The sequence below is a fragment of the Euleptes europaea genome, chromosome 4 (assembly GCF_029931775.1).
Source record: "Euleptes europaea isolate rEulEur1 chromosome 4, rEulEur1.hap1, whole genome shotgun sequence".
Classification (NCBI taxonomy): Eukaryota; Metazoa; Chordata; class Lepidosauria; order Squamata; family Sphaerodactylidae; genus Euleptes; species Euleptes europaea.
Window position 1 is genome coordinate 66,550,165 of NC_079315.1, and position 144,179 is coordinate 66,694,343.

The window sequence follows — 144,179 nt, forward strand, 5'->3', positions numbered from 1 at the left end:
GAGGAGACATAAGTATGCACAAATCCACCTGAACCTCACACGTAAAACCTAGGTGAGCATGGGTGTTATTTTGAAATTAAAAAATAGTGTAAGCAAAGGAGTAAAAAGTACAATGCAAAGGTACAATGCAAGTTGTGGGTCTTGGTCTAGAAGAAAAATGCTCAGCTGAATGAATCTAATGAGGATTCATGTGGGTGTACTACGTTTAGCTATCCTGTTTAAATATAGGAGCCACATATTTATGTAAAATATTTATAGACCTACCTATTTCTCAACAGTCAAGGCAGGTAACAACACAAATTAAAACAATAAAACACCATGACTTAAAAGGGAGGAAGTTGCAGGCAGAAATGAGTTTTCTATTGAAACCACTGATTAACTATTCTGAACATTTGCCATTACAATATTAAAGAATCTGAACTGACTGAAACATTGTTTCATTTCAGTTGTAACAAAATTTTAACTTAATCTCTTTTTTATTTTCAAAGACAGGACTGACTACCATAAACTTTTTTTATTCTTATATCTAATGCCAATTTAATAGTGATGACCTAAAATTCCTGGCTACACATACACAGTTGCCTCTTTGTAACAAACATAAACTTGCAATAAATTTTTTTCTTCATTTTAAAATGAATGTGAGGGGATGGTGAAGGGGGAATTAGTAACATCACAGGGTTTGCAGCCTTTAACTGCTCCCCCTTTTAAATGACGTTTAAATTAATCTTCTTCCAAATATAATTTAACTATCAGTGCTTACACATTTTCCAAGAAAATTCAAAACAGATTTTACAGTATTAAATGACTTTTTTTCCAAGTTCAGATTTTCCCCCTGATGCTATCCAGAGTCCACACAGATTTTATTCTCACATTTCTAAAATGAACTATACCATGTAAGAGCATGTACTGAGAACTCAAAATCTTTTGAAAAGTTATTTAAGAATGGAGATTTCACTTTATTTATCTTGCCACAATACTAGTTTTCCTTAATTGCTTTCATTTCCTTCAATTTTCAACACTAATTGTATGAAACATTATTTTCCAGAATATCCAGTCCCTTTTGCACTGACTTTGAACCACTAATCCCTGTTCATCTGCATTGCCGGTGCCATGGGGGAGGGGTGGCATACAGGAAGCTGACTATCCGCTATGCCAGAGTACTGTGGAGATACGCTGGTGCCACAGCTGGGCATCAGCATGTAATGGTGTGGGGCACCACCAGTGCAAACCACTCCATTGGTTGGGGAACAGATGTGCAGCCCAGGAATTTCCTCCCTGCAACCAACAGAAAGTTATTCCAGTAAAATCCATGGCATAGATACTAGGTAAAACAACAACAAAAGAGGGGGGGGGACCAAATGGAACTCAACCAGAGTACTGATTCCAGACCGAAGAGGTTGAGCTGAAAAATGCTAAAATTACAAATATATAAATTTTAATAGGGTGCACATTCAAGTTAAAAACATAGGCCTCTAGCATAGGCAAAACTTTCACATTCAATGTATACAAACATGAACACCTGCGATGTATAATCTTATATTGACCAAAGTAGGATCCAAAAAAGGACCAGACGCGTTTCGGCCTAAGAAGGCCTTCCTCAGTGGTCAGTAATATAGTTATAGTTTAGAACACATCCTGATAATATAAACATATCATAAAGAACAGTAAAAAATGTATAAAAGCCCTTCTAGTATAGTGAAGCTCCCTGTATGTTTATTGCTTATATACTAGAACGTAGCTTCCATGTCTCACCTTCTATTGCATGTCATGCTCTTAAGAATGTGTATACATCAAGCAGTGTAATAGGTAGATAATAGGTACCCATAGTGACCCCCCTCCCACAGGCACGTGTCTGCCCACAAACCCCAGTGTAGCACAAGATGCCAACAAAAGCAACAGCGAAAAAGCTTTTCCCTACTAATCTATGATGTGCAGACTGGATCATGAAATTGCATTAAAAAGGGGTAAGCCTAAAATCTTGACAGCGTGTAGACTAGGATTGCCAACTATGGGTTGGGAAATTCTTGGAGATTTGGAGCCTGGAAAGGGCAGGGTTTGGGGAAAGTAGGGACCTAAACAGGGTATAATGCCACAGAGCCCACCTTCCAAAGCAGTCTGGAGATCAGTTGTAATTCCAGATCTCCATGCCTCACCTGGAGGATGGCAACCCTAGTGTAGACCCATGCAGACCATCCTTTCTCATGTTTACTTTAAAGATCTACTACTGTGTTCACTGGGGTTTCCTTTTTACATACTATTAGTCTTAGTAGGATCCCAGAGTGTGTAAAGATTACAATGCACTACATACTCACACACTCATCAGTTATACTGATAGACTTTTCAAGCTTTCTTAGGGGAACAACTTTAAAAAATACTATTCTTTTTAGTAGGTCTGTTTTGTTTCCAGAAATAGACATGTAGAACTGGAGGTACCCAATTGCCTATGGAAACCATTCTGATTAGAAGTGGCCAAAGCTTCATCAGAACCTGGCAACAGGTTACAGCCTTTTTTGACATAAAAGCGTGGAAACCCAAGTCACTGCCATGCAAAGGGGAGCTCCGAGGCAAAATCTTGTGGTTCTTGGCTGTTGTTATGCTGCTGGTCTGAGGCTATACATTGAGCAACTTTATACACCCCTTCTTTTTTCCACGGCGCTGCTTGATTCCATACCAAAAGAAATGGGAGAGCTGGGTCCTCCTTGGTCCCTGACTCCTTTAAATGCCAACTGATAGTAACAATGGCATCATTTACATGACCGTGCCAGCAGGGCCATAAGGGGGGCCGGCAAGGAGGGCAGCCGCTGCCCCTGTGGCATGCAGAGAGGGCGGCAGAACTGTTTCTCCTGTGCTGGTTAGGAGAGGCAGTTCTGCTGCCCTCTCTGCATGCCACAGGGACGGCAGCTGCCCTCCTCACCCCCCACCCCCGGTTACAGCCCTGCATGCCAGCCTAATAACCAACCAAATTGTCAGTGGCATCTGGAGGGCTTGAAGAGGGGAGTGGACATATTCATGGGAGAGGGGTATTCATGGCTATTAGTTAGAATGGATACTGGTCATGCTGCATACCTATTCTCTCTAGTATCAGAGGAGAATGCCTATTGTTTTGGGTGCGGTGGAACACAGGCAGGATGGTGCTGCTGCACTCGTCTTGTTTGGGGGCTTCCTAGAGGCACCTGGTTGGCCACTGTGTTAACAGACTGCTGGACTTGATGGGCCTTGGTCTGATCCAGCAGGGCCTGTCTTATGTTCTTATGATGTCCCCTGAGTGGCCAGGCCACCGTCTCTCACCAAATACAAGTCGTGTGGCTGTGATTTGTGTTCATATGATTTTTGGTTGGGTTGTAGCGGTGTGATGGAATGTAAGAGCCCCACTAGACCAGACCATTGGTCCATCTGTTCCAACATCTTGTTCCACACAGCTACTGACCAGTCGCTCTGTTGGGCCAGCAAACAGGGCACAGAGGCCTTGTCAGTTCTGAACTCATCAGCGATCAATTTTGTCGGGGTACTCCTGAGTTCTACTCTTATGGGATAGGGGGAAAACATCCTCTCTGCTCTCATTCTTGATCCCATGCAAGGGAATCATGCGGGGGGGGGGGGGGAGAGAGAGAGAGAGAGAGAGAGAGAGAGAGAGAGAGAGAGAGAGAGAGCACAGCCCAAATGCCTAGGGTCGCCAACCTCCAGGTACTAGCTGGAGATCTCCTGGTATTACAACTGATCTCCAGCCAATAGAGATCAGTCCACCTGGAGAAAAGGGCTGCTTTGGCAATTGGACTCTATGGCACTGAAGTCCCTCCCCTCCCAAACCCGCCCTCAAAATCTCCAGGTATTTCCCAACCCGGGGCTTGCAAACCTACAAATGCCGCTGTAGTCCTTGTATGGACGGACAGTAGTCTGCAACTAGCCTGAACCCCTTGGAGAGAAGGAGGGCCCCTTCCAGGGTGAGAACGGGCTTTCGGAGAGTGTGCTAAGACAAGCTGCCCCGGCACTTCCCGCCACAGAAATCCCCGCACCCTAGACATTTATGCACAAGAGGTTTGGCCTTGGCTCTGCCGCTCTCGAGATGCACCTTTCCCCCATCTGAATTCTCCAAACTCTGCATTGGGGGCTTATTTTTGAGTTTGGAGAATTCGGATGGGGTAAAGGTGCATCTCGAGAGCGGCAGTGTGTGTGTGTTAAGTGCCGTCAAGTCGCTTCCGACTCATGGTGACCCGATGAATGAAATGTCCTATCCCAAATGTCCTATCTTTGACAGCCTTGCTCAGATCTTGCAAATTGAAGGCTGTGGCTTCTTTTGAGTCAATCCACCTCTTGTTGGGTCTTCCTCTTTTCCTGCTGCCCTCAACTTTTCCTAGCATGACTGTCTTTTCCAGTGACTCTTGTCGTCTCAAACTACGACAGCCTCAGTTTAGTCATTTTAGCTTCTAGGGTCAGTTCAGGCTTGATTTGATCTATAACCCACTGTTTTGTTGTTGTTTTTTGGGCAGTCCACGGAATCCGTAACACTCTCCTCCAACCCCACATTTCAAAGGAATCTATTTTCTTCCAATCAGCTTTCTTCACTGTCCAGCTTTCACACCCATACATAGTAATAGGGAATACGATGGCATGAATTAGTCTAGTCTTGGTGGCCAGTGACATATCCTTACACTTCAAAACCTTTTCTAGCTCCTTCATGGCTGCCCTTCCCAGTCTCTTGGCTGCAGCCTCCCTTTTGGTTGATGGTGGAGCCAAGGAAATAGAAAGTCTTGAACAATTTCAGTTTCCTCATCGTCAACCTTAAAGTCGCGTAATTCTCCTGTAGTCGTTACTTTTGTTTTCTTGTAGTCCTGCTTCTTCGGCAGAGCCCAGGCCCACCCGCGCGCGCCTCCAGGGCCCCCGACGAACAGCCTCGTTCTCGGCCGAGCCGCCCTGGCGGCCTCCGCTTCGCCTCCTGCAAAGGGGAGCCAGAAAGGTGGGCGGGGCCGGGCCGCTCCCTTCCCGCGCGCCTGCAGGCTCTTCGCGCGTCGCCCCGCCTCCTGCCACAGTGTCAGTTGGGCGGCCGCCTTCCTCTCTGCCGCGCTGGCCTCGGCCTAGCAGCGAAGGGGGCGGGGCGAGAAGGTGGAAGGTGGAGGATGGGCGGTGGCGCGGGCCGCGCGCTGGGGCGGTTGGCGCTGCTGTGCGCCTTGCTGGGCCTCTCGGGGCGCCTCCCCGGGGCCGACGGCTTCAGGAGGAGAGGACCCGCCGTGACCGCCAAGGTGACTATTATGAGCCCGCCGGGGAGAAAAGCCGGGGTTGTGGCCCGCTCCAAACCGGGGAGCCCGAAACAGCCCTCCGGACCCTTCTTTCTGTGGCGGGGGTGTGTGTGTGTGTCAAAGGCCTGTGGTCCCATCCCCCCCCCCCCCAGGTCGCTCGGAGACTCGTTGGCAGCCGGGGAGAATCACCATCTCCCTTTCTGTCCACAAGCTGGGTCCAGCGTGCCGTTGATTGGTAGGGGAGGTTTTAGGCTGGCCATCTCTCTCCTTCCAGTAATAGAAAAGGGCCAGAGTCCAGTAGCACCTTAAAGACGAACAAGAATATTTTCTGGCAGGGTATGAGCTTTCGTGCAGTAGTAGAAAAGGGCCAGAGTCCAGTAGCACCTTAAAGACTAACAAGAATATTTTCTGGCAGGGTATGAGCTTTCGTGCAGTAGTAGAAAAGGGCCAGAGTCCAGTAGCACCTTAAAGACGAACAAGAATATTTTCTGGCAGGGTATGAGCTTTCGTGCAGTAGTAGAAAAGGGCCAGAGTCCAGTAGCACCTTAAAGACTAACAAGAATATTTTCTGGCAGGGTATGAGCTTTCGTGCAGTAGTAGAAAAGGGCCAGAGTCCAGTAGCACCTTAAAGACTAACAAGAATATTTTCTGGCAGGGTATGAGCTTTCGTGCAGTAGTAGAAAAGGGCCAGAGTCCAGTAGCACCTTAAAGACTAACAAGAATATTTTCTGGCAGGGTATGAGCTTTCGTGCAGTAGTAGAAAAGGGCCAGAGTCCAGTAGCACCTTAAAGACTAACAAGAATATTTTCTGGCAGGGTATGAGCTTTCGTGCAGTAGTAGAAAAGGGCCAGAGTCCAGTAGCACCTTAAAGACTAACAAAAATATTTTCTGGTCGGGTACGAGCTTTTGTGAGCCACAGCTCACTTCTTGCATTCATGGCTCATTACCAATGCTGATTTCTCCACACCCATCTCTCCCCTGGACATCACAGACTCTTCTGCATACCACACATCCCATCACACCTGCTATTCACATTTACATACTGTTAACATTTACATACTAATGCTTGTCTGAATTCACTCTCCTCTACTAAAAACAGATGGATGCACATTCTAGCTGTATCTGAAGAAGTGAGCTGTGACTCACGACAGCTCATACCCTGCCAGAAAATATTTTTGTTAGTCTTTAAGGTGCTACTGGACTCTTGCTCTTTTCTACTACTGCAGACAGACTAACACGGCCACCCACTGGGAATCTCTCTTTCCAGGCAGGATTCCTGTGCTTCGAACGGTTGTATGCCTGACAGCAATTCTGCAAGCGGAGCTGGCCTTAAGCGTTGCATTCCTATCCCGGCAAGTTAGTACTTGTTGGGGTTCTGCTGCGGTGAAAGATGCAGGCGGCCCGAAAAATGTGGGCTCCTTTGCGAGGGTGTACCCATATAACAGCAACTTGACGTGCAGACCGTCTCTTCCCCTCCAGTTTTTGAGGAGAAGTCTCAATTGTGCTTCTCCAGGACAGGGAGGCTATACGTTGTCATCCGCTGTGTGCTGGGTGGCACACGTCCTAGAAACGTCTGTGTTACTTATGAAACTTTACAAATTCCAGAGCAATGGCCGTGTTCTGTCGTAGCAAAATAAAATGAGTTCAGTAACATCTTAAAGACCAACAGAGTTTAATTAAGTTTTTTTGTGAGTCAGAGCTCACTTCTTCAGATGTATCGAGGGTCTCCACTCCCGTTTCTGTTTCTTGAACTCTGAAGGATAAATTTAGCTACTTGGACGGACACTCTATGCAACTGATGAAATGAGCTCTGGGACTCACAAAAGCTTAAGCTGGAATCAATGCTGTTAGTCATTTCTGTGCCCTCCCTCTCTGCCCCTAAAGCTCCTGGAGATACTAGCCAGTGGCCTGGCTTACCTACCTATTGATGCGACTATGCTGGACTTTACATCTGGATTGGCATTCAAGACCTGATTCATGATTTTCATGGCAGGTAACACAAACTCTAGATGTTTGCTGAAGACGCAACCCTCTTGATATTTAAGCAAAGGAACAGTATTGAACAAACGTGAATGTAAAGCTGATAGCTCTGTTTAACAGTCCTCTGGCTACTTCATACAATCCAAGGCATCACACTATCAACATCAAGTACCAGATGTGTGTAATAGAAGAAGTTGGTTTTTATACCCCGCTGTTGTCTACCATTAGGAGTCCCAAAGTGGCTTACAGTTGCCTTCCCCCCCCCAAAAAAAAGGCACCTTGTGAGGTAGGTGGGGCTGAGAGAGTTCTGAGAGAACTGTGACTAGCCCAAGGTCACCCAGCAGGATTCTTGTGGAGAGTCCGCCGCTTTTAACCACTACACCATGCTCACTCTCCAGCTTCAGACATTTCAGACATCTCCAGTTAAGAACTGCTTCAGACATTTCAGAAACAGAGGAGGCGAGAGTGGCTCAAATTTTTTGTCTGCATACTTCCAAATCCTGTCTCAAGGGGAAATTATGTGCTGCATAGCTAGCAATCGGGTAGTGGTTTGCTTATAATAATGTTTTCACAGATAGGTTTGAAAGAAAAAGTGGCAGGATTTTATGCAGGTACACCTGGTTTAAGGGCTCCCTACTGCTCCCTACTTCTTGCTGGCCCTGACCTGGATGGGCCAGGCTAGCCTGATCTCATCAGATCTCAGAAGCTAAGCAGGGTCAGCCCTGGTTAGTATTTGGATGGGAGACCACCAAGGAATACCAGGGTTGCTGTGCAGAGGAAGGCACTGGCAAACCACCTCTGTTAGTCTCTTGCCATGAAAACCCCAAAAGGGGTTGCCATAAGTCGGCTGCAACTTGACGGCACTTCACACACACACACACACTTCTTGCTGAGCTGGATGGAAGGCGGGGGTTGGGTGGATAGCTTTGGCCTTTGCCTACTGCTTGGAAGGATGCCGTGGGCAACCAGTTCCTTTGATTTGGGTTCCCTTCACCCTGATAATGACAATGTTGAAACATCGAGCTAATTAGGCTCATGAAAAGATGACTCAGGTTGTCTGGACTTTTTGGTGAATGTGAACACTCCTGCAGTATAATACGAAGAGGCAAATGAGTGTACACATAGTGTAAATAGGGTTCCATCTGTCCCACTAGTGCCAAACTCCAGTAACCTCTGCTGGTAAGGTCAATGTTAAACATTTTATTCCATTCCCACTGATGCAATTTGGTCTGGCTGTAGCCTTCAATCAATGATCAGTGCTCAGAAGAAGAAACACACACTGCAGCTGACAGTTGTCCATTGTAAATACTACTTACATAGATTTTGTTCCCTGTTGGAGGCAACCCAGACTGTCTTCTGCGTTTCTTTCTTCCCTGACCATAGGACCGACTATGTATGCCCTTCTCTCTTTGTGTAATAAGATTCTGCAGGAGACTCAGAGCTGGTGCTGCTTCATGTCCCCCCCCTTTCCTATTAATGCAATGAGTGCCATGATATTTTAACATATTTCCCCTTCCCCTGCAACTGATAGCAAATAATATGAAGCAGGACAGGTCACAGGTCAATTCACTGTGCTATGACATCATTGTATATTCTTAACATTATGAGAAAAAGGGGAGAGACATGGAGCAGGAACAAATCCATTACAATAAGTTCCACCATTATTTAGTACCAACACACTAATTTGTTCCTATAAAGACTGAATTCTTATTAAATCCTCAACATGTGCAGATCCTCTGTGGATATTTATGCTAGGCAAGTAGAACATACGTTGGATTTCATATACAATAGTTACCTGTGTGTATCTCTTTCTCAGCTAGTTGAACTGCAGCAGAAGATAGCAAATGCCCGGAGTCTTCCCTTTGACGATCTATAGACCTTGGAAAGTATTCTGATTCCCTTATATCAGTAGTAGTTGCAATAACTAGTGAGCTTAAACAGGCACCCTATCAACACCAAGTCTTGAGAAACCCAAGACTTTTAAATTACTTTTTACGAAATGAAAGGCCTGAAAACTTGAATCCATATTGTTATGTTTCTTTCTTAATATAATGTTCGTGCCATTTTTTAGCATATGCAATCAGTTTGGCAGTGTTTAGCCATGTGAGCTGATGAGATTGGCTGACCCTACCTCTGACTCCAGTGCTGAGAGATGTTTTTGTCCTGAAAGCTGGACCATCTCATTGCTTTGCCACCTCTCCCTTTGTGTTATGTTTTTGTGACATGTTCTGTTCTTGCCATTGCTTTGGAGAACGGGTTCTATGAGATCAGTCCAGTATAAATCTTGCCTTAAACGTGAAAGAAGATTGACATTCTGGTATCAATTAACACAGATCATTCATCTCAATTTCATACTCCTCTGAGTTTTGCTTTCAAGGTAATAGGACATGACTGAAGCTTGAATCCAGCCCTAGGCATCATTTTATAAATAAGAATTTTTTTTCCGCAAAATGTATAAAATTGACCCGGTGAGTTAGCAGTGATTAATATTCTACAGAATTCACAGGGCACTTAAGTCTCACTTGCTGAAACTTGCTGCTTTATTACATAATTAGTTCATCTAACATTTCTTTAATGGTGATGCAGGTAGCATAGAGGGTTCAGATATACAAAGAAAACAATAAGTGGTGCCTGAACTTTGTGAAACAGAAGATAAAATAACAGACTCTTGTGAAAGACATCTAGGTCTACGTTACTGTCTGTTTTCACAAAATAATTTGAGGGAGAGAGGGGGGAGATACTAGTGTGTTGTTATGCGTGTTAATGCTGTCAAGTCGTGTCTGACATGGCAACCCTATAAATTAATGGCCTCCAAAACATCCTATCGTTAACAGCCCTGCTCAGGTCTTGCAAACTGAGGTCCATGGCTTCCTTTATTGATTCAATCCATCTCATGTTGGGTCTTCCCCTTTTCCTGCTGCCTTCAACTTTTCCAGTGAATCTTGTCTTCTCATAATGTGACCAAAGTAGGATAACCTCGTTTAGCCATTTTAGTTTCTAGAGAGAATTCAGGCTCGATTTGATGTACAGCCCACTTGTTTGTTTTTTCAGTGCTCCATTCAATGAATCAACTTTCTTACTGTCAGCTTTCTTCACTGTCCAGCTTTCACACCCATACATTGTAGTAAGGATTTTTTGTTTTGCTGTCTAGTTGCAGCTGACTTATGGTGATCCCCGTAGGGTTTTCAAGGCAAGAGGCGTTCAGGTGTGGTTTGCCATTGCCTACTTCTGTTGCAACCATGGTATTCCTTAGTGGTCTCTCATCCAAGTACTAACCAGGGCTGACCCTATTTAGCTTCTGAGATTTGACAAGATCAGGCTAGCCTGCTATCTAGGTCAGGGCTAACAGAGTATGGGATTTCAACTAACAAAAATCTGATCATGATACATCACCAGGAGGTTATCTTAAATATGGGTTGCCAACAACAAACACATCCTTACATTTAAGAATCTCTTCTAGTTCCTTCCTGGCTGCCCTTCGCAGTCAGTCTCCTTCTAATTCTTAGTTGCAGTCTTCCTTTTGGTTACTAATTGAGCCAAGGAATATAAAATCTTTAACAATTTCAGTTTGTTCATCGTCAACCCTAAAGCTGTGTAATACCTCAGTAGTAATTACTTTTGTCTTTTTGATGTTCAGCTGTAATCCTGCTTTGGCACTTTCTGTTTTAACCTTCATCAGTAGTTGATTAAAGTCTTCACTAGTCCATATAATCATATGACTATCTAATCAAACAGATTAATATTTTATATAAATAATAATTACCTTAATTTTATATAAACAATTGCTGCCTTAATTGCAAACGGTATAGTTAGTAAATATTGGTATATAATATTATTATTTTATTATCTAAGATATAAAATATAGTTATAGAAAAGGAAAGATATAGTTTTTTAAAATAGTTATGAAACCCCAAAAGTTCACAATGTATAATATAGTTGACAGTTGATAAAATAAAAAAGATAGTGTTGTCTAACAATTAACAGTTGGCAATTAACAATGAAAACAACACTTTTCTGTTTTTCTTCCTACTTATAAAAAAGAAAAAAAATACCGAGAAGAAACAGCAGATGGCAACAAAGATTTTCTTAGCCCAGTCTTATTGAGCAGTCCTAAGGGGGGTGGGTAGCAGTGTGACTGGGGATGGCACAGCTGGGTTGCCTCCTAATTGGTTTGCTGCTCTGCGGCAAGCAAACTGATTGGAAAATTCCCCAAACCCCTTGAAACTGCTCCATTCAGTTTCACAGCAAAAGGAACGCGTATCCCAGGTATTTGGTCACGTTTCACCATAAGGCTTTTTCAGCCTAAAAATCTTCTGTAGACCACCGAGGGTTCTCTCAATAAATGAAGCTTCCAATTCTGTATCCAGAAGATACAGAAGTTCCTTTGCCTTTATCATCTTGTGGCTATTATTTCATTACCCCAGCAAGATAAGTACAGATTGGACATGCAGCACGTCTACTTTATTAAGTCCTTGAACTATGTAACAGTTATGAGCCAGAAGTATCCTTCGCCAGCTGGGTTTCTCATGCTGCACAGAAAACATGGAGGAGTTTTCTCATTTAATATGAAGCATTGTGCTCTTCAATAACAGCCATCATTGGCGTCTTGTTTGCCTTGGATTTCTAAAGGGGTGTGACTCACAGTGCACATTGTATTGTTGTGTTTGTACAATTGTTTTTGTATCGTGTAATTAGATAGTTATAGTGAGGTGCTTTTGTTTATCTTGTATCTATTGCATGTCTATTTTGTGAAATACAGAGATAAGTTTGGTCTACATGCTGTTATTTCTTGTGATTAGAAATATTTCTGACAAAAGGTAGAAAAATAATAACAACCGAACAAGTAAAGCTGCTTTTACAAGCATTGTTATCAAAACTCAGAATCAGAAGTCGCAGGAGCCACATCCAGAGAAGAGGAAGGAGGATAAAGAAAAGAAAAAATAAGGGTGGGGGGAAATGAATGAATTAAAAATAATCTCTGTAAATTTGAAGAGATTAAACTCACCTTCTAAACATTCAAAAAAAATCAACTAAAAAAAACAAAAACCAGATATGTTATGTGCCCAATAAACTCAAATTTAAAAAGATCAAGAACATATATTAAATTGCAAAAAATTAGGTAATGTATATACAGCATTAACACAAACAAAAAAAAGGGTTGCATAACACAAATTTGGAAGTATTTGAAGAGTTAAAAGATCAAAATGGAAGTTACCGTATGTACTCGCGTATAAGCCGAGTTTTTCAGCCCAAAAAAAGGGCTGAAAAAGCCGAACTCGGCTTATACGCGGGTCAATACGGTGGGGGAGGGGAGGGGGGAACTTACCGCCATCATCGCCGCCATCGCCCGCGAACCTTTACCCGGCCGGCAGGGGCCTTCCTGGGCCGGCAGGAGGTTCCTGCTGGCTGCTCCGCTGCCGCTCAGGCGCCCGGGCGCCTTCCTCCTGCCGGCAGGGGCCTTCCTTGGCCGGCAGGAGGTCCCTGCCGGCCGCTCCGCTGCCGCTCAGGCGCCCGGGCGCATTCCTCCTGCCGGCAGGGGCCTTCCTTGGCCGGCAGGAGGTTCCTGCGCTCTAAAATGGCCGGCAGGGGGCCCCTGCGCTCTAAAATGGCGGCCGCCATTTTAGAGCACAGCATTGCCGGTAAAGGGAATTTCTTATTGACCCTTGGCTTATACGCGGGTCAATAAGAAATTCCCTTTTCTGGCCTCAAATTTGGGGGGTCGGCTTATACTCGGGTCGGCTAATACCCGAGTATATACGGTATTTGATTTTGAAGATTAGATTACCAGCAGGACAGGTATGGACATTGGTGTCAATATATGCTCCTAATAATTCTAAAACTGATTTTTTTGAATTTTTTTACCAAATATTATTACACAAGGAAAGATTTTATTTTTTTGAGATATTAATGTGGTTAGATGCAAAAAGACAAATGTAAAAATATTGGAGGAAAAATACCCAGAAATGTGTTCATGTATGTGGAAATTTTAAAATTGGGAAAAGGCTGAAGAGCACTTCATCCAGGTGAAACAGATTTTACATATTTTTCTGATAGACACCAATCATATTCAAGAATATACATGTGTTACATTTCAAAAACGTTAATTACAAAAGTTAGGAAAGCAGAAATCTTAACAAAGACTTTGGCGGATCATAATCCAATCGAATTAATCTGGAAAAATTGCAACAAGAAAAAAAAGATGAAGACTAAATAATAATACTGATATCTGGAGTATGGGGATCACTTTAATTCTGGCAGACCTCCCGGTCCCACCTTGAGGTTGGTAACCAAATTCCTTGTATATCACAGTCTTTAAAAGTAAGGCTCTAAATTTCTTGAAAAGCTTAGAGATATGTGTATTGATTATGTTTTGATCTTTCATGTTCTATCATATTTGTAATGTTTTATTTTTGAAAATCTCTAGGTATTCTTTGACATACAGATTGGTGGCAGAGATGTTGGAAGAATTGTAATTGGATTGTTTGGGAAAGTGGTACCAAAGACAGTAGAAAACTTTGTTAAACTTGCAACAGGAGAAGTAAGTTGTATTTTTAAATATTTGAGTAAAAAGATGAAAGTTAAAAACACCAGAGCAGTTTCTTTTTATGAAATGATTTTATTTTGAAACTGAAAACTGCTGTGGTTATTTCTTCTGTCTGTTGTGCTTCTTCTCAAGAGAGATATCTCATCTCTTGTTCTCCCTACTTCTTTCCTCAGTATGTATGATAAAAATTTGGGTCTGACTTATACAACTGTGCAGTTGTATGGCAAATGCATTAAATTTAACCTGCGTGGAGGTGTTTTTTTCTTGAATGTAATAAGATATTCCTTAAAATAATGTCAAGAACCAGTAAACAAAACACCCCATTTCCCCACTGTTCCGGGCACAATGCCATAGATACTAGTTTAATTAAGAATGGATTCAGACTTCTAGATGCTGTCATGTTTGATTTTGGCAGGCCTCTTTAGGGAAGGCGCTCATATAGCTGAACTGCAACGGACAAAAACCCTGCTCTGTGCTCATAATGATTTCATTTCTTTGCAATCCCCCATGTGTCTGGCACATGACCTCGAGCTACCATAGTTATAAATGCACCGCTTGGTCAGATACACAGCAGACAGCCAGTTCTGCCAGAGTCAGGCTTGATATGTACATATGGATAAAAGCAGTCCCGTATAATAGTCCTTCCATAGGGGTTTACATTTCTGATACTTTGCTGCTCTTGCTAAAATTGGTGGACCTGTGTGGTGATTAACTGCATACATATGGAATGGAGCTTGCATTTTAGCTCAACTGGCCTTTAGGATTCCATCTAGAATATCCATGGGTAGAAGGGGTATGTGACTTTTGCTGATTCCCTCCTCCCTCCTATTCTTGAAAATCCCCTGTCCTCCTGGACCATCATTTAGGGGACCATCAATTGTTTGCTGTGGAAAAGAGCAATCAGCGAAAATTGCTCTCATTTTTATATCCAAAAAAGTTCTAGGTGGAATCCAAGCCATTGTTATTTGATTATAGGAACAGGGCTTTAGGTACCTCCTGCCCTTTTACATAACCTTAGTTGGTGAACTGTACATGTACCAAGCTGCTTATTGTATAATCTCGAGGCTGTGCATCTTGCCGCTCTATGCACTGTTGTTGCACTGTGACAGACAGGACTTGTCCAAAGTAATTTTATTTTGCAAGTTTATTCTGTCTTGCCAAAATACTGGAATATCTTAGATGCTATATATATAGAGAGAGGGAGAATGGCAGGCAGGCTGCATTTTTTAACATGCTTACCTTGGAGAAACTGGGTTGTCAGTACTTTGGCACTTTGAAACATTTAATATTTTATTTAACTTTCCTTTACTTTGTATAACGCCTGGCAAAACTGCAACTGTCATTCTTAACTCTCTTTTAGAAAGGTTTTGGGTATAAAGGAAGCAAATTTCATCGTGTTATCAAAGATTTCATGATTCAAGGAGGTGACTTCACAGCTGGAGATGGCACAGGAGGTGACTATTTTAGTCTCTTATGAATTTTAAAAATATGAAGTCTTGTGTCTGATCTCCTTTCTAAAGGACAAAAGGCTTACAGCACAGTGGCAATATCTGAAATGTAGCCATTAGAGTCTTTTATTATAGAATGAAATAAGAACAAATAAGTCTTTGACTGAACTGAACCACCAAATTAACTTTCCTAACACGATTCATAATCCTTCTCTCATCTAGCATCAATGAACTACCTTTCCTCGACTAGTGTAAGTAAATACATCATTGTGCCATTATGAAAAAAAAAATTCCCTATGTACTTCTCACGCTTCAAAGTGGAAGTTAAAATTCTGAAAATCTTGTAAGTGGTTAGTGTAAAAAATTGGCTGTTTTGGATTGCAGGACTTAAAGATTTTAGCTTCAAGTAACCTAAATGGAGCAAATCTCCCTTTCTTCCTCAAGTCCTATTTTTGTCTGAACCAACACAGCCCAAATTTATGCATTTTTTTCAAACTTGGAAGTAAGTCATTGTGTTAGATCCTGTCCATGCGATCCTTAGGAGGGTATGACCCTTGGTCCCTCTCCGTACTACATTCAGTGCTGATGCCTTGCTACTTAGTGTAGATGTATAAAGTTTTATTACTGGTGTTAAACGATGTTTAAAAAAATACTAAAAGGCAGAAGCATAGTCATATGAGTGCAAATGCAAGTTGAGTTCTACATGCTCAGATCCGAGTACAGGATTATTGAATCCAGCACTCTGTTCCATGTACTGGGAGGCTAGGCATGAGATACCTACTCATGATACCTACTACAATGTACTCACATTTGGATTTGCGCTAGGGTGGTAGTCTGATGATTTTTCATAACCTTATCTTGATTCCCAGGAGTGAGCATCTATGGAGACCGGTTTCCTGATGAAAACTTTAAACTCAAGCACTATGGTATTGGATGGGTCAGCATGGCTAACTCTGGCCCAGATACTAATGGTTCCCAGTTCTTCATTGCTGTGACAAGGCCTGGATGGTTAGATGGAAAACATGTAGTATTTGGAAAAGTCATTGATGGAATGGTAAATTTCCCCATAGCAACAGTTTTTTATGGTTATTCGTGTCCAGTACTTTGGCTCTACTATTGTTGGTCTTAAAAACATACCTAGAAGTCTAATCTGCTGCATTTCTGGTGTATGGTTATGTGAAGAATAGTCCGTTAACACTGGTAGAAAGTTGTGTTCTTTACCTAACCCATTCTCCCCCGCCCTAAAAAATGACCTACAGAAATATACTTCTAATCTGCCCAGTTGGCAGATCTCTACTACTTGTTTTTAGGAGACTTGAATAGGTAGTCCAGTAGATGCTGTCATAATGCAGTATTCCTGGGCCCAAAGATGGATAATATGTTGCTAGGTTCAGAGTGTTTATATTTTTGTTGTGTCCTCAGGCTAACTGTGGCAACGAGTGATGCTGTACCCTAAAATGTCCCTGTACTGATTTTTTAAATTACCTGTGAGGTTTGTGTTAAGTGCAGCTAGTACTGCCTTAAACTACTCCCAGATTAGTCTGATTCTAGGGCACGTGTATTGTTTTAGTGCTTCAGGTCTCTATTTTATGTTACGTGCTTCGGCACATGTTTCAGCCTGCACCAGTATACCTAGACAATGGACTAATTTGTGCAGGGCAGTCCATCAGGCATCTTTTTCTTTCTCAAATTCAGGTGCACAGTGAATGGAAAGATTTCACAGAATGGATGTCCTTCCCTCCGCAGTTTCTTGAGGGTCAAGAGACCCTTGGGGACAGAATGGGAAGCAGGGGTGGGGTGGGGGTGGGGAGCTACAACAAAAGATAGTTGTTAGAAAGCATCGTCCTCCACAAACACATTATTTCATGCACTCTTCCTCCATTTACACAAGAGCTCATATAACAGGGCAAGGGTGTCTTTTGCCATTTTCTTCTCCTACTCATTGTGTCCCACTCTGGCCTGAGGATCCTTGACCCTCAGTAGCAGCTTTTGAGGGACAAAGAGGAACTACAGGCAGAAGGAAGAAGTTCATTCAGTTATTTCCTTTTATTTTCAGTCCATAGGATCCAACATTATGTGTTTTTCCCTAATCACTTCCTGCACCAGGCTTTTTCTTAGTTTGCATTCAGGAATATAGAAGCAGATTGTCTGTATCCTTAGGGCTTTTTATGGGCGGGGGAGGGAATACAGCTGAGAGACATGTATATCGGCTCCAAAAAAGTAGGCGTCAGTGAACATCTCTTTTGTTTGTTTGAGAAAAGATATATAATCTTGCTGGATTAAAAACATATCTTCCTTGATTTTCAGATTGTGGTACATGCCATAGAACTGCAGCAAACAGATGAACATGACCGCCCTCTCCAAGACTGTATAATTGTAAACAGTGGGAAAATAGATGTGAAAGAACCATTTGTGGTTGAAGTAGATGAATGGTCAAGTTGACAATGTATGCAAAGGAACTAAACTTTGGTAAGCACAGTATGAGGAATTTTTTTTTTTTTAATGTGGTGATCACACAGGTAGCATTGAAATATCTGGGTGATAAATCAAGGTAGGTTAAGACTATGCTGCCATCTTTTCCCCAGGAGATGATTTTATAAAAAAATTTAAGAAAATATTGATTCAAGAGAGTGAATACGAACAAAACATTCTTACTTTTTATAATTATATGGTGTTTTTACAAAGAGCATTAAGTATTTCCCCCTACTACATTTCGGACACACCAGTACTTCCTTATTGATAACTAGAGTTTTGTATACACATCTATCAGGTGGCCAGCCTGACACTGCACAATGCCACTGAGTTAAATATGCATGGGAATGAAGCCATATAAAAAGTGTTACATTGGGAATATTGAAGTGATTAATTGTAGTTCATTTGAATACAAAATCTGCTTTCATGGAAACTGTCAACTAACACCTCTAAACAGGTCTGGCTCAAGTTGTGATGGCCTTAATTTTTCATCTCCCACGACCTTCCCTCAGCAAGATCCAAGGTGGGGGCTGCAGAAGAAATGCCTTCCTCTGCAGCCTTCCTTGGGCGGATGTCAAATATAAGAACATATGAAGAGCCCTGTTGAGTCAGACCAAAAGTCTATCTAGTATAGCATTATTTTCACACAATGGCCAACTGGTGCCAAAGAGAACCAACAAATAGGGCATAAAGGACAAAACCTTCCCTAGTACTGGTATTCAGAGGTTTACTGCTTCTGGAAGTGAAAGTTTTCTTTAATTGTTGTGATAGTAGCCATTTATTAATTTATCCTCTTAAGAATCTGTCTAATCCCCTTTTAAAGCCTTCACACCACCACTGGCAATTAATTCTACAATTTAATTACTCATTCAGTAAAGAGAGCCAGCATGGTGTAGTGGTTAGGAGCAGTGGACTCAAATCTGGTGAACCGGGTTGGCTTCCCCACGCCTACACATGAAGCCAACTGGATGACCTTGGGCTAGTCACAGCTCTCTTAGAGCTCTCTCAGCCCCACCTACCTCACAGAGTGGGGAGGGGTAGGGAAGGTGATTGTAACCCGGTTTGATTCTGCCTTAAGTGGTAGAGAAAGTCAGCATATGAAAACCAACTCTTCTTCCTTCCTTTCTTTTGTTCATCCTGAGTCTGTTGCCCAACAGCTCCGTTGGGTGTGATTGGGTTCTGGTATTAAGGGAGAGAGACAGAGAGTTCTCTCTAGCTACTTTTCACCACTCCATGCATAATTTTATAAACCTCCATCATGTTTCTCCTTAGTCATCTTTTTTCTAAATTGAAAAGCTCCAGACTTTTTAGTGTATGTTATAGGACAGGTGCCCCAATCCCTTAATCATCCATGTTGCCTGTCCTCTTCTGCAAGTTTTCCAACTCTGCAACATCTGTGTAGGGACACAGCATCCAAAACTGTACACAGCAGGGGCCCCAACCCTTTTGAGCTTGCATGTACCTTTGAAATTCTGACAGTGGGTGGTGGGCATGACCACTAAATGGCTGCTGCAGGAGTTGAATCGCTTCTCGGCCTTTTGGCTAAGATCAAGTGTAGTGTGCAGGAGTTGACGACAGTCACACAACGTCAGGGTGTGAGGTGGGTTATGCATAGCCCTGATAGTAGCTCTTCAATATTTCAGGCAGCTCTGATTAAAATGAACATATTGTTTACAATGTATTCTTGCATACACACTGAGCTAACTATGAAACCTTCATCTGGCAGTATCTGTCTTCATTTTGCAGGCATCTAACATACTTATGCAAAGGGGAAAGAAAAAAAATGCTTTTTCTCCTGCCTATCCCTTTTAGATGAGCCAAGCCATTTTTAACCTGCATTATAATTTGTAATAACAGTAATTGGTGCTGAAGAGCTGGCGAGAGCTCCTTGTACATTCATAAAGTAAGAGATTCTGGCTAGATTTCGAAAGGAACATGAACAATTTTTGAAAAGTGACCAGAATTTGATGCAGCGATCTTATCATCAGCTTCCACTTGAATTATAAAAATACATTCAAACTGGGAAGATCTGGTAACTTCAGTAGAAGTTCCACTTAGATACATTAAGCATTTTAGCCTTGGAGCCCAATTGTGTTTAGTCATAAATAAGTCCCACTGTGCTTTTAAAATATCACTCAGATATTTGCAAAGGCTTTACATAAGGCCACTGTCATCATTTTACTTGGTGAGCACCAGAAAGGTGGCAGTGGTCATCATGGAACCCAGGGCACCCCACACTTTCTCAGTTTCTTCTTTAAACTGGCCTGGGATCACTCCTTTCAACAAAGCTATTTCCTGTTAAACACTTAGGGAGTTCAAATGAAACTATCAACCCTGGAGCTATTTTCCTAGATAACTGGTTATGGATCCTTTCTGATCCTAAACCAAATGTTTCTTTTCACTCCAGAGGAGAATCCTCCACCAGACAGCTCGCAGCTCACACCACCATCTCTAAGCTCTGTTAACTACTCACTCAGTCAACTCTCAACTGTCAGTTTTCAGCTGTCATCCTTAGCATTCCATTTGAACTCCCTGTCAATCACAGGGTTCAATGACCAGGACAACTCCCTAGAATGCAGCTGTCGGTCACAGCAATGTGGCTGCCCACTCATGTACCAGATGCATACATCTCCTGTGTTGCTGCTGCTCCAGCATAATCCTGGCAGGGTGCTAAAGTGCCTCTGCAGACCACCTTGGCCCCCACGAGGCAGCATTAGAGGAGGTGATAACAGGCAAGCGACACCTGCCGCCTCCTCCCACATCCCTGCCACCTTGCCAGTCCACAGCACCCCTTTAGGCGTTGAACCAGTCTTGTCTTTAAAGGCACATATTATGATGCTTTCCTAATTTCAAGTTTCTAAAGGTGGAAAAGGAAAAAATGCAGTTTCTGCTTGGCGATTACCACACAGCATTTGCTCCTTTCCCAAGATAAAGAATGTTTGGAATACTATTTCCAATGAACTTGTATATGGGTATTCTTCATGGACTTTTTTTCCCTCCCCAGACAGACATTCTACATAAATGAGGAATATGTGCCTTTCCTGTACAATAGAGGAGGACTGAGTTTCAATTTGTTAAAATACAACTTATGCAAAAGGTGAACGTGTTATTACTACAGCTATATTACATGACCATTTAAGAGAAAAACCTCTTTATCCACCATACTATATAGTTTATGTGTGCATTAAATTTCAGTTATTGTAAAAATGTATTTTGGTCTTCTAAAAATGTTCAGTTTTCTAAAAATCTTGTATGTCATGCATCAGTATTCCAATATGACCTACATCAGTTGTGAAACATATTTGGAGATATTCTTCCTCTGAATGTGCAATCTTACAGTTTACTGACATGGTACTGGACGTATAATCTTCAGAGGAGATGTTCTAGAGCATTATAGGCTGTATATGTTCTCAGAACAGAGAGTAACCTTGAGGCCATGTGTGGTGTTGAGGGTTGCTTATATTTGCCAGCATAGTCTTACATAAATGTAGTACTATTCAGAGTTGACAACTCTGACCCTGCACTTACCTCAGGAGACCACAAGCCCCACTGAAGGTGCACCATGCCAGCAAGCCCCAATGCTGGGGAAGTCGTCTATGAGATTGCTCGGCCTTGATGAAGTTGACTCGGGAGTCAGCCAGCTTGAAGAACTCCAGCCAGCTCTCAGCAGCATGCTCAGCAGCAGAAGCCAACCAACCTGAGTTCTTACCAGAGGCAACCCTGGTGCTGGGACCCAGGGGAGCTCAGGTAAAGGTGCAGGGAGATTGAGCAGCCTTGACCTCCTTAGAGATCGGGCGGGGAAGCCAGCCCTTTAAAGAGGTCCAGGGGAAGGGCCAGTGAGCTCACCAACCCAAGACAAGGATCCATTGGCACAGGAACGTGTCACTCCCCAGTATTGAAATGGGCAGTGAGGATTGGCTGAGCCCAGTGTTGGTCCTGGAGCAGCCAGGGTGGAAGAGCCATTCTCCAGCAGGTGGAAATAGGTAATTGGCAGAGTAGAGTGTGGGAAATGGGTGAAGAGAACTCCCCCCACGCTATTTTGAGGCTCTATCCTGGGACATTTGCCCAACTAAAGCAACCGTGGAGAGAGACAACCCTGGACTCAGACACAACTCCAGCTGAACCTGATAAGTACTTTATCAAAGCAGATTCTTCCTAAAGCATTTGCATTTAAATATACTTACAGCCCTGACCTGGATAGCCCACACTAGCCCGATCTCTTCAGATTTCGGAAGCTAAGCACGGTTGGCCCTGTTTAGTATTTGGATGGAAGACCACTAAGGAAGTCCAGGGTTGTGATGCAGAAAAAGGCAATGGCAAACAACCTCTGAACATCTTTTGCCTTAAAAACCCTGTGGGGTTTCCATAAGTCAGCTGTGACTTGAGACAAGAAACAAGCAAATGAACAAAAAACCCAGATAGAAATATTGAACAGAGGCAACCTTTTAGATTGTGGGCAGTATGGAAACAAAATTTTTCACTTCAAATTACCGTAATAGTCAAATCAATTTTTATTGAAAAAAATATACTTTGATCATCTGTATTATACAGTCTGGTGCAAGATGATATTTTAATTCCTAGACACATTTTACAATGTTGCAAAGTTATATTCTTTGGCGCCATACCTGTTTAAAGTAAGTATTAGAGTCATACCTGTCTAAAGTAAGTCTTGGATCAAGAAGAGTAAACATTGGATTGTACAAGTTAATTGTTTATTAAAATGGTAATACTGGCAATCTCTTATACCAATGTGAAAATTCTCTCACTTGATTCCTAACAGCAGGCTGGACTAGTTAACATGGTCTACCCAAGGAAAGTTATGGATCCAACATGGTCTACCCAAGGAGAGTTATGGATCCAACAGATTTTGGGAGTTGTAATGGCAACTCTTGAGAGCCAGCGTGATGTAGTGGTTAAGAACAGTGGACTCTAATCTGGAGAACTGGGTTTGATTCCCCACTCGTCTACATGAGCGGTGGACGCTAATCTGGTGAACTGGGTTGGTTCCCCACTTCTCCACATGAAGCCAGCTGGGTGACCTTGGGCTAGTCACAGCTCTCTTAGAGCTCTCTCAGCCCCACCTACCTCACAAGGTGTCTGTTGTGGGGAGGGGAAGGAAAGGTGCTTGTAAGCCAGTTTCCAGTTTGATTCTTCTTTAAGTGGTAGAGAAAGTCGGCATATAAAAACCAACTCTTCTCCTTTTCCTCCTCCTCTCTGCAGGCCTGGATAGCATAGCTTCTTGGTGCCCTCTCCTTCCCCTCCCCCAATCTACTCAGATTTCTGTGTCTTAGTTTATGTGTTATTAGCATGGAAGGCTGCTAGTCAGAATACTACCGACTCAGACAGAGCATATCAGAGCACATATGAAGATCTAGAAGATGGTGGTGATTGTGGCAAAAAATAAAAACCTTCTCCAACAGAATCTCATCCAGCTCAATTTTTTACAGTGGTTTGAGTTTGGTAACAGCTATATTCAAACCCTTAGAAGATAAGGATACTTTGGTTATATTATTTTCTGGTAAAATCCAGAGTAGACATTTCCATAAGGATTTCTACCCTTGGAGCATGATTTTGCCACGTCCTCCCCCACACAGCAGCCAGAAATGCCCAGCACCACACCAGATTCCATTCATGAGAGGGATCCTTTTTTCCCTAGGAATAGGATTTTGGGGGACATTTTGGACTGCTGTGAGCGGGGGGAGGTAGGAAAAATGACTTCCTTGGGCAGAAAACCTCATCCTGTGGGAACATAATCCTGATCTAACCCAATGTCTCTTTCTTTGACCTCATTTTTAATGTAGGTCAGGCTTTTCCTTGTGCTCTGCTTTAGTGGAACATCACTCTGAAGCTCTCCATGAGACCTTAACACTGTTGTCCTTTAGAAAGGCATGCCGAATCACATTCTTATGAAGGGACTTCTGCTGATTTTTGTGTCATGACTGAAGCATGTTGTGTTTGATACTGATTTGGAAATTTGTCCTGGGCAAAAATTGACTATATTTTAATTGTGCTTTTTAGAAATTGTTGTCGTTTGGAAAATACATTTAACTTTTTATGCTTACTGCATTTTATTTTAAGCCTCCATAGTCTCTTTGGGGGAAGGGTGGGCAATAAATGTTTAAATAAACGGGCCGTATCTCATTTCGGCTCCAGCATTAATAGAATGGAGTCATAGGCTTACGTTTAACGGAAGCAACTCTCATTGCCCTCTGTGGCAGTTCCTTCCAATGAACAATTTCACCGTGCAATCATTAGCAAGGTTATACCCTTCTGTCCACTGAAGTCAGTGATGTTAGAATTGCACTGTTTGGACTGCTTAGGATTGCACTGTTAGGACTGAAGTGATAATCATTAATGAGAACATATCTATTCCCAAATATTAGTGACTTCTGTAGACATCAGGAAGTAAAGCTAGATGGAAGTCTGAAATATGTTGTAATACTCCTATCAACCCCGACTAATTGTAAAGAATGAGTCAAAGTGAAATATCAAGAGGGAGGATTATGGGTTTAATTTATTTACCCCACCACTTAATTTAGTTACCCCCCAGGAAGGCACACAGAACACACAACCAGTGTGCTCTGAGCTGGCTGAGATGGTGGCTTACCAGACAATTTATGAAGTTTAAGCTTTACTTTATCCATAGTGCCAAGCCCCTTCTAGCCTGGATTTGGCTTGCATTTTAAAATGAAAAAGAATAGTCAGGCACTAATACATGGCTGTCTCAAGTAATCCAGGGAAATTCACATGAAAATATAATGTTAATGGTTTAATCCTGTGTTATAAAGAACCACAGATCAGCGTTAGTGTAAACAAGAGTTCAGTTGGGGGAGGTTGGTATTTGAATAATTACTTCTCAGACTCAAAATTAATACAAGTAAAACACTAACACATGCCATATTTTATTTTGCACTGTTTATTTTGGAGTCCAACATCTTGCAAAATACACATGTATATGTTCATTTTAGACAGCTGAGCTCTGAATATTTATTAGCTGATTATTTTTATTAATCATGTTTATTCTTGTTTTGGTTACAGAACGGGGCAGGTTAATTAATACAAGAAGGTTATGCTAAACAAGCATAGTGTATTGTCTGGAAGCCCAAGGATTGTGGCCAGGGTCTTGAAGTAAATTAAAACTGCACTGGAGCCAGACTTCAAGCATATGTTTCTCTACCTAGCAATAATAATACAGTCATGAAATAACGACTAATACTGATACAATATTTCAAGTTTATATTGCATTTCTAGTTTTGGCAGCTATTTTCTTAATACTTGCATTTTTCAGCCTAGCACGTACTAGAATGTCCTCTTTATCTACTGCCAGCAGTGGATACACTATACCGATGATCATTCTGAGACAAAAGGCTTAGTTTGATCATTCATTACAAACTGTCAAACATGTGATGCAAGTTCTTAATGCAATTATGTGTATGAACCTTTTAAGGTTTCAGTATTTACAGTTAGGTAAACAGATTGAACAGACTAGTGTTTTCCCAATTCATAATTTTTTTTAAACAGCAGCAATATTAATAACAATGATTTTAATTTTAAAAAAGAGTCAATGCTCTATAATTAAGCTTTACCTTATAGTCATGTCCATGATTTTAAGATAGCTAAAGTACACTTGTCGTCTTGCAGGAACTAGGTTATTGTCCACACAAACTGATTTTTCTACCTGGGCTGTAGGTGAGGATAAAATAATCCACGGAGTACGCCTTCAATAACTACATTTGGAAAGTCATCTGGAAAAAAAAGAAGGGGAGAAGAAAAACTGCTTTCTTAGGTTTGTCAATACAATATAAATGTTTTTGTTGAACTTAACAAGGCAGGGCCCAGCGTAATTTAGGATATTGCATCACCACCCTGTTTATCCATGCTCAGGATTGTGCTATTAGTAATGCTGTTTCAGCACTAAACTCACTTTAGTGTAGCACTGGGCATTGCTTGAATGCACTGCCAGATTTGTAGCTTATTGATTTAAAGGGATGTTCTAATACTTAATGCTGCAAGGCTCCAGCTCTTTATCTGAATCTTTTCTCACAAGGAAGATGGATTACACTGGCAATTCAATTTCTAACAAAATCTCAATATACTTGAAGGAATTCCAAGATTTCTACTGGGAATACTTCACAGCAGTTTTTCCATTGTAGTTTACAGCGCTGTTTAGTCCAAGTTGACTGGAAGAAGCGTATACCATCACATAAGCTTCCCTGGAACCGCAACACTATATAGCATGTCTAGTCCATGTAAAAAAGGACAAGTTTCTTACAGAGAGTTGGATCCAAAGGAGCAATATTCCTAAAAACAAAGAAGCTACTACTATTAATCACATAATGAAAACTAAATGAAACTATTAAAAAAAACTAAACCCCTTGGAAAGATTAAAATAAATATTGAGGGTTTTTTTACTAGGTTAGAATTTTCTCCTGTCTTGTGCTAATTCTGGAGAGAGAGACAAGCAGGGTAAATAAATAAAAGTTGTTTAAAGTCCAAAATACTTCACCCATTTTAACAAATACTGGGTTGGATCCAGCTGGGTTTTTTGTTCAGACTTGCCAAATTCTCCTCCTCATTAGAACTACTGTTCCACCATGGCTTTTATCCATACGGGTACCATAATCCTCGTATGGATAAAAGCCCTGTGGCACAGAGTGTTAAGCTCCAGTACTGCAGTCAAAAGCTCTGCTCACGACCTGAGTTTGATCCCGACGGAAGTCGGTTTCAGGTAGCCGGCTCAAGGTTGACTCTGCCTTCCATCCTTCCGAGGTCGGTGAAATGAGTACCCAGCTTGCTGGGGGTAAAGGGGAGATGACTGGGGAAGGCACTGGCAAACCACCCCGCAAACAAAGTCTGCCTTGGAAACGTAGGGATGTGATGTCACCCCATGGGTCAGGAATGATCCGGTGCTTGCACAGGGGACCTTTATCTTTTTACCATAATCCCCAAGGCAGATTTTTTTGGGTTGGTGGTCAAGTGGAAAGTCTGGGTAGATGCAACCCACTGAACCATTATTACGATTCTATTTGTTGGTATTCTGACCAGAAGAAGTAATGTTTTAAAACTGTTGAAAATCAAGCCTTTAATGCCAACGAGCCCCTCCCCCTCCAGTCAGATCCGGGGGGGGGGGGGGAGAACATTTCACTAATCCAGTGAAGGCCAAATGCTTCACCTTGGGAATCCAGAACATTCCTATTTTTGGATATCATTGCCAGAAGAGATAGGAAGAAGATGGTGTTGTTCTGAAGAGCTTCAGTAGGGGCAGACGTTCCACTGGAACGTTCCTTCTATTCTTAGGCTGACTGAAGTAGAGAATGAAGCCCAGGTGGAAAGAAAGGTGAGGCATCTGTCTGTCCTCATGGAAGTGGCCGGACGTAGAAGCCTAAGCTGTCTCTCCCTCATGTCATCTGCTGCTCTTAGAGGCTAAAAAAAAATCATATTATGGGCTTGATGCTGCTTGTGGGCAGTCAGTTAGCTATTCCCACCCCCCGCAAAGCTGCCTGTTTGAATGAAGCCAAAGTGAATAAACTAAGTTTTCAAAATATGCATTGGTGTATTTTGAAACACCATGCAAAATAAACGAAGTTGGAAATACCCCCCCCCCCATCACATTCTCTCATGCAATCAGAATGCATGCGGGTGCCAGGGAACCCAGGAACAACAGTTGGTACAATGTGGGGGTCTGCAGTGGGAGGAAGAATCAGCAAAAAATCATATTCTCCCCACCAGCAAAGTACCCTTCTTCCTGTGAAAAACAAGGTTTGGATGCAGGCCAAGATTCTAGCCTCTCTTTTGTGTACTCCATACTGGTGTTATGGAACAAACACAGGGCAGTGAATGCATAAAGAATCACGTATTTTTCCTGTTATGATATCTGGTCCTATTCAAGATATAATCCTTCGACCAGTGTTTATAGTAAGAAGACAGTCATGTAGCCTGGTTCACAAATCAGCTTCTGCATTGTTCACTAAAATGGCAGTGAAAACTGCATGCAATTACCCCTATTATATAACAGTCACTACCCACAACACTAGTGAATGGTAAAGACCATGCAAGCAAACTAATTTATGTGAACATCACAGACTTATCAAGATCTGGACAGGCTGTGTATCTGCAATTATATCTAATAGCCATTGTACATTTTATACAACTAGGAGCAATAGTTCCAACTGAGAAGATTTACAAGCGTTTGTTTCTTTGACTTAGCACAAAGTGCAAAAAAGGGATATTAGAAACTCACTCTTATCAAAAGAGCTTTAGACTGATGAAGTGTAGCCATAATATAGCATTAAGGAGTCATGGTGCTTAAACTAGTGTCTTCATGTTTATTTAAAGTAGTGTTCTTTTTCCATATTTCCTAGTTATGGTTTTTAAACAGCTCTGAAGTAACAACTCCAGATATATAGGCAAATTATTAGAATTTAGGCTCCGCATGTGTCAACAACGTGGTTTGTGTGGTGCAGGGTTAGATCAGTAAAAAGCTGTTAACAGATGACAGGTTTGATTACCATTGGCTGTAGGCAAGACATATGGATCCCTTAGGAACAGCAGCACTGGCTGGTGGGACAGTTTGCTAGAAAGGTCAAGAACAGGAATGTCAGCATCAAGGGACAGTAAAATGAATATACTACAAACTAGCTCCAATAAAGAAAGATGCAATAGCTGGTTAGGTGGTATGTTTGCTTATATAAGCTGACTTTACGGGAAAGGAAAAAATCCATTTTCAAAGCAACAAGGAATTTATTTAAGGGATAGATTAGGTTAGCATATTTACTCAGAAACAAGTAACAGTGAGTTTAATGTTACAAGTGGTCTAGAAACGTAGCCATCCGTGGACATCATTCTCAAATTGTTGGCTCTGGAATAATCCAATTGTAAAATAAGCAGTTCAGGACTGGAGCTGTCAGCAACCCATAAATGCCTTTTTTGTGCTAAAGCATCAGCATTAATTAGTTTCTGCTGCTTTGCTGCCTTTGGGTACTTTGGTCAATTTTTAACATATTAGTTGGTCAATTTTTAACATATTAGTGTATTTTAATATTTTTCAAGTTCTTTCTCCCAACTGTTACATAAAAGATAAATAAGCATGAACCTCCATGGTAAAACACAGTTAAGATGACAGCTTTTATTAGGCATTTTTTGGGGAGACAGTGCAAGTTTTCTAATCTATTAAGAGGCAAATATGGATTGCCTTATGAACTATCACAGGGTAACCTTTTACATACCTGAACCTCAGCATAATGCAAAATATTTACTTATGTAATAAATAATTAATACAAATCCATAAAGCCTGATATATAAAACAAACCTTATGCAATATACACACACAATTCTGCTAGGAAGACTGTTTAAATAAAACGACTTCTAAAGTATTCCATGACTTCTAAAGTGATCTCATGTAACCGTGAACGTCTTACCTTGATTCTTCTGATTCTAGCTCTTCAAATGAACTGAAATGAAATAATATATACAAAATAGGTTATATAAAGAATTACATTATTAAGATATATTTTCTATTGCAAGGCACAGATGCAGTGTTATCACATTGTCTTGACAATGCTTCACTGTAACCAGCTGTCCAAACAATTTTAGAAATTACTGTATTCTAATAGTATTAACTAGAAGAATTTGATAGTTGAGAATCCTTCTGACACCTGGCCTGTTTCTCCAATTTATACAATTGATGGTTCAGTCTCTTCACATTTTTTGTATACTTTCATGTGATTCAGATACACTCAGATGTGCATAAGGATCTCTGGCACAAGCAGTTGTCCCCATTCTGATCAATACATACAAAGATGCAGTGTCCATAAAAATAAATGGGGAAGCCATCTGCCTTAAACTCCAGTGAGAAAGGTGGAGTATAAATAATGTAAATAAATAAATAATAAATGCCCGTGTATTCATCTCTCATGACCTGGATAAAAGGCTAAATCAGAGCAATTTGGAAAAATACAGTATCTCACATTTGCTGCATCATATTCTCTTATTTGAAGTCAAACATGATGTGACAGGCAAGGAGATTTCCAGATGCACGTGTGGAGTTTTTCAGTGCATCATGTATAAAACAGATGTTGGACTCTGTAAGGTTTTTTTAAAAATGGCAATTGCAAGTGCAAATGTTATGGAAATAACCTCATTTCAGTGATGTGTGAACTTGCAGATTTTTTTCCAACAACAGTTTTTAGGACTACTGCTTTTGCAGCATTCTCAGTGCTGAGAGCACAGCTGCCTGGATAGTCCAAGAAGCATCCTCTGTCCTCCAAATATGGCTGCAGAGGTGGGAACAGCGACCACCCAAAAGCTAGGACACCCAAAAGCTACTAGGACACCCAAAAGACACATTCATAGTCCCAGTGAAGGCAACAAAAGGGAGACCTGCAAGGATTTGTAAGGAAGGGAATCTCAAGCCTTTTCCTGCTAGTCCCTGGTTCCACTCCTCTTTCTCCAACTCCATTTGACCATCCTCCCCCTCTTATACTTTCACCTTCCATGCTCTTTCCCTTATCAGGCATGCGTCAATCATTTTTTGGTTTTGTTTTCCCTTACAGTCCCCTTGTCCAACCGCCTGGCTACTTGTCCCACTTGCTCTTCCCTCACACGTCAGCTCTCTTTCTTTGTCCCTTGTATTTCCCATGGTTTCTATCTCCATCCCCTCTCCTCGTCTCACTCATGCCCCCCCCCTTACCTCCTTCCTTTGTTGGGTTCTATTTTGGATTGTTAGAGTGATCCAAAATGCCAGCCAAAGTCCAGTCCCCTGATATCTGCATATTTGTACACACCACTGTTCCATTTTGGAGGTGTTTAACTTCTCATTTTTTCAAAAGGTTTTCAGATTTTTCTGAAAACAAAGGTGGGGGCTCCCCAAGGCTTGGAAAAACATCTACCATAACCCCAACGGGCCCCACTGTGTGTTTTTTTTAATCAACTTGTCGAGAACATCTTTAGGAATTAGATATATGTCTATGGGAATTAGCAGTTACTATTTTCAGACAGTTGAGTTGTTTTATAGAGAGCTGCTGGTTCAACTGCTTGGCCTATCTATAACTCACTGCCTTTAAATTTTTTTTTTTTTTTTTTTTTTTTTAGTTAGAAGTCTTACCCACAGCTTTCAGCTTTTGGGAGAGAAGGAAAATGCCGAACGTTGAGGAAGTCAATAAAAATTTTAGGGAGCTCTTCATTTTCTAAAATAATACTCTACAACAAAGAAAAAAATGGATCAAGATAATGCATATAATTAACGTTAATTGTAATAATATGCCTTTAGAAAAAAAGTCTCATTATACTTTATAAAGCCTAATGAGTTTATTGTGAGATAAGCTTTTATGAGCCAGAGTCCACTTCATCAGATGCATTGAGTGAATCTCTAGAAGTAAAGATTGCCTTGTCTGTTTTCCAGCTACATATACCGTATTTTCCGGCGTACAAGACGACTGGGCGTATAAGACGACCCCCCATTTTTACAGTTAAAATATAGAGTTTGGGATTGTCCCGAGTCCGCGGCCTAGGGCCGGCCCTCAGGACTGCACCCCAACCCCGCGGCCACCCCCGGTCCTCCTGGGGCGGCTCAACCCCCGGGGAAACACCACCACTTACCGGGGCGGGAGAAAGAGGGGGCGGGGGCGGCCGGACAAGCTGGCAGAGCGCCGGGAGGTGGGGCTGGCAGGAGGAACAGGAGGAGGCCGGGGGCCAACCTCCCGGCATGGAAGAGTGTGTGCTGACCTGGAGCGGCGGGACGTGGCTCTCGGGGGGAGTCGGCGAGGGGAGAAGGGAGCGGGGAAGAAGAGGGGGACGGGGGGCAAGAGTAAGGGCCCTCGAGAAGGGCGAGGCTAAAGGCGAGGGGAGGACTGAGCCGACGGCCCGCGGAGGGTGGGGCTAAAGGAGGGTTTGGAGGGGAGGGAAGCCTATAAAGACAGAACCTGAAGCAGAGGCCGGGGAGGAAAGGGGGCATGTTGGGTATGCTAGGCGGCAGCCAAAACACCCTGTGCCGGGAGAAGAGAGTGGCCACCCCAGCCCTGGCCAGCCGGCCAGCCAGCCACATGCCTGCCTTGCGCTGCCGCTGGAGCACAGCCGAGCACTTCCCTCCGTGCACCCCGGCGCGCCTGGCTCCGACTCTGAGCCGGGCAGTGAGCGCCCTCGCCGGGCTCGCCTCGCCTCCCTCCTCTGGCGGACATGGACAGAGCGGAGGCGGCTCCCCAGGCAGATTTTCCAGTCCGGCTCGGAATTCAGCATCCGGCGTATAAGACGACCCCCGACTTTTGAGAAGATTTTCCTGGGTTAAAAAGTAGTCTTATACGACAGAAAATACAGTATTTAATAACTATAGTCACTTCATTTCTCGAGCTCGAAAGACTCTCATCCATCATGGCAGCATGGAGAAAGAAGTCTCCTGAGTGCCTGGGAGCCCTCCTGGTTTCATTAATGAAAGATTTAGAGCATGTTAACAAGGTGAAGAGAGTGTTTGGTTTGACTGATCAGCTTACAATGCACTGGTTCATCTATAAACAGAAAGTGACCAGGACATGAAACTGAAAATACAAGAGGCTGAATTTTCAACACAAACAACCATCACTTAAGGAATGACCTCAACACTTTATCAGGAAAAACTTAATTAGCAATAGTCAATATGAAATAGAACACAAATTGTAAAAAATAATGAGCTTCTTATAGAAGAAACTGGATCAAAATGATGATAATCAAAATAATATAAAATGTTCACCAACCCTCTTCTAGACTTTACTACACCTGTTCTGAAATGTGCAGTTCATACTATGATAGGCACACATATGGCACACGGAACATTTCTGCCAACTCCAACATACTTGTTTCTGAAGGAGAAATGACTCAGTTCTTGAAACTACAAATAGACCAGTCTATCCTTATTACAAGCCAGCACTGTAAAAGGAAAGTGATAATTTAATAAGTGGTCATATGGAGAAGAAGAATGAACATGGCTGATCTAAAATGGATGAGAAAAGAAAGTCTGAGACTATCCATGGAAAGTAGTATATGATATAGATAAGTAAGGCTGGTCCATAATAAGAACAAGAAGGAGTGAAAGAGACGTCAGGTCATTTGTTCCAACTCCAAGGGTGGATTAGCCATTATGGCCATTGTGATTTTTCCCAGTGGGCCAATGGAGTGGGAGGCTGCCTCTGGTGAGCTGGCTGAGTCCAGTGGTGAGGACAGCACTAAACAGCTTGGATAAGTTGCATGCAAGGAAGGTGTCACCTGGTCTGGCCAAGTTGTGTGCAGGATGATGAAGCTGCCACGTGGCCTGATAAAGTTGTATGTGGTGAAGTGCTGCCTGGCCCAGTCACCTGTGGAACAGCGAAGGCGCTGCCAAGCCAAGTTGTGCGGGAATGGGCTTGCTGGGCAAGCATGAAGGGTACCATGACAGCTTCTTTCTTCTGGCTGGCTCTGCCTCCCTCCCTTAATTGAATGGGGGGCAGGCTGTGGGGCATGGCCTTTTGAGAGGCTTTTGGACAGGGGTTGCATTGCTTGCTCTTGTGTCTCTGGCTATACTTTGGCCTGGAAAGCATAGAATTCCCCTCCCCATAGCAAGCAATGGAGGATAGCTGGGAGCATCTTCTTCAGAGGCCCATGGGTCCAATTCACTTGAAATTAGGTGGCTATTTAAAGGACTGGCACCAGCAGCTCTGCTGCTATTTTGGTGCAATTTGGTTGAAAACAAAAACAAAAAAACGGCTTCTCCAGTACTCTGGAAAAACGTCCCAAAGGGAATAATGGAGCCAAATAATTTTGGAATCCTGAAAAAAACCAGATCCAAATACAAAACCAGTATGTGGAGCCTGGAAAACCACAAATACTAATATTTTTCAGCTCCCTGATATCTGGATCCAAAAAATACATTTATTTGAGCTGCATATCCCTAGTTCAAATCACAGTGCATCACCCTAGGCTGAAAGCAGGTGGTGTGAAATACACATTACAGAAATATAGCAAATTAAATTTTGTTTGAAAAAAAAATTAAAAGAAGCCAACATTGCTTTGTCACTCCATCTATTTTGTCTGAATGCAGGATATTTCTCCTGGCAGAGTAGATAGCAATGAGGGAAGTGCAGAGTATACTTGATGGTTCCTCAGAAGATCTGAAAGAGTTTACCACCTGACTGAAAAGTAGCCAATGAATATACTTGTGATAAAATTAGCCTATCACAAGCTAATCAGTGCCTTATTTCCGCCATGTAAAAATATGGTTTGTCAAAAACTAACCTATGCAAAGAGGGAGTCAGGCACGATCAAAGTAGGTATCCATCAGTTCTTACAGATAAGACATAAAACCTTGGAATTCTGACAGGTGCAAAGCTTTTCAGTTCACCTTTAAATGAGAATTCTGCATTAAATGTCTTTTCCATTTGCATTTTGTAAATTCAGCACTCTGCTGCTACAAAATTCATCTTGCTCTGCATTCCAGTTATGCATGGTGGGGGTTGAAGAGGAATGCAAGTCAAAGGATATGTGAACTGCATAACAATATATGCTGTGAGCCCAAACAAAACAAACTGTTAATAGTTACTAATCTAGGTACTGGAGGAAAACTCGAGAAAGCTCTGTAAACAATTAATGGTACTTTTTAACACAGGCATAGATTACTTCAATGTATGGGCCCAATGGAGGTTATTGGAGCAATCCAGTTTTTGTGACTAAAGCCAGGGAGATTGAGCATACTAGTTGCTGCTGCTATTTTTTAAAAAATAAAAAATCCTCAACAGAAAGCCTTAGTTAATCAAATCCCCAAGGACATTTTTTGTGGCCCTCGGGAGCTCCGGGGCCCCGCCGTGGAGGCACGGCATAGGGCGGCCTTCCCTGAGGGTATTTCTGGGGCCACGGCTTGCAGGGTTGCTGCGGCGCCCTTTGGACCTCCTCTTGCTGCCTCCTCTTCCCCCTATAACTGCAGCATGCAGGAACGCCGGGGCACACTGTAAGCCCCTCTTGCTGTCGGCTGTTGAGCAGCAAAGGGGGGGGGAAGAGGCCCGTGGCTCCCGGTGGCAGAGCATGTGCTCAGGAGCCAATCGTGTTTCAGGGGGCCTTTTGTGGACTCTGGGGCGGGGAGGGCATGGAGCCTGGGGCCAGGTCGTGCGGGGCCGGCGGGTGTGTGTGTGTGTGGGGGAAGGCTTTTCTCTCTCCCTCTCTTTCTGTCTCTTTCTTTGTCTGTCTCCCTCTGTCCTTTTCTTTCTCCCCCTCTTTCCATTTCTTTCACCCTCTCTCCCTTTTCCTCTTTCTCTGTTTTCCTTCCTTCCTCCATTGCCGATCGACCGCAGGCTGCGCCTCCCTGGCGCCTCGTTTGCTCAGGCCCACCACTGGCTGCCCTCCTGCCTGGGAGGGGGGGGAGGACCGGGGGAGCCCTCCAGGCCTTCTCTGCGTGGCCTCCCCTGGGATTGCCAACTTCCAGGTGGTGGCCGGAGACCTGGCAATCCTAGCCTCTCCTCCCCCATCGGGAGATCTACACCTGGTATGGCCCCCGAATGATGTTATAAATGTGCAAATGGCCCTTGGCAGGAAAAAGGTTCCCCACCCCTGTGGTAAATTATGACTGCAACAGGCGTAGACACCTTAGTTTGCATGAGCAAGAGGAATGAGTTAAGTAATATTTTATGTACATTAAAACAACAATTTCCATACTACCTTTGACATGGTAGTTCCTGTTGCCAAACTTTTGATACTTTTGGTAAAAGGTTTTTCTGGATCAAAATTAGGAAATTGTTACATTTTTCACCACTCCTTCTGGCAAGGAGCTCGGGGAGGTGTACATGTAGTTGGATCCAGCCTCTCCTTTGCTTGAGTAGGAGGGCACTTCCAATTAAATAAGTGGGTACAATTTCCATGGATTCCCATGTTCCACTGCAGTTGCCAGTTCCACTTCCTTAATGCTGAGGAACAGCTCTTTGGGATGGGAGGTCGGGCAAAGGATGCTGCAGCAAGATGGAGGTAGTTGCTCTCGATTATTGGTTTCCCCACCACAGTTCTTCCTTTCAACACAGAGAAAATATCATAACCCTGTGGGGAAACTTAAGCTGAAAGAGAGCCACTGGCCTTACACCTGAGACAGATTATGAAATATGTATGCATATTGTTCTTGAGGTGCTCTGAATATGCTCAAAGCCAGCAATATTCCAGAAGAGGATGCTTGTGCTATAAGGTATTTAAGAAACAGAAGCAAATAACTGTTGTTTTCTGCCTCCAGATAAATAAACTGTACTTAGAGATCAATGGTGATTGAACTAAACATTGTGACATGGTTTCTTCCAAGGGTTTTAGAGATGTTCACTATTTATTGCCATATTTTACTAAATATATTCAGGGGTATGAAAATAAAAATCACTTCCAGAGATGTTTATCCAGAAATGTTTTAAAGGCATACAAGATTATTATGTAATAAAATCCCTGAAGTCCCAATCTTTCTACCATCTCAGCTTCATAAAAAACACATTCCCAGAGGATGCCATTGATTAGTCGCACATGTTCTTTCAGTGACATCCCAAATTCTTAATTGTCAGTTATCTTTTCTCCTTCAGTAAGTAAAATATAGTCACAAAATTGCAGAGGGACTTGTTCTGCCTTAACCTTAGCTAGATGCCATCATGCAGTGGAAAACAGTGCTAAAATATCACAGGATAATGCTCTCCAGAATGGGAGACATATAAACAGCATAATGATTTCCCATGAGTTTCCTTTTTAAAAAATTGTCACTAAAGCCAGCATAAATGGTGACACATCTTCACAGAGGACACCATGAAATCGAACCCTGGCATTCTAGTTAGGTCCAAACCTACTCATCAGCCAATTATAACAGTAACTGAACAGCTCGCTGAAAACTTAGACAAGACCATTTTGCTAACCTTCTGAGAGCACACCAGAGGACTGCATTGTTTTCACTGATTGATTTTCTTTTTAAACACACCAAACAGCTCTAAAATTCATTTTCCCACCAATCATCCAGCCTAGTTGCTCAAGATCCACAAGCAATCTTATGCCTTGAAGAGTCAACGTGGTGTGCGCTAAGATGCTCTGTTTTTGAAGGTTTAAATTCTTTTTTGCAATCTTTTAGTCTGAGATGCCCTATTGTTAGGGTGAAAAAGTTCGTGACAGTTTTTCCTCTCTTCACAAGGAAAGATGCTTCACAATATCTAATTCAGTGGTGCAGCTAAAAATGGTAGAGAAAAAAAATCAATATCTTCTGGCTACAGTAAGTAGGCTTGAGCGTCAGCCTCCACTGGGACTAAACCCGAGACTCTTTATAGAACACTTTGTAGTATATATTCCTCTGCTTGTATTTCCTCCAACAGTAGCTTAAAGAGTTCAATGCTAGGTAAAAGTTAGCAAAAGAACATATTATACTAAAAATCAAGGAGCAATCTGGGACTTTTATCTAAACCAAGAATGAGCTTTCCCCATTGATTTAAAGGGAAAGGGGGGACACACAGCAGATGTGTATCACACTTTTCTTCCTTTCAAGATGGCATTAATTGGGGGGGGGACAACAGAGGCCTTCATGGCCTGGTTGTGAGGGTCCCAGTAGGGGGGTGCACTTCAAAAATTAATATTTTAATTCCATATTTGAAAGCTGGGAAATTTCCTGCAATATCAGAAGTAGGGGTGTGCATTAGGCTAAAGCTGAACCCAAAAATATAAAAAAATACATTATTGGTATTTTTCAAGGGGGGGGGGTTACCAGAAAAAATGGCAGCAATTAAAGGAAGCTGAAAAGCGGATCCTGAATAATGCTGATTTTTTTTCGACGTTATTCGGGGCTGCTTTGGCCCCACTGCCATTCAGTTGCTACAAATCCCAGTTCTTTTAAAAACGATACAGCCTAGTAAGTAGCAGCAGTCTAGCAGTAATGCAAAAAAAAAAAATTAAATGGAAACACACGCAGAATGACTGTGTTAATTCTCTTCAAAATACTAGACAGCAATAACTTCAAGGAAAGCACAGAACAAAAGAGACGCTTCCAACTCTGATTTTTTTTAAAAAGTTGACTTGTAAATGTTCAACTTTAGCCAAGATAACAGATCATTAAAGAGGCAGCAAAGCTGTGCCAAAACAGCTACAAGCGAGTTTAAGACCAGAATATTTATAAACGGGGGATTCCATTCTCAAGAACTAAGAAACAGACCAGCAGTAACATCAGTTATTAACTAGATTTAGTTCAGTGGCTGAATTTCCTGCAACTGAAGGAATAAAGATGCTGATTGAGAAAGAAGGATCATTAGAGAAAGGAGTCACATGTGGAGAGGGAGGGAGGAGATTACATGGCATAGTGCATTGAAGAGTGGTGATTTTTCAAGGACTGCCCCAGTATAAATAGTTTAACATGCATATTATGGAATGCATATGTCTGTCATTACAAAATGCCACAATTGAATTTCAGAAGCAAATTAGCTATATTTCTCACCTGCCAATATTACTGGGTAATCGTGACACACAGTCTATGGAGTCACCTGGTCTACATGTGATGAAGCAGCCAAATAAGCCTCTCCCATCCATATTATGAAAATAACACCACTCTGAATAGATGCATAATTCACTCTAAAGCTCCCATCCCATTTTTTTAAAAGGGGAAGAGGTACATGAATCTATATGAAACTCCTGTGCCACATGTGGTTATGTCCATGATGGAGAAATACTCGGGTGAAAACACATGGTCACTTTAATCCCTGTTTCAGCCTCCTTCAATCCCTGTTTCAGCCAGGATCGAATGCATGTTTGGCGAAATGCATGCGTTCGATCTTGGCTGAATCCTGGCTGAAATAGGGATTAAAGGAGGCTAAAGTGACCATGCGTTTTCGCCCTAACTCCACTACACAAAGGTCTAGTGAGAGAATGGGCTGGACTTTAATGAAGAGTATGTAGGGCAAACAGCACTGTTAGTTAAGACGGTGATTATTGTCAAAGAAGAGTTGGTTTTTATATGTCGACTTTCTCTACCACTTTAGGCAGAATCAAACCTTCCCTTCCCCTCCTACAACAGACACCCTGTGAGATAGGTGGGGCTGAGAGAGCTCTGACTAGCCCAAGGTCACCCAGCTGGCTTCATGTGTAGGAGTGAGGAAACCAATCCAGTTCACCAGATTAGCGTCCACTGCTCATGTGGAGGAGTGGGGAATCAAACTTGGTTCTCCAGCTCAGAATCCACTACTCCAAACCACTGCACCATAATGGCTCAAAGGACCTTAAGACCAAGGTTCCGCTTAAAGGTGACGGGTTGGGCAAAACAAAACCAAAGTGCTAAAGTGTTGTTCCACACACCTCAGGGTAGCAGTACCACCAGTCCCTTAACTACCCACATAGCCAGAGACCAATGGACAAAGCCTCCAGCCCTCCCACATCTAAGATCACAAAAGTAAACCCTGCAAGATTGTACACTTACAAGGCAAGTTCCAAAACAAGTTCCTTTGGTAGCTGTAGCCAGGTGGCCCAAAGTACTGGATTCAGATTGAAGCCCCAGAGTTCAAGAACACCACAAAATATAATTAAAGCGATTTATTAAAAGAATGCACAGGAATATACAATAAAAGAACAGTTAAAAGTATAAAAATAATAAAGCTGAATAATTAACCTAAGTACTTTTACAAGTATTGGTTCCAGTCTAGATGTTGCCTTGACAAAACTGAGTCCAAGGTAGTTCCAAAGTCCAAGCCAAACAGGTGCCCAGCTGTTCTGGCCCATGCAGAATCAAAAGTGTCCTAAAGCTAGTTGTATACCAAACAGAGAGCAAAACTAGGATAAAAGATCTTTCCTTTAAGTCTCATGACTTGTGTTGGTATGATTCTGGTTGACCAATCCAATGTAGGCCTAATGGTTTAAGTTAACCAGCCATTGGTGTTACTAACCAGGTGACTCAACCAATCAGGTAAGACTGCCACTTAGCTCTGACACACCGCATCTGTAAACAATCCAATTAAGCAGGTGCCTTCCTCCAACCCACAATCCTTTGCACTAACAACAAGGAATGTGTAGGCCCACTCTGGCGGCATAGAAACTGCTAGGCCTGATGATCTACCCAGCACCTGTGGAAACCTCCCATCCTCTTTACTTCTCCCTCTGAAGCTGCAGTCAGCTTGACCTTGGTTTGTCAGGGAGCAAAAAACTTCCATGTTTTTCCAAGGCCTCCACTTGAACCATTATTGGAATTTTGAACAACAGACTATGAAAAAGGCCTCGTCTCTTGCTGATTATCATCTGATAAGCTTGTCTTCATTAGTTTTTAGGTGAGCTGCTGATTTCTAAAAGACGTTTCTGATAAGTTATCTTGTAGAAATTACAGTGATCTGTGAATCAGATATAAATTGTCTAGTGATTGTTTCATTAAACAGTACTAAAAGGGAGTTAGTGTGCTCCATACATTCAACAGAAGTTTCCAAATTTAGCAGAATAGTATTCCTCTGTTTAGCATTTGCCGATGCCGTTGATAAAAAATACTGCATTTTTCCAATGCAGTGTTGAAACTCAATTATCTGAACCTACACTCCTAAATAGAAATAGTTTTTTCCGTTTTCTGGTCTCATATGCTCATTTCCACAAGTATTACAATGGTCTACAGCTTTAGCCCCAATGGAAAGATTTAAAATTATTCTGAGCCATTTACAAGAATTCTAATACTGCTCAAATAATTCTACATTTGGGCATGATCATACAAAGCATCAAAGAACATATATATGTATAACTTCTTTGTAGCTCAGAGCAGTTGTAGAAAGCTAGGCCAAAAAAAATGTCCTAATTTACCTTCCTTTCCCCCAGTATTTCTGACAGAGCACTACAATAAAATAAAGTTCTAACCTACAACAACTATTCTGATTTTGTATCAGTTATATCACCATAAGTCGAGATATATAAATACATAAGAAATTATCTGAACCACATTTTGAAACAAACTCCGCTGGCAAGTGCCCTCAGAAGACTTGGTAAGAAAATGCAGATGGCACTAAATTAACTGCAGTATTCACTGTGCACTCACGTCTAATGATACTTTTGCATCTACAATAGATCAGATTTCCTCAGAAGTGTTATCATTTTGACTAGGGTTGCCAGGTCCCTCTTTGCCACCGGCAGGAGGTTTTGGGGGCGAAACCTGAGTTGGGCGGGGTTTGGGGAGGGGAGGGACTTCAATGCTATAGTGTCCAAAGTGGCCATTTCTTCCAGATGGACTGACCTCTGTCGGCTGGAGATCAGTTGTACTAGCAGGAGATCACCAGCTAGTACCTGGAGGTTGGCAACCCTAATTTTGACAGAAAAGAGCCAGATCTGCAATTTGTGGTTTTATCTGTCTTTAAAGTAAGCCTACGGAGGCTGTCGCTTTTCAGGCCAGTTCTTGCAGCTAGTGATAGGCTGGCTGAGGCTTGTCAAGCAGAAGTTTAATCAAGAGAAGGTTCTGTTGGTTAGGGATATACAAAACTCTGGAAGTTACACAACCAGTGTGAGTAAACTCACCTCCTCTGTGTGCACGCAAAGTGAAGTCATCTTGCAGCCAACTTCTGGCGACCTCATAGGATTTTCAAGGCAAGAGACTAACTGAGGTGGTTTGCCATTGCCTGCATCTGCATAGTAACCTTAGACTTCCTTGGTGGTCTCTCATCCAAATACTACCCAGGGCTGACCCTGCTTAGCTTCTGAGATCTGATGAGTTTGGGCTAGCATGGGCTAGCCAGGTCAGGGCCCTCCCCTCTTACTGTACTCCCATTCCCTCCTGCACAGTTTGGGTTTCCTCTCTGTTCTAGAGTTGCTCCTGGATGTCCATGTGGTGGATATGGCCAAGTGCCTTTTACCAACTTTAATTGATATCGATCAGCTGCAACAGTTCTTGGACAGTACTAGGATGATTGCAACAGGCTGCTTATTAATAGAGGTCATGTATCTCTATACCCCTCCATCTTTACACTTGCTCACACAACATGAATGGGCTTCATACCTTTTTAATCTCCTTTTTGCAACTCAAAACAGACAGTGAAAGCCATGAGTGTTCCGAATACGGACTTGCTGGTAGTGCCGTGCAGAAAAATGCTGCCCAGAAGGGAAGGAGTCCTTTTACACTGTTTTGGAAAAGAGGTCTTCCACTCAAGGCTGCTCATTCTGTTACTACCTGAATTTGGACTTTCTCTGCCATTATCCCCACCTTTTCAAGGACGTGAGGAAGGCTCTGGCATTTTTCATTTTTAAAAAGTAATTTTTTTTCAGAGATTAGTTGGCTGCTTATAGAAACCCAGTCTCATTCAAAACCTTTTTGTGGATCTAATTAGTGATTATGATGGTATTGGTATCATTTGAATCTGTATATTACAGGTCATCCCATTAGTTATTAGCTTTGAAGCACAGTGGGATAATTTCCCGGTGCTATTATACCTCATTTGTTGAGCTAATTATTACTTCTGTTGAGGTGCTGCATTTCATTTAAACTGCCTCGTACCTCCGACTCTTTGTCTGTTCTCAGTCAGTAAACAATAACTGGCAGTGGAGTGCCATGTCTTGAGCAGAGAAAAATTTGTCCCTGTACCAGCTACCTGGTGTGCTTTTTAAATGGAGGCACCAGGGATTGAACCTTCTGTAACCAAAACATGTACTTACCACTGTGCCGGAGGTTTTTAGCAGGATGTGTTCTCTTCTTTAGATTCAACTTGGTCAGAAATTTCTTTCTTTCGATAATGCTATCCTGTCATTTTTCTTTTGAGCCCAAGGTGGCTTATAACTATCTGCCCAAAGGCAATTAACACACTCACAACTGTATAAGTATTGAAAAAAATCATAGCAGGAGAGTTCCTCCCTCAGTATTTACCATAAAATACACTGCAGACTAAATACAAAAACTGGAACACTTTAAACTGCCCACGATGGGGAAATTACAAATTTCAGCTGGGTTCAAAGAAGGGGTCCAAATCACTGCTAACAACTGTAGAAACTCTTTTCTTTATTGACTGATCACAATCAAGGTGAGCATCTATTCCAAAGAAAGTCTGAGGCACAGACTGGGGGGGGGGGAATCCTGAGGTGTTCATCAAACACACCCTGGTTGGGGGAGGGGCTGCAATATCTGGCTAGAGCAGTGGTTCTCAACCTGGGGGTCGGGACCCCCAAGGGGGTCGCGAAGTGTTTTCTGGGGGGTCGCCGCCACTGTCCTGGGACAGCCCCCATCCCGGGCTGTCCAGGACTAACCCAGGTGCCCTGTAACCCTGATCCATCCGCGAGGGCAGGGAAGATCCCAAGCAGAGAGGTGAGGAACTGGCCGACCGACAGCCAGAAGGAGCCAGGCTGCAGAGACGTGGCGGCGTGCCGCCGCACACCAGCTGTAGACCCACTGCCCAGCTGAGAGTTGGGCAGGCCAGCCCTGGGCGCGGTCGCACCTGCGCTGGGCGGATGATGCGGCAGGATGTGTGGGAGGCCGAGGAAGCTCCCCTGGCTCAGCCAGTTCAGGTCTCGGAGAAGAGGGCGGTCCCCCTTGAGGCCGCTACAGCCATGTTGTTTTTACTTTTAGCCACGCTCGGGTGGGGCGGGAGCTTCAGCCTGGAATCCAAGTGCGCATGTCTGTAGTGTGCCTTCGCTTTTCTGCCCTGAGTCATCAGTTCTGCTCTGCCCTGAGTCATCAATTCCGCTCTGGCAAGGCCAAGGGGGAGAGAGTCGAGGTGCATGCGCAGTTTGGGATTTCCCCCTCGAGTGCGCAGGTTCGGTGAGGCGCAGAAGGAGCCGTGACTGGTGGAGGGGAGAAAAAGGCACAAAAAGTCCGAGCGGGATAAGCGGCCCTCGGCTCTTTCCTGGCCCTTCGCTCTCGTGAGGTGATTAAACGGAGCTCCGCTTTGAGGGATAACTGCAGTTCTGTGCACAAGCAGTGTCCCAGTCACAAGAGAGGGGGTTTCCTCACGAGTGCCCCGGCCTGCTTGGAAGAGTTTTTGGGGAGAGAGGGGAGGACAAGGAACGCAGTGCATCCTCAGAGGCACTCTTTCCTCCGTGCTAGGAAAGGTTGCAGCGCCACACAGTCACAGCCGCTGCGCAACAGGTGGTAGTACCGTTTGCTTGTTTGTTTTAAACTTTAAAATTTAAAGTAATTATATATATGGATACCCTGGACTGCCAAAAAAAAAGTGTTTTCTTTATCCTATTGAAAATGTCATTTATGCAAATTTATGCAAATGTAACGAGGGTCACAGGTTACTTGGCAATTGTAAAAGGGGGTCGCGACTCGAAAAAGGTTGAGAACCACTGGGCTAGAGGGTCATACACAGCGAGGCTGCAGCACCCTTTATAGACCGATCTTAAGAGAACAGTTCCATTGAATACAAAGGCCAAAACAATATCTGTCCCAATATATGGGTGTGCGACAGAACACCAAGAGAAGGGAGGAAAGATTTCCCCAGATTCTCTTCTCGCTGTGGCCCTCCCCTATGATATATCCTGTGCCATTCCCAAGGACTGCATGGGGATGGCGCAGGAGACTGCAGTGGAAAGGAGGGAGCCGGCAGCAATTTCCCCCATGAACTCAGGTCCATGATAATTTGTATCCAAGGCATGGCCTTTCAGGCCCCGAAATTGTGTGTGTGTGTAAACTGCCTTCAAGTCGCAGCCGACTTATGGCGATCCCTTATGGGGTTTTCATGGCAAGAGACTAACAGAGGTGGTTTGCCAGTGCCTTTCTCTGCACAGCAACCCTGGTATTCCTTGGTAGTCTTCAATCCAAATACTAACCAGGGCTGACCCTGCTTAGCTTCTGAGATCTGTATCAGGTCTAAAAAATGTTAGCAAAACAGGGAGACTGTTATTTTAAAACACACACACACCCAATACACAAGTAAAAAAAAAGGAAAAAGAGGAATATATAGCAAAGCAGGCCTTTCTTCTTTAAAGCCCGTTTGTATTTTGCTTATTGGTAAAATTATAGAAATCTCCACAAATTGCTTTAAATTAGTGTGGTTCTCCTAAGCCAAGAGAGAGTGATGCTCTGCTTTGTTTATATGTTCAGTCCATTTTGCCTTGTTGCTCTCAGTGTATTGGTTTATAAGGCGCGTCCTTTAGTAGAATGAGGGCACTGTCTTCCACCTTCTAAAAAAACAGACACACACATACACCTGAAATGAACATGCCTAGTTACATGCTGCTCTGTAACTATAGGAGCAAATCAATAGCAGCTGAATGCCATCTGCTTTGGGCAGCAGAACAGCACCAAAAGTGTGAGCAATGCATCTTCCCTTATTGAAAGGTTATTTTATGCAAGTAAACAATTCATCGTCTTCTTGCACGCTTGATGCTCATTTACCACTTTTGATCAATAAAATATGCAAAACAACAAAAAAATTGAATCCTAAGAGTAGTTCTGATGCCAGCGTGATAGCTAATCAATATTCAGGTCTCCACTCTCAAGAAGGCGAGTGGTGGGAGTACTCTCTTTGTATGAACCCCTGAATTAAAGGAAATGCATATTGCTGCTTCGAAAACAAGAGAGGCTCGAAAACAATTGTTTGTATGACTATTAAAAGAAGAATAAGAATCATTGTCTAGCTGCCATTGCTCCAATTCTCAGAGCTGCCTCTGTGCCAGCTTTGGGTTCGCTTTCAGCTCTTCCCTGTTTCAGGTGAACAGGGTTTTTCTGCTAAAACTAAACGGCAACAAGTTGTGGTGGGTTTTTTTGTTTTGTTTTGCAGTGTGTACTTTGAGTCAGACCACAAGCTGCCTTATTGCACGAGGCCTCCTGACAATTCATTTAAGTACTATAATCCTTGGCCGACACTTCGCTTCATAGACTTTAACTTTAACATAGACATAAACTTTAACTGCCTCCAAAACAACCACTGAAACTCTTAAGTGCCCGAACTCCTGTTTTCAAAACCAGCTCTTTGAAGCATACCTTGACCAGAAAGACTGTATTGAGGTTGAACTAAATTCAAACACACCAAGCCTAAACATATTTGCTTGGAAAGCACCATTGATTTCAAATGGTATTTAAATACAGTAAAGTGAGTTTAAGATTACAGCCATAGAAGAAATGTCACTTCAAAAAGAAAAGTGTTCCATGGAGTATTAGAAGACAAATAGTACATTTATTACATTTCCAATATATCTTTCTTTGGACTTGAAACAACTATTTAAATGTTTACAAATGAATGCAGGAAAAGTATTGTCAATTAACGTGCTGGACAATAAGCAAACATCTGTTATTCTCCCCCCCTCCAGTGTTTACATATTGATTTAAAAATAGCTAGTTAAACAAGAAAAATTAGTTTGTCAGAGTGGTGCTTTTACAACAGAAGCATTATCTGCATTCACTTTTTACTCATAATTAGTATTTTATCCAAGTCTTTTTATAAAAAGCATTCCATGGGTGCCTTAAATATAGTTGTTTTGAATCTTTGTTCAGAGCAGTAAAGACACAAGTAGTGAAACTACAGCAGTGCTTTATTTTCTGTTAACATGAATAGGAAGCAGTGGAGGTTTCTGGCAAATGGCATTCTAAGGTTGCTGTACTAAGAACATCTAGAAAATGTACATCTAGAAATGGGCTTCTTGTACATTATCAGCTGATGAAACAGACTTCTTGAAATCTATACTATATTCATGCAGCAAATGTGTATTAATCATTGGCTACAACACCTCTGCTATAAATGTCCTGTATAGCAATTTGTAAATGGTTCGAGCATTTAAAAAATCACAGCAGATAGCTCTCATTCAGCTGCACAAGGCATAAGCGTTTGTCTAATTCTTTTCAGCTGCAGCCCATCTCTCTTAAATAGGCTTCGGGAGAAGGTTCCCTGTAACCAGAGCTATATAAAACCCATATGATTTTGACCAAGTGAATAATATAGAACATGGTCATGGGAAGTGCAGCAGCTTTGAGTCAATGACCCAGCTAGCAGCAAGAGTATAATTTAAAGGCAGAAATTTCCAGTGCATGCACCGTTAGCCACAGTGAACCTGTTACTGCTCTAAAGGGAATTGTTTGCCTCTTATTAGATTTTCTACAGCACAGCTATAAGTGATAAATGTACTGCTGTACTCACTGTCAAGTTAATCAATGCTGCCAAAGTTTTGTTGACCTAACAGTAATCCATAAAGTGAGCGGCATTTTCTCTATCCATATGACATCTCAGTCCACAGTGGGATAGGAATCCTACAGCAGCTTTGTAAAAAGACAATCAGACTGAAATAAAGGAAGTGTGTGTGTGTGTGTGGAGGGGGGAATAAGGAACTTTCAAAATTCTGCTTTTAAAGCAGCAGACTTCAGGATTCTTTGCCGACCTGAGGAGCAGAAAGACAAAATAAGACCTGCTCCGAAGGGTAAAACGCTAGCAAATTGATAACTTCACAGATGATAGAACCTCTTGTTTGTAGAAGCTCCAAGAATCTCAAGCAGAATAGCTGGGAACCAAGTATTTTTGTCTCTAGTTCAGTGCGCCAGCTCAAAGTCAGTGCCGTGAGCAGTAACTTCAATACTTTTGCTACGGACTGGAGTAATTCGGTCCGTATGAAAGGAATGCCCACCAAAAAGGCTAAAAACAACTACAACAAACCCTTAAAACATGAAACATTTTCCAGTGCAGAAACATTCCCCAGAAACTTGCTCAGCTTTCACCAGCAATTATAGGCATATGAAATATGAATTCCAATTGATTTTTCTTTTAGGGGTCACTTGGCTCCATGTTATGCACTCTAGACATTTATTTGGGTGGCAAACAGACATGTTTTTATAGGGATAACCTGAGCAATGTAATCCTTGTTTGTTCATTGTTGTAGCGCCTGTTCTCTGACACTTTTCCCCTCCCCAAACTCAAGTGTAAAAGATTTCTTAATAAAATCAGGAAAATAAAATGGCCAATTTAAAAAGCGAACATGAGGCAGCCATTCAATAGTTACTAACCTTTTAACTGTAGATCATCTTTATAGTTAATAAACATCACTGGCCTGATAACTACACATTACAGAGTGGGGGCCACAGCTTTTTTTTCTGACATCCTTCCATCTTTTCTTACAGGGATGGGTAATTTCCCCCCCTCCCAACAAGAAAACTGTGGATTTACCTGCTCTGTAAAACCATTCAAAGAATTTATTTTTAATTGAACTAACCACTTCAATTTAAAACCTGTTTCCTTACATATTGCGTTTTCTACAAAGGCATATAACAGATTAAATGTTGAACACTAGACAACCATGTATATCTTTTATCTGAGTGTTATAATACAGACTCTTTAGTAGCTCCCCGATAGCCTGTGATTGGCATGTGCTGAATAGACTGCAACCTCACCCACTTCACCCATTCTGCTGCAGTTGCAGGTACACAACAGACAGAAAGCGACATTCGTTCAGTATCTGCTTTCTTATTCTTATGTTTACTGCTTGTTTCTTTTACAGATTGGGGTGTGTATTTGGATATGCCAAACCAAAAACAGGCACCATTTGACTTGAGCCAAAAAAAGCCTTATTTGAAAAAACCAATTTTGGGGGGCTTTTCCAGCTTCTCTAAAAGGACTCCTTTTACATTTTAAAGAGCTTCTGAACCCATCATCACCTGATTTGTGCTGGGTGGTGGACTCAGCTGCTCTTTACAAGAGCACAGCTCCATTGAAGCCTATGGAAAATCTTTGCAGGGCTCGAGCTCCCGGTTTTTTAAGGTAGAGGCACCAAATTTTCAGCATAGCTGCTAGTGACTCTCCTTACATGAACCCCTGAGTTTGGTTAAATTTGGGTCAAGGGGTCCAATTTTATGGGCCCCTATTTTTACTCCATTGGAAACAATGGAGGATGGATGGGGCTCCCTCTTTGGGGGCCCATAAAATTGGACCCCCTGGCCCAATCTTTACCAAACTCAGGGGTTCTTCTAAGGAGAGTCTCCAGCAGCTATGCTGAAAATTTGGTGTCTCTACCTTAAAAAACCACCCCCTCAGGTCCCCACAAAGATTCCCCATAGTATAATATACCCGAAATTTTTCAGATATTAAAAGAAAAAGAAAAAAAGCTGGGGGGAAAACCATATCGGTATGGGGAGTTGGCTTTTTGGGATTTACCAAAATTGTTTGGGTATATTATACCTGAATCCAAAAAATCAAACATTTTTTGGTGCACATCCTGGTTACAGTGTCTCAAGTGAGATCATACTGAGCTACAGTTTGTGCTAATTGTGGCCTTCAACTGAAACCAGTTTGTTTTGAACATGTAAATGTACAGAAGGTAACCCATTGTTTTGACCTGTTTCCATTTTCTATCCACATTAGAGATGTGAAAGCCTGAGAAAATCTGGACACTTTTATTTAAAAAGCTTTTTTTTCTGAGAGCTTTTTTCAATTTTTGCAATGGCATAATCAGGACATTTTGGAGAGCACTGAAAAACCCCTATAAAATATTTTCTCTTTTTGAGTGAGAAAAACCTTTTCTTGTCTTACAATGCATTTCATTATCCCCAACTATACAGCATGGGGAAAAAAGAGGATTTTCTCGATATTTCCAATGCTTTAACTGAGAGATTCTGGGGAGAACTGGAAAAAACCCTCTAATACTGTAGACGTATACAGTGTTTTAAAGAATATTTCTGGATAAATGTGAATAATTTTGGAAACAAGTAATATGCTGTAATGGGTTTAATGATAATTATTAAAGAGTTAACTGTTTTCAATGTTATAAAGTTTAGCTTAATATCCAAACATGCTGGTAGTCGTACCTGCTGGGATTTATGAGACAGTTTCTATTAAAATAATACACTTTCGTTTACTACAGAACTTGTTTTCTATCTTCAACTTCTATATTTCCTACATCTCATATGGCAAAAATTAAAGATACAGGTGCTATGGTGGCATAGGATGCAGCAGTTTGCATCTATTTCCTAAGTATTATACATGCAATTTTTCTTATAGAAAATGAAGATATTTATACTTTTAAATTACATAAATACACCAAATAATGCGATCTATATGCCAACTTTTATACATTATTCATTTTATGTTGTTAAATAAGTAAAAGAAGTTTAGGTTAGACAGGAAGGTAAGTATTGCCTATATTGCAATTTACCCCAAAATTTATGCCCCCCCCCCCAAAAAAACAGCTTCCCCCCCATGGATTCAAAATTTTTAGAAATTGTACATCTTCATAAATTCATTCTTGTTTTTGTAACCATAACAGCCTGTACAGGTCATAACTGTGGTCTGTGAACTCAAAGGTCATTACAAGCCATGTTTAGTAAACCATGATTTCTGATTCTGGTTTGACAGCTAATCACAAACCGAGGTTGTAAGGCCAGGCTATAATTAAGCTTCTGCCACCATTGTTTGGGGTGACTGAATCAAACCACTGTCTGACAGAATGTCCTGAGAATTCCTGAAGAAAAAATATTGGGTAGAACACAGCAGTTTAGGAAATAGCGGGTGACATGATATGAATTTAACTACAAACTACTATTGATCATTATGAATTATTATTATTGCTGCTGCCCTGGCATAGGTATGATGATGATTCATAATAATCTTTTTTTATGCCAGGTCATTAACAATTAATTGAGATGCAAGTCAGGCCAGGTAGAGTATAGAACAAAAGCAAAAAGAGATATGCGTACAAGGAATGAATAAGAAAGCTAAACCTAACCATATAACAGGTCATAGGAGTAAAATAGCTAGACTGTTACTTCAGTCCAGCTCTTGACTTTTGGAATATATCCAATTAATAAGTAAATAACACTCTGACTTTTTATTTAAAATAGTTCTTCAACAGATTTTTGCAGTGCGATCCTAAACCGAGTTATACCTTTCTATACCCCGTGGACTTAGAAGGGTGTAACTCTGCTTAGGAATACGCTGACCATGAGTTAACTAGAGCAACATATACAAAAACAAGGCAAAGAAAAAAAATAACAAGAATATCCTTGCATTTCCTTTGTTAACGTCTACATTGTCATTTGCTAGAAGCAATCTTGAAAAAAATTCTGCAGATTACGCTACACTTGTTACCATGGGAATATATAAATTAATTATTCTGTTCATTGCTGTAAATACAATGCCACATCATCTTCCAGTGTCTACAGAGTACTGTGGCATTCCAGCTGAACACTTCAGATACAACTACATGACTGAGGATGCTAATGCAGTTGTCTTGTTTGTGGCTTCCTAGAGGCACCTGGTTGGCCACGGTATGACCAGACTGCTGGACTTGATGGGCCTTGGACTGATCCAGCAGGGCCTTTCTTATGTCATGTTCTTACGGTCCACCCTTGCACAGGTTGAGGCCAAACTGGTTGCTTCAGAAAAGCAAAAATGCTGCTGGAATCACATTCTGTCTTTCCACATAATAGGCTGCATGCAAACTTGTCTTCCACTAGTGGAAGGAGGGGTAATTTTCTATGATTCCCCCTTTTACTACAGACTCCCAAATAAAATCCTAACTATTTTTTTTTTTAGATGCAGCATTTTGGGGAGCACCACAAGAAGAAAGGATCAAGAAAGGTCTGTTTTGCTGGCGAACCTCTGCTCACGGTTATTTGGATCCAAAAACCTATGTCTCTGAGGTACAGCAAGGTATGGTAGTAACTACTGATCCTAGCAGTTCCTTCCACCAGTCAGATAAAAAACCATTCTGTAGAATCATAACATGGCAATACTGAGATTTGACTAGGTGTTTGCTTGAAGTTGCACAGCCGTTGTTACTCAATCTACATGACAACAACAATCCGAGATCATTCTTTGAAGAACTATGGACTTTCTGCTGATTGACAAATTCATCAAAATAACTCTCATTTGCTTTCAGAGATGGGAGGGAAGTGAAATAATCTTCCCCCCAACTCCCCGCCCCCATTATTTAAAGACCTGTCCTGCTAATCAGAACAAAAACCAGAGTTCTATTTTCAACAGGGGACAGTCAGGTTCCTCTACAGAATCTCAAGCAGATTATGGCCTTCCACTGTTTGTTGCTTCAGTTTATTGCTCAGCACTTTGAGCATAATCTAGCATGCCTAATAGGAACTGTTCGACCCATTCACCATGAATTTATCTTTAAAGTGATATGAGAGAATACTTTTGCTGACATCTCTAATATTGTTCAGAAATCTGTATGCCTCCCTACATAGCATATATGCTTTTGACATATAACGGCCCGCAGTAATTTTTTCTCTATGGAGCCCTTTCCAATTGCTTGTCTTTGTAGTTAAATAACTCCCATCATCTTGGTGACACAAGGTAAAGAAGACTGACCCTGTGTTATTAAAGTAAATTTCAAGAAGAAACAGATAAAAGTTATAATCCTCAAACTACCTCTGCTGGAGTACTGCCAGGGAAGATTATTATTAACTGGATCGAGGATGGTCGACAAAGAGATTTGCCCAAGCCTGTGCAGAATGTACATGGTAGAGGAGAAAATTGAACCCCGATCCCCCAAGGGCTTTGCTGACTAGGGTAATGAGATGGCAAGGGCTAAAATGTTTCTAATCCAAGAAATAATTTATTTTATGTCAAATCTGTAGTCATTGATAGCATTGGCTTTGTCTGACTTTTATACTAAGCCTTGAATTAATTGCTCTCAATTAATCTGTTCCAGTCTTTGATAGCTTATTTATCAGACAGGGAAAGATAGATTTAATGGTGCTCGCTTGAAACAGGTTCTTTAATTGGAAACACCAGAGTGTTTAGCTCACTTTGTGTTCTAGCAATTAAGGACAATTTGGAGAAGTGTTTTTCCCCCCTACTATTGTCTCCTTGATTAGATTTCCAAAGAGGCAGACAAAACAAATGACAATACTACCTAGCAATATTGGTTCAAATAAAAGCCCAACAGCCAAATTACTTACTATGAGAAATGTGAGCCATCCCCATCAATTCCAGCATTGTCTTGCCTTTATTTTATCTTTGCCTCCTCTGCAAAGCACATGGCTACGCTTCTTACAAAATGTATGGCCGACACATTCTTTTGTACAATTATGCGTCCCTCCAAATAAGCCAAATCAACAGAAGAAATTATTTTTCTTGATTAAAGGCCCACATTTCTCTGGGGATGAAACAAAACGAACAATTAATCTTTCCTTATTTGTTCTCCGAAGGACCTGAATTCTTTACGTGTACGATACCAGGTACCTGTGGCAGCCAGTCGGCAGCAATTAGGCTTGAGCTGAAAATGAATGGACTACAGTCAGAGAGCCTAATCTGCTGAGAGTTTCTACTAGAGGGCAAGGTTACACAGAGAAAATTCCCCTGCTGTGGAAATACTGTTAAAAATTACCTCTTGACTTCAGCATAATTAACCAGGCTTGGGAATTTATATGAACTAAGTAATTGGAAAGAATTAGCAAGAGATATATACATTAATCTTCAGCAGTTACTTTGCGTTTAATGAAATTAAAAGCACCAGGTCTACTTTGTGCTTGTTTTAGTTTATGCAAACTTTATACATTTGACCTGTAGATCGGGGGGGGGGGATGAGCAAGGTAAAGATGGCATTAGTGAGGATACGATAAAAAGTCAGAGACATGCAACTTTCACACTGTTGTCCAAGCTCGCTTTTCAGGGTTCTCTGCGTCAACAATAGGACCTAGGTGTATACACCGCCTCTAGATTGCAGGTAATTTAGTTAAAGTATTCCTTTCTCAGGTCTCATGGAATCAAAAAACAGTCAGCTGAGATTCAGTGGTGCTAGCTTATTAGCCATGCATATAATAAATATAAATAACTGATTTAGCAATAATGGTGTACAATACAGAATGGGTATTTAGAAAGAATAAATTGGACTTCTAGAGACAACCCAAAAACAATTTTTTTCCAGGACTTGCTGATACTTTCTATCCAACAATCTTTTTTTGGTCAGTCTCTATAGCAGTAAAATATTTATTAAAAAACAATGCAGTATGCTGTGTGATAATTGAGTTCATGACGATGTTAAAGCTTTGAGTACCCTTATTTTTTATATATCTAGATAAATAAAAGAAAATGTTCCAGGTAACCACACATGCTTATTATTTTGAATTGCCTAAGCGATACTAAGCAGCTAACCTGAGACAGTGGAATCATCTATAGTATTTTGTGTGTGTAGGGGGGTGTCCATTCACTGGTTCTTTTATGCACAATCTGAAGCTGAATCAGACCTTTAGGAGCTGACGTGGGGGTGTCCCAGCGTTCCATTCTCTCCCTCGGGCTATTTAATATTTATATGCAGTTGCTTGGTCAGACAGTTTGGAGATTTGGAGTACGAAGTTTGTACCAACTGCAGTTTCTGTACTCTATATTTCTTTAACCAGTCAACCAGAAGTAGCCTGTCCTAAATTGACAACGCCATGTCTAAATTCTATTCCTTGATGCCATGGTTAAGCAGTTATGAGGGAATAAGCAGAAACGGGATTCAGATATGGCAGAGGTGATGCTGGTTAGCAAAGCAGCCTTTTTGTATCTGCTGCCAATTTTTCCCCAGGCTCAATTTATGATTTTCATGGCTTTAACTCACATATCTGAAGGCCTGCTTCTCTCAATATATATCCAGTCATTTGTTACACTCTTCACAGTAGCAGCTGTGGACACTATCCCTTTGTACAGGGTGAGGCAGTCCATCCCAGGGAGTCATAGAGCGGCCTGCCACTAGATAAACACAGCACACCATTAATGATTATGTTTAGGAAGGGATGCAAAATTCATTTCCGAGAGCTTGGCGAGTTGGTTTCTAAGGTTCCAGGCAATTCGTACTGGGGCATCATCTTTTATTTCCATGTTTTGAATTAGTTTATTGCATTGGCTTGGTTTTGTTGTATGCTGCTTTGAGCCATTTTTTTAAAAAGCGGTATATAAATAAACTGTGAATTGAAAAGAATTTATAGTTTAGGTCTTCTTAGACAGCAAACATATTTGGCAAACACTGCCAGCGGGCTATGTGCATAGACTGATTATTCAAGAACGATTACTAGAAGGACTGTTCCCATATCAAGGAAAGTATTCCAACGTAAACTAAAATAATAGTGTAACCTTTTCTTTTGGAATCTTAGGACATATTGTTCATTGAGTTACTTGTTTTCATAGGCAAGGAAAACATATAGCTGATCATTCTCCATGGCCAAGAGCATTTTAATGTAATAAAGAAAAAAACATATGAGGTAGAAGGTGAGCATACGTGTGGTATTCATTTTAACCAGGAACTTAATTATTGTCCGACATCTAAATAAATGGATAACATTTACTTAAAAATAGGCTGGAACTCTAAAATCAATTAAAAAGATGAAAAACAAACAAAAGCCAGTGTGAGGGCTGTAAAACTATTGTCCTGCAAGAGAGGCAAGCAACAATAATTTGTATTTTGTATTATTAGCACAAGATTTTTGCTACCTCTTGCCTCTAGAAGAGATACTATTACATATACCAGATACTTCAAAAGCTAAAGACTTGTGAAAACTTTAATCCTGCATTCTATACCAAATACCAAAGAAATGTGTACGCTCTAAAGAATCTGAAAACAGCTGGTAGCAACAATGATGGATTCAAGTTATTAACAGATCAAAAAAAGATGGATGGTGTTCTGCTTTTCTTAATCTACATCATCATCTAGATCTATTTAAAGATATGTGCTGCACTAACAAACTTAGTTAAGGTTTAGATAAAATCAGTAGAATAATCTGCCCCATTACATTGAGTCTGCATTGATCAATAAAATCACTTGTATTAGGAAAGTACTGTTAAACACTGACAATCCTGGCCATTAATATTATTTAACACACTGTTCACAATCTTTAATGAGGATAAAGAACATTTTGTCTCTTTACACTTATCATACTGCCCCTTCTAGAGATCCTTATAACCACAGTACAACAGTGATTACTCAAAACGAATCGGGGTTTTGGAGATACTGAATAATTTCAAGTAGGTTTTCTGTGTGATTAATTGACATTCTTAGTGATGTCCTTTAAAAAATAGATAAAATAGAAGTTAAATATATTTGCATTTTCCTCTTCCCAAGATGAACGAATGTTCATTTACAACCATCTACAAGCCTGTTCCACAGTCTACATGTTCTCTTCCTGAAGTGATGGATATACTAGTTCAAATATTTTAATCTTCACTTATGGTCTGTCAAAACAAAATATTCTTACACAAAAAAAGGATCATAAAAGGAACAAATATAGTCATCGTTTTTATGTGCTACAAAATTTAAATTTGGAGACAGTTTAATTTAATTAATTTAATTAAGATGGAGTGAAACAGAACGTTATGAAAATCATATAGAGTTGGTTGAGGAAGACTGAAGACAAAAGCACCATAGAACAAAGGACAGCTATGGCCCTTTTTAAATGTAGCTCTTTTTGACAGCTGGGGGAGAAGGGAGAATTGCTCATTGTGCAGGAGAGGTATGGTGCGTACTTGCCAGAGGGAAGGCCAACTGCAGAGCTGCATCTGGAGCCTCCACAGAGGTACTTGATTAAGGGAGGAGGAGACTGAAGTAGGACCTTGGCCTCCGCCTCTTTAATCCCAGTTTGGGGGGGTCGTCTCAATCCCTGCCCTGCAAAGGCCTTGGGTTAGGAGGGAAGGGGATCCTAGTTCACTCCAGTCCTTCTCCTCTCATCAGGATGCTCCTTCCATTTCTGTTCACTTCTCTCTCTCTCCCCAACCAACTTCAAGGATAGGCTTTGGATCGCCAACTGCTTGACCTGTGAGTATTTAAATAGCCCTCACAGGCCTTGCAAACCCCTGTCCCCTTCTTCTCCTCCTGTGGGGCCATCTCCCCATGTGGGAATTTCCCTGCCTTCCTCCAGCTAGACCAAGAAATTGGTTTAAAATCCCCTTCACATTTAACAGTCCTTATTCCACTTTACATTTCTTCTTCACCTCTGTGAAACCTAGAGTACTTTAAAGAGGATGATGCACCAGAAAAACACTCTACAGTCTTGATCAGTAGACAGTCAAGGGTTCAGTGATGTGGCACCTCCATACTGAACAGGATCCTGTCCAATACCTCTGCTTCCAAAGAGATAGCAACTACTTCCTATCAGAAATGTCATTTCAACTCTACTGAGAGCTTCATGCCAACTGGAGTGAGATAGATGAAACTTTGAAAACATTAATTATGGGAATCATATTATTGCTGATCAACACCAAATATCCCTGATTACTTCTAGGCTGTTACCAGAATAAATAAAGGTTAAATGTATAGTTCCCTGGCAAACATTTATGCAATTTCCCCTGTTTATCCTCCACTTATGATTAAACTTTGAATGCTACTGATATAGAGGTAAAAGTACAGTACTGTAAATTTACAGTAGCAATCTGGCTGTGACCTGAAGCTGCAGCTATAAGCTTGCATGGAAATGACCAAGACCACTTAAATTGTTTGACCATCCTCAAATTTGGCCCTGGGATCAACAGGATTTAACAGGACCGAAGATGATAAGCTAAAGGAAGATCCTTTCAGTGCCAGCTTTTCAATTGTACATTTTTTTAGCAATTACTATATTCAAGTTATCTTAACATATCATACATGTAAAATAATAGTTACTTGACATTTGCATTGTACATGTAGGTTATACATCACAAACACAGATGTAACACAAAACGTTAGTTTAATATGTTTTAGACATTTCCTTGAAAGACTGCTTGGGGGTTTGTGACATATACAAGTAGCAGACACACCATTAACAAGAATACTTTAAAGAAAATCGATATATCTAGTTCCCACATGTGCCCCCGGCCTGCAGATACCTAAATCCGCGGATAGGGGGCACACTCACCCCCAACAGGTTTTTCTTCAAACTTGGGGTACTTCCCAAGTTTGCAGAAAAATATGAAAACATTAAAAAATACATTGGTGGGGTTTAAATCCCCCCTCAAAACAAAAGCATTGTGTGCGCCTGTGCAGAGCATCTGCTTGGCATGCAGAAGATCTCAGGTTCAATCCCTGGCATCTCCAGTTAAAGGGACTAGACAAGTAGGTGATGTGAAAGACCCCTGCCTGAGACCCTGGAGAGCCGCTGCTGGTCTGAGTAGACAATACTGACTATGATGGACCAAGGGACTGATTCAGTATAAGGCGGCTTCATGTGTGTTCACAGCTACACTCCCAGTGGGCGGGGAAGAAAAAGTGGGAACTGCTTCCCCACTCCCCCGTTGAGCGGGAGCTGGAGAGTGGGCAACTCAGTGAGGGGGTTCGAAATAGAGAAGGTAGAGTAAATGTGAGACAGAAAGGATGGGAGAAAAATGAACGAGTGTGTGTGAGAGTGTTTTTGTGTGAGAGAGAGCAGAGGAAGTAAGAGAAAATGAGGGCAGTTTGTGTCTGTGTGTGTGTGTGCGCGCACGTGCGTGGAGGGGAATGGAAAAAAGAAATTAAGGATAGTGTGTGTATGTTTTTGTGTGTGAGACCAGATGCACACAGACAGAAAGAGAAATTAACAACGGAATGTGAGTGTGTGTAATACAGGGGGCATTGGTGGATGAGAGAGAGAGGGTGCTTGTGTTTCAGAAGGCATTGGGGTGCAGAAAGAAAGCAGGAGTTAGGGGGACAAATAATGAGAGAGACAGTTATTGGGTAAGGGAAAACCAGAGAGAGGAAGAGAGAGAAAAAGTGAGAAAAAGGGTGGTGGAGAGGAGTGGAAGAAAAAGGGGAGGGAATGGGATGGCCACTCCCACGGTTTCCTTGTGGGTTCCCACTTGTACATTATATTTCTGTGCATTGAAACAAGGTGTCTTTCCCATTTTTTCTGCGTTGTTGTTAAAAGCTACCATTTAAATTACAAAATTTAAAAACCAGCTTGCATAAATTAAATTTTCTAAAGGAATTATTTTCCTAGACAGAACAACTCTCATGTTGTTTTCATTTAATTGTCTCCTTGGTACAGTTATGTAGGTCAAGCAATCTACAGCTGAAGCTGCAAGAGATGCTGACGGCCCATCTATGTTTTTATTTTTTAATTATGTATGAAGAAGATGGATGAGCAACTAAAATTGTTAGGAAGGGACAAATTGCTGTTTAATGTTAGAAGATAACTTGTTAGGGAAATGTCAGAACATTATTCCTTCTAAAGTGATCTCTTTATACCAACTCAGAAATGGATACTGATTTTAAATATCTGGTTTTCATTCAGTGTTCAAGCTAAGATGCACAGACACTCCCACAAGAGATGCTGGTTCAGTAAAAGTCAACACTTAAAAAAAACAAAAACAAAAAAAACTTTGGGGCTCTCCATATTAGCTAACCTAGATGATCCCCAGAAACACAATGATTATTCCAACAACGAATAGTTTCCCTTAAACTATAAATGCTTTATTACAGACTTTGATACCCAAACATGATTCTCAAAAAATACAGAAATAATTAGCAATGAGATTGTTCTGCTGGATGGTTTAGATATCATCTCTATGTTGATATTCATAATATAAATAAAGACCAGAATTTAGAGCTACAAATCTTGTTGACAATAAGACTCAGTGACAAGGCATTTCATTATGTATACTACATCTCCTAGTGTCCACTTCATAAGGTATGAAATATGATGACAGAAATTCACTAAACAAAAAGTGCTCCAAGAGAACTAATACAATTCTTATTTCTGAACAATGTACCGGTAAATGTTTTCTACCATCACTCATATCATCACCATATAAATGTTGGAGAGCTAAATATTTTATGCTCAAGCTGATTAGCTGGATCCAGCAATCTGTCAGGAGAAAGTGCTGATAGTTGTGGATCTTTCCCCCTTTCCCCTTTTGCCAGCAGTTCTTTCTGACCCAGGAAAGTTGATTCCTGGGGTTTCAGTACTGGTGTGAAATGAGAAATGTGGATTGTCTGGCTGCAGTGAGTAGCAGGAAGGGGGCAAAATTGGCCATCCTGCCTCTTCTGTCACAGCAGCTCTAACGATGGAAGAAGCAAGAAGGGGCGATTTCACCCCTTTGCACATCCTCACTGCAGGGAACCAGACCACGTGGCTATTGCTTTACATAGGTCCTGCAAGCCAGGGAATCAGTTTTGCTGGGCTTGGAAATGGCTGTTTTTGAGAGGGGAAACTGGGAAAGATCCATTATCTTTCCGTGAGTTGACTGCTGGATCAAACCCAATAAATATTTTAAAAACTATAAAAGTTATTGGAACATCAAATTAGGGCTTAAGATAGGTATATCCTTGCTCAAAGTCACAAAACCTTTATAATAGCATTATGGTAGAGACACATTTGAGAAAGACACTTGCACATACCTTCCTGATTTGTACTACTATGTAGTAATATGAATTACATGTAGTCATATGCATTACAACCTAGAGGGTTGACCCGACAAAAGGCACCACCGATCTTCTTATCTGGATTCAATGTAAACATAATTATGGACACTTTCAGATGTGTAGCCATATTAAGCCTGTAGTAGCAGAACAAAATTTGTGCCCAGCAGCATCTTAAAGTCCAGCAACATTTCCCAGGGTATAAGCTTTTGTGAGTCAAAGCCCTTTATCAGATAAAATGAAGAAAATTGTTTGACAGATCATCAGATAAGTTTTGACAGTAACAAGTTAGACACTAGTATAACTTGGAATAATACAACTATTTTTTACGTTTACATATTCCTTTAAGATGCACATGCTTTAATATTCACATTACAGGCTTGATTAGTAAGGTAAGAAAAGTATAGATATAACGAGAGAGAATAGCCCAGTGCACACATCAGTTTCACATGTTCACTGAATGCCCAGGAAGGGAAAGTGGGAGCGAGTATGCTGGCCCAACCCCCTTCCTCCGTGCAACAACCCAATTGTTTGCAGGGCAGATCACACTGAGGAATGGCTGGGCAACCTCTCCCTCTGTGATCAGCGATGCTGGTTTTGGAATGTCATTGATTAAGGGAAGTCATAATATTCTAACAATCTAATCAAGTTTGCTGAATTTCCAGCTTTCATTAACCCCCCCAAGTCTCTTTCCCTTTTCATTATGAAGATACAAGGGGAAAGGCATCCCTGCAATGAATGGGGTCAAAAGACTTTAAAAAAGAATGCTGGGAATTTAGAGAAGCTGATTGTTATAATGTAATAATACTATTATTATTACATTATTATTGTTATTATTACATTATTAGTATTATGCCCTGACCTGGATGGCCCAGGCTAGCCTGATCTTGTCAGATCTCAGAAGCTAAGCAGGGTCAGCCCTAGTTAGTATTTGAATGGGAGACTGCCAAGGAATACCAGGGTTGCTGTGCAGAGGAAGGCACTGGCAAACCACCTCTGTTAGTCTCTTGCCATGAAAACCCCAAAAGGGGTCGCCATAAGTCGGCTGCGACTTGATGGCACTTTACCCACCCACCCAATAATACTATAATAATACATTAATTGCTAATTTTTTTAAAAAGCGCCCCCCCACCCCCATGGCAGGAAAAAAGGGTTGTGGGAGGCTGGAATACAGAGACACCACAATGTTGTACAGGAGCGGGGAAAAGCCCACTCCCAAACAGCATCCAATCATGGGCAGTGTTTCCTCTTTGACTCTTCCACGTGGCAATCCTTGAGGTATCTGAAACGCACTGTTACGTCTCTTCTTCTATCTGCTAAATACTAAAATAGAGACATGGTATCTGAGTCCAAACCCCTCTGGTTCCTAGCACGTCCAACCCAATTTCTGTACCACTTAATGTTTCATGTGAATACCTACGCTATACTTCACTTCCAGATTTCTAAAATTTTAATTTCTTTGGTTATTGAATGTCCTATTTTTTGTGACTGTACTGACTTACTATGTGTAATCCACCTTGAGTCCCTGTGAGAAAGGCGGACTATAAATAATGTAAATGTTTATTTATTCCATTTGTAGCCCACTCTCCCTGGCCAAAACCAGGCTCAGGTTGAAAACATATTTTTTGGAAACAAAATCCTTTATAGGCAGTGTTAAAAGTACCTCACCTGTAAATAAGATTCCAAGCCTTGACGACGCTGTTCCAAAACTTTGGGAACCCAGTTCCTTACATGCTTAGAAGGGATTTCTGGAGTTCTTATGAATTTCTTAAGCTAGAAATACAAACAACAGGCAAATATAATAACCTTTTCCCTATAGAAATAAAACATTAAAAAAGATAAACTGTGAAAATGGACAATGTAACTTTCCATGTAGAAAAACAGGAAAAGGCATAATGACCTTAATTTTGTAATAAAAATGTTCTCAGCCTAGAAATAAACTGATTTTATTCACCTACAGAAGTTACATTTTATAAGAAGGCAATGTGAGTTTGATATAAACAGTCATCACAGGCCACATGCTGGGCAATTTCTCAAGTCAGGAACAAAACTTTCCATTATGGTTGTTTATGCATGTCTATGATGTACTTGGTTTGTCCCTCTCATGTCTCACGCTTTTCTATTCCGAGTTTTAAAAAAAACGAACGCATTGTGAACTCCGCCCTGCATCAATCTGGCAAATAATCAGGGAGGGATGTTCCCATGCATAGCACCGTGAGTTTACTTGGGGAGTGGTCGTCATTCTCGTCACCACGTTGTGATTGGCTGAAGCTGCAAATGGGTTAACCTTCCACCAAGTGTTTTTCCCCCCCTATATTTTTTTAATACAGGAATGCTGGTATACCGTCGCACCAACATAACAGATAAAACGCCACTTTTTTACTGCAATCATGGTTTCATATTTCTCCCCTGCTCTTGAATCTGTTTTTATCTGCCCATGCAAAAAAAAAAATTTTACCCGGCATCATGAATTTTTTAGAGTGCAGCAAGGCGGCAGGGTGGAGAAAGAGCTCCGAGGGCAGGGGGAGGCTGTGGAGGAGGGCTGCTTCTTCATTCTTGTCAGGGAGGGGGGGCAGACCTACTCTTGTTCCTTCCTGCATTGTTCCTTCCTGCAGCAGAGGGGTTTGTGTGTGTGTGTGTGTAGGTGAGCAATTGCTGAAGTGCTACCTGCCCATTCCAACATAATGTAAAAAAAAAAAAAATTAAAAAAATAGATTGAAGCAGCATTCGGGGGATGTCCGGTCATTCTGGCAAACGGCGGACATGTTCCCCAAGGTCAATGGGAAGAAGTGAGTGAATGGGAAAGTCAACTGGGGGGGGGTCAGGTCGCAGGGGAAGCTGTGCACTGAGAAATGCACCAGCAAGCACCAGCAATTGCCACGAAACTTTATTTATTTTTGCTACACAAGTGGGATGGGAAAACCAGGGGAAGTTGTGCGATGCAACTAGGTTGGACCGAGCGGGAGATGATCATGTGTTTCGACAACACAGATTTGCTACATTCGGTGGGGGAATCACAAGACAAAACAGCCATGCACTTTTTAACTATATCAGCTAAACATTGCTACTTGGACAGGTCAATTCTCAGGCCTAATAAAATCCCAAGAATTTAGTTTAGCACAGATTTCAGCTGTACTATTGTGCATTATGTTTAGAATGAAATCTTGAAAACTGCATCACATGTGCAAAATACAACTGACTTCAGTCACTTTGCAGGATTCAGCATTTTTTAAAACAAGCAAGGTGTGCTAGTCTGTAATATATATGAAATTATAGTAGCTTATTTCTGAGCAATAGCTGAATATAAGAGCAGCAATCTGTTGATTTCAAGAATAGAAAAGAATTTTTGTAGTTTGCAGATATTTGGAAAACAGGGAGAAAGCAAGGAGCTGAGTGGCCAGCTCTCAGAGACTCCATCTGAGATAAAAACATAAGAACCTAAGAACTGCCCTGATGTATCAGATCAGTGCTTTATCTAGTCCATCATCCTGGTTTACACTATGGCCAATCAGTTGCTCTGGAGGCCCGACAGAGGACAGGAAAGAGAAAAATGAAGCTCAGCATTTGTATAATAGTAAATTGACAGCCCATTCCTGAGAATGGGGCTGAAAGTTGTTGGGAGGCGAGGTGACCTCGCCGCCAGCGTAAATGCGTGTAATCATACATTTACATGCATTCACGCCGGTGGCAAGACCAGTCCTGGCGGCGGCCGAGCACCGTACTTCCCCCCTCCACCAGTGCGGCCTCTCCGTGGCGCCGGCAATGGTGTGGAGAGGCCACACCAGCGCAGGGGGACATTCCGGGGGTGGGCCAGGGGGAGGAGCTGCCGGTTAGGCGGCTCCCTATCCCCTTTCGGCCACTTCCGCCGGTGCCAGGAATGGCTGTGCTGCACCTGCTTTTTAGCGGGCGCAGCCTCGCTATTCCCTATGGGGCGAAAGGCCACAGTTAAAAAAAAAAAAGACGCGGAATGGCTTTTGTTTAACGGTGCCGCTACGCCTCTTCCCCGCCATCCCCGTACGCCTCAGCTCAGGAATGGGCTGTTAGGAGTATGTTTTGTGGAAGCTTGCTGGGTGTTTGTGGGCCAGTCACAGTCTCTCAACCAAACTTAACTCACAGGGTTGATGTGAGCTGCTCTGGGACCCTACTGGGGAGAAAGGCATGGTATACATAAATTAAATAAAAAATAAAAATATTACCATCCTGATTCTAAACTCTGGAAAGCTCTCCCAATGAAATCACATTTCTTCCCGTCTGATCAATGAATGCATGAAGGTTCTCCTTCAGCCTCCAAATCACCTTTTAAACTTGGGGAACTTTAAAAAGATGGGTAGAAAGGTGAAGCAGCCTGACATATCCATTAATAATCCTTCATCACCACGCAGCTAGCATCTTAGGAGAGGGGTGCAGGCTCTACACAGACATAGCCAATATTCTAGAGCAACTTTCCTAATGGAATCTGAGTATGGGTCCTGCAGTATATCATATCCCACTGAACAAGAAATGTGAGTAATACGACATTTTCTCTACAACACATATTTATATTCTAGTTTACTTAGTAGAACATGTATTTTTAAATCAAGTTTCTAACTAGAATATTCCAATGGATGTCAATGCTACAGAAACACTAGCATGATTTTGATATTATGACAACGGTTGTCATTATGTGAAGAAGCCTGCCTTCCTTTTCTCTTCTCCTTGTAAATGGCAATCTAATGAAAGGCTTCCATTTTCTCATCTAAACCACAAGCAATGATTTGGTTTCTTGTGTATAAACAAGAATCCAAAACTGTATTAACCCAAATTGTGAAATCGTGGTTTGTAGGGCAGAGAGCAAACCATATTTTGAAGCTGTAATGAGAAACATCAGTTTAATCCTAAAAGCAAAAGTTGCCAGCAGAGAGAAGAGGAGAGTAAGTGCGCAAGGATAGAGCCCAAGGATTTATCATGCTTAATCATAAAGCAACAAAATGTGGTTTGACATTACACCTGAAGCATGGCTCTGCATGACTTTCAGTAAGTCATTCTCTTTTATTCTTGCACTTTTCAAAAGAAAGAGAACAACTAGCATGAATTTCCTGTGTTAGATACCCGGGCATTTTCAAAGTGCTGTGTTACCACTAAATAAAGGTGAAGTGAGGAAAAATCACAAGGACAGAAACTCTACGCTGATTTTGACATGCAGGCTCACTGAGGGTTTGAAAAATTTACATTTCATCTTCGAGGAACTTGAGGAGATGTCACCCTAGGAAAAGCTGCATCAACAAAAGTCTCTCTTCATAAACAAAGGCAACTCCGCTGCTTAGGAAGCATTCTACAGTTTTCTCATTCTCAGTTAAGATATGCTGCTATACACTGTTCTGACAACTATGACTAACAATGCATTCCTAAAATGAGTTACTCCAGTCTAAGCCCATTGAAATGAATGGGCTTAGACTGGAGTAACATCTCCTTAGGAACGAACTGTAAACCACAGCTACAGCCAGCCCTGGATACCTTTTAAAAGGAAAACTTCTAAACTAGAAGGAGGAAATCCAGAAGATCTCCTGGCATTTCAAATATGGAATTATATTACAATAATGTAAAATTATATTACAAAATATTTGTTATGGATTTCAAAGCACTGGCCTCTTTCCTTCTACCATCAACTCTGATCAAAATCCATGTGAGCAGATAAATTTAAACAGGGCGGAAACATAGATACTTGGATCCAAACCAAACCAACCTTCCTTGCCCTATCCTGTAGTAGCCCTGACCCTCAGGGATACCCTGGGCTGTAGGAGGAAGGGGAAAGTGTGAGGGTAACGTTTGAGTAGAGCTTTACCCAAGGTTCACTGAATCAAAGCCGTAAGCATTATTGTAATATAATTCACATTTCATAATCTGGCAAACATTTTTCTTTAAGAGAAGGCACCTGTTTGTGTGTCCCAAATCTGGTTAATCTTGTCTATGGGAGACTGAATTTTCTATGTTCTGCAAAACAGTCTATTTTTACCTTACTCGGTATCTAAAGGAAGCAATACAGCAGTAGCCAAAATAAAAGTGTGCAGTGTTTTTCACTCATATAACCAAAGCCAAAAAACTCAGAAACCGAGACCACTGTGAATTCTGGAAGAGTGAAAATAAGGAATATGTAGCATTCGTATTATAATAATATACTATGTACTATAGTAAATGTACCATAACATAGGCACGTACTTACCTTTTTATGAAGAGCGTGAAATTCACTATACCTTTTTTCAACAAAGTGCTTTCTTCCATTCGTTAGCACATCTATCTTAAAGACCTAGAAAAAATGATATTAAAATGGATTATTTTCATCTGCCTGAAAATTTCATGATATGTGAAATTTGTGACTTTTGACTTTCCTTTAACTATCGTAGCTGACCCCCTCCCCCCCCCCCAACGCCTCGGGAAATACTGAGTTGCAGCAAGGATTAATGAGCATGCTGACATATTCCACCCAACCAGTTATATCACAGCTAAGGACAATTAAGATTTCTGGTGTTTTAAAAATAATTATATTGTACTTTTAATAATTTCCATACATTATTATGATTGCAGAACAATAACGTACACACGATTTGGGGAAAAGTCTGTCTCTCACTCTTTCAGTCATGCATACAAAATGCTAACAACCTTACAGATGTACAGTTCAATGACAGTAACAGCATATCTTGTGGAGCACAAGAGATATAAATGCAACAACTACACTGCAGGTTAATTTCCTCCTCACCTACATATTCATCTCTAGTCTCAGCTGGGTCTGCTCCAGTGTTTACACCATTAGAAAAAAATATGTGGTGCTAGCTCATTTTCTTTGCATGATGTGTATGACAGCTTTTACTGCTGCCTGCAGAAGGTTGAAAGGCCAGATAAAGAAGCTCTCTAGATCCACTAATTAGTAACCACTAACATGACATTTTCTTGATTTTCAGGTCCCTGGGTCAGATCTCAGGGCAGATGACAAGATACCTCAAAAGCCTCAGAACCTAGTGAACCAAGATCAGTAGAAAAACATAGTACTTAGAGACCACCTACTGTATCCAAAGGTTCCTACATTCAGTTTTCTTGTATTAGGAAACATGAACTAGCCAATATTGGGGAAAACTGTGCTTGCTTAGGGCCTACTTCTCAGAAAGTACCCCTTTGGAAACTAAGAATGGATTTCTGATTAGAAAAACTTGAAACCCTTTGAAAAACATAAATAATATTATTACTAGTAAAATATCTGTTGTTACAACAAGAAACACAAACATGGGTCAAAATATTGAAAGACTGGCCGCTTTAATAATATGCTTCTTTATTGCTTCAAGCACACAAACACTTGGAACTTCAACCTCCACACAGAGAACAGGAACTGAAGGCCCTCCCATAAAGGCCTAGAGGGCGGAAACAAACTGGTTGTTGTGGGCTTGCATAAAGGCATACACATGGATGTACATCACAGAGGCTGATGGATCTTGGTGGATTCCTTATAGCTCTCAAGGAGTTTCATGAGACTTAACTGGTGCTTCCGTCAAACCCCTGGTTGATCTCTGCGATATTCCAGGGGCTGCTGATAAAAATCACTCCTAAATGTCTTTTCTCTTTCTACAAAGCTTTTAGGTTCATCAAGGAATTAGGGGAAATGAATTGAGTTGGGGGCTACAGTCCAAGTGGAGGAAAACTTGGAAGTATAACTGGACTCATAATAGAACACAATTGTATGACAGAGACAGTGATACTTGCATGGCACTTCTGCTATGGGTTCCTTCAGGTTTCATACTTGTTCTTTCTACTGTTTAAGTAGATTATGAAACTGCTGGAAGAGGTCACTTGTGCCTTTGCAGTGAGGTGTTATCAATACAATGATGTACACCTCAACAATTTTTCATTGGAATCAAGTGATGGAGAACCAATGTCTCAAGGTAGTATTGACCTACAGGACCAATAAACTGAAGCTCAATCCAGGTGAGAATAAGGTGCTGTTTATTTATAATGTGTTCTCCCTGAAATCATGTTTATTTATAATGTGTACTCCCTGAAATCACGTTACCAGAAGTCTGGAATCTTGGCAAAGATTGTGTGTGTGTGGGGGGTGTGTGTGTGTTTGTAATGGCAGGGGGGCAATTGGCAGAGATTTTGCATGAGCAGAAGTAACACATGTGCAAACAGCATAGCTTTCGATCCATAGGCTTGGATCTAAAGGTGCCCTTGTATGAGTAAAAAGAAGTTCTCATTGCACAAGGGGCATCTGTGATTTTGGTGTGATTTCTACTCATGCTGCGGCCATTTCATATTATGCATCCTGTGCTGTTCCTGAAGTTTCCACAGTTCTCCAGAGAATCTTTGCGGGATACGAGGCTCTGATTAGACAGAAGTGGGAGAAATGGTTCTTTGGGGTCCAATCCATACATTTTGTCATGCATTTTTGGGAGTGTATTACATGGAAGGGGGATTTTTACACAGTAAGGCTACTGGAGCATACAGATCTGTGCAGAAAAGAAAATGCCCCAGCAGTTGCAAAATACTTAGGAAAGGGACATATGTCACACTAAATTAACTGAAGAATTGCAGGCACGCTGACAGAATAACAATGTAAGGAAATCAAAACACCAAGTAAAAGAGCCAAAATAAAGACGGAGATATGTAAGGAAATAACTTTTATTTCAGCATCTGCTGTACGACTAAAACTGAACAAGCTTGCATAACTGTTCATAAGTAATAGGCAGTAATATCCTCTAGAAAAAGTCTATCAAATAACTAGTCATGATTTTACAACCATTTGTTGTGTAACTATGCCTTTTCATGGTATAATTGGTAAATGCATTAGACAAAACACGTTGAATCTACAACTATTTGAGAAACAAATAATCTTAATCTGTTTTAATTACCACAATAATGCATGCTCAGTCCTTAACAATTTTTTCCTGCATAGAGCTAATAGGGATACCCATTAGCCATTTCAAAAGTCTTCCAGAATTTAACTAAAATAAACAAAGAATAAGATTAATAGTTTCCAGTTTGAACTGAATGTAGAAACTCATATCTTTCTCTGACTGTCATGCCAAAAAGATGACATTGTAGCTCATAACTATCAAAAAACTGGAAAGGAAGAACTGGGGCTATTAAATCAAAGTCCTGTCTTAAGAACTCTTTCTGGGAAGCCATAACAAAGGAGTTCATAGTTTTTGGAACAATCTGCATAGCAGCTGTCTTCGTTTAAAGTGAATTTTTAAAACAGAATAGTATGTCATAAACTGATCGGCATTCATATATTTTATTGTAATTAATAATAAATGCAATGGGGGACAGCCTCTCCCATCAGCCTATTATCGTGGTTTTTCGTACACAGTGGCTAAGGTGTACAGTGATTTGGCCAAGGCCAAGTACAAACTTGAACAGAGGTTTCAATAATTCAAATCCACTACACCAGTAAGTTATCAGCAACCGCAACAAATATCCTTGAAAGGCCTGTTCTCCCTTGCTATTGATTTTTCAGTGCAATGTGCTGATGCAAAAGAGCACTGGTGCTATCTTTTCACATAAGTACCGTCTACTGAGAATGACAGTCCAACGGGCTTGGCTCATGCCCTGCATGAACTACGTGTGCGTGCCCTGGAACATGTGCTGAAATCCTTTTTGCACCTACATGCATTCATGCACAGTGCTCCATAGCAGAAGACCAGGAGTTCCTAGGCAGATAAATTGAAAGTTTGCTCTAAAGGGTAAGAATTAGGAAAATCACTGCATGTTGAGCAGTGATACTATCAGAATTAGAGAATGTTTCATACTTTGTCAGGGCTATCTTTAGGAGTCAGTTGCAATGGTTAAATATTTGGGGAAAGTTACTTAAAATACTGTCTGATATTTAAAGTGATTTTGTCTAGCTCCAACCTCAAAATATTCTTTTTGTTATTCTTTTCCTCTTATAGTTTCACTTAGTGAGCCTTGCCTTCTCTCCGAAACACACTAATCAAATCACTTCTATCTCCTTTGTTCCTCTTCCAAAGTTTTAAATGTGATCAAGGAGTGGGTACAACCTCCTCCTTTGGCATGTAAAAAGTAATTTCCCTAGTTGTTCTAACTCACGTTTAAAACTTTATGCTGAAGAACTGTAGTAGAGAGCTTATAAACAGCAATTCATTCAATATCAATATATCTAATTCACAATGTGGTGCCATATGTGGATACTTAAATCCAGAGGTTGGATCCATGGACAGTGTAGTGGTTTGAGTTTCTGGGAGATGAAAATCTGGGAGACCCAGGTTTGAATTCCTGCTCTGCTGCAAAAGTTGTGTCGATTCAGGACGGAGAAAAGAAAATACAAGTGATCAGGGTTGCCAACCCCCCTCCCTCCCCCTGCCATTGGCAGAGGATGGGGATAGGGTTGCCACATGGTTGGAAAACTCCTGAAGATTTTGGGATGGAGCCTGGGGAGGGCAGGGACAACACCATAGAGCCCACCCTCCAAAACATCCATTTTCTCCAAGGGAAAACTCTGTAGTCTGGAGATGAGCTGTAATTCCAGGGGATTCTAAGGTCCCACCTGGAGGTTGGCATCCCTACAGTGATTAAGATGCAGAATTTGTTGCCAGAAGATGTAGTGATGGCTGGAGGCATATACAGCTTTAAAAAGGGATTAGACAGATTCATAGAGGATACATTTATCAGTGGCTACTACCCACAGTGACTAAAGGGAACCTCCACATTCAGAGGCAGTAAACCTCTGTATACCAGTGCCAGGAGTCAACATCAGAAGACCTTGGCCTCTGTGCCGTTGTTGGACCTCCAGAGGAAATGGTTGGCCACTGTGTGAGACAGGATGCTGGACTAGATGGACCACTGGTCTGATCCAGCAGGGTTTTATGTTCTTAGGCTCACCAGGTGATTTTGGGCCAGTCATACACAGCCTAGGCTACCTCACAGGGTTGTTGTGATAAAATGGAGGAGAGGAGAATGATGTAAGCTGCTTGGGTCCTCAATGTGGATAAAAGTGGGATAGAAATCAAATAAATAATAAATATTGCTGAAGATGGAAAGACAGATAAATGTAGGTTGGTGGGTGGAAAGGAGAGAATGAAACAGGAAAAAGTGAGGATATGGGGCTTGCCAGGAAAAGGGGAAGAGGAAATAATGTGGGGAAAGGTACATGGGGAAGTGAAATGCCCCCCACAAGTCCTTTCAGGTTCTCTAGTGCACAACTGCACCGGGTTCAACTGGCACGGCACAACTCAGCCAGTTTTTCCAGGGAGAGGCTGCCGGGGGAGGGAAGGAGGAAAAACTGAAGACAGGGAGATAAATAGTAGGTGGGTGGGAAGGAGAGAAGGAAGCAGGAAAAGGCTATGAGAGCTTTTAGGAAAAAGAAAGAGAAAGTGTAGGGTCCTTTCATTTCTAAAAGCATCAGAATGAATATGTCAGCAGAAGTTTGGTTTGCTTTATTAACAAACACACCAAAGATGTTTAGGTGTTCTTCCCAATAAACAGAAGGAGGACGAGAAGAACATTAAAAACTGTTTGTCTGACAGTATCAGCCCCTAGGAATGGTAATCTTAATCCTTTATCCTTGGTTCCAGCAGTTAACTGCTTACCACAGAAAACTGCAGGGCCTCGAAGGCCTGGCAAGAGAAAGCCTTATATCTGATTTTAATTTTTTTTATTGCTGCATTGGAAGCCCTAAATTGGGTGAAAAGGCAGCATAAACGTGTTTTAAATAAAAACTTTTAAAACCAACTTACTGGAAACAAAATATTTACACTGCTATAGAGTGATCTGGCCCTGCAGTATTTGCAGAATTATCTCAGAAACCTCAGTTGTGCCCCAGAAGTTGAAAGCGACAATGGTCAAATGTGGGGATCAGCACATTAGCATCATTTATTTAATTACCTTTCTGTAAATGTCACCCCAGAGTCTTCCCTCAAGGGTGACTTTCTGCTAGGTAAAAAGGAAAGAGCCTAAATAAAAATGCAATCAGAATACTTTCCAACTAAATTTACAGTGCAATCCTTAGTAACCTTTCCTGGAAGTAAGCCCCACTGAATAGACTTGAGTAGGATTCAGATTAGATCTGCTTAAAACTGCTTTCTAATAGTGCAATCCAAAACAACATTACATCCTTCTAAATCCATCAGAGTCAACGAGCTTAGAAGGGTGTAACTGTGGCCATTTCCACTAACTCTAGAGTATCCTTGTTGCACATATATTAGGGCTGGTAGCAAATCCAATTTTTTGGTCGGCATGCTGCCTCTTTCCTTCTTCCAGAGAGTTTCACCCTGTCTACACTTAAAAAAACCCACAACCATGTGTTTCCAGGGGAGCATCACATCATTCGTGATGGGCAGGACGCTCCCCCTCTTCCCCCCTTTTTAGTTTTTGGGCATGCGCTCTAGCCACCAGCCAGCATGGTTCCTATACTTCTTCCCCTTGTCTCTGCCAGCAGCATCGTCAGGCTGTCACTCTTCCCGGCAACTACCTTATAAGAAAGTGGATGAAGAGAGCATTGGGGAGCCACACACAAGCGCATTTTCAATTCTGCTGCGTTTTTTGGAGCTCACAGCAAACACACACACACAAACACACCACACAAGTGAGGACCTCTCTTCCCCCTGCATCCCCCCTCGGTGGCCCCCTCTGCCTACAAAATGCAAAATAAAAAGTGGCCAGGAAAATCATAAATCGTGCCCAAGGACAAAGCAAGGGGAGTTAGTCCAACACTTTAATATTCCTTTAGATCAACTTTCGAATTTTTTTTTGCTAGACCAATTGCATTTAATAATAAAAAAATTAAAAGCACAGGAAATAGCTAGCGAGAGAGGAGGGGAAATTGGGAAGGGGGAGGCAATGCAGTGGGTGTTGCTGACGGAGAGGTGGAGAAAAGAATGGCGTTCTCCAGCTTGTCCACACCCGGGGGATAGTCGTTTTCAGAACAGAGTAAGTAAATACATCATCATATAAGCGTTTTGTCGAAGAAACGGTTAAACGCTTGGAAAAAGTTTCCGCTACCAAACGGAGAGAAAATGATGCATACTCAAAAAGATAAGATGTTTCATTAAATGTTACAAATAATCAGTGCGGAAAACAGCCCATGTTTAGAACTGCATGTTAGTTTGCTGTACACAATTCTAGTTGAATATTGGTTAATCCAACCTGCATTTTTATTGCCCACCTTTGTTTATTATCATCCCAACAAATGCCCCTTAGGCCAAAATTTCTCATAGGCAATCAAGAGAGCTCTGAAAAAAGACATAACCCATTTGACAATGTAACAAAGCAGGTGAAACAGAACTGTCTGCAATTCATTGACGGAAAGCAGCCAAGTACTAAATATGCAGAACATAGCTACACAGTTTAGGACTAGGGTGTCTGAAGGACCACTTCTGCCCAAGTAATCATGTTCATGACCCAATGATCTCCTACTCTGCCTATCTGTATTGAGATGAGATTAGGGGCATGCAGGATAGGGCTTTTTCAGCCACTGAGCCCAGACTCAGACTGTGTTAAGTCTCTGCCTACCTTCTCTCTCTCTCTCCCTGCTTTCTGACACTTCATCAAAACATTCCCATTTCAGACAGCATTCGACATGGATTTTTTTGTTTGCTTGTTTGTTGGGCTTTTTGCTGCTGCTTTCCATCAATGAATTGCAGACAGTTCTGTTTCAGTTCTGTTTGTATTGGTTCCTGTTTTTACTTTCTTTCAGTTTCTATTGGGTTTTTTTATGCCACTGCTGTGTATATGGTGAGATGAATAAAGGAAACTGAAATCTGGATTGTGCCTGACGGTATCTGAAGGGCATTTTATAACTCTGCATTATTCTCCTACCAGGGAGAGGAATCACAAAATAATTTAAGCAGGAGTTCCGTGGTACATTAAAGACTAACACATTTTTATGTTAGCATAACTTTCCATGGTCTACAGCCCACTGACTCAGGAGCATCTAAGTGAAAGCTTATTCTGGAATAAAAATTTGCCAGTATTGTTCGTTTTTGCTCTACACAGACTTAACATCACTCTGAAAGTAATTTAAGATTGTGTCTCTTAAAGGTCATATTTTAAAATCAAGAAATGCAAGGAGAGTCGAGGACTTGCTAATTTCATAGTGTTCTTTAAATCATTTAAAAAAAAAACCCTTCAAAACCTGTTTGACAAGACAAGGCTGGGACTAGAAGAAGTTAACAAGTGCTGCAATAGCCTCTTTATGTGTGTGCTTAGCTAAAGAGGCAATAACCTCACATCTCTGTAGTTGTTTGTCCCCAGAGGAAACAGCACAAAGAAGGAAAAGAAAGGGGCAAGAAGAAAAAGGACTTCAGAAGGAAGACTTGACAACACATCACTCTAAAGAGGAATGGGTTGGGCCCATCAGTCCCCTCTGCCTTTTCAGGATGGACTGACTCACTCATGAAAGTTAAAAAGTCACAACAGAACACTTGTCAGACAAGAATATAAGGTCACCCAGAGGAGTCTGATTATGCAAGATGATTAAAACGTTATCTTTAATGTCAGTTTGGAAACTTTCTGGATTATAAATCTGACCAATCAGAACTACACCATAATTAATGACCCTCCTTACATTCCCCCACCCTTTCCTTTGCCTTTAAATTGTAAGCCTACATCTCCGGGTTTGTTTTACTTTAATTTTGATACATAGTCTAGTGATTGCTGAAACAAAGCACAAGGACTTTGCCCACAGGAAGGTACAATTTCTGTGGGTTTGCCCTCCATGCCACATACCATGACATTCCTGAAAATCCTTTGACTCTCAAGAGCTGCTTTTCAGGGGAAGGGGAAATCAGGAAATTCCTCTTCTGAAAGCAACAACTCACTGTCATCCTTGCGTACAACTAGGCTTACCAGGTCCCTCTTCTTCTTCGGCGGGAGGTTTTTGGAGTGGAGGTGTGTGTGTGTGTGGGGGGGGGGGTGTCGTGCGCTTCCGGAAGTGCTTCAGTGCTTTCGGTTTACACCCAGAAGTGCTGCATTGCAAAGGGCCGTTTTCCACTCAAACTCCCAGTTTGAGTGGTAAAGGCCTGTTGCGATGCAGCACTTCTGGTTGTAAAATGCACCACAAGGGGCCGTTTTCCACTCAAATGGCCCCTTGTGGTGCGTTTTACACCCGGAAGTGCCACATCGCAACAGGCTTTTACCACTCAAACTGGGAGTTTGAATGGAAAACGGCCCTTTGCAATGCAGCACTTCCGGACATGAACCGGAAGCAACCTGTCCCTGCCTGCACAGATTGCCCGCCGACCCTCAGCTGGTCAGCGGGCAGCTAGGTGGATTGGCGGGGGTTTGCCCGCCACCACCTGGCACTTGACAACCCTATGTACAACAAGTCTTCACGTATACAGCCCTTTTTCTAGCTTGTTATAGCTAGATAAAAAGAGCTGAGCTAAGGTATTTTATATTGATTCCATCCTGTTAAATAGTCCACAAGTTATATTATACCATAGCCAGGTGATTTGTCCTCCACTCTGAAAGGACCATGTTGAAATGCAAAGTATGAAGCAGTAGAGGAGATTTCGTCTTTAGCTGTCTAGTTAATATGAACTGACAAACTGCAATGCTGAATATGGATACATTTCTGAAGGCACTCTAGATTCTGTATGAAGCAAATTGAACCACATTCTCTTGCTTTAGGAGTGACTCTTACATCAAGCCAACTCTGAAGCATAGCTAGTCAGAAGCACATGAACATAGCTTTTTGAATCTTAAATTGTATGTCACCATAAGCCAAGCATTTAAATAACTTGTTTGTAGTATTGATATTTTCTACATTTTAAACTGAAACATTCTGTTACATTCCAATTTAAAGATGTTTCCTCTCCATTCACACAGTACCTTAGCTTCTGGATTTGCTAAAATAAAAAGGGAAAACTCAGTCCCAAAAAGTTCAAATGACTTGCATTCAAATTGGAATTGCATTATCCCTCTCAAGACAGCTATTTACATGAAATCTCTTATAGTTTCTCTGTCGGCATAAAATGCAGATGCCACTGCGCATCAGCCCTGTGTATGCCTCTTAGCACAGACAGTCCAAAACAGTTTTCCTGATCTGTTTCAACTTGAAATGTTGTCAATATATGGATTGTCTTGCTTTCTAATTCAGTGAAAAATCTAGTTTTCCATTAGTCTCTGCCTTTCTAATTTTCAGTACAGCTTTACTAAATGTAATTATTAAAGGCAGATTCAAGAAAGCAATTACTGAGCTACTGGTTTGTATCTCTGAAGTCTTAATAAGCAACACAAAATGGAAGCACAAGGAATGGTTAATTTTTTTTAAAAAATTAATAAAATAGGTGATCATTAGGGTTGCCAACCTCCAGGTACTAGCTGGAGATCTCCTGCTATTACAACTCAGCTCCAGCTAATGGAAATGGTAATGAGATGGATGAACGATAATAAACTGAAGCTCAGTCTAGACAAGAGTGAAGTGCGGTTGGTCAATGACAAAGCTGCTCAAGGACCAAGGAGTCAGCCTGACCTGGAGAGGGTTGCACACCTGGAAAGAACAGGTTCATAGCTTGGGGGTACTGCTGCATCCTGGGCTACAGTTGGAGGCCTAGATCTCCGTGGCACATAGTGCCTTTATCGACTTTGGTTGATATGCCAGCTACAGCCATCCCTTGAAAAGTGTGGCTACGGTGATCCACGGTCTGATTACATCCAAGTTAGATTTCTGTAATACTCTTTATGTGGGGTCTTCCTTTGAGAACGGTCCAGGCTATTGTCAGGGGCAGGATCAGGGATCGTATCACCCCAGTGCTGAAAGTTCTGCACTGGCTGCCCTTTTGTTTGCGGGAACAATTCAGAATTCTGGTTTTTACCTCAAAAGCCCTAAAAGGATTGGGGCCAGCAGTACCTGAAGAACCGCCTTCTCTCATATTGTCCAGCCCACCATTTAAGATTTGCCTCACAAGCCCTGCTCTCTTCAGAGGTGAGGCAGGTGGCAACCAGACAGAGTTTTTTCAGTTGTGGCACCTTGCTTATGGAATGCCTTTCTCCTTGAGGCTCGCCTGGCATCTACGTTGCTTTCTTTTAGGTGCCAAGCCAAAATGTTTCTGATCACTGAGGTCTTTAATTCAGGGGTTGATCTTTTAACACTATTTTAGTCTGGAAAACATTTTAAAGTTTCGGTGGTCTGTTTTTATGGCCTATGTTTTTATGCTGGGCTGAGGTTTTATTGCTGGATTTTAAATAACATCTTTTAATATTTTTTATTATTTTTGTTTTGTAATCCACCTTGGGCAGGTTTCTAGGTTGGCGGCATACTTTTTTTTCTAAATAAAACAAAATAAATTTGTAAAGGTCTATTCCATAATGGAATAGTTGAGAGCGAGCATAACTGAATCCCTGCCGCAGCAGTGGTTCTTGGGTGTGAGAAAGGTCAAACATATCACAATATTCATTTTAGCCAATTATATAGCCCCCCTTCAGTTTACAGGTTCAGGAAAAAGCTACCACAGGATTTTGCCTGCTCTACCATATTTTTTTTACCACTTGGGAGATTCATGACATAAACTGGATGTAAAAGATTATTTTAAAATGTTTTAAAACTCCACTCATTCATTTTATAACAAGGTTAATTATTTAATATAAGAATTCTCCAGTGCTTTGGAAAAGCAAGACAGAGGAGCCTGCGGGCACCATGTATTGATCCATATGGTTAACTGTGCAGAAAATGGTTTAAGTATTCGTCTTACTTTTTGAATATCAGTACGCAAACCACATTCCAGCCACCTAGCTTATACTTAAAAAGAAAAAAAGGTAAGTACAATATTAGAGTTACACACACCATAAAAAGATAATTACATTAAATGGATATTAAATTTTACAGCGTCGTCAAGTCACAGCTGACTTATGGTGACCCCGTAGGGTTTTCAAGGCAAGAGACATTCAGAAGTGGTTTGCCATTGACTGCCTCTGCGTCACAACCCTGGTATTCTTTGGAGATCTCCCAAATACTAGCTAAGGTCAGGGCAGAGAGGTTTGATAGGCCAGAGATGTTTGATAGCTGCCTTCAATGGTGCAAGTAGGGGGTTGAACCTAGGGTTTCCAGGGCCTAATCTCTTACTACATCACACTGGCTCTCATTACAGCTATACATGGGTATAATGTCCCAGTACATATCCCAACTCAAATTGTGCTTCATCTAAGGAAGTCTATTCCAGTGGTTCCCGAAGTAGGCACAACCGCCCTCTCAGGACCGTGGGATTACTTAGGGGGTGTTAAGAGGCAAGGGGAGACAGGGGGTGCTGGAGGTGGGTCCTTTCAACTTATTGTTCACTTATTTTTGACCAAGACGTAGGACCATGCTGGCAAATGGCACTCAAAGTTTCTGCTTCTGCATCGTATGACATATGGTGTACACTAACACATTTTTAGTAAATATGACACCAGAACTCTATTCAGACCATTATACTGCATTTTGAGAAACTGTTGTTACTGCATGTGTTTTTGTCTCTTTGTTATTTTTCAAGTTTTTGCTGATAAGTCCTGAGAGATGATTCCTCTCAGCAACAATTCAGTGCAAAGATGCATAGATGAAATGGCTGAAAATGTGGAAGATACATTGTGCAGCATACTAAGGGCAACAGAATTTGCATTACAGCTGGACGAGTCAACTTTGCCAGGCAATGTATCTTTGCTTTCCGCTTATGCGTGCTTTATAAAAGACAAAAGTTTGGCTCAAGTGTTGTTATTTGCAAGGCAACTAAGAACAGATACTCATGGGGCGTCACTATTTCGTGTTGTTGAGCAGTTCCTCAAAGACGAGAAAATTCTACTTACTAACATACTTGCTTGTGCAACTGATAGAACACCATCAACAACTGGTTGCTATGGTGGGTGTGTTGCTTGCTTGAAAAAAGCAGGGCCAAATGTCTTTTGAGAGCCAGCATGGTGTAGTGGTTAAGAGTGGTGGTTTGGAGCAGTGGACTCTGATCTGGAGAACCAGGTTTGATTCCCCACTCGTCCACATGAGCGGCGGAGGCTAATTTGGTGAACTGGATTGATTTCCCCACTCCTACACATGAAGCCAGCTAGGTGACCTTGGACTAGTCACAGCTCTTAGAGCTGTTTCAGCCCCACTTACCTCACAGGGTGCCTGTTATGGGGAGGGGAAGGGATTGCAAAAAACCTCAGTGATTGCCAGCGCAAGTCTTTACACACCGTCATTACAGCAGTGAATAAAATTAAAGCCCCTGCTCTCAGTGATGACTCTTCTGAGAGTTCTGTGTTGAGAATGACGATTTTGAATGTTTGCTGCTTCATACTGGTTTGTTGCCTATCAAAAGGCAACTGTGGGAGGTGCTTTTATGACCGTTTTGAAATTGTTGTGGAGTTTTTTGAAGACACCAATTCTTTGCTCAGTGTTGAATTCAAAGAGATCAGGCATGACAGTGCTTACATATCAGAAATATTTGCAAAGTTCAATGAAATGAATTTACTGTTGCTAGAAAATGAGGTCACTCTTATTAAGGCCAAAACTGTGGCCTCCACATTTATTTCAAAGTTAACTCTACTAAATCGAATATAGGCTGTTGCAAGCAATACCAATTTCCAAGCCTGTCTGAGCTAGAAAAGAAAGGTGGCATAGAAGATGATGATCTTCAAGTTTTTTGTGACCATTTGGATATGCTATAGTACGTCTGAGCAATTTGAGGATCTTCTTTTGATGAAAATTCCAGATTGGGTGATAAATCCATTTTCAGATACTGAGGAAGTCGGGGTAGTAGAGGAAGAACTAATTGAGCTACAAAATGACATTGAGCTGAAGCTAGGGTCACCAGCTCCAAGTTGGGAAATTTTGGGAGTAGAGCCTGAGGAGGGTGGGATTTAGGAAGGACTTCAAAGGGGTGTAATGCCATAGAACCTACCTTCCAAAGCGGCCATTTTCTCCAGGTGAACTGATCTCTGTTGCCTGGAGATCAGTTGTAATAGAGGAACTTCTCTAGCCACCACCTGGAGGTTGGCAACCCTAGCTGAAACCAAAGTTTAAGAAATCATACCAAGAGTTTTGGTTACCAAAGGAAATTTCTATCCTGCATTAACTGTCTGGCTGGTTAAGAAGCTCCTTGTTTTTGTTTCAATTTTTTTTTCCAAAATTGTTGCACTTCCAACAACATATTTGGTGGAATGTGGTTTTAGTCTGGTCATCTAACTGTTCTCCGAGCAAATAAACCAACTCTAGATTACTAAACATGGTGATTTAAGGCTCCTGCTAAGTGACTTTAAATCAGACACTGGGAAACTGGTTCATCAAGCCCTAAGGCATACTGAACAGTGAAGTAGTTACTAAATGTGGTATCTAACATTCTTGCTAAATGACTGTCAGACTTTGAAAAGCTGGTATCACTGGATCAAGTTAATCAATTCTGTTGAATAAATTAAACTAAAAAGTTTTAACTGGATTCTGAATAAATCAGCGTTATTGTTTTAAATTTTATTATTATCTTCCTTAGTGGGTTGTACAAACCACTATCCTGAATAATGCTTTTGTAAGGTACAGTAGGGGACACTGAGGATGAGCTTATGGAACCAAGGGGTGGTGGCCTGAAAAAGTTTGGAAACCACTGGTCTAGTCCTGCATCCTAGCATGGATGATTCTGAAGTTTCAGCTGTGCACAGGGTTGCCAGGTCCCTCTTGGTGATCAGCAGGGGGCAAGGGGAACTTACTGGCAGCGAAGGGAGGCCTAGGCCAGCGTTGCAGCAATGCTTCAAGCAATGTCGCTTCCAGTGTGCACCAGAAGTGATGCCACTGCATCACCACCGACACGGGACGCTCTTGGGTTTGGTCAAAAACTCCATGGTAAAAGCCGTTTTTACCACAGAGTTTTGGCCAAATACCCCAGCATCCTGCATCACCGGAGACACGATGATGTAACTTTCTAGCGTGCGTATGTAACCACTTTGCCAGCAACACTGTAGCAACGCTGGCCTAGGGCCCCCCCCCCATTGCCGGTAAGGTCCCCTGCTGGCCAGCTGATTAGTGGCGGGGGCGGGGCAGCCCTAGTTGTGCAGTCCTTGTTCCTGATAGGGTCAACTGCTGTAACGCTAGCCAGAGAATAAACACCAACTGATCTTGTTGAATCTTGGGATACACTCCCACATGCTCTGGCTTGCCTCTCACTAAAGGATTTCCAAATTTCACCCTCAAGGTTCCAGGAAAAAAAGACATTTCCAAGTCCGGGTGGAAGCCAACATTAGAAGCCAGCTAACGTTCCTGCTTTTTGTACTCGAGTGTGACTAGGCTCAGCCCCAATAGTGCACTAGGAAGGGATGAACAATAAAAAGGGTTGCCAACCTCCAGGGACTAGCAGGAGATCTCCTGCTATTACAACTGATCTCCAGCCGACAGAGATCAGTTCACCTGGAGAAAATGGCCGCTTTGGCAATTTGACTCTGGCATTGAAGGCCCTCCCCTCCCCAAATCCCACCCTCCTCAGGCTCCGCCCCAAAACCCTCCCACAGGTGGCAAAGAGGGACCTGGTAACTCTAACAATAAAGACCTTCACTAACTGTCTGACTGGTGCAAGATTTCTTTCTGATCTGTACCTTGTATCCCCTAGCAGTCTGCCTGGAAAGCTCTCCCACTGTTCAAGCAACCTTGACCAGGATGCTTCTCCTCACCTTCCTGGCACATGGGGGAATCTGAATTTCACAGCTCCAGTATTAGTGAGAATATAGTGGTCTCCATGCTGATGTAACGTTTCCTAATTTCTTAACTAGGATGTGGCTATCAGATGGGCCCTTTTAGACTCATGTACACAGTTGTATTCCCTCCCATGTGAATTCCCCATTCCACTGCTTTTCAGTATTAACTAGGAGCCCCGTGGCTCAGAGTGGTAAGCTGTAGTACTGCAGTCAAAAGCTCTGCTCACGACCTGAGTTTGATCCCGACGGAAGTTGGTTTCAGGTAGCTGGCTCAAGGTTGACTCAGCCTCCCATCCTTCCGAGGTCGGTAAAATGAGTACCCAGCTTCCTGGGGGTAAAGGGAAGATGACTGGGGAACGCTCTGGCAAACCACCCCGTAAACAAAGTCTGCCTAGTAAACGTCGGGATGTGACATCACCCCATGGGTCAGGAATGACCTGGTGCTTGCACAGGGGACCTTTACCTTTTAGTTTCAAACTATGGTTTAAAGCTAACCATAGGTAGCATTAGTGCACCATGGTAAGTGGTGAAAAAGGAAAGACTTTTCAGGGGAAGCTGGAAGAGGAGAAGGGAAGTAAAGTTAATTTGTCACCCAGCCCTGATTGCTACAGAAGCATAAAACTCACTGTTTTAAATGACATTCATAGAGCCGAACTCCCGTTTCTCATATTATACTCAGTCCACCAGCACTATTGCTGCACTATGGGGGTTACAGCACTTTGTATTCCCAGCGATGTATGAAGAGTTTGAAAATGTTATAAAAACATCGCTTTAAAAGGGTTTTTGGATACTACGGCTTATAAATGGTTGGAAAACATCTTCACAGCTAAAGGGGCCAAACAAAGTGCGAACAGTATTTTTTATAACGTTTTCAAACTCTTAATACGTCGGTGGGAATACAAGTGCGGTAACCCCCTATCTTTGAATGTGGATTTCACAATGCGAGACAAAGTAAATTGAAGAAGGAGGTTGTACCCCAGAACTTTGTGGATGCCCCAAGGTTTTTGAAGAGTATATATGAATTTAATGGCACTTCCCTCAATATTCTGAGCTATAATTCATGAATCATATCAGATAATCAGTAGAGGAAATGAAAATCTTTTTCCAAATATTATTCCAAGGTAATTTTAACATGCTTCCTGAGTAATTTAAAAGCACCTATTACAGATTTTAAATTTAAAAAAATGGTTGTATATTCCAGGGTAACAGAACTTAATGCTTGGCCTTTTATTTAGGCAACAGCCATTTAGCAGAATGTTCACAGACAGTAGAAAAGAAGTTTTGTGTGCAGCAATACCAAATTATTTATACACAGCAGATGTCAGCTGTCATCTCTGTCAATTGCATCAGTCTCCCCCTCTGTCTTTCCCTCCTTAGTCCCAGTGAGCTGTCAAGTTTCTAGTTTCTGATGTGTATTTACATCACTCAATGATACTTGACAGTAGTGAAAGGCCACAGAAAACTGCTTATTGATCAGAGCAAAACTAGTTGATGGAACAGATGAGGTTGTATTACTGAATTGCAGCTACACTCAGGTGATGACATTTTGTTCCCCTGTATACAAGTGCTTAATGGAATACAACTTCATTATATCATGCCACTAGCGCTTAAAGCATTGCACTCATTTCATGACTGTTTTGTCTACATAGTGATGAGGACAATCTATTTGTACTGGTATCAATGTGCTACTAACCGTATTTGCTCATGAATGCTTGCAAGCCACTAGTCAACTTGCCAGGATGAATACAGCCAACAGACACTGAAGTCTCAATCTTGCCAAAATCTAATTGAGCTGACCTTTGTTTTTTTTTTAAGCCAAGTTACAATGTAGTGGGGCACTACCACACCAGTTCAAATTCTTCTACAACTTGTGTTGCCAACTAAACACATTCACACGGTTATTTTTAATGCCTAGGACTTGTGAGTTTTCCAATAACAAAGATTTCAGCAATTTTCATACAATCCAGAGCAGAAACTCAAGAGGGCAAGTAGTATTGTGGAGAAAGCAGAAGGGGTTCTCTCTGAAGTAAAGAAAAAGGGAGAAAATTAAGATTATCGGGCAAGGGAGGGTTGTTTTGTAGCTATCAATAGCAGAATTTGTAATAAGATCTGAGAAGTTATTTATGTATTTTTTTTGTCATCAAGTCACAGCTGACTTTTGGTGATCTCTGGAGGGGTTTTCAAGGCAATAGATGTTCAGAGGTGGTTTGCCATTGCCTGCCTCCACGTCAGGACCCTGGTATTCCTTGGAGGATTCCCATCCAAATATTTGCCAGGGTTGAGGCTGAGAGTGTGTGACTGGCCCAAAGTCACCCAGCAAGTTTCCATGGCAGAGTGGGGATTCAAACCTGGTTTTCCCAGATCCTAGTCCAACGCTTTAACCACTACATCCCGCTGGCTCTCATTAATGTATTAATGACACATTTTATACTGCCTTTCTGCCAATGCACTTAAGGCAGTTTACAATTTAAAACAATGCCATTCAAATTTCAATCTAAAACGCAATGCAAAAAAAGAAAAAGGGACGGGGAAGGAAGATGGAAAATAAGAAAAGTCAGGTACCAACTCTTTTCTAAAGCTACACAATTAAGTTACATTAGGACCAGATGCAATTGCCACAGCTGGAGAAAATTGTGGGAGGGAAGGAGTCAAGTGATTGCACTTTTTCTCTCATGTAGCCAAATGGTCCTTAACAGAGACCATTTTGATAGTAGGCACGGGTGGGGGTTAGATGGCCATTGGACTCAGCAAGGCCGACTGAGGTCTCCCTCTGTTACAGACAAGCAGAATGGTCACTCCACAGAACTTAAAACTATTTCTGCATATTTCTTAGGATTCGTCAAACATCACTAACAGTCAAATTTAAGCATTTTTTCCTGACCCTATTCTCAAAAACAGATAAGCTTTTTTTTTTTTTTTTTTTTTGCTGAAACCTAAAATGGGAAAAAAATTAGCCTGAGGCAAAGACCTGGTATGGAAATTCTCAATGGATGAAGTCTGGCAAAGCTATAAGCTATTCCAAATAACAGGAAATAACAGCTCTTAATAATAGCTAGTGTATCTTGAGATATAATGGATAGATAAGTATTGGCCAGTGTCAACATTTTAATGGCAGCCATTACAGGCAGCTTTAAGTGTGTGTTTACACAGACATTTTTCAATACACAGGCCTGGAAGGAATTTCAGGAAGAAAATGCAAAATGTGTTTTAGTTCTTGTTACTATCCAGAAAAAGGTGAAACTAAGTTAAATGTAAGAAAAGGTATGAACTTTGGTAAACTGGCAAACAGAACTACAAACCAATATTTATTTCCTGTAGAGACAGTAAATCATACAGATGTGGCAATTAAAGTTACTAATCTGTAAAAAGATTAGCTTTCAAGTGTTCTCTCTGAATGGCATTTTCCACAATTGTATACAAATGCCTCACTGTCTTAAAAATACTGCGAATAATTACTGTATGCAAATATCTATTCATTCAATTAATGAATAAAATAATTTGATATTATCAGGATATGAAAAGTTCATCAGGGCCTTAACTATGAAGTGGCCCAAGCCAGTTGGAACTACCTGCTCTTGCCCCAGCAATTCCAGGAAGCACCCTGGGTTGGATTCAGGCTAAATCTTTAACTTCCATCGCATGCCCCATCTTGATGCACATACATGAGAGGGATGTGCAGCAGGATGGGGCAAATGGTGGGAATTCCTTGCAGTCCCCTATCCCCCAGAAGCAGCATTTCATGGAGATCAGTGGGCTGCAGTGGGACCGGGGGTGGGGGGGAGGCAGGAAAGTTCCATTGTGCCACTGGAAAATGTACCCGTCTGGCTCCAACCCATTACGTGGGCATGCTGGTCTTCACAGCCAGCATGGTGTGGAAGTTGCAGTGTCAGACTAGGGTCTGGGAGGCTGAGGTATGAATCCCCACTCTGCCATGGAAGTCTGCTTGGTGACCTTGGGCTCTATCAGCTAGAGATCAGTTGTAATAGCAGGAGATCTCCAGCTGATACCTGGAGGTTGGCAACCCTACCTTGGGCCAGTCACACTCTCAGCTTAACCTACCTTGCAGAGTTGCTGTGAGGATAAAACAGAAGAGAGCAATGTAAGTTGTTTTGGATCCCCGTTAGGGAGAAATGTGGGCTAAAAACGAGCTAAATAAATAAATAGTTCCCTGGTCTGTTTTCCCATCCTTGTTTCCTGAATTCTTGAAGTAACACTAGAATAAATCTTATACTTGGTAAGGAAGAAGTGGTTGCCATCAGATCTCTCCCCCCCCCCCCCAAATCTTCTATTTATGTGGACAGAAAACAAAAGCACTTCACTAAACTTTGGAGAAGAAACCTGCTTTTTTGGCCTGTGTGAAAAATCTTTACTAGCTAGTTTGGTGGTTTGATTTAAGGAAAAATATGAAGGCACACCCACATACATATTTGATATTTAAACAGACAATAGAACATCTTTAGCTGTTTTGTGTGTGTGTGTAGCTTGACAACCTTGACATTCATGTAAAAGATAATAGATTAAGATGCTGAACAGCAATGCTTTCTTACAAATTAAAAAATGGATGCAAAAAAACAAACTAGATGTTCATTCACAGTAAAACTACTTAATCAAAGTGTGATATTAAGTTATGCACATGCCTCCAACCATTCTTCTGTCAAAAGAAAGATTATGTATTTATTTATATACATTTGGCATGTAGAAGGTCCCAGGTTCAATCCCCAGTGGCATCTCCAGTTAAAGGGACCAGGCAAAAGATGGGAAAGACCCTTGCCTGAGACCCTGGAGAGCAGCTGCCGGTCTGAGTAGACAATACTGACTTTGATGGACCTGGGGTCTGATTCAGTATAAGGCAGCTTCATGTGTGTTCATGTGTGTATATTTATTTAAATCTTTCTATCCCCTTTTCTCCTCACTGGGAATCAAAGTGACATGAAGAAACACAAATAATTTACAGTGCAATCTTGGGGAGGGGAGCAGAATCACACAGAGCGCCGACTACACATTATGCGACTGTATCTCTGAGATGCGCAAGTGGAGCACGCCAGCCAGGTACCAGCATGGCAATGCTGTGGAGTAATGCTGGTGCCAGCTGCAGGAAAAGGAGAGCACCCAGGGGCACGGCAGGAATTAATCGATTCCCTGAACTGCCCAAGCCCAGGAATGCCCCCAAAGCTGATGGAAAGTTACACCATCAAAAACCATGGCATAGCCCACAGGCGCCCATACAACAGGAAAGGCCAAGTACCTGCCCACAAGCCCCGGCACAGCACAGGATGTTGTGGAAAGCCACAGCCTATTCCCCCCCTTCCCCAGAGGTGGCCAACCCTGAACACCGCACACAACCCCAGCCCTCCCCAGCACTACACAAACTCCATCCAGGATGTCCCGTAGTTCAGTAGGTAGGGTGTGTGACCCAGGACTTTGTCTCAGAGGCCTCTGCTGTGCATACTTGAGTGCAGAGTATTGCACTTCGGTGGCAGGAGAGGCACAGAGTGGGCACCAAACACCACTGAGGGAGCTCTTAGCGCTAACACCCAAAGGGGAGAACAAAGTCTATGCTGTGTGGCTAACGTGTCTAATTTCAAAACCCTAATTTCAGAAGCAACTCACAGCATTGAACACATTCTGACAGGTGAGCAGGGGCTGGAATTGAGCTGCCCCAGACTGGGAGTCCATACCCGCTTCTCCTGTACCCCTTGCGTGAGCCTGGGCGCTGCTTCAACAATGCTGTCTCCCACACCCAAGGTTAGCAGTGTATGCGTATGGGGACGCCTCAAGCCCAGGTCATGCATACTCCCTTGCCAGGGCAACCCTCCCTCCAGGCAGGGGACAGACCACAACTGTGGTTTTTGGTGCCTGGCAAGCTGCCCCACTGCGCCCTATGGATCAGCTGGCCATACAGCAAAAAGCAGAACAGGCTAGCCTAGTTGATGGGCTGCCCTGGAAATCACATGGGAGAGAAGGCGTTTGCTGCTACTGGGCTCTCTCCATGTGGGAATCAAACCAGGAGCCCTGGTCATGGTATCCCACTGCCTTTCCACTGAGCCTTGCCTGACTATGCAATGGTCTCTGCTTGGCCCCATACAGCTGGTGGTGATGCCAAGGCTGCAGTAGAATGCCTAGAGCCTAATGGCGTGCCTCCTTTGAACCTACCTTCTTGGCCCAGTGGTTAGGATGGTTGTCTTGGTCTTGAGTGTGGGGGCTGTGGGTTCGACCCTGGCCTTTTGTCTTTTTTTGTCTTTATTATTTCATGGGAAGGAGGTGTGAGGCTCAGAGCAGAGTTGGTTGCATGTGGCAGCACGTTTGCTGTCTGTCAGGCCTTTGCCAGGGATGGGATGGGTGTTCTGTCTGCTGCACAGATGCCCTTCCCCTATGGGCTGGGGGGGGGGGCTTGAGCCATGTGCCTCTGTTGGGGTTGTACTGTTGTTTTTCTTCTTGTCTGCTGAATATGGGGGGGGGGAGTGGCATCAAGGAGCAGTGGCCAGATCAGCAGGTGGTGATTGGCTGCAACTATGTGTACCACTTCCAGGGGTATTAATGGCTGCCACTGTCTGATTGGTGGATGTTGTCAGGATTGCTGTGGACTCTGGCATGCTATGTGGAGCTATGCGATCTGTGCCTGGCGCAGTGACATGTATTATTTCCCCTGTGGAAGGTCCACAGAGAATGCCACCTTTGCGTGGACAACTGGTCAACGCCACCACAGTGGCCGTCAAGATTGCGCTGCCTGACAACTAATCAACTAACAAACAACAACAGAACATTTAACTCCTGGACTGGTCCACTGGGACAGCTCACTCAGGGACACAGGCTGTGAGACGTGGCTAAGAGCCAAAGACCAAACCCCCTTTAGCTCTTTCCCTGTGGTTTGCATCTCTGGCCACATCCATAGACGTGCAACAGAAGGGAAAGAGAAGCTCAGTCCAAATCTTATTAGCAGGCAGAAATGTTCCCAGGTTTCCCTTCTCTGATAGAAAAGTTGCTGCTATGTGTTAAATAAATACTATTTATTCTGTGTTGTTTTTCCTATGCGTTTGCAGCTCTTTCCAAATATGTCTTAGAAAAGGGTGACTCGCATGGCATTAATTTGGAGCCCTTCCTGAAGACTATTATAGCAGAAACAAACAAAACTGGCATGTATTTTTAGGAGGGGTGGTGGTCAGGAAATAATTCTGTGTATGATTTGAAGGATGACCATATCACTACATAAGCCTTCAAAAGGACAGAAGCTGACTCTTTGTGACAGGAATATGTGAACTGGGTAAATTCCTGAGCTAGTGCTCTAAGCATGCCTGTAGCACAATCATTACTTGTTTTCAAAAAAGCACAGTAGCTGGAACAATGACTTTACTATTTTCTTAATTAAACTCAGAGGTGCTTGAGTCAAAAGACATTTTAAAATAAGCAACACCTTGTTGTGATCTCTGTCACCTTGTGGGACAAGAAATAATCCCTGTCTTACACTCCCTTTCACTATCACTGCCACCACCTTGGATAGAATCCAGCCCCTCTCTCTGTTGGGTTGTCTGATGCTGACTCCACTGTAGCATGCCATGTAGCCAAGGCAGGTGGGTAAGGACTTAAATAGACTCTCTAATTGAACAACTTTATTTCTAAAAGGCACAAACTCAGGTGCCCTAAGCAAAATAAAACAAAGAAAAGTTACTAACTAGCTACTCCCCTCTGTCATCCTTCATGGCAAAACACACGAGAAACAGCTACCCTACCAAACTCTAATACCCATGCATGCCAAAGCAAACTCTAGACCAGCAGTTCCCAAACTTTTTGAGTCAGGGAGCACTTTTCAGGAGAGAAATTCGTCATGGAGCACTAATGTTCACCTAGCACCTATATACTAAACCAAACAACAGTAGTATTTTTCTTTCCAATCTCTTCACAGAGCACTAGGAGATGTTTTGTGGAGCACCAAGTACACAATTTGGGAACCGCTGCTCTAAACAAAGGAACAGCTCCCCTTTCAGACCTCACCCCATGTGTGCTCCAGGGCCTGTAGCCAATCTGGGTATCAGGTCCTGGAGTTCAAGCCCGCCAGACCCGGACCCTCCAATGAAGAGGTGTTAACACATGAAAGGGTTGGCGTGTTTTCCTCTCAGTTGGGAAGGATGCCCTCTATCTGGTGAAGAGCACATGCTTCCTCTCTTCCCAGCCACAGAGACACCAGGGTCCGGGGAACAGAACCTTCCATCGCCATAATTATCACAGACTCTCCTGCCCCCCTGCCTCTAATCCATCACACACCTTCTCAAGGGTGCATAATTTCTGCGACTGTTCATGGAAGGACAAAAAGATTATTTCCAGTCAATTTAATGTAGAAGGCTGCTTAGAGCTGCTGCATATGCTACTTTATTTATTTATCAGGAAAATGTCTATGCTCTCTTTGCCAAAGTGGCTTACAAAATAAAACACAACGATAATATAAAATATCATAAAAGTCATTAAAACCCTCCATTCAAAACTCAGCATAGGATAAAACAACATAAAACATGGAACAGCTTAACATTCTCAGGCTAAAAACAGGCTATTAAATGATGTTTAAAAGATCAGCCCCTTGGTGCCCACCCGTACTTTTCTTGGCACCTGCTGAGCTTTTCAGAAAGTGGATAGGGCTATTACTATAAGGCAGGGCTTGTTATTGGCTGTGTATGTGTGTGTGTAAAGTGCCTTCAAGTCGAAGCCGACTTATGGCGACCCTTTTGGGGTTTTCATGACAAGAGACTAACAGAGGTGGTTTGCCAGTGCCTTCCTCTGCACAGCAACCCTGGTATTCCTTGGTGGGTCTCCCATCCAAATACTAATCAGGGCTGACCCTGCTTAGCTTCTGAGATCTGACGAGATCTGTTTTTGGCTACCCTTGTTTAAATGAAAGGGGTTTCTATGGCTTCAATAACAGGCAGCCACTGGAGGACTGGTAATACCCCCGGGGGGGGGGTATTTCAATACTTAATAATGCATGGGGGAGGGGGAATCAAGAGTGCCTCACCCCACTGCACAGTAGGCCCGATCAGGATCAGGCCCTCACAGCATTGTTAAATCACTTAAAAATGGTAGCAGCATCCCTGTGGAGGCCACTGTCATGCCTACTTTGGCCCTTTGAGTGCCCATGAATGGAAAGGAAGGCCAGGATATAAATACTTCACTAAATAAAGAGGCAGAGAGAGAGAGTGGCAATTTCATCTGCTTCTCCCTCCTTGCTGTGGCCACCTGTGCTGCGATGCTTTTTCCTCACACAAGTTGTCCTGCCCTCCCCATTTCTTTTTGAGGACTCAGAAGAAAAGAAATATCTGCTTCTGTTACCGTCTTATACACAGTATCCTACCTGTAATTTTTTTTTCTTATTGAGATGTCCAACACTTTACTTTAAAGGACATAATCAGAAAAGATTATGAAGGCAGCTCATAATTCAGTTCCCCTAGGAAATTCTGGATATACAATATGGATGCAATAGCCAGTACGATCACCTATCTGTCCTTATTACCTAAAACTAGAACATATGCTCAATATACACAGCTTGTGTGATATGATCTCTGTAGAGTTGCCAACCTCCAGGAAATAGCTAGAGATCTCCTGCTATTACAACTGATCCCCAGCCGATAGAGATCAGTTCACCTGGAGAAAATGCTTTGGCAATTGGACACTATGGCATTGAAGACCCCCCTCCCCAAACCCTGCCCTCCTCATTCTCTGCCCCCAAAACCTCCCATCGGTGGTGAAGAGAGACCTGGCAACCCTAGATCTCTGGTGAGGAAAGATGGAATATCTATGGACTGCAGCCATTCTACTTCCCTGATCACTCTCCCTGTAGTAATTCTGGACTGAATATCACACCAGAAGAAGTGGTGGCAACATCTTCTAAATCTTAGATTATTTTTTTCTGAAAAACTGATTTGGCATAAATCAGCATTATTTGCAAGGAGAATAATATACTGACAAGGAGAGTATCATATTGACAAGATCCCCCAAATTTCATAGTTTCAAAGAAAGGTCTGGAAGATAGGAGAGTCAGTAGTTGCCTCTTCCTCCTCTTACGAGGCATATTCTCCACTCATACCATATCACTTGTTCCATTACAGTCCCTATCACTAACTGTTGCCTAAAAAATTATGGACTGTCCTCAAGTCGTCTTATGTTTCAGACCCAAAGACTGTCACCTTGCAGTCATCCACCTCCATATGTCTCTCTCTGGAAGGTCCAGGTGAGCAGGACCTTGGAAAGGGAAGGAGTTCAAGCAATACGGTTTCTGTAGGAGACATTTTTAGTACATCATACCTACAGTAATGCACAAGCACTTTACAAAGTGTTTTGAATTAACAAACTCAATAATCAAGTTGACATATGAACCAGCCTTACGTTGAGTCATGCCACTGGTACATCTAGCTCAGCACAGTCTAATTGGCCTAGCAGCCACTTTCAAATGTCTTAGGCAGAGAAGGTCTTCCCCAGCACCTGCTAACAGAGAAGCTTTCACTGGAGATACCAGGGACTGAATCAGGAGCACATTGGAAGAAAAACACATGCTTTACCATCCTTCTTCTAATATTATCAACGAGATGTATAAATCCTCTCTTGATATTTCATAAGACAATATCATATAACTGCTCTAAGTCCACATAAAAAGGAAGAAGAAAAGAAAGACAATTAGTTGTACCAGAGGTACTGGTTTACCAATACACAGAAATTATAGTTAGCATCTCCCCAATCAGCATATGCTTTGGCATACACAGAGGCTTTGCTCACATGTATCACAGTATAAATAAATATTTGAGCTTTTCTCCCCAGTCTGACTCACTGTGTCAAGGAGATTAATGTAACCATGCCAAGAAAAAGGAAGATTTGGATTTTTCAACAGACAATAACAAAAGAAGTTAGAAAACCCTCAGGAGAACGGTAGGGGGAAAATTATGATTCAGCTAAACTACTGAAAATCCACAATAGATGTAGACACGAAGCAGAAGCTGAAAAGATACCAGTAAGATAATTAATGTCAAAATCATATGTAAAAGTAAAACATCTGGTCAGGCAAGACAAAGTTACAATTATGTTACTGTCAAAATTTTACCACTGGCTGTTTGAAGGGAAACAAAATTAGGAAGCAAACACAAAGGAGACAATGATCACACTGAGAGTTTAGATCACCAAAGAGAACCACAATGTTATCTACACTAAAAAATCTACCCATGGACTTGAATCAAACAGGTTCCGTGTTACCCTATCTTTATGTTTTTTGAAAGGAAAAAGGCTTCCTAAACCCTTGCGTAAACAAATAATTCCTTCCATTTAAAAGTACTGTGCATATATTTACTTTTCAAATCATATTTTGTCTTCTTGTTCAATTTTCCTTGAACACACAACTCTCTTAGTTTAATTTTAAAATGTCATGTCAAATTTAAAGTACACAGTGACCCCTACTGTTACATATGATGGATATTCAAATAAATGCAATTACAAGTTGCCTAACTTGGTGATTTGTTCATTGCAGTTGTAAGCTGGGGGGCATATTCCATTTCTTTAAAAGTCTAAAGGCTTTTAATTTGGTGATGAATTTATGATAATGAAAACCTTGTTGTTCCAATGCATACTGCAATAATAATGTAATATTTCCCTCCACTCAGAAAAAAATATTCTTCCCTGCCTTTTTAATTACTGCCATATAGGCACCTCATTTACCTACAGTTTGAACTATAACCAGTGCCACAAAGGGCAGACAGTGGGAAGGAATTCAATTAACATGCAAGGTGGAAGAGAAACACCATGGAGCAATAATGAGACCGCAGACCAGTTTTCCACAATAGCACTTGTCAAGACGCCAATGGTGTTTCTCACTGAAGCTAGTGCCTTTTGGTGGTGGAAAGTGCCGTCAAGTTGCAGCTGACTTATGGCGACCTCATAGGGTTTTCAAGGCAAGAGACCTTTGGAGATGGTTTGCCATTGCCTGCCTCTGCACAGTGACCTGGACTTCCTTGGTGGCCTCCTGTCCAAATACTAACCAGGGCTGCCCCAGCTTAGCTTCCAATATCTGACACGATCGGGCTAGCCTGGGCCATCCAGGTCAGGGCTAGTGCCTTTTAGCGCAACGGAATTACTGCAGTAGGCTTTTAAGAACTGTGCAGCACTAGTCTCGCCGTAGATTTTTTACTTTCATTTCAGCCAGAATTTCTGAGCCTCAAAAGCCATCAGAAATGTCAGTCTTTAAGGTGCTACAGAATTGACTGTTTTGGGAGAACTTGTCAGTCCTTTTCACTTATGCAATCAGTTATTTGGACTAGATGACCCTTGTGGTCCCTTCCAACTCTATGATTGCATTATTTTAAACAAGAATTTACATTAAGTGTTGTACTGGTCCTTTGAACAACAAATATACAGTGCATGTAACAAGCTCACATACTACAAAGTATGTACCATATTTTTCCATCTATAAGACGCCCCCATGTATAAGACACCCTCTATTTTTTTTAACCTAAAATTAAGAAAAAGTAAGGGTCGTCTTATACATGGGGGCGTCTTATAGGCTCGCTCTCTTTTCCCGCCCATCAGCTGACAGGCAGGGAAAGAGAGTGAGTGGAAGAGTCTTGTCCCCTGGCCGTCTGGGGGCTCCCCTGCCCCCAACGGTGGCCTGGCAACCCTAGACTATCCAGGTCATGTTGCACCTAGCGTAACTAAATTTATGTGTTTGTTATTATTAGCTGATTTTTGTTTTATGGAATGCTAGGCTGAAGGCCTTAACATGTGGGTAAGTGTGGCTGGGTGTAATTGTGTCTACCTGAAAGCCATGTGAAAAAAAGCTGCATGAAGCAGATGAATCTTCTGCCACCAGTTGCACTATGCCTTGTCAGAATTAAGCTTCAGTTTATTAGCCTGCATTTACTCAAAATCTCCTTCCAGACACCGGTTCAGGGTTTCTACAACCTCCCTTGGATTGATTGGAAGTGTGAGATAAAGCTGGTTGTCACCCGCATAATGGTGACAACCCAGCCCACATATCAGGATAACCTCACCCAGAGGTTTCATGCAGATGTTGAAAAGCATAGGGGACAAGATGGAACCTTGTGGGACCCCATGGGACAAGCATCAAGGGGCTGAGGAGCAGTCTACCAACACTACCTTCTGACACCTACCCTCAAGGTAGGATCAGAATCACTGCAAAACAGCACTACAGCACCTCCCAGTATGGAAGTCCAGAAGAAAACCCTAATTGATGGTGCTGAAAGCCTCTGAAACATCCAGGAGAATCAAGAGAGATGCACTCCATCTGTTCATCTCCTGGTGTAGGACATCTACCAGGGCAACCAAGGTTATTTCAGTCCCATAACCAGGCCCAAAACCAGACTGGAAAGGATCGAACAATCTGCTTCACCCAGGAATTCTTGAAGTTGTCTGGACGCAACCCATTCAATCACCTTGCTCAAGAACAGAACATTTGAGACTGGTTGATAATTACTGAAATCTCCTGGGTTCAGGGTAAGCTTCTGTTTTTTGAAATTTTGTTCAACAGACCAAGACTGCTACCAACATTTTGTGTTCACTTTGAAAAATTAACTAGTCACTGACATCCTGAATTAATAATTTGAAAAACATGGTTGCACACAAATCACACAACCGTGTTAAAGCAGCATTCATGTGAGTTTTGACTGAGCAAAGTGTAAGGAAGAGTTTTTCTTATAAGCATATACTTTCAAGTTACTACTATCCACATAGAAAAACATGCACACACACATGCATTTATGAAATGAGAGCTGATGGGAGGGAATCTTGTATGAGAAGCAGTATGCATAAGAGGGAGAGGAAAGGATGTGGCACTGGGACTGAATGCTCCTCCTTAGCTTTGATTTCATCTACACAATCTGAAAATATAACAAATAATTGTACAAAATGTCAATTTCTCACCTAAATAAAGGCAACTACCAGAGCAGTTTCTATGTGTATGTGAACATGTGTCCATATATGTTGGGAGAAAACAACAAAGAGTCAGATTTGCTGCAGGGATGCTCCAAGTTACTCTGCTGTCAGAGATGCCCTAAGGAAAACTCAAAATACATAGTCTCTGCCTGAACCTTCCCTGCATATATTCCATGGGGATAAAATGATTAATATTAATAGAAACTCTTTTCATTTAAAAAAACTCCACAGTTAAAACATTAATGTATCTTTTTCCACACTAATGTTCAACAACAACTAGAAGTCTACTATTTTTCAAGCACTCATTCATACCTCCCTAGAGAAATCCTTGTTAATCACCAGTAGCTCAAAAACAACAGTATATGCTCTGGCAGTTTTTAGCTACAGACTTCTGAATGTTTCTTGTATGAAATCACTAACATTAACACCTTTATGGTAATCGATTGGTGTCAACAGGACTTCTAGAGAGCTATGCTGCAGGCTCTAACATCACAGAAGTAATCAATTAACTGAGTCAGTTAAAAAATGATGAAAAGATCAGAGTTGTCAATGGCAAAATAATCTTATCTAGTGATGTCAAAAATAGAGCAAAATATGCCATTTATTTCATGATGCAGCTGAATAAAAGTTGTAAAGCAACTAAATGCCCATGTTCCAAAACAATTTTCTAATGTTCTTGATTTCCTAACTATTAAAGTATTGATTTTATGTTCTGTTAGTACTTCAGTGTGTTAGAAAGACCTCTGTTTTATACAATCACAATGACATACCACCTTTGTTGTACTGATATGGGGAGCTCCCATAGTAAAGAGTATACCATTTAATCCAAGACATGTAGATATTTTCACTAATGCTAATGGTTTATTTTTTAAAAAATAAAATCAAAATATGCAGCATCACCTATAAAAACTATGAAATACAGCATCTACCTAATTTGATTGTTCAATACTTTTACTGCTTGGGAATCATAAAACAATAATAAGTAGAAGCATTACTGCATTCTAACAGAAGATAACAAAATATTCACAAGGGGGGGAAAGCATTGTATTTCAGAAATGGGATTAACGATTAAACAAGTCTTGAAATTTCCTGAGAAGATTTGTCATAGCTGCCAATATCAGATTTTAGCAAAACCACACAAGACAGCCTCCTCATTTCTTCCACAATCTTTTTGTCTAGGTATCACCAGTCTAGGTATCTACTACTATATTACATGCAACAGAAAGAGGCAACAAGCCATACGGACTCCAGTGCATTCCTTACTCTCACAAGCAAACCATCAGAATCTATTAAAATTACCTTAAACTGATAGCACCAGAGACATGACAAATCACAGGCCAAGAGTCAGATACCAAGGAATGTGTATCAGGGCCCTGAGGCCAGGCCCATTTGCAAGCAAATGATATTGTGTAGACCTGGCATGCTCAGTGCATGACAAACTGATGCAATTTCAGTACTGTCGGAGAAACTGGGTGAGATTTCTCTGATGCCGGCTATGGTTAGCTTAGAGAATTGTGCAGAGTTCCCAGATTTGAATCACTCGGGGCCTGAAAGGGCGTCACTTGACAAGTCACAAATAATTACACTACACTCTTCCTATTGTACTCGATTATTTTGCCCCTCTTATCTCTAGGCTTTGAACACTTGTGAACAAGCAAGGTCGCTTCTATTTTGACCACAACACAAGAAAACATTGTTCTTTGCTGATATGATAAATAAAACAAAGGCCGGGGGCGGGAGGACTAACCATTTTTATCAAATCTATTTTCTACTTTTATAAGCAAAAGCAACTTTGCTTGTTGGGCTTGTTAGAAGAGTTGAGGCCAGAAATCTGTGTGAGCAAGTTCATGAGCTCTTCACTTAAGAGGGTTATGTAGTTATCTAGTTACTGTAAAAAGAGATTTTAGAAACAGGGCATTAAGTTCATAGCCTCTAACAGAAAAAGTTATTTACAGATTATTTTAGAAGAGCTCTTTCCCCCCTTTCATATGAGTGAGTTTTGACAATATAGTCTACAAGTAAGAGAAAACAGAGTCTGCTTTTATATTACCTGTTTTTCTCCAGAAAAAGTGATCATGAAACTTATATTTTCTTTAAATGATAAAAAAGGTATTATGTATGTATTATATGTAACAGTGTATTTTTATATGAATAAAAGGGAGAAGAAAGTAGAACCTGTAGAATTTAGCCCATAATAACTGCACAGGGGCACCTGTATTTTTGAATCAATATCTTTACTATTTTCCCACTTCTTTTCTTTTCTCCAAAATGGTTAGTAAAGGAAAAAATGTAGCTCATGAGTAGGGGATGCTGCTCAGTGGCAGAGCCTCTGTTTTGATTGCAGAAGGTCCCAGGTGCAATCTCCAGCATCTCCAGTTAAAAAGGACCAGGCAGTAGATGATGTTAAAGACCTCTGCCAGAGACCCTGGAGAGCTACTGCCGGTCTGAGTAGCCACTACTGACCTTGATGGACTGATGGACTGATTCAGTATAAGGCAGCTTCATGTGTGTTTATGTGTACATTCAATGTGTATATGCCAGTTTCACTACATTTCACCACGGTCTATATATACCAGACTGAAATTAAAGGCATAGCATCCCTTAGAATAAAATTCAGATTATTTCAGTTCTTTAGCAATATGGGTCAAGATTCAAATAACTGCTTTAAGGTTGATCCAAGAGTTTATTGACACTTTAAAAAAAAGTGTAATATTAGGAAACAGCCTCAAGTAGGGTTGCCAGCCTCCAGGTACTAGCTGGAGATCTCCTGCTGTTACAACTGATCTCCAGCCAATAGAGATCAGTTCACCTGGAGTAAATGGCCACCTTGGCAATAGGACTTTATGGCACTGAGGTCCATCCGCTCCCCAAACCCTGTCCTCCTCAGGCTCTGCCCCAGAAACCTTGCCTATCCACGATTGTACGATGCAGCGAATGCCTTTGAACCCTCTGCGGTCTACACTTAATTGATGAAGTTTACAGGCTGATGAAGCTTTGGCGGTGAAATGTGTTTTTGTCATCTGGAGAGCATGTTCTGTTATTTATCAAGCTTATGATGATTTTCAGGATACAGATGCAAGGCTCGGCATCTTTCATGACATTCACAAGCTGAGTTTATCGGACACAGCTGAGTGATTTTGGACTCCTTTGCTCCGTTTGCAGATTACTTGTTCATCGGTTGGATATTAGTATTGTTATTTTTGTTAGTAATTGGTTACATTGGCATTTGTATTATTAGATTCTTGATATTGAGCCATCGTACTGTTCTTTGCTTGTTTATTACCTATTACTCAGCACAGGTCATTTTTGTTTTTTCATTAGTACCTGGAGGTTGGCAACCCAATGACCAAAGTATTTCCTTTTTACAACGGATCTTCATGTCCTTAACACTAACAGTTAGGGTTGCTGTCTCCTGCTTGAGAAATCCCTAGAGATTTGGGGGCAGGGCCTAGAGAGGGCAGAGTTTGGGAAAGGAGCTCAGTAAGGATTTGATGCCAGAGTCTGACCTCTAAAACTGCCATTTTCTCCATGGAAACAGATCTCTGTAGTCTGGAGATCAGTTGTAATTCTGGGAGAATTCCAGGCCCCACAGTATTTTTAAAATAGTCGGTAATGCATATTTCCTATTATGGTGGCAGGCCCATGAAAAGAACAACAAAGAAAAACTTTCACTTTTTATTTCTTTGTACCCCTTACAAATGGAACGGACTAGGCCAGAAGCTGTTTCTGATAGCCAGTCAATTTCAGTACTTTGTTTATTGCATGGGACTAATAGGGAAAGCAGCTGCAGTAAAGAATGAGGAAAAAGGCCTTTTCTGCTGAGCTCCTTCCTGCTCCAGTTACTTATATTGGATCAGTCCAAGGCTAGTGCTGTGGTAACAACAATAAAGGAAAACTTCACTACTGAAACTATTGCCTGTAAATGTACAAAGCCATTGTCTGTCTTGAAATAATAAAAATGCTGATTCAAAACCAGTTCTGGGTGTGTTTCTTATCAACAGTTTGGTGAGTTTCTAGAGGTACTATTTTAAGTCTCAGTTCTCTAGTTACAATTTTTGTTTCGTTCTGATTTACTTTATTTTTCTAACTCAGCAAGAATAGTGTTGGTCTTAACAAAAAGTGTTTGCTTAACGAAAATGCAGGCAATTTAAGTTCAGTACAACTCAATTTGAGATAAACAGAGTAGACAATTTAAATACATATATTTTCTCTGTGGTCAAAAGTAAGTTGGAAAATAAGGAGTTCAATAATGTGAAAAGAGTCCATGTAGTTTAGAACTATGCTGCATGGCATTATGGCCAGAAGGGTATTCCAAATCTCTTTATTAACCAATAAACAGGTTTGGAGAACCCGCCTGGCCAAAATGCCTTGCAGAATAATGCTAAAGAAATAACAAAGGACTACTGTGGGGAAAGGCAGAGAAGATCTGTTTTAGCAAGTTTCTGAAAGGCAATCCTTATGACTGAACTGGTTTTTTAATTGAAGCTACATTAGAATTCTATTACAGCAGTGTAGGTTAGCTGTTTTATTAAAATATGTTTTACTTTCCACTGTAGAATATACATGTGCATACGCCATGAGGCTATCTAACCCATCATGGTAGCATGATTGTCAGCTATGCCTTAGTTCAACAATCAAATGTTTCAAAATAACTTTCCCATAAATTCCTCCAAATATCATGTTTGAATCCTCATATTACAACACAATGACAACAACCAAAAATTGAAGAATATTCCACTGTTTTTTTTAAATCAATCAAACTTCATATTTTCCAGAGCTGGAAAAATCTCAAGCAAATTTGCAATATGATCTCTAGTGCCCCTTCCTTTTCTGAATCCTGTTTGAACTTCTGGCATTTCTCATTCCATATATGGTAACAATCTCTGTTGTAAAATTTGGAGCATCACTTTACTCCCGTGAGAAATTAATGCTATGGTCCGATAGTTGCTGCAGTCTTTGACGTCTCCTTTTTTCGTAATTGGAATGTAAATTGCATATTTACAATCTCTAGGCCATTGTTTTGTTTTCCATATTTGTTGGCATATTCTTGTTAAGATTTTGATGGACTCCATCTCTGTGTCTTGAAATAGCTCTATCGATATTCCATCTACATCTAGTGATTTGTTTCTCCCAATTGCTTTGAGAGCAGCTTTTACTTCCTATAATTGCATGTTCTTCTTCAAAATATTCTTCTTGGAAGGAATCTGTCATCCTTTCATCTTTTCTGTATAGTTACCATATTTTCTTTATTTTGTTCTGTTCAGTTAACGTATTTCCATGTTGATCTTTCAGCATCCCTAACTGTGGTTTAAATTTCCCTTTGATTTCTTGGATCTTGTGGAACAAGAACAGTGGTGAGAGAAAAAAATATTGTGTTTTAAATCTTAAAATTCTTGCAGTTAATTAGTTCACAGTGGCAACTCAAGTAGCATATAATATATGGCAAACAAATGAAAGTGTTTCTTTGTCCCACTTGTCACTAACATATTTTTACAGTCCCATCCTAGGATCCAGCTACAATAGGTTTAGGATGGCAATTAAAACCTATGCTGTACTTTTGAAATATGCCAGTGGCAAGTCTCACCATGATGGCATAGCCACTTTGTTGGTATAGAAAAGGGTTGCATCACAGGCATGCTGTGATCACAGTGGGATTTTGCTTCCTAAACCCCTTCAGCCTAAGGCATAACCCCAATGCAGTACAATATTACATCATCCCAAACCCTGGATAGCTCAAACACATCCCAGTCCAATTTAAGGGAGGGGAACCAGGTGCCTTGCTACCATATTTCCAAGCACTGAAGCAGCTTAGGATGCCAACTACGCCTGCAGCCAATTGCACTCTTCGGGATTAACAAATTACAGTCCTCCCCAAGCCCTACATAAACCTGAGCCAGAACATCCAAAGCTCAGATAATAGAATGCATGTAGGGCTGCCAAGAAAAATAATCTTTAGAAATTGCTGTTGAGCGACAGCGGGACATCTCTTCTGGGGAAAATGTCAGTCCTCTCTAGGAATTGCTGTAAACTCTATGGTTTCCTAACAAGGTGTGGCAATTCCTAGAGAGGTGACATCACTTCCAAATTTTCCCCAGAAGTGATTCATGCTATCACTTGTGGTGCCCCCCATGTCGCCGCCCAACCTGAAACAGCCTGGGGCGTTATCTGCCCCAACTGAGGGCTGTATGTGTACTGATGAGCCATATCTTACTTCAGTGGGTCCTTCTTGGTGCCCGTGGGCGCCATGGTGCCTGCCGACACCTTTTCTGGTGCCCACCAAGTGATTTTAGGAAGTGGCCAGGGCCATATAGGACTTTTGCACAGCAAGGCTTCTGATTTGACTATTGGAGACTTGGTTTTTTTAAATGTTGCTTTGGCAGCAGCTGCAACCACAGCACAAGGATCTTTACTGTGTTACTGAAATTAAGCTGTGGCAATAATTTTGTAGCTGGCTCCACCTCCTGCAGCAGCCATTTTGTTGCTGTACCCACCATACCATGTCAGAATTCCAAATGTACCCACAGTCTCAAAAAGGATGGAGACTCCTGCCTTACATTTCACAATGAGGCAAACAGGAAAATGGTAAGAGGAAAAGTCTAAGCCCGCTTGCTCCATGTATCATGGTTCCAATCTGATGTGTGCCTATGCATGCCAGAAAGTGCAAAACTTCAGAATATGCCTCTCCATCCAATCCAGGGACATGCCCAAGGAAAATGTAATAAAGGAGGCAAAAATAAGCAACAAACTGCATTGTTTATATTCAAGATGGCTTTTTTTTACACAGGTAATAAGGCTGTGCCCTGACCTGGATGGCCCAGGTTAGCCTGATCTCATCAGATCTCAGAAGCTAAGCAGGGTCAGCCTGGTTAGTATTTGGATGGGAGACCACCAAGGAATACCAGGGTTGCTGTGCAGAGGAAGGCACTGGCAAACCACCTCTGTTAGTCTCTTGCCATGAAAACCCCAAAACAGGGGTCGCCATAAGTTGGCTGCGACTTGACGGCACTTTATACACACACACGAGGGGTGTACTGCAATGAAATGGTTCAGAAAGATGCTTTGATATTGTAGGTTGTAGGTATGTTCCTTCTGTGCAATTTCTGCATCATTTAATGTGTCATGTTTAAAGATTTATACTTTTTTTCAGGTTTGTTTCAGATCTATTTCAGATTTCTGCATGCTTCTCAGATTTCTGCAATCCAAACCCTATTGTGCTGTTTATTGGATGCCCCATCCTGTTGATTGTATTTTTATTACATTATGTAATCTGCCTTGAGTGTCAGTGAGAAAGGAAGACTATATATAATGTAAATAAAGTGTACTTCTACAGATTTAGATAGCATCCTATACGCAAACTAAGACAAACTATAACAACTACATTATTTTTGTCTCACCTACGGAGCAAGGTGATGGTGTCCAAGTGGTGTCCCAAATTTTAGCATTAAAGTGGCATCTTTATGAATGGCAGTTCCATCACAGAAATCAAACCTAATGCTAGATTTTAGATAAGACACATAAACACACACCTCATCCACACCATTCAAGGTTCTGGAATTAACTTTTAAATCCCTATATAGCTTGGGGCCAGCATACCTTAAGGACTGCCTACTCTCCTATGAACCCACCTGACCACTTCAGTCATCTTCAGAGGCCCTGCTTCAGGTGCCCCCACTGTCTAAAAAATGGGTAACAACCCAAGAAAGGGCCTTCTTGGTTGTGGTATCAAAACTCTGGAACTCCCTCCTCGGGGATATTCGTCTTTCTCCCTCTATTGTGTGGAGGAAGAGGAAGAAGAAGAGTTGTTTTTTATATGCCGACTTTCTCTACCACTTAAGGAAGAATCAAACCGGCTTACAATCACCTTCCCTTCCCCTCCCCACAACAGACACCCTGTGGGGTAGGTGAGGCTGAGAGAGTGTGACTAGCCCAAGGTCACCCAGCTGGCTTCATTTGTAGGAGTGGGGAAACAAATCCAGTTCACCAAATTAGTATCTGCCCCTCATGGGGAAGAGTGGGGGATCAAACCCAGTTCTCCAGATCAGAGTCCACCCCTCCAAACCAATGCTCCAAACCACCGTTCTTAACCACTACACCACGCTGGCTCTCTACTTATGTTTTATTAAACTGTTTAATATATTTTATAAATGTTTCTCTGTATTTTAGACACTTTTCATGTCTTGATTGTTCGCAGCCTTGGGGACACTAAATTAGGTGGAAAGGCGGCATAAATCCTTACTATCCAGACACAAGAATGCCATCAAGAAGCAGACAAATATGATCCAAAGTCTGAGTCTACAAAACCAGAAATATCCCATTTTAAATCCCATTGTCCCATTACTGCATTTACTTCCATCGTGTATTTTTGTGACTGGCCAAGCTCCAGCATACATAAATACATGCAACAAACACCCAATGAACTACAGATATGCTTAAACATCAAGGAAGAAATATGACTGATAGAAATGATGACAGGAAACTTCCAAGATTTCAACAGTTCTCATTTATGAATGATTCATTTATTAATGTAAAAATTCAGTACAGGAAGTGGTGCTTTCAGTCAGAGTATGCTAGAATCTAGTAATCCCTTAAAGAATCAATGTCCATGTAACTGATAGAATACACAAATGTTCTGTTTAGAGGCATCAAAGATATTTCAACATGCAAATAATTCTCTTATTCCATTGTTCATCTTTCCTAACACATCAGATTCATTTTTGTTTTTACAGTGCAGTTAGGATTGCCAGGTTGCCACCAGCGGGAGATTTTTGGGGTGGAGCCTGAGGAGGGCGGGGTTTGGGGAGGGGAGGAACTTCCATAGAGTCCAATTGCCAAAGCGGCCATATTCTCCTGGTGAACTGATCTCTATCGGCTGGAGATCAGTTGTAATAGCAGATCTCCAGCTAGTACCTGGAGGCTGGCAACCCTAAGTGCACTCCTTCTTGCGACTGAATTGTCAGACTGGCTCACATGCTTTAGATCTTAGTACTGAAGCAAGTGATGGGGAAAATGCTCTGTGGCTACACTGCTACCTTAAAATGCTTGTGCTGTTGCACAGGTAAGTCATGCAAAGCAAAGCTAAAAAGTTAGGCTGTATTCAAAGGAAGTGTCTTGTAAAATAGGACATAAATGGGTAGCTCTGCCTGATTTGCCAAGTGTAGGATGGGACAGGGTTGGAACATTAACAAATAGGAAGTGAATTTATCCATCCTGCATCAGGATATGCTTTTAGCTGACATGACAGAGCAGATTTAAAAGGAAGTTAGAGACTGTATTTACTAGTATAAAGAATGAATGTTTCATGATTTTACAAGCAAGGAAGACTACTACCTTAAAACCAAAACCTTTGACATCTTAGCTCTACAAATTTTGCTACTTCAAAAAGCAATGAATGGCTAGTATTTAAAACCGTAATTAAGAACAATATAAGAAGATCCTCAGTCAAATATGCCCTTTACTCCTCAGTCCATTTAAACATGTGTCACCTTGACCTGTAACATACCAATGGACCATTTTTGGGTCAATATAAATCAAGCATATGCTAATTTATTCAGCGGTTGTCCAAGGATCTGAATCAACATTAGAAATCTAACTAGTACTTGCTATTCTGTTATTGACAAAAGGAGCATATTTAAATGATAACAAGTGCTTATGGGTGTCATTTTGAAGTTAAATTGTTCCCCAAGGATATCTTCACAAAACGTCTACATTTAAAGGTCATTCATTGCCAGATTATGAACAACTGTTGCATTTATAAGCAGAGACTCAATAGTTTGGAGATCTAGTCGTCAATTTAAAGTGGCAACAAAAAGTTTAACCATTGATTGGTAGTAAAGGAAGAAAAAAAATCTGGATGAACATGCAATGTTGCTAAAAGGAGAGGCCTAAAGGAAATCTCATGGTCTAATTAGGAAAAAAAAAAACATTCTCTAACGCAGGAGTCCCCAATGTGGTGCCAGTAGGCACCATGGTGCCCACAGACACCTTTCCTGGCGCTCACCAAGTGTTTTAGAATGTGGGTGGGGCCAGGTGGATCCTTTGCCCAGAAAGACTTCTGATTGGCTAAGCAGATTTTTTTTAAACGTTGCTTTGGCAGCAGCTCCCACCACAGCACAAGGATCTTCAGTGTGACTGAGGGTATCAGTTGTGAGGAGATCAGTTATAATATCAGGAGATCTCCAGCCACCACCTGGAGGCTGGCAACCCTAGGTAGCCCCAAGAAGAGCATATTGCAATAGTAATGGCTTGTTTAAAACAAGCCACATATATATGAAGCTTCATCTTTTGTTATAATGATATTGAGGAGGCCTATTTTGTGAACTGGAAATCAGATTCAAATAGAATGGTCATGGGATATGGGATCGTGGAAGACAGAAAGAGACATACAAGTGGAAACAGAAACTGGGATTAGTCTTCAAAAGTCTAATCATATCCTTAGCCAAAGTTCATCAGCTACGAAAGCAATGGCATGGGATAAACACTCCGTATGTTTAAAAGAGAAGCCACAAGTATTTGAAGGCTTGATTATAATTTGTGCTTCCACCTTCCTTTCTTGCTTTAGACAGTTTTATAATCACTGCCTCACATAACCCCACTTTTGAACTACTCGCTTTTACAAGCTAAAACGAGTCTAAGCAAAGCTACTGGCTTATGTAATAGGGAACTATCCACCAGCCAAACCAAATCTCCCACTTCCCAACTCCTGTTCTGATTTCGGCCTAGTTCAGAGGTAATGCATTTTAATTTGGGTTATGGGTGGGTGCCTGCATGACTGAACAACAAAAAATTCCTGCTCATAGAAAAAATGATGTCCTTGGAAAGAGATCTGGCTAAACCTCTCTCCTTGACATAGCAGGGTTTCATTTTTATTTTATAAAGAAGAAAGTTAAACCATGTGAACTCCCAGACACAGGTTTAGCACTCAGATCTCAGTCAGGTTGCATGTTAAATACAGATTACAAGCCAGCAACACTGGCTTTCCCATCTTCTTTTATAATACGTGAAATCAGACACAAACATTTCACCTGTGATGAGATCAAAGATAGCTAGATGATTTTTAGAATTCATGAATGTCTTTGCAGATGAAATGTGTACACCTTAGTTTTGCAAGGGTCAGACATGCTTCTGCTTTCCCTACCATATCTTGTAAACCATACAGGACTTTGGGGGATCCTTAAGCTCTTCACTTTCTTGCTCACAGCAATAACTATCACCGCTTTATCTTTATTTTTCAGTATTTTGACTTTCACTTATTATTTACTTAAAAACGTGATAGCCCATCTTTCAAACAGAGATTGGTACCCAAGGCAGATTCCTATTTAAAACACCAAGAAGACAGTCAGAATGAGTGAAACATGACTGACAGAACAAAAAAGAAGTGATTATCACAGCAGAAAAATCATCTAATTATAATGCTGCCAACAGAAACGTGGAAGTTTTCAGTCAAAGTCTGAAAGTCAGAACCTGGTAAAAGGGTTCAGCAGAAGGCCCAAAGGTTGCAGGTACCCAGAACAGAGGTTCAGCTGAAGATATGTATCACTGCTTTATGTTCATATAGGGAAAAATACCCAATGATAAGTTAATTAAAGCTTGCTTTTACATACATGCAACATAATTAGCAAAATACCCTCTTTACCTCATGTTGATTTTTCCCAAATTAACCACTAAAACTCAGCTAATGTCTGGGTTCTTAAAATATCATGCAGAACAAGGATAGCTCACTGTCAATCTTTCAACATTTAAAAGACAGCAACAAAACCCAGATCACTTGAGTATAAAGAAGAAGAGTTGGTTTTTATATACCGACTTTCTCTACCACTTAAGGAAGAATCAAACCTGCCGCTTATGTGGAGTGGGGAATCAAACCCAGATCTCCAGATCAGAGTCCACCACTTCGAACCACCGCTCTTAACCACTACACCGTGCTTGCCATCCCTTTCATAGAGAAGTTGCAAAATATATGTTCTCACCAAGCATACAGCTAATATGTGTTTTAGTTAGCACTACCTAAAATATTAACATACAGCTAATATGTAGGTTAGGTAGCACGGGATACATTTGAGTTCAGGATCCTGTTTCATGCAGTGGCCAACCAGATGCCCAAGAGTAGTTGCGGAAGCATTAAAAAGGAAAGCACTCTGCACATTCAACTAAATCCCTTCTCTAGGAATGGGTCTTTTCTTCTTGGCGACCTCCCCACATGCACTAAGCGGAAGGATCTTTGTAAACAACTCCACTAAGGCCAGGAACAAGAACAGAACCAAGAGTGCTAGAATGTGCCGTATGTGTCCTGACCCCCCCCCCTCCAAGTCTTCAAACAACAGGCCAGTGAACAGAAATGGACAACCAGCTTCCCAAAAAAGGAGGCACAAGCACATCCAGTGGCGACGAAGCCACTTCTTCCTCTGCCTCTCTGTTCAAAGGCTGCCAAGGCAACCAGCACAACGAACATCTCTCTTTCAGTAGTAGAAAAAGGCCAGAGTCCAGCAGCACCTTAAAGACTAACAAAAATATTTTCTGGCAGGGTACGAGCTTTCGTGAGCCACAGCTCACTTCTTGCATTCATGGCTTATTACCAATGCTGATTTCTCCACACCCATCTCTCCCCTGGACATCACAGACTCTTCTGCAGACCACACCTCATCCCATCATGCCTGCTATTCACATTTACATACCGTTAACATTTACATGCTAATGCTTGTCTGAATTCACTCTCCTCTACTTAAAGACAGATGGGTTCCCATTCTAGCTGTATCTGAAGAAGTGAGCTGTGGCTCACGAAAGCTCACACCCTGCCAGAAAATATTCTTGTCAGTCTTTTAGGTGCTCCTGGACTCTGGCCCTTTTCTACTACTGCAGACAGACTAACACGGCGACCCACTGTGGGTATCTGAAGAAGTGAGCTGTGGCTCACGAAAGCTCATAACCCTACCAAAAAAAAATTCTTGTTAGTCTTGAAGGTGCTACTGAGCTCTTGCCCTTTTCTGCTACTGCAGACAGACTAACACGGCGACCCACTGGGAATTATCTCTCTTTCATGACGGCACGGTTTTGCAGACATTTGCATTGGTGGGTCGGGCCCAGCCTTCTCGCGCTTCCCCTTCAGCCCCCGGAGCAGCAGGCAGGCAAGCAACGCTTCCTCCCGAGCAGCCCCATCCTCTCCCTTAAAAGAAAAGAGGGGGGGGGAAGTGGGGGGAGTTCTCGTCGCCTTCGACCCACCACTCACCGTGTAGCCTCTCTCCAATTCGCTCTCCTCGTAGCGAAACGAAGGGATGAACACCTCCATGGCAGGATCGGGGCGAGCGCAGGTGCTGACCGGGACCCCCACGGAAGCGGGGGGGGGGGAGGAGGGGGAACTTGGCGGCCCCCGAGTAGCTCAGAGCCTGGCAGAAGGAGCCATCTGCAAGCGCAGATCACGTGACCGGCGGGGACCAACCTTCTCCTATCTCTATGGGAACCGCCGCCTCGCGGTCTCCCCCTCACGTGACTCTGGCTCCAGAGCCTGGGAAAGGCCTGGGAAGGAGGGCGCGCGCGCGCGCGCGGGGGAGCCGCGCCAGCCTTTCCCGTGCGCGACATCTGGGCCTGCGCGGCAACGCGTGGCAGGGCGACAGAACCGAAATGCCTTTTTCCAATGCGTGTGTGTGTGTGTGTGTGTGTGTGTTTGAAGTGCCGTCAAGTCGCTTCCGACTCAGGGCGACCCTATGAATGAAAGTCCTCCCAAATGTCCTATCGTGGAGGCATGGAGAACGCATTGCGGAAATGAATTTTAACTTAGCAAATATCCAAGGGGTTGAATTCATCTGAGTGTATAAGTTTATATAAGCGTGTTGTTATTGGTTTTTAAACGTTGAAATATATGACTTAATCCTAGGATAAAGAATGATTTAAATGAGAAAATATATGCAAAGGGAAGTACTAAGAGTATAAATGGATAGAGGAGGGTGGAGGGGAAGTCAATATTTTTCTTTTTTTTGACATTGATTAAATTAGTAATGTTTATATCTTTTTAAATCAATATAATACATATTGTTCTGATATTAAAAAAATAAAAAAAATTTTTTTAAAAATGTCCTATCTTTGACAGCCTCGCTCAGCACTTGCAAACTGAAGGCTGTGGCTTCCTTGATTGAGTCAACCCGTCTCTTGTTGGGTCTGCCTCTTTTCCTGCTGCCCTCAGCTTTTCCTAGTAAGACAGCAAGGTAGACTTCCCCTGACTATGGAAGATCCACTGATTTTGCAGTTTGTAATAATCTCTTTTTCTTTCTGTAAATGTATTGGAATGTATTAGGACAGCAACGGAATAGCTTCTTGCTGGGCAGGGTACCTCTGTGTGTCTGTGTGCTAGTAATTGGGGCAATAGTCACGGAGGGTCACAGTGAACCATAACAAGAACTGGGTGAAACTGTGACTATACTGCCGACTCTCAGTCTGTATTACAATCAGATATGCCCTGAATGTGGATGGCTGTCCTATCTTGAATTTGGATAAATATCCCTTCCTCAGTATGATCGGGACTCAGAGATTTCTGCCCATTAGGGCCTCTGAGTCAGCAGCTGCAAATAAACTGTTTTCTTGAAATAACGGTTCGGGTCTCTATTTCCCCCACAAACCCCTGTTGACCACTACACTAGCATGACTGTCTTTTCCAGTGACTCTGGATTTTTCTAATGCTGGGCAGAAATGGCTCGCTGCCTTACTGAGCCGTGGGGGTCAACCGTTCTTGGGGCCAGAATGCCTCGCAACCCACGTTAGGTCCTCCCGCATTTACTGTGGAGCTCGAAGTTGGCCCAGCCCCCTTCCATGAGAACGTGGCCCGTCTCCCTTTCTAGGGCAAACTTGGAAGGCGTGTTCGACGTAACCAAGCACCGTCCGGCCGACCTCCCCTCCCCTCCCCTTTTACGCTGCTGTTGAACCCCAGGCTTCGCTGGCTCATAGCCACTGTTGTGTATGTATATAGTTGGGGAGTAATCAAGGGAGACTTAGGAGCTTGAGTTCTGCACGAAGGATCCTAAACCCTGCTCACCCTATTGGTCAAGCAAACGGATCCTGTTGGCCCTAAGCCAACATATCCCATTGGTCACCGAGAGGGTATTCCCCCCCATCACAGATCATGGGGGGAGTGGCCGCAGGCGGCCAGTTGGGGCATATAAGCAGGGCACGTTCAGTGTGTAAGTTAGTTCTGTGCTGAAATCAAATAAAGCTGTGTTGTTGAACTCCGTCTCTGATCTCGTGAATCCTTCCCACGCAGACTTAACAGCCACTGCGTTTTTTGGGCAGTGCTGTTTGCAGAGACAGTCCCTGTTTCCGGCTGGCTTCAGCCGACCGCAGCCAGCGTTTTCCGTCTGGCATTCCTATCGGCTGTTGTGCTTCCCTCGGGCCCTGTAAACTCCAGCTCCAAGTCCAAAGGGCAGCGCTAGGGAATAGAGGCTCCTTTACTGCTTCTGTGGAGTACAAATGCAAGAATTTTCCCCCCTCCTGCGAGTGTAAGAAAGCCTAATCAGTATTTTTTTTTTTTAGTTCAAACACATTCAAGTCATGCAGTTCTTGTATCTTGAACTTAAGTCTATTCGTATTACGGTGAATTCAAATAAGAACTATGGCTAGAGAAAAATGAGGGACCCGCCAGGGCTGCCAACCTCCAGGTTGTATCTGGAGTTCTGGAATTACAACTGATCTCCAAACTACAGAGAGGAGTTTCCTTGCAGGAAACTACAGCTTCAGAGGGTGGACTCTGCGACATAATTTATCTGCGGAGCTGCCTTCCTTCTCCAGATACCCTCTCCAAATCTTCAGGAATCAAGCTGGAGTTGGCAGCCCTCATTACCACACTATGCATCAGTCACTCCTATAACTGCTTTTTATAAGTTGTTTTAAATATCACTATGAACACTTGATTGCAGCAATCCTGTTGCTGAGTCTTTCCAGAGCACTACAGTTTACAAATGCGGGGGCGAGGGTGGATTAGTATTTTATGCCACTCTACCCCATGACCTCTGCACAGTTTATTGCAATTTTGGCATGATTTCTGTTCCTCAAAGGATTCATAACTGACGTGATATCTTTCAGAATTAGAATATACAACATACTTTCAACAAGGACTGTTTTCCACAGAGCAGAGAACCTTATCTTCTATTATACTAAGCTTACCACTATTAACTTGTAATCTTACAAAGATACTGCGTGATTCTTTTTTTCATTTTAAAAGATTGTATTTTTGTAAACAAAAGGGAAAAAAAACAGAAAAAGGAAACCTAGAACAACATAATACAGTTTCATCAAAAGAAAAAATATACATATAATATAATATGGTAATAATAGTAATTCACACTAAATGGTGAAATAATCAACATTGATTGGTGATTACCATAATAAACCTAAGCATAAATTTCTAAAGATAATTTTCAGATATTGGAAAACAAATCCTGCTATTCATTAAAATGTTTTCTCTATTAAACATCTTTTAATACAAGATAAAAAATGTTAAGAATAGTACATGACATATATGTCAATTCAGCTACTTCCTCCTCTGCTTCCCATTTCAAGAGAATAGTATGAATAATATGCTCTCCATTTGTGTTGAAATTTTGTGACTAGTCTATTACTCACATAACTCGTTAATTTTGCCATTTCTGCACACTATGCTAGTTTACTTTCCCAGTCTTCCTGCTGTGGACAATCTTCTGCTTTCCATTTTGTTGCAAATGTAACTCTGGCTGCCGTTATATACCTGAATATTTCTTCCAAAAATTTTGGAAGATTTTTAGGCAAGATACTCAGTAGCATACTCGTAGCATCCATAGCAAATTTAATGTTTAAAATATTCTGGGTTTTGCCATGTATTTCTTTCCAGCACTTTTTTGTCTTCTTGCAAGTCCACCACATATGATAGAAGGTACCAACTCTTTGCATTTCCAACATTTCCCTTTATAATTCTTATCCATTTTCTCAATATCCATTGGGGTGCAATACCGTCGATAAAACATACCAATTTCCCCTTAATATTTGACTTGCTGTAAATTTTATATCATCCATAAGGTTTCCCATTGTTGGAGAGAGATCTTTTCCTCAAAAATTTGCATACATCTGTGTATGTTTTAGCTTGGTCTGTTTCTGTATCAGATTTGAGTAACAGCTTATAAATTAATGTAGCCAATGTTCTTCTGGCTGTTATTACATTTTCACATTCTGTTAGCCCCCTTATAGCACCTCTTGCTGTGCTGATGTCCTTTTTAAATCTTGAAACTAGTTGTAAATATAATAACCATAGTTTATTATTACTGCATGATTCTTAATCAGTTGTTGGCTATAACAGCTGGCTACTCCTTTAATATTACACATATTGTAAAATACTGATATGTATCTGAAGACCAATCTGATACAGTTTAACAGAAGGGTTATTGTAATCAAATAAGTTTCTAGTACTTGGTACTATGGCTACGTAACTGAGTAATTATTTAAATCTGGTTTAAATTATCCAGCACAGAAATGCTTCATTTTTCATAGTACTTGTGTGTGTGTGTGTGCGAGAAAGTGCCGTCAAGTCACACCCGATTTATGGCAACCCTGTAGGGTTTTCAAGGCAAAAGACTAACAGAGGTGGCTTGCCATTGCCTTCACTCTGCACAACAACCCTGGCATTCCTTGGTGGTCTCCCATCCAATTACTAACCAGGACTGGCCCTGCTTAGTTTCTGAAATGTAACGAGATCAGGCTAGCTTGGGCCATCCAAGTCAGGGTGACCAAGTACTTAACTCAGTTTAATTCTAAAGTGGTTTCAGTCATGCTCAGCAGATCAGAATGGTAGCCTCTATATTTTTCCTAAGAGAACCGAGGGAGCAATCCTAAGCAGGTTGATTCAGAAGTAAGTCCAATTTTATTCAGTAGGGCTGAATATACACTAGGGCTTCTCACTCCTTTCCTTCACTGGATTATGCTATTGCAAATTAATCAGATTTTAAATTCAATGATAACCACATGGAAAGATGAATATCAGAACCCTTGTTTAAAAGAGTGACACAGCATTGATACAAAATTGCTATTTTGAAATTAAACTGATGCACTGCAAGTCCTTCCTTGGCACCAAAGCAAATCTTTAGGAAATTATGTCCAAAGAATATAAACTCTTATATGGATTTTCTTGACAGAACCTGAATTGCCATTGCCAAAAATGCATACAAGAATGTTCCAAGAGCATCATAATGTAGTGTATATTATCCCACCAAGAGAACAAAGTGTTAGCTGACTCCAGGTAAGCATCCCTTAGTACACATGTTCACCTCATGAGCCAAAAGAATTGAAGTTTCTAGTCAAGAAAGCTTATGAGGTTAACTTTTAATGAACAAATTTATCTGAGACCACACATCTATAAAACACCTCCAAGTGTGTCCTCAGCATTGTTTTCAGCACAAGTCACATCTCATGGCCCAAAACTAAGCATAGTGTTATTGGTATTACATTCTTAGAATTAAGATTTTAATATTAAAAATCGGACTGGTTAACGGTTAGATTAAAAAAAATCTACAAGAACCCAACCTTCATGTAAGAGTGCTTCTGAGTTACTTACTGTTCACTGAACAAGCTTGTCAGCATCTTACCTTTTTATGGGAAACTGAAAATCACCTAACAATGATAGCTCACCAGAACACTGTAATTGTATTTGTTCCAAAGAGTCATCACCCCCCCAGTATCACACAATAAATTTCCTCTGTCAAACAGCTACAACCCCCTTTTTTGCCAAATTTACACACAGTCACAGGTGCAGTGTGTGTGAGGCTACAACCAGTGAGAATATTTGTGGCTAGTGTTTAAATTACTATAGCAGGACAGAATAGAGTTGCAAAAAGCCAGTTGCCAGCTATGTAAAGAAAAAGCTTTGTTATCCGGCACTCATGGGGAATGGGGGGTTGCTGGTTAATCAAATGTGCTGGCTAGTCAAGTTTAATGTTCTACCCCAGTCCCAATCCACAGGAATTCACAGCCGCCAAACCCCACCCTATGTCCCTTTATTACTGCAATCACAAAATGTTGATTTACAGGAATGTTTATGTTAATATGAATAAAGGCCACCTGTTTCGAAAAGGTTAGGTAGACAGAGCATGTTGTAAAGAACAAAAATAGATCTCTGGCCTTGTGCTGCATATTTTCATGCAACCTACAGAAAGCTGAGGATGAAATCAAAGTGATATACTTCTTGGTTGTGGTGTCAAAACTCTGTATTCTTTGTCTGTCTCCCTCTATCAGTATTAAGGCAAAACAGTGTTTAGTTCAACTATTAAAGAATGTCTTGCTGCCGTTGACTTCAAAGAGAGCTGGGACATGCAGCTCCATATTAATCCATATTAATATATAGTAGTTTAACTGGAAGATTTTGAAGTGATTTTACTGTGGGATTTAGTTCAATCAGGACAAACGTCCAGTCAGTCTTCATATTAGAAAGTCTTCTTTCTAGGCAATGGCTTCCTCTTCAGCCAAGAATTATCCCAGTCAGCTTGAAAAAGACAAACAAAAATCCTATTAAGATGTCATCTTATCAATGGCAGGAACTTCTGCATTTTTTAATTTTATAGTAGCATTATCTTTAAGAGGCAAAACTGCAAGATTTCATTTACATCAGAAACATAAAAAGTTAGGTCTGCAATAAGCCACTTCTTTCTCTTTCTGAGATAACTTAAATTATAAATTATAAATAAATGTTAATCTGACCTAAGCCCTAGTGACCAACTTATTTCATGGAACGGTGTTTTCACAATTATTAGTATAAATAGATTAGGCAAATATATTAACAATATGAGATTCTCCCTCACAAAATCTTAAAACAAAACCCTGAAATAACTTTATTTTTTAGTCAGGAAACAAGCCATGTATCATTAAAACCCAGAAACTAATGAAGTGTAATATGATCAACACCTCCCTCCCCCCTCCAAATAAAAAGAGCTGAATTTCTTTGCCAGTTCCCTACTAAATTAGTAGTTTCAATCAGTGAAGTGGGAAAGAGAACTACTAGTAGTGGCATGTTAGAACTAAAGGCTACATAGCAAAAGTTTTAGTGAATGCCTCAAAGAACTAGCCCTGCTTTGTTCATCCAACTGTTAATGTAGGATTTTGACATTTATTCCTAATGATGTAAACAAAATGACGAATACTAAAATGAGTTATAAATCTGAAGCTTAACAGTTTTGGAATCTCACATATTTTGTCAGAGAAAGCAAGAAACAATATGACAAATATGCTGTGGCTGCCTAGCAACCCCAAAATGCCCACCAACATCTCAAGACATAATCTTGTAAGATCTCAGTGGCATTTATCTCTTAAAGCTACAGACACTGCTTCTATTATTTTGAGGTATTTTAACCTCCCTTATATATATATTTTAGGGGTTGAGCCTGAAAAAGGTAAAAGATAAGATGGAGGAAAAAACAAAGGAGAGAGATGAGAAGCTGAAGAGGAGAGAACAGAAAAAGGTAGTTAGGTTGGGCAGAAGTAAAAGTTAGAAAGTTGCCTAGACGAAGCTGAAAAGGGGGCAAATAAAGGTATGTTGGTTGGATGGGAGGGGTGAGGAAGTAAGCAGGGAATGGTGAGAGGCTAAGAGGAAATAATGTGGGGGGCCGTAAAGGGATAAAATAAGATGCTCCTAGTGAGTCTTTCTGGATCCTCCACTTGTCCTTATTAATTATTAATTATTAATCACATATGCTAGTTCAAGATTAATAAGTATCACAGCCATAAAAATCAAGATGTGCTACACACACTCTCTCTCTCTCTACCATTACCATTTGGTCATAGATAAGTGGGCACAGAACTATTTTTATTTGAATTCCACAGGCAGAGGGAAAGCAAGCAGTTCTCTAGCACAATTCTAGCCTAATACATTTTGATACAACCAGTAAGGTCTTTGGGTTTTAACGAAAATTTCAAAGTGAATTGTGACAAGTTTTATTCTAAGGCACTAAATGAAGCTCTGGAATCAGCTGTCTGGTACAATCACTACCATATAGACAAAGTATACACAAGAACATTAGAAATATCTGTTAGAGTATCAAATGGACATCTCTAGAAAAGGCCAACATGTAGTAATAAGGCTACAGCTAAAGCTTACACAGCAGTACTTTACTATTTTAAAGTTAAAGAGATTGTAAAGCAAGCAGTAGTAAGATGGACATATATATGGTCAACCCCCATATTTAGTAACAGTTACACATTCAAGTTTGTCAGATTCACAAGTATGCATACATTTGAAAAACATTATCAAAAGGAGCAGGCTGCTGAAACACTGCTTGGATACAAACAGCCCATTCCTGACTTCCTAATTTATAAGTGGGATGACATCACATTATTAAGTAAAGCAGTGGTGTGATTATAAAGTTATGCTAAACATTTCAATAGATTGTATCCTATTATTCTATTTAGCTAAGGGCAGAATCTTCGTCTGCCTCTTGCACCGGAGGAACTCTGAGCTGAGCAGCAGGATCCAACTCAATGTATTTTGGAAATAAGCACAACTGCGCAGCTGTAAATTCACTCACCTCATTCACTGCTTTACACAGCATTCATATGCTGTGACAATGTACACATTCTGTTTTAGACCTTTAATGCATGGGCTGTTTCTGTCGCCGTCACACACACACACACCCAGCTACTTTGGGGCTTTGTTTTCATTATGCACGTTTTCTCTGACCTTTAGTATTCACCTTGCTCTCCCCTCATTTCCCCTGCATTTTCTGGATGCTATTTTAGCCCTAGTTTAAAGTCTGTCTTGATCCCAAATCGAAAGCTGATCCTGTGCATACTAGTCAATTTGGGTTTTTCTCCCCATGACCATTCTCGCTTCTCCCTCCCACTTGTGTTTCCCCCTCCTCCAACCCTCCCCTCAAAGCCATCTTTTTTGTTGTTTGTGAGTGCAGGACTAATGAGACAACACTGGAATACTATGAGGCTGGTTATTTGGTCAGTTTCACAGTGTTGGTCAGTTTCAAACTACAGCTAAACAGGTTTCATTTGTTTGCAAGTGAAGGACTAGCGAGAGTATGCTGAAATAATCACAAACGACCTATGCAGCTGCTTAATTGGTCAGTTTCATGACCTATGCAGCTGCTTAACTGGTCAGTTTCACACAAGTGTTGGTCAGTTTCAGGCCTTGGCAGAATCAAACAGAACCAGGCTGATTTGCCACCCTCCCCTTATATATGTCCTCTTTAGGATAGGCATAAAAGCCATTTTTTGTTTGTTTGTAAGTGCAGGACTAGAGATATAATGCTGGAATAATCACAAACAACCTATATGGCTGCTTATTTCTCCAGTCTCCATTTAACGTCTTCTTCAACTGCACCCCCCATCCCACTCCCCAAAGGGGAACTACTCAGCTCAGTTAAAATGAAAGAATCCCACCACAGGGCTGGTGATGTATTTTTAAAAAACACTACAGCCAATTACAAAGCAGTATTTGTAGGGGGCAGGAGTCTTTCCCCCGCATACGATCTATTGCAAGATCAATCTGTTAGTAAAGCACATGCATGATCAAAAAATAGGGAGGTGGCAAGCCGCATAACAACGACATTGGTGACCACTCCCCCTTTGGTTCAGATGCTCCACATTTTCACTGGCACATGCGGAGATTTAATCCGAGGTATCCCAAGTACTCTGGGAATTTATTTGCGGGGAAAGCCCCTGTGTAGATTGATTTGAGAATTCGGCTGCAAATACTCTGCATCGAGAGAGCAGTATATCCAATGGAAAAAAACCCTGCATAAAAGTCCTTATAAAGGAATTTAACAAGGCTTACCTTTACTGCACCAATAAGGTGAATATAGTAACTGAGCAGCTCAGAAAACATACAAAACATACACTGTGTTCTTACAGAATCTCTTTTTTAACTACTTTACAAAGTAAAATTCTTTAATAAAAATGTGGGTGGAGTATAGAGCAGTTTTCTGAATTTCTAAAAAGCTTTAACATACATAAAAGCCTTTATGTAGGAGAAGGAGCTTGTACATAGGGCTAAACTCCTTTGCTGGATAAATGAGTATTTTGATACTTTGAATACGTGCCTAAGGTATGGATTCTATTAATGAGTTCCATGCAAGCTCGATATTCTGTGCCACGGAAAAAACTTCCTCTTCCACTAAAACTTCAGTTTGTGCAAGTGTCCTTTGAAAACTATTGATCTTGTACAGATGGAAGTTTTAATGGAAGAAGAAGGGCGCTCCACAGGAGAGACAATTTAGCTGGCATGTTTCTCATTCATAGGATCCCAGCCCAAATTTCATACAGCTCACTTTTGAAAGTGAAAACATAAGATGAAAATACCTACCTTTTCTGTGGCAGATCAAGGTTTCTGCACTACCATGAAATTTTGAAGCTGCTGATCTAGATTTTCAAACTTGTTTTTCTTCAAACCACTGGCAATAAGTGAAAAAACTCAAACCATTAGAAATTGTTACCATTGCAGACTACATCCCCCCCCCCCATTTTAAGGAAACAAATTAACTCAGTATAACCATGGTGGTCAACTGATGCAATTGAGAAACCAAGCCAATAAGTAAATTAATATCCGATTTTCTACTCCTACAGTCTTAAAATGCAACTGTTGAGCCTCATTAATTCATCTCATTATTCAAGTCGAAAAATCAGCTCTTACTGCATCCGATTCATTCATCTTGATTGTCATTTTGTTGACAGCGTCGGCAGCCTTGTTCACCATCCTCAATATTCCCGCTCCACTCAGAGCCTGGGTGTTAACTGCTCTCGGCAGCTGGAATTGAATGACAAATAAGGGCAAACAAACCGGTTAAAAGGCTGGAGGTTTAACTGGGCACCAAAGGGACTGAAAAGGATGTAGTGTTTTCTTCCCTCTCATATATTTCAATATAGTGGAACCTAATTTCTCAAGTTTACTACTTTTACATTCTCAGAGGAAAACTTAAAAAAATAGACTTTCAATTTGCTTTTCTTCTGCACCTTTACATTTAGATGGAACACAGAGACCATTTGTCAAAAGTTGTTACACCACCACCAAATGCTTTAACTGGCCATCTGTATACCAACAGCAACAACAACACAGGCTTCAAGAACCATGTCCTGCTCCACTGTCAAAATTATAGTGCAGTAGCACAGTAAAACTTGTGTGATATAAAATACTTCAGGAATATAAGCAATTCTAACATATGTTGCTATGTTAATACTGAAAGTTTTCTTGAACACTGAAATCTACAACTGTGCTCCACAGCAATATCTCACTAACTACTTCAGTCCCAAATGCCATGAGGATTATCCAGCCGCATGTTTCAGTGAATGCAATTTACTTCCACACGAGGGCTCAAAAATCCCTTCAATCTAGCTGTGTAGAAAGAGCACCAATCTAGAGCTTCATGCCTACCACCAACTCATTTGGGGAAATTTCTCCAGAATCTAAACACCAAGGAGGGTAAGGGTCATTTAAGCAAGCCATTCCACGCTCCCTGGTTAGTGTGGAAGTGGTTGTGGTAGGCCGTATCAAGAGCCGCACAAGCAAGCCCTGGACAGGGGACAGGAATTAATGTGGTCCTAGCAATGGCTGTGAAAGCTCCATCACCTTCTTAACAGCAAGAAAGAGAAAGATTTAACTAAGCATGGCTTCTTGAAGTCATTACGTTGTTATATGATTTAACTTTTTTTTTTTGTTGCTAAAATATATTCCATGAACTCGCTTATGTAAATCTATTGAAATAGCTGTTATACCTTCTCATGAAACTGGGTGGATTTTTAAAACACAGGTTTATGCTTGGGCATGAAAGGTGCGGACCAACAGTGCAAGCAACTGAACTCCTCTATTCATAGCATATTATGAAATTATACAAAAAGGAGAGAATGATGCAAGTGTATTCATGCCTTAAAGCTGAAGTTGCACAGCAAACATACAATATCAAATGTGTAACAAAACAACCATATTTTCCATTGGCAATAAGCTTCTTGCCCTTACTAATCTAAATTTTTGAAAAGCCAAAGCTCTTTGCAAGGAAGATTAAGAAAAATGTGTCATGAAAAGGTTAGCCTGAGCGAGAAACGAGTTAAGAACATGCTACATCCAATGTCAAATATGCCTTTTTGAGCCTGTGGGCACCTTTGGAGTTCTGACAAAGGGTGGTGGATGTAACCACAACATGACAGGCACAGGAGGCAGAGCCAAACACCAACTGGCTGCCAGAGAATGTGGAACCTACCACAAAATGTCGGAGAGTGAGGTTATGTAGAAGTGTAATAATAACTCCTTGAGATTTCAGTCAGAAACGCTACTTAACAAGATGCCGTTTAAAATGAACATATATTTGAAAAATGCATTTTCTTGCTTACACAGAGCTTCCCTTCAGTCATACAGCGACGTTCCTTGTGTTGTGGTAGCTGCTGCTGAAGTAATGTTGTTTTGAAACTGCGCAGCCAGATTTCCAATGGTCAATCAGAAGTGCTGCTAGGTAAAAATGCTACCTGGCCCCACCCACTTTGTAAAACCACTTGGTAGGCATCAATAAAGGTGTTGGCGCCATGGTGCCCATGGGCACCACACTGGGGACCCCTTCTTTTGTTTCCATTGCTCAGAAGATCCTTACTATATGGAACGTGAGCAGAGAATCATTTGACACCCCACACATATAGAATGTAGCAAACAGGGTCAGTGATATAGTAGGAAATACGGCACATGCATACTTTAAGACACAGAGAACCCCCCAGAACCTGGGGACAGCAGATAGACACTAGTCTTGAGCTTGTCGTGATGGGGAGGGGGGGATGAAACTGGCCAAGGAAGCCAATTTGTTTCTTCAAAGCTGGAGCTCTTTACAGGTCCTAGCTCTAAAGTGAGCTACTGAGCTTTCATTAGGATTATTCAAGGACATTTCATCTTAGTCCCATTTCACAATTCAGGGATGGGGTAGCCCTGAAGAACAGAGTCACAATTCAAGCCAGGGGAAAGTAATGATGACCATTGTATCTGGCCAACCTACTTACCGTACATGCTCTACTACCAGCACCCCTCCCCTGACAATCAAAACAGTGTCTTTGGAGGTAGTCCAATCCTACCTTTATGCCTTAGAGCAGGGGTGTCGAACTCATTTGTTATGAGGACCAGACATGACATAAATGTCACTTGTTCAGGCCAAGCCCTGTGCACCAAAAAATTTAATGCCAGGTACTGGAGGTACAAATTTAAAGAAGACACAGGCAAAGCTGATTAATGATATTATTTTTTTACTCTTATTTTTTACTTAAAATACAAACATGCTTAAAACAATAACACTCTTATGGTATTTTTGTTTATTTTTATTTAACAGGGGCTTGCCAGCCAGATCGGGAGTAGGGGTGGCTGCCTCGGCTGGCTCATGGGCCGAATCAGAACTCTCAAGGGGACGAATCCTCCCCCTGGGCCTTGTTTTACACCCTGCCTTAGCAGGATTTTGGTATATACCAGCCCAATGCAATGGAGCGATGCCTGCCATTTTCTTTCTTTGTTCCTTACTTTTTAAGTTGTGGCTAGTCCTTACACTCATTTAATTTTTGTAAAAAAATGCATTGAGTTCTTGATGAATTTCATTTGTTATTAGTCTTTATTATTTCCAATATACAGATGATGCGCAAATGAATGTCCATTTGTACTTGATGTGACATTCCATCATTTTGGTGGTAAACTCAGTTCTGCAGTATCCTTCAGTACACCCTAATCCTGAAGACAGCTAATATGTATAGATTGTTCTATGTTATGTTTCTTAACCTCCATAAGGAGGGTTGCTCATATATTCTAGTCCCACAACTATATAGCCAGCCTACAGTATTGTTGGAAGGCAAAGAAGACTGTTCTGTATAATCTCCAGATTGACTAGTTTAGATACTTTTTATTCTTATTAAATTGTTGCTCTGTAGGCTTAATCACACATTATCTGGATTTTGGTGATCTGGATTCTTGCCATAAGTAAACCAGGCAATGAGTGTAGATGACTATGACCCATCAACAGCTATTGCAGATGTTCAAAAGGATAGATCTCACCTTAGTTCTTAGCTACCTGTGGTTGTACTTGGCCTCACCTCTAGGAGAGGAATGAAGGAGTATTGCCAACTACAGCTAAGTCCAAGAAAAAGCCGGATAGGAACAGGCTAGTGCAGGGGTCTCCGACCTTTTCGCCCTGTGAGCTTCTTTGGAATTGTGCAACCACGAAATGGCCACAGCAGGCAGAGCCAGCCACAAAATGTCAGGAAGTGAGTTTATGCATAACTCCAATATAAACTCTTTTAACATTTCAGGCAGAAGCTCTGCTGAACAGGATGCCTGCTTAAACAAACATTGTTTAAAAATATTTTGTAGCCATACCTACAGTCACACAGCAGAGATTCTTTGTGGTGGCGGCAGTTGCTGCCAAAGCAATTAAAAAAAATAATCTGCGCAGCCAATAAGATCTTCAGTGACCACTCAGCCCCATCTATTTTCTAAAAACAGCAGGCATCAGGAAAGGGGTTGGCAGGCACCACCCTGTTCTAGTGCTTTCAGGAAACATAGTGAAGGCATTGGTCCATGTTTTAGACACTAATACCTTGACATGGCTTATTCTTCCACAGGGGGCGCAACTTATTTTACCACACAGAAGGATCCAGCATAAGCAAATTCTTCAGATTTACAACAGTGACAAAATATACCGGTAACTGGCTTCTTATTCAGAAAAACGCCATCATTATGTAAGCTCCCTGAAGTGCTTCTCCTCAGGGCTGGGAGTTGTTTTAGTGTTGTGAATTGGGGGGGGGGAGTAGGGTTAGGGTTAGCAGCAAAAAACCGCTCCTCCCCTCTTATGCCCATATAAAGTGCCCTTGGGTCCAGCCCATAGTCTTGAGCCTTATTGTGAAAATAACTTTATGCTTGAATGTATACTCAACTGCTTTGAAAGCACTGAGCAGTAGAAAAGTCTCTTAAATATGCACCACTTACTTTTTCCCCATATGACAATTCTTATGTGCAACTGAGTTTTAACCTGCAACAGAAAAACCTGTCTTGAGGGAAGCTTATCCAAAGACCCTCTTGTGGGATGCCAAAGTTACACTGGAGAACCATTTTGACAGAGTATATTGTATTGCTTGTCCTGCTTTGCACTAGTACTGCTTAGCTTTTACACAATCTGATCCCCTTTTTACTCAAGCCCCAATTTGAACATGAAGGCTGGCGACCGGGTCTTTATGCTGGCTTTGGGCCACAAACGCAGGCGTACGCTGCCTGATCGCCGCCACTGTGGGCCCTTGCGCCAGCGCAGGCCTTCGCTGGCCTCCAGAGGACTTTTGTCCTGGCCGCCGGTGCAGCTCAGGAATGCGAGGTCAGAGTTCCGAAGAGCCTTGCATTTAGCTCAATAAAACACAACCTCTTAGAATCAGAATCCAGAGCAAGCTTTATTTTAGGTTAACAGATTTTGTAGAAAGTAGACAGTGTATGCTTTGTTTTAATGTCTGGAAGATCCCCAGAAAACACTCAAAATAAAACTACCAGGTTGATTTATTTTTAAAGAGAAAATACTTTCAAGTCATTTGAACTCCTTGCGCCAAGATTAAATAAGAAGGGATCGAACAAAATAGGCTCACAGCTCACCTACAGAAAACTGGGTAGAAGCAGCACATGTGCTCTAAAATGAAAGATGGCAAAACAGAGAAAAAATGTTTGTCAAGGTAATTGCACTTTCCTTCAAAGACAACATGTCCCAGAATTCAGTTTTCTTCCTCCCTAATCTAATTTTTCCACATCTAACAATTACCGAATAAGTAACAGAATATTAAAGTCATATTCTACCACTAAAAGACCAATGCAGTGCTCTTCAGAATCTTATCTTCAATGCTCTTCTCTGGTGCTGGACGCACAGTGTACCCACTTGAATGAGGCTAGAAAAAACTTCTGCCCAGATGCTCACTCTCACATTGAATGGGAAACTAAAACTATTCTATGCAGGAATCTTTTGGGTTTTTTCTGTTGTTGGAGTGCTGTTGTGTATCAAGTACACATTCACACCACAGTAACATCACATCATGAAAGGGAAGAATAAAAAAGTGATACCAAACATGGTGAAGAAACGTTGTATCACCAGGACTGAATGATGTGTCTTTTTTGAGGGGAGAACAGAAGACAGATACACATACAACATTCAAGTTTGGGGAAAAGCTAAAAGAACTCCTGTAAAAATTTTCAATTTTGAAATGAGTGAAATCCTTTTCAGGACAGGATTTGACTTTATTATACATTCTGTATAAGATTGAGGTAATAATGTACAATATTAGAAGATACTAATTCTAGTTTATTTTGTAGACAGATTGTACAGGGTATCTAGAGGGTACTGCCATCTTTATAAGATGAACATATAGAGCTGTTTCTGCTGCATGTTTTCTTCTGGTGTCCTTCAGAACTAAAATATATGTGTTGAGGTAGCACAGGGTACAGCAGATTGCACCTCTTTCTCATTTTCCTTGGGCATATTTGCAAGTTTGCTTGTGGAGAACTAAGGCATTTATACATTTAAATTCCACACATAATGTGTCAAACAGTACAATTTTACATGTTGAGTTATAAGTCATGAATTTAATGTTGTTAAAGCAGTAAAAATAAGTTCAAGCTGCAAAGGAAATAAAGTATTTCATATTTCCCACTAAGGATTCAGTTTCTGGAAATTTTATATCACTATAACAGGTCAAGGTTTTTCATGTTTCCACATGAAGTTGTCCTCTATTTTTACACAGACCATTAACAGCCTGTTCTTTACACACACACACACACAGGTTTATTTTAAACATGCAACCCGCCCCCCAGTATTTTCTGGACAGGACACTATTGGCACAAGCAGTTTCTTTTGTAAGCACTTCACTTTGGTGAAGTTCTTGACAGTTGATGACCACAAGAGACCTGTCCATGGCAACAATTAGGATAACAAAAAAGAATTTCCTGCCTTTTAGGTGGGGGGGGCAGGGATTACCATTAATGGTATAGTGTTATTCCTATCCAGTGTTATTCATACTTGTTTGGAAAAAAAACAAAAAAACAGAAGAGAATCAACCACAACTCAACATGCCTTTTAGGGAAGGGGATCATTGGAAGTGTCCACAAATATGTGGAGTTTTTAAAAAGGTTTTTTTAGTATTGTGTTATTTCTAAACAGTGCTGCATTACCCATGCTCCCCGCAAAATAAACAAACAAACAAATAAGTAAAAACAAGGTAGGCAGAGAATCCTGAGTGTCATGTGAGAACACAGTGCGGGGGCCTCAATGCATACCAGGTGTGAAAAAGAAAACCATAGCTAACAGTGGAGAGAAAACTCATTACTCTGGGCTGTCTGGAATCTCTGTTGCAAGGGCAATTTCATGCAGAATCGCATCAGCAACCAGACTACCATGGAAAGTCACCCTGGTGTGGAAGCAGCCAAGGTTGTGTCCATGGTCTCCCCCAACTCCAAAACAGCACACGGTGCTGTAAGGGAAAAAAAATCCATCCCCTGGATCTATCAAAATCCACAGGGGCTATTATACCTTTGGATTCCATTCCAGGTGATGTTAGTGAAGTAGTAGTTTCTGAATAGAGCAATGGTTCCCTTCCTGGATTATTCCAAGATATCTCATCTGTGGCTTCTAAACAAACAAACAAAAGTTAACAAGTACATCAATTGTTGCATTAATATATTAATATGCTTAAGGTTATTTGATACTAGTATGTGGCTAAAGGGACTCAATTTTTGACATTTTTGGTTCCAACTTTTGTTTTCAATGTAGTGCTATACACAGTGTAAAATTCAGAATAAACTATTATTTGTTAGCAGTTGCCTCAAATGACAAAGCACAGCAAAATTCTGTTGATTCATCAAAGTAATCCAGAATGTAGCAGTTTCTGTAACGGTGACAAGTCCTCAGATAATCATGCAGCCATTGTGGACTTCTCTGAGGGTAATTTGCAGCCTTTCTCCAGAAGCACAAGTAGATGAAGAACAGGAAGTTTAAAAGTCTAGAAGCTGAAATTTCACCTGAACCAGTCTAGAACCACTGTGCCATACCATGGACACCAGCACACATCTCCTTTCACAGATCGGTACTTGTTCCCACTCTGACTTTGCTAGCAGGTTGTTAGAATCTTATTTTGACAAGGCTGTATTCATGGTCTCCCCACAGCCCCAAAGCAGCATCAGGTGCCACGTGGCACCTGCAGTAAGATGGGGGAAACTGCAAAATCACATACTCTTAGCAAAAGTACCCTTCCGCCAGCAGAGAATGAGTATTTAATCAACACATTGGCCTGGATCCCACAAAAAATTACTGCTGATAGAGGGATTTCTGTCCGTAGAATGCAACTTTATTGTTTTCCTTCTCAATACAAAATGCAGCTCCTAGGGGATGGGGGTGGGTGGACACACAGGAACAGCACGAGGGGAGAGTGGGAGGTCTGCCAGAGGAGGGAGGAATTGGCATCCCAATCACCTACTATCAGTGGAAAAGTTCGTCCAACCCAGAGTTTTTAATCTTAGTTTATACTATCCAAGTTGATATTGGAATGGCTGCAGAAATTAAGAATTATGAAGCAAGGGGCCATTTGAACAAGACAATAACTTTAGTTCTAACCAGAATTATTTTCAAATTCTGAGGCATAATAATCAACTTATCATGCTTTTAAAGATTTAAGTTTTGCATTACTAGAGACTGAATCCAAAGCACTGCTTGTGTCAATGGAACTCATGTTAGGGGTGGTGGTGGGGTTTCTGTAATTGCTAAAGATTCATCCTCCATTATATCCTCTATGCTACTTCCCAAGTATTTGGGAGGCTCCACTATCCTGAGAGGCAATTTTTTTCAATCACTGCACAATCTTCCTCAACTCTACGAGAAACGGGCATTATTCCTGGGCATTCTGTTCCTTGCTGCTTAGCTCTAATCTGGCAGCAAGAAGGAACTAGCAGCAGCTGTGGACAATAATCTACAAGAACATGGGGTCCCATATGTGTCACCAGTGCTCCTGCCCAGTCCTCCAGCAGAACAGCAGCAGGACAGCGAATAGTTGGGGTTCAGCTGTTGCATGGGAGCGAAGAAAAACCATCCCATCCAGTATTAACATCAGTTGCTATGGGTGTACAGCAACTGCCTCTAGTAGAGAGGGTGTAATATCCTAAAAAAGATAATAGCCATCAGCAGCAAGACCGCATAAAGGCTGGGGTGAGGACTTCATGGTTGCTTATCTGCACAGTTCTGGCCATCTTCAATCTTAAGGGCTACTGGCCTTAAGAAATCAAGAAACACAGCTGCCCCACCTGATCTGGCAGTGCTTCATAGCAGCTAGCAACTGCTTCAACATTCTGCACTGAACAAATGAAAAAGATATAGTTTTTAAAAGTAAGACTATATAATAGTTCAGAGTTATCATTTGACAGGTAACCTAGAATCCTGGCAGCATTATTAATACGAATAGGCAGATCATATCCATTGAGATGAATTTGCTTTTAAGTATTACAGTTCCTTCCTTTGCGTGAAGCCCTTTCTATTCCCAAAAGCCCATTGATTTTAAAGCCATTTAAAAATTTGCTCCGATTACTTGTCTTACAAAGTCAAAGCTCAACTTCTACATTGTCTAGCAATGGTACATCATAAAAAGCAACTAAACGTAAAAGAAAGTATCTGGATGAAAGCTACTGGAAGGGTGTTAGATTTTTTTAAAGAGAGAATTGCCAACAAAAAAGGTCTTCTCTGTCATCATCTAGTATAATTTTTGCAGGTTTAGAACCATTAGAATTGGTAAAGATGTCTCCTACAGAAAGGTTCTGGAGACTGTTGAAAGGAGTAAACAGTTGGGAAGCAAAGTATCATTTTATCATTTGACACAAACACTAAACATGACAAACAGCAAAAACAGCTGTGTTAGCAATTTCTATTTCCTACCAGTTCTACAATAACATACTAAGGGAATATCATCAAACTTGCTCCTAAGGGGACACCATAGCTGTTCTTTTCACTTCCTAATATCTTTCTGAATGGAGGCCTTGGCATGCAGATCATTAAATCCACACACTGGGATTAGGTACAGAGCAGAGAGATATTTGTATAAACCTGAGTCAGCCTTGAGGTCTCCCCCCGCCAAAAAAAAATCTTCAAAATTTAATGGTGGCAGAAGAAACAGCCACCATTTTGAGAAAGTGCTCCTTTCCCTCTTTTGGAGGAATTGTTCCATGTGAGATGGATGGAGCAGCCCCACTCAGTCCCTTCCACCCTTTCCTTTAGTCACCCTGCCCTTTTTTGTCCCCTCCTTCGCGGAAACAACTGTTTTCCATGACTTCAATTTTTTAAAGAAATGTTACCTCTCTAACACTGTCTGCCTTCAGGAATGGAATTTTCATTTATCATAGTTAATCCCTGATAAGTTTATTCTTCACTGATTTGTCCAGTTTCCTTTTTTATTTGTTGCTATCTTAAGCCAGTGACCAGTAAATTCCATTAACTAATGCATAATTAATCATGCATGGTCAAGTACTTAAAGATCCCTAACAAGATGCATGATAATAACATGATGCAGTCCTAACCAGTTACATCCTTCTTAGCCCAATGAAATTGATGGGCTTAGAAGGGCAAATTTGGTTAGGGTTGCATTGTGAACCTCCTTTGCTCCCTTCCCATCTGTAAGCAGCAGTCTCTATGGACCTCAATATTCTGCTACACTAGACAGGAGAAGCAAACAAAAAAGCCCCAATTATTTAGGGTAGCTGAACCATGTGAGCACTCAGATACACAGCTTGCACGAAGGAGTTAATTCACATGAATTGTCAACAATAACTAGAAGTCACACATAGTAGACTGGATTCCATGATGCCCAGATGCAAAGATCATGGATCTTTCCCTCATTCCTCTTCCCCTGGAATGTTTATTCCCAGGGTTGGAGGACCTATGTGATTAATAACCATGCAGATACAGAGGTTACAGTGGGAAGGGGAAAGGAGCCAAATCCTGCTTGTTCCATTGGTGGAACTGTGCTGACAGAAGATGCAGATTTCACCCACACATGGCTATTAGTCCATGTGACTCCTGAAACTCCTTGGGCTTGGAAAGGGCTGCTGAGGGCAATGAATGCAGGAAACATCTGAAGCCATCAGTGCCTTCTGCCAGCAAATACCAGGATCCACCATTACCAGGAGCTTCCCTAGTTTAGCTATTGTTGATCCACAGTACACATATCAGGCCTTAATATAAAATATCCATTCAATTGAACACCCACATAATTTCTTGAGAGCCAGCGTGGTGTAGTGGTGGTTAGGAGTGGTGGTTTGGAGCGGTGGACTCTGATCTGGAGAACTGGGTTTGATTCCCCACTCCTCCACATGAACAGCGGAGGCTAATCTGGTGAACTGGATTTGTTTCCCCACTCCTCCACACAAAGCCAGCTGGGTGACCTTGGGCTAGTCACACTCTCTCAGCCCCACCTACCTTACAGGGTGTCTGATGTGGGGAGGAGGGGAATGGAAGGTGATTGTAAGATGGTTTGAGTCTCCTTTAAGTGGTAGAGAAAGTCGACATATAAAAACCAACTATAAAACCAATATAAAAGGAACTCCACTGAAGGGAGGAGGCAATTTTATCCTCTTGTCCTGCTCTTAACCAGCCTTTTTTTTGTACGTGCCATCAAGTCACAGCTGACTTATGACGACCCCATAGGGTTTTCAAAGCAAGAGATGTTTGGAGGGGGTTTGCCATTGCCTGCCTCTGTACCACGACCCTGGGGTTTCCTGGGAGGTTGCCCATCGGAATACTAACCAGGGTTGACTCTGCCTAGCTTCTTAGATCTGACAAGATCTGGCTAACCTGGGGCTATCCAGGACAGGGCTAACTCCAGCCTACTGACCCTCAAGTTGGTTGCTCTGCAAAGTTCGTGAAACCCTGAGTGATCTTTCCAGGGGTCAGAGGGAGCTGTATCAATGAAGGAATGGTTGAACTCTGTGTAGACTACTGCCTATTCGCTACAGCTTTCATAAGCCTGAGATGTAAACAACCCTGAATCAGTCCATGCCATTGCCTGAGTTAGGAGAACAAAACCAAAGCCTATGGAATACAATGCTGAAGAGATGGAGGGGTGTGTGTGTGTGTGTGTGGGGGGGCTGTTCAGGTTTATTTACAGAAGCAAACAACGGTTTTTATTAACAGAGAACTTGTAAGGGGTGCTGCCCTTCCTAAGGAGCACGCGCTAAGATCTGTTAGGCCATTTATTCATGGGAGGTTTTGCCTTGGATTTGCCACTCTTTAGACGCACTTTCCCCCCCATCCATATTTTCAAAACTCAACAATAAGCCCCCATGCAGAGTTGTGAGAATTCGGATGGGGAAAATGTGCATCTATAGAGTGGCAAATCCAATGCAAAACCTTCCATGAATAATATTTTTCATGGAAGGTTTTGCATTGGATTTGCCACTCTATAGATGCACATTTTCCCCATCCGAATTCTCAAAACTAAGGAAAAAGTACAGCTGAACGGAAGAAGAAATATCACGCGCCTTGGGGAAAGAATTCCAAGCGCGCGGAGCGGTGATCACAGAAGTCGGAAGAGACAAAAGGAGAGGAATGCCGAGAGACAACATCGTGGATTTGGGGGCGTGACAGTCCCAAGGCGTCACGCGCTACGAGGGTGCGGAATGGAGAAAGGCTCTGCACCAAACAGGGACTGAGAACACGGGGGAGAAAAAGCGGAAGCGGGAGGGAACAAGCGAAAGAACCCACCACGACCTCCACCCCCCCCCCGCCCACTTTCCCGCCGCCTTCAGCATAGCGACGACCCCGCTCCCTCCACCTGTCCCCTTTTCCTCCCCGGCGCCAGAGTTCCGGCTGCTGCCGCCAGTCACGTGACGCTGGCGGCCGTCCCGCCTTTCCTGCGCGCCGGTAAGCCGCCCCGCCCGCCAGTCATCCTAGCTGGCGAATGGGCAGGGCTGGCACGGGGTCATGGGCGGGTCACCCCCGTGTTTGGTCGCCCGCTCCGAGATGGGAAGGAAACCGTTGGTTTCCGTGGCAGTTGGCGCGCTTACTTGGGAGGAAGAGTCACTGTACTTTCGCTTTGGTGCATGCGGCTGCAATAGGGTTGCCGGGTCCCTCTTCACTACCGGCGGGAGGTTTTTGGGGGGCGGAGCCTGAGGAGGGCGGGGTTTGGGGGGGGAGGAACTTCAATGCCATAGAGTCCAATTGCCAAAGCGGCCCTTTGCTCCAGGGGGACTGATCTCCATCGGCTGGAGATCAGTTGTAATAGGGGATCTCCAGCTACTACCTGGAGGTTGGGGGAGAAACAGGCACCTCTATACTAATACCAAAGGTTAGGAAAATAGTATAGGAGCGAAGAACATTTACAAACAAGGTGCAATTTATATAAGCTCCTGAGATACCTATATACATACAATGTACAAGCACAAGTAACCACACTATAACCAACACACAGTATGTACAAAATATACAATCAAAGGGCAAAAAGTCTTTCAAAGGTCTCACCAGAGTACCAAGTAAGTAATGAGTTCAAGTTCAATATTCAAGATGAATGAGAAGCCACAACCTTCTGAGACCTTTGAAAGACTTTTTGTAGTGTGGTTACTTGTGTTTGTACATTGTATGTATATAGGTATCTCAGTAGCTTATATAAATTGCACCTTGTTTGTAAAAGTTCTTCGCTCCTATACTATTTTACTACCTGGAGGCTGGCAACCCTAGGCTGCAAGAGTTACAGTTGCTCCTTGAAACAAAAGGAACTGGGCTTCAAGTTTTTGGGGAGTCGATTCCTATTCGCACCCGTGCATCTTTCCACATTAACCCACAATAAAGTAGCCGGCAAAGCCGCAATGAACGGGTTAGGCTGGTCACAAAATTCGTCTTTGGGTTTCCTGCAACCAACGCAGATTTAAGGTTGCCCTTCTGGAATTAATTGCATGGGCTGTACTTAAACGAGTGACAAGAATGCCCACTGGAACCAATGGGAGCCTTCAAAGGGCCACTGGATGTAATAGGATACATGAATACCAGCTGGACTTCGCTGTAGTATGTTAAAAAGCGCAACTAGAACAACGGATGGAACTGGAGAAGTGATGGAATGGATCAAACCCCGTTCTCTAGGAGTAGAATGAGTGCTTTGGGACTGGAATGACGGTCCCTGGTTATAGAATGACAAACCTCAACTATACTTGCAGCTATAGAATAAAGGATAAAAGCAGCAACTGTAAAAGTGATTCAGACCTGTAATTAAAAATTGCTCATGAATTGAAAAGTCTTAGAAAATGAGACACAGAGGAGAAAAGTTCAGAGCAATGAAATGTATTTAATACAAATATTTAATAACGCTGCCCTGAATACTTTGTGTGTGTGTGATGAGAGGTAACCACAGTAAACATTTTAATATTTTGATATTTCATTTTAATAGTTTGAACAATCTAGTTCCAAAGAAAAATCTTTGCAACTGAGGTATTATTAGTATTGTTATTTTAATTTAAACCTAAAGTACAGTTCCGAAACCAAAAGTTCAGTTTACTAAGGAGTGACAACAAACAAATAGGGTGCATTCAGTGTCCTCCCTGTTTAGTAGCAGAAAACTGCACTTGCAGAACTGTCACTTGATAGCAGACTTGAAACAAACCAATACAATTCCACTTCTGACTGTGCATAATTTCCACCCACAGGAGCTGGCCCCGGCTACTGGACCTAAGCAGGACACCCAATTTCCCTTAAAGAGGCAGTGAAGGAATGCATTTTTCTTTGGAGGATTGAACTGAGCCAAACCTTCACTTCGAGTTTTAAAAAGTTTTTCTCTCTCTTGGCAGAAAACGGGCAGGAGGGAGGGAAGTCAATTCAATTGCTTTCCAGCCTCACCTCAGCCACCCTTTCAGAAATGCTAATAGGTCTAGCAAGAGACAATGGGATGGTCAAGCTATAGACCACTGTCTATGGACATGGTATTCATCATATCAGGGTGATGCTCTAGGATTCACTCAAAACTAGAGTGGTGGATGAGTCCTGGAGTGCCACCCCTACATGATGATGTCACATCACTTCTGGTTTCATACTGGAAATTATGTAGCTCATTGGCAAGATGCCAAAGATCTTGTCCCTGCCCCCCCCCCCCAAAAAAAATCTCCTGCCAGGGTACCAGTTACTGCCAGCAATCCTATTCTAACTATTTAGCATTAGTGCAGGTCTAGTGTAGCAGCAACACTTTATGAAGCTTTTTGAGATGGCTAAAGTGTTTTTTCCCCCTCTTCTAATACCTCAACTTTCCAAGCTTTCTAGTTTCTGAGAAAGTATACCAGACCTCAAGTTGGTCCCAGTGGAGGTATGAAGGGTTATAGTAATTTCTTAATCAATTGCAGCATGTGCTTTATGAGAGAGAGGTGAATTGTAAGATTTTTTTTATCAGTACATCAATGAATCACACATTTGTTTTTACTACTCTCTTGCTTGTTAAGAGGCTGAATTAAATTACTGCAGATAGGAAAATGTGGTCAGCCTAGATAAAGACTCACAGCTTGCGTCCTGGTGGTGGTCTCCAAATTAATGGTATTTATGGATTCACAGTTTTGTTTTGTTTTTAAAATGTTTACAGCAGGTTGTACACACACAGTCTCTTTCAGCCGAAGAAATGGACAAACTATTATCTGTGGATGATTTATTTAGAAACTTTAGAAAATGTGTGTGCTTCCTCTTCAGAGACCTATTTGAGGCAACTTCCAGAGATTGTAAAGAAATACTATGATGATTTCCTGAAATTTCGGTATGGCATTTAAGGCCTTGTTCATAAATTTGGGTTGCCAACCTCCAGGTACTAGCTGGAGATCTCCTACTGTTACAACTGATCTCCAGCTGATAGAGTTCAGTTCACCTTGAGAAAATGGCCATTTTGGCAATTGGACTCTATGGCATTGAAGTTCCTCTCTTGCTTGTTAAGAGGCTGAATTAAATTACTGCATATAGGAAAATGTGGCAATTGGACTCTATGGCATTGAAGTCTGTTTTGGCAATTGGACTCTATGACATTGAAACCCCGTCCTCAACAGGCTCTGCCCCAGAAACCTCCTGCTGGTAGCAAAGAGGGACCTGGCAACCCTATCATAAATGGATGAATTTCTGTTGATTACACTGAATGATTGCAGCTGAATGGATTCCGCTGAAAAAGATTAAATGTGAACGGGCATGATGATTACTATGTATGAGTGTGAAAGCTGGACAATGAAGAAAGCTGAAAAGGAAGAAAGTAGATTCCTTTGAAATGTGGTGTTGGAAGAGAGTGTTACAGATACCATGGACCGTCAAAAAACAAATCAGTGGGTTCTAGTTCAAATCAAGCCTGAACTGTCCCTAGAAGCTAAAATGACTAAACTGAGGCTATCGTACTTTGGTCACATTATGAGAAGACAAGAGTCACTGGAAAAGACAATGCTGATAGGAAAAGCTGAAGGCAGCAGGAAAAGAGGAAGACCCAACACGAGATGGATTGACTCTATAAAGGAAGCCACAACCCTTAGTTTGTGAGACCTGAGCAAGGCTGTTAACGATAGGATGTTTTGGAGGACATTGATTCATAGGGTCTCCATGAGTCAGAAGCAACTTGATGGCACTTGACTCACACCACATGATGAGAAGACAGAACATTTATATCTGTAAATGTTATAGCTGCAAAAGGCCATTCCTATTTGCAAGACATTTCTTGGCATTGAATTCTTCAAGTGATACCCAGAGCCAGCTTTCTGTAGTGGTTAAAGTAATGGACTAGGATCTGGGTGATCCCAGTTCAGAGCTCCGCTGTTCCATGAAGTTTTTGGCTGGCCTTGGGCTAGTGACTTAATCAGGTTAATAAGAAACAGTTATGGTCCATGAAATTTTGGGCAGTTTTCACTGCATTGGAAAGACAGCACTTCCTAGGTGAGTTCCTTGGTTTCTAAATTCATCATTCAGAAAATGTCTATGCTGTCGTCTTACTCGAAAGGCAGCTCAAAAGGTGTTCCCAAGGAGGCTCAGTGCCTTATAAAATAAATATCAGATAATAATTATACAGTAAAAAAAATCAGTTAACAACACATGTGTCTCAGGTGAAGCCAGGACACCTGTAGCAGTACTGCTTAAAAAAGGAAAATTCTGCAGCTTCGGGGCAGCACCATGAGTCCCTCCCTTCACCAGTTGAAAAGCAGGAGTTTTCACAGCAAGCACTATGACCAATCTCAGAATCTGGGTGGGTTCATAAGGCAGGGGTGGTCCTTCAGGTATTTTAGACCAAACTTGTTTGGGGCTTTAAAAGTAAAACAAAACAGCACTTTGAATTGGACCTGGAAACAAACTGCAAACCAGTATCATTGCTTGCTATAGCAGTTTTAAATACTCATTGTGTGGATATTAACATAAGAACGGCCCTGCTGGATCAGACCAAGGCCCATCAAGTCCAACAGTCTGTCCACACAGTGGCCAACCAGGTGCCTTTAGGAAGCCACAACAAGACGAGTTCAGCAGCACCATCCTGCCTGTGTTCCAGCGCACCCAAAACAATAGGCATTCTTCTCTGATACTAGAGAGAATAGGTATGCAGCATGACTAGTATCCATTCTAACAAATAGCCATGAATACCCCTCTCCTCCATGAATATGTCCACTCCCCTCTTAAAGCCCTCCAAGCTGGCAGCCATCACCACATTCTTGGGCAGGGAGTTCCACAATTTAACTACGTGCTGTGTGAAAAAATACTTCCTTTTATCTGTTTTGAATCTATCACCCTCCAGCTTTACCAGATGAACCCGTGTTCTAGTATTATGGGAGAGGGAGAAAAACTTCTCCCTGTCCACTCTCTCCAAACCATGCATAATTTTATAGACCTCTATCATGTCTCCCCTCAGCCGCCTTCTTTCCAAGCTAAACAGCCCTAAGCGTCTTAACCGCTCCCCATAGGACAGTTGCTCGAGTCCCCTAATCATTTTGGTTGTTCTTTTCTGCACCTTCTCAAGCTCTGTAATATCCTTTTTTAGATGTGGTGACCATAACTGTACACAGTATTCCAAGTGTGGTCTCACCATAGATTTGTACAAGGGCAGTATGATATCAGCAGTTTTATTCTCTATTCCTCGTTTAATTATGGCCAGCATGGAATTTGCCTTTTTTACAGCAGCCGCACACTGGGTTGACATCTTCATTGAGCTATCCACTACCACCCCAAGATCCCTTTCTTGGTCTGTTGCTGCCAGCACAGATCCCATCAGTGTATATGTGAAGTTGGGATTTTTTGCCCCAATATGCATTACTTTACACTTACTCACATTGAATCTCATTTGCCATTTTAATGCCCATTCTTCCAGTATGCAGAGATCCTTCTGGAGCTCTTCACAGTCCGATTTTGTTTTAACCACCCTAAATAATTTGGTGTCATCTGCAAACTTGGCTACTTCACTGTTTAACCCCAACTCCAGGTCATTGATGAACAGGTTGAAAAGCTCCGGTCCCAAAACAGATCCCTGAGGCACCCCACTGCTCACATCCCGCCATTGTGAGAACTGACCATTGATTCCTACTCTCTGCTTCCTATTTTTCATCCAGCTCTCAATCCATAAGAGGACTTGTCCTCTTATCCCATGACTATGAAGTTTGCTTAGCAGTCTTTGGTGGGGGACTTTGTCAAAAGCTTTTTGGAAATCCAAATACACAATATCCACAGGCTCATTCCTGTCCACATGCTTATTGACGCTTTCAAAAAAACTCTAATAGGTTAGTGAGACAGGACCTACGCTTACAGAAGCCATGTTGGGTTTTGCCCAGCAGACCTTGCCCTTCTATATGCTTGACAATTCTATCTTTAATAATGCTTTCCACTAATTTACCCAGAACAAACGTTAAGCTAACTGGCCTGTAATTTCCTGGGTCCCACCTGGAACCTTTTTTATAAATGGGTGTTACATTGGCCATTCTCCAGTCCTTTGGTACAGAGGCTGATCGAAGGGACATATTACATATGTTAGAAGTTCAGCAATTTCCCATTTGAGTTCTTGAAAAACTCTAGGATGAATACCGTCTGGTCCCTGTAACTTGTTAGTTTGCAGTTTGTCTAGACGTTCTAGGACTTCCTGCCTTGTTACCACTATTTGCCTCAGTTCATTTTCCCCTCTCCAAAATCTATGTTCAGGAGAAGGAATCTGTCCTGTATCTTCAACAGTGAAGACAGATGAGAAGAATTCATTTAGTTTTTCAGCAATCGCTTTATCCTCCCTTAGAGTTCCTTTACTCCCATTGTCATACAATGGTCCAACTGCTTCCCTAGCTGGTTTCCTACTCCTAATATACTTAAAGAATTTCTTATTGTTTGTTTTGATGTGTTTAGCAATATGCCCCTCAAAATCTTATTTTGCATCTCTAATCTGCTTGCATTTCCTTTGTGCAAGTTTGTGTTTGCTTCTGTTCGCCTCGTTTGGGCAAACCGTCCAGTCTCTGAAGGAAGACTTTTTTTCTCTAACTGCTTCCTTCACCTTACCCATTAGCCATGGTGGTGACCTCTTGGACTTATTACTACCTTTCCTGACCTTCGGTATACAAGCTAGCTGAGCCTCTAGTAATGTGGACTTGAGTAACCCCCAAGCCTTTTTAAGAGATTTAACCCTTCTTACTCTTCCTTTCAACTTCCTCTTTACCAGTTTTCTAATTTTAGAGAAGTTCCCTCTTTTAAAGTCAAAGATAATTGTGTGAGATTTCCCAGTCACTTTCCCACTTGCATATAAATTAAATTTGATGCCATTGTGATCACTATTGCCAACTTGCTCAACTACATCCACATCCCGCACTAAGTCACTGGCAGCACCACAGATCCAGGATTGCCTCCCCTCTGGTTGGGTCTATGACCAACTGTTCGAGGGCACAGTCATTTAGGATGTCTAAAATTTGTATCTCTTTGGCTTGACTGGAGCATACATTTATCCAATCAATATGAGGGAAGTTGAAGTCTTCCATTATTACTACTTCATTACCTTTACATGCTTCCCTAATTTCATTCTCCATCTCAAGATCACCCTGAGCTATTTGGTCAGGGGGCCGATAGAACGTCCCCAATACTAAATCTCCTTTGGGGCCCGGAATTGTCACCCATAAGGATTCTGTGGCTGAGTCTGCCCTTTTTGTGGTCTCTAGCTTATTAGACACTATGCCTTCCTTGATATACATAGCAACACCCTCTCCAATATGCCCTTCCCTGTCATTTCTATACAGTTTGTAACCAAGGATGACAGTATCCCACTGGTTCTCTCCCCTCTACCAGGTTTCTGTAATGCTTACTATATCTATGTTTTCTTTTAAAAACATGCACTCTAATTCCCCCATTTTTGCTTGGAGGCTTCTAGTATTAGCATAGAAACACCTCCACACTGTTTCTCTCTTTCGACTTGCCTGGCATGTGCCTTTGGGCATCTTTAAGTGGCTATCCGTCATTTTTTTCCCATTCCCTTTAATGTCTAAGTAATTCCTATGTGGGCAATTTGAAGCAACTTTCCCTTTGTCCGTATGCACTGAGTTTGCCCGAACCGGATGCTTCTCAGCTCCTGTCGGCTTTCCCCCCAGGTTCAGTTTAAAAGCTGCTCTGCCACCTGTTTTATATTACGCACCAGCAGTCTGGTTCCATCCTGGTTCAAGTGGAGCCCATCCCTTTTGTATAGGCCTGGCTTGTCCCAAAACGTTGCCCAGTTCCTTACAAATCTAAAGCCCTCTTTCCTGCACCACCGTCTCATCCACGCATTGAGACTCACCAACTGTGCCTGCCTAGCTGGTCCTGCATGTGGAACAGGTAGCATTTCTGAGAAAGCTATCTGAATATTAACTTTTTGGCTGTTGCATGTTGTACCAGTCCTGCATAAAGTGGGCTACAGTAGCCTAGTCTGATGGTTATAGGGGCATGTGTGTCAGCTAGGGTTGCCAACCTCCAGGTACGAGCTGGAGATCTCTTTCTGTTACAACTGATCGCCAGCAGATAAAGAGCAGTTCACCTGGAGAAAATGGCCACTTTGGCAATTGGACTGTATGGCATTGAAGTCCCTCCCCTCCCCAAACCCTGCCCTCATCAGGCTCCACCCCAAAAACCTCCCATTGGTGGTAAAGAGGGACCTGGCAACCTTAGTGGCAGTGGACAGGTCAGGAATGGCTGCAGTTAACAAGCCGATGTGAAACCCTCCTTGCCACCTTCCTAGCCCAGTTTCTGATTTCAAATGCATCTTCAGTGTCTAACATGTTGGCTCCTTGGTGAAGCAGCAGGATAGAAAGGGAAGATCATTCCAAATGCTGCTGTGATTTTATCTGGAGTTTCTTCTTTCCTGTTGTCTGCCTCAACTGTCCTTATTTCCTCACACTGTTCTGATGACAGGAATGTGGCATGGCTACTGTGTCAACATAGCCTTGATATGTGAGTTTGCACATATTTTTAGAACTAACATATTTCTAACACTGTTCCGCTGGCAATTTCACGGTTAACTACTTAACTGCGCCAGTACTATAATCTCCAAGACCACTGAGATTAAGTGCTACTGGTTTTGTTTGGTTTATTCCTTTCCAAGGACCAGCCTCTTGATCTGCCCTGGATTAAAATTCAGAGTTTAGCATCGAAAGTGAAGCTGAAAGCATGCTGAACAGCAGAACGGAAACAGAAGTTGTGGCATCCATAGAAAAGGAAAATCCTAACGCTTTCTGGAAAACCTTAGGATGGCAACTATGCATGCATGGAGGTATCTGGAGATATGCCAGTGCAATTGCTTGCTGGAGTACAGCAGTGTAGAAGCCAGAAATGGGAAATGTCAGCAGTATGCCAAGGGAGGTGCCTTCTGCTTTCTCAGCCCAGCGTGCAGCCCCTGAAACCAGCATAATATTATACAGTCAAAAGTGGTGGCATAAATCTAAACAATCCCACTAAGCTCAAAAAGAGGGAAAATAGCAGCTGCTTTCCCCTCTGCCACACTGGAATGTAGGATTCCAGCTACCTCTTCAAGTCAGTTACCAATCACGCACAGAGTATATAAACTCCAACCAGGGTACTATCTCAAATGATATCGTGTGCTGCTGAGCATGTTCAGAACTCCTAAATGGGCACTTTGGAGATGGGAATTCTGCAGAAAGGGCTCTATGCAGGAGTAGGGAGCACTGTGTTCAAGCAACCAAGACTGTTAACCAACTTAGGAAGAACACATTACTAACGCTTGGCTTTTTGGAAACCTTCCAGGTACTTCCACTCATGATACAAACACCCAGCAGGAATCTCTGCTCCACTTCTCCAGTGGAGGTCAAGGAGGTCAACCCTGCACAGGTTAGCAAAAGAGGAGGCTCTTTTCCTTCAAAGTGCAGCTGCTACAGAAGCTCCTTCCTGCCGTAACATGTAGCCCATTATGCATTGGCTTAAGAGTTGCTAGCAGTGTCCCTCACGCAGAGTAAGTATACACACTGTTTTGTTTTGCTGAATCAGAGCCTGGCCCCATGGAGTAGCACCCAGAGAAACAGCAGATACAATTCCAGTACGACTCCTACACAGAATGAATTGGCTAGTGGAAGACTCCCCGTTATGTGTCTTCTTTCTATATGCTCATTGGTGTGTATGGAGAATAAAGTATGGGCTGTAGTTCTGCCCCCTCCTTTGTTTTGCTGCTAATAGGCACAGCTGACCTTTTAGTCAGCAACAATCCTTATTCCTCACCCTTTCACTTTGGTGGGATTTCAATCCTGATCTCTTCTCCCCACTTTATTGCTTACCACCCAGTGAGATCTTGGGGAGATGATAGGAATATGTTCTTGAATGGGCAGTTGGGTGTTTTCTGTTGCTTGTCCTACTATCTCTGATCTCCTTGCCTTAGAAAAGTCCCTCTTCTCCTAAGGACATTACTGGGGGGGGATACTTGAAGCCTTGTCTAGCAGAGGCCAAGGGCTTTCCTCTCTCAAGCAGGCAGTGACAGTGGCTTGGTGATACACTTTGGGCGCTTTCACACATGCCGAATAATGCACTTTCAATGCACTTTCAATGAACTTTGCAGCTGGATTTTACTGTGTGAAACGGCAAGATCCACTTAAAGTGCATTGAAAGTGGACTGAAAGTGCATTATTCAGCATGTGTGAAAGTGGCTTTTGACTGCTCACCCTTTTTTTCCCTGTGTCTGCCTTTCAGAAGAGTAGCTGTTGGCTGAAGGGTAATTCACCTTCCCCCCCCCCCATGTACAGAGATCCCAGGAGTGTAAGCAGAGTTATGCTCTTCTCAGTTCATTGAAGTTTTAGGATTGCATTGCTGTGGCCCTTACTGGGCATGCCACAGTCCTCTATTGAAGATGCTGTGTTGCTTTTATTCTTTCCATGTTCTGTACTGTGGGTGGGGAAGAATAGGGTGACGTTATTGCACATACTGATGGACTCCTTCCATGTATAGCAGATGCATGGGCACCATCAGCATCTGTTGTGTAGTTGTCTGTCAGTGGGGTTACTATGGACTCCGGTGCTGTTGTATGGTCTCAGTTCCTTGGGGATAGGTCCCCCACCCCAGTCTGTCATTTCTCGGTGTGGAACAAGATATGCAGGAACAGAAAGGCAGGACCAGAAAGGAAACAGATCCCAAGCTTAGGCTTCCTGCCAGAATACAAAGGCAGATAAAATGCAGACTTCAGAAACAAAACATCATGGCAAAAAAGTCATACACACAAAGATCTGCAAGGCACTCAACAGCAGAAGGGCTTCCATAGGGATCAAAGGTCACCAAAACCTAAGTAACACTGAGAGAGAAAGCTCATCTCCCCTTACCAAATTTGCTTACAGAAACACACAGAGATATGGAAAACCAAATAAAAAAGAGACCTGACATACTGTAGAGGGATAGTGAATCCACAGCCTACCCCTAAGCAAGGAACAGAGCATCTCATTACTAAAGGTTTTTTCATACCTTGAAAGGAGAGTCAGGCAATATCCGTGCTAGTCAGTCACCACCCCTTTTCCAGAACTACTGATTCAAGTAGTTGTGCTCAAGGGGACTGACTGCATGTGAAATTAGCAGAACACTCAACATTAAAGAGCTCAGTTCGGAGACTAGTCATCTTAGAAAGCTACACGTAGGCTACCTGACTTGTAGGCTCTGCAGTGGCATCTAGTGGCTACCCTGGTAATGGTTGCTCTGCTTGCGAGAATATTAGGGGGGCCTTGGAAATGTGTGAAAGAATTGCGGGAGTAACAGAGACCTGCATTTGATCTTGTGGAGCACAAAAGGTAGAATAGAAGACTTACAGCTTACATTGATAATTAGTCCATGCATCTGAACATGCATGGGGTGGGGGTAAGCCCTTTAGCAGTACTCGTTTGGCAGTACAACTGCCAAATAGTAAATTAAAGCTGACACTTATTAGCCAGCAAAGCCAACATTTTGCATGGAAACTGTACAGATAAAAGCCAGAACAAGACTCAGAAACTATGTAGAATCATAAAAAGGATTCTGGTGGCACTTTGAGAACTACCAGATTTACTGTGGCATAAGATACAATAGATCTGTTAATCTTTAAGGTGCCACAGTACTCTTTTTTTTGGTGTGGGGGGGGTGTTTTTACTGTAACAGACTAGAAGGCCAATCCTAGAACTTCACGGCAGAAGCTTAAGATGTCAGCTAGCCTCTCATACTAGCTCATCTCAAAGATACACCTGGGTAACGCCAGCTTAATGCCAGCAGAATACCATGGTGGTGTAACCCCAGTGCTCGTCCAACTACATTGGCATAGGAGTCACATTTGGGCAGTGTTGGAAACTTGTCAGGAGAGGAAAGGGATTCAGTCAGCCTAGTAAGCTCTTTCAGCCCAGGGTCCTGACCATGATGTAACATTAACATGGCAGCATGTCTAAATACTCCCACTGAACTCACTGAGAGGAAGAGACCACTGCCAGCCACTGCCTTCTGTCCCACCTACACTGCAGTGGTAGAGCTAATGATGACCAACCTGGCAGCCATCACAGCTCACTTAAAAGGTGTATCAGCTCCAGCAGAGTGCACACCTCAGCTGACAGGTATTAACCCCACGCCATGTGACTTCTTTGGCTTCATGTGATGCACGCTTAGGAAAACACACCTCTGGAACAAAGGGTCGTTTGCACAAACAGCCAAGGGGCATTACAAATACAGGAAGAACATATTGCTGACTCTTGTCTTCTCAGGCTTGTATAGGCAGCCTGCCAAACACGAATCTCTGCTTCACAAAAAACACAACCTAACCCCAAATGAGTGAGCGGAGGAGTGGGGGATTGTTGCAACTGTCTTCTATGTGTCCCTTTGTAATACATGGTTACGAGGCACACCACAGCCCTTCACACAGTTGGTCATGCTGTGATGGCTTAATTTTTCTCTTATTCTGTGAATTGGCGTGTGTGTGAGGGGAATCAAGTATAATGACATTTCAGAGGTGAGTCAGTGTCGTGGTGTGATGATTGTCTCTTTGCTTATATAGATGGACTCCATGACCTGTGGGAACTGGTGGTACTGGTGTGAGCTCCAGTGTTATTGCTGCACTCTCCGTTTCTAAGAGTGGGGGTCTTTTCTTCTGTCTTCCTTTGCAGGAAAAACATAGGATACCAACTGCCGTATCTCAGTGGCGTGCTGGTGTGGTGGGACTTTAGGACTGAACAGTTACATGGCCACCCTTCTGGAATTTATGTCTTACTCATTTATAGTTCTAGCAGTTGAAACCTCCACTTTCTGCTTGTTATGTAGGGACACAATGGACAAAAAGTGGGTAGGCTATTTGGAATCCTCTGAGAATTTGAACATTGAAATGATGTACAGGAACAGTCTCACTTAATTACTGTACCTTCTAGTACAGGAAGTCTCGTAGTATCATAAAATTCTTATT

General features: G+C 41.8%; 2 protein-coding genes across 3 annotated transcripts; one reads left to right on the forward strand and one right to left on the reverse strand.

Moving 5' to 3' along the window:
- Nucleotides 1-5,114: 5,114 nt before the first annotated feature.
- PPIC (peptidylprolyl isomerase C) lies at nt 5,115-20,708 on the forward strand. 2 transcript variants are annotated; one of them, XM_056848016.1, is made up of 6 exons: nt 5,115-5,237; nt 13,639-13,752; nt 15,119-15,212; nt 16,076-16,260; nt 17,514-17,675; nt 20,683-20,708. In XM_056848016.1, exons 1-5 carry the CDS (start codon nt 5,115-5,117, stop codon nt 17,646-17,648), a joined length of 651 nt encoding a protein of 216 aa, XP_056703994.1. In that variant the 3' UTR covers nt 17,649-17,675; nt 20,683-20,708. The 2 variants fall into 2 exon arrangements, with proteins under 2 accessions (XP_056703994.1, XP_056703995.1); XM_056848017.1 differs by having other exon boundaries at nt 20,687-20,708.
- Nucleotides 20,709-25,276: 4,568 nt separating this feature from the next.
- SNX24 (sorting nexin 24) lies at nt 25,277-108,655 on the reverse strand. Its single transcript, XM_056848020.1, has 7 exons — nt 108,580-108,655; nt 66,019-66,102; nt 61,488-61,592; nt 30,781-30,875; nt 29,096-29,128; nt 28,187-28,251; nt 25,277-25,423 (listed from the first exon to the last, which is right to left on the reverse strand). Exons 1-7 carry the CDS (start codon nt 108,637-108,639, stop codon nt 25,353-25,355), a joined length of 513 nt encoding a protein of 170 aa, XP_056703998.1. The 5' UTR covers nt 108,640-108,655; the 3' UTR covers nt 25,277-25,352.
- Nucleotides 108,656-144,179: the final 35,524 nt, after the last annotated feature.

What these genes read in the sequence shown, in the direction of transcription:
- PPIC (XM_056848016.1), top strand. Translation starts at nt 5,115, where the DNA reads ATGGGCGGTGGCGCGGGCCGCGCGCTGGGGCGGTTGGCGCTGCTGTGC. An exon ending in GACCCGCCGTGACCGCCAAG is followed by an intron (nt 5,238 to 13,638) that starts GTGACTATTATG and finishes GAAAATCTCTAG; the next exon opens with GTATTCTTTGACATACAGAT. An exon ending in AGCTGGAGATGGCACAGGAG is followed by an intron (nt 15,213 to 16,075) that starts GTGACTATTTTA and finishes CTTGATTCCCAG; the next exon opens with GAGTGAGCATCTATGGAGAC.
- SNX24 (XM_056848020.1), bottom strand. Translation starts at nt 108,639, where the DNA reads ATGGAGGTGTTCATCCCTTCGTTTCGCTACGAGGAGAGCGAATTGGAG. An exon ending in CCAAAAGCTGAAAGCTGTGG is followed by an intron (nt 29,129 to 30,780) that starts GTAAGACTTCTA and finishes ATTTCATTTCAG; the next exon opens with TTCATTTGAAGAGCTAGAAT. An exon ending in TGTCTTGCCTACAGCCAATG is followed by an intron (nt 25,424 to 28,186) that starts GTAATCAAACCT and finishes TTTTTTTTCCAG; the next exon opens with ATGACTTTCCAAATGTAGTT.